This window comes from Pleurodeles waltl, chromosome 1_2 (assembly GCF_031143425.1).
Source record: "Pleurodeles waltl isolate 20211129_DDA chromosome 1_2, aPleWal1.hap1.20221129, whole genome shotgun sequence".
NCBI classification, from domain to species: domain Eukaryota; kingdom Metazoa; phylum Chordata; class Amphibia; order Caudata; family Salamandridae; genus Pleurodeles; species Pleurodeles waltl.
Window position 1 is genome coordinate 1,268,262,727 of NC_090437.1, and position 144,179 is coordinate 1,268,406,905.

Here is a 144,179-nt window from a genome sequence, read left to right on the forward strand (position 1 = left end):
GGCCGTAAGCGTATGACCTTGCCAGGTGGGGTTATGATTTGATGATGCACCAGCTGGGTCTTGCCTGGTATCGAGGAGAACACATGGGCATGAACATGGAGGAGCTGATTTAATTGCTCACTCTGTTGGATCGAGATTTCACTATTTATGGGAGGCACCTCGTTTCCGCTAGGATGCTCAGTGGGACACCACCCTATCTCCAACTCCTTAACGGTGTTAACTAGGCATCCCCTGGTTGGTTCTCCCTGTGGCTCTTCCCACTTTTTCAATAGATTGACATGAAAGATCTGTGACCGGTTGGAACTATCTGTGAGCTGGACCTTATAGGTCACGGGGGTTATTACCCCTATCACTTTATAAGGTCCCTGCCACTTTGCCAGCAACTTGTTGTCTGAGCTAGGGAGAAGCACTAACACCTTATCACCTATGGTAAAGGTCCTTAATTGGGTATTCCTGTCGTAATATCTTTTCTGCTTTTCTTGAGCCTTCTCCATATGTTCCCTTACGTTTTCCCACACATTTTGGATGTTGGTTTTTAACTCCTGGGTATATTCTAAGAGGGATTTTTCTCCGTCCTCCTCCTCCCATAACTCGGCAGCCATATCCAACAAGGTCCTGGGCTGTCGTCCGAACAATAATTCAAATGGACTATGGCCCGTGGATGCTTGTTCATGGGTCCTGATAGCGTATAACACTAAGGGGAGTTTTCTATCCCAGTCCTTACCTGTCTCTGAAATAGATTTCTTTAGTAGAGTTTTCAGAGTGCGGTTATACCTTTCTACCAAACCATCCGTTTGAGGATGATAAACCGCTGTCCGTAACTGTTTGATCCCCAGAAGTTGACATATTTGTGACATCAAGTTGGACATGAACTGGGTACCTTGGTCTGTTAAAATTTCTCGGGGAAAGCCTATTCGGGAGAAGAACCCTATCATTGCATGAGCTACGCTCTTGGAGTTAATACTGCTGAGTGGGATGGCTTCTGGGTATCTGGTGGCATAATCCACCAATACCAGTATATAACGGTATCCTCTAGAAGAAGGTAGGAGAGGACCTACAATGTCCATTCCTATTCTTGAAAAAGGGATCTCTATAATGGGCAACGGTTGTAAGGGGGCTCTTCTTTTGGGACCAGGATCAATCATTTGGCATTTGGGACATTGTTGACAAAACCTCCTAATCTGTGAAAAGACCCCCGGCCAGTAAAACTTCCTCAACAGATATTCTTCCGTTTTCTCCCTGCCATAGTGACCCCCCCCCGGCTGGCTATGGGCTAGGTGTAGGACTTGTGGTCTATAAGGTTCGGGGACTAATAGCTGCTTCTTTTCTTCTCGGTTATTACCAGTGACACGGTACAACAGGTTTCTGATTATGGTAAAAGAGGGGCTTTTGTCTTGGGGTTCCCGGGGTTGGGCATTTTTCCAGGCATGGATCAAACTCGGATCTTCCCTTTGACAACTACGGAATGGGGGAAGGTCAGTAAGAGTAAGGACCTTTGTAACTACCCTATCTGGACTCATGTTTCCTTGGGCAAAGACTCTTCGGGTTTCTCTCTTTTCGCGAGGGTCGGTATTTAACCACCGGTGGTGTTATTGGTGTACTAGAAAAAGGAGCTCTTTTCCACCATGTGCTTATGTTTTCAGAGTCTTTTGTACTGTCAAGAAGTTCCGAAAAGTCAGGGAAGTCGGTTCCTATGATAGCTTCTTCGACTAATCGTTCCACCACCCCCATCCTTATGGGGACTTCTTTTCCATCCCAGGACAAGGTTGTCCAGATTAGGGGGTATTCTCTTGTATCTCCATGAATACAACATATGGATACTGTAAGCCCTGAAGCAAAAAGGGGGTTTTCCAATAAATCAGCACGAATTACAGATTGGCTGCACCCTGAGTCGATGAGCGCTACTGTGGTTCTTCCATTGATAACAAGTCTCTTGTATCGGGTTTCCTTTCCCCCTGTATAGAAGACTCTCCCCCTGGTGACTCCTATTTCCATCGGCTCTGACTTTTCTGATTTCAGTGGGCAGACCCGGGCGATATGTCCCCACTCTCCACAGCTAAAACACTGTGGTTGTTGTATATAGGGTCTTTCTGGACCTCGTAATTTTCCCGGATCCTCGGTTGGTTTTCGCCCTAGGGATGGGGAGGGTCCGAGGTTCTGTCGGATGGGGTTAAGTGTTGTCCGTACGGGAGGGATTTTGAACTCGAGGGAGCGGTGAAAGGCACAGGCTAATTCAATAGTGGTGTTAGTATCTGGACTTGGGTGTTGCTTGATCCAATTACGGGTATTGGTAGGTAGGGCATCTAGATATTGTTCTAGGAGAACAACCTCAATGATATCCTCCCTATTGGTCCCAATGGGACCTAGCCATTTGAGTCCTAAGTCCTTAATTCGAAAATATAGGGCCCGGGGATTCTCGGAGGGTCCCCACTTGGCTTTCCTAAACCGGACCCTATAATGTTCTGTATCAAACCCCACCCGCTCCAGGATACTCTTCTTAATATCCTGATAGGGTGTCGTTCCGCCGGGGTTTACCGCTTGATAAGCCGCTTGGAGAGTTCCTGTCAATAACGGGGCGATGTATTGGCCCCACCTATCCGGGGGCCAGGTGGCGGAAGTAGCAACCCGCTCGAAATTCGTGAAAAAGGCATCCGGGTCTTCGCCTTCCTGATATCGCTGTAGGACCGAACTGGGTACGTTCGGATGTACCCGGGTAGCGGCAATAGTGTCCGTGAGGTTTTTGATTGCAGTCTCATGGACCAACTGATTGTTGGCCATGATAGTGGCCTGACTTTTCAGAGCGCTTTGTAGGGCCTCCCTTTCTACTTTAGCCTCCTTCTGTTGCTCTTCCCATACTACTTGCAGATGCCTCTGCCCTGCGGCTAGCTGCTGCATCATCTCCGATAGGCTGGGTGTACCCTCCATCGTCTTTGGTTACCTGTAGCTATTCCAATATCCCACTTCTGACACCACTGTAATGGGTTCTTTGTCCCTGAAGCAAATAAAAGGGATATTGGAATAAGATAACAGGCGCATAAGGTAGGGTTTAGTTAGTTTATTCGTGTTTCGGTTTTAAGGATGGCTTTTTATCCCTTGTTTTGTTCACACGGATAACGCACTTGCAATCCAGAAATAATTAACAAAAGTTCCCCTTCCTTTTTTCTCTTTCAGGGTTTTGGTGGTAGTCCGTGAGTAACGCGGCCCAGCCTTGGGAAGGTCTCCGGTCCTCCTCTTCGTCAGGGGGCCAGGCTCTCCAAAGAAATAGAAAGGAGGATAAAAAAACAGGTAAGTGGGATATATATATATAAGGTAAGTATATAGGGTTAGTAGGGCGGTGAGGGGGGGGGTAGGTTTAAGTGAAGGGAAGTGAGGTTTTAACTGTCCTTTGGTTGTGGTTCCCCCCTATGGGTTTTCTCAGACCCTCTCCTCCTTGTAGAAATCCTCTGGTGGTTGGTTTTTGTGAGGTTAGGTTTACTTTAGGGGTCTTTGTTATATGGCCTCCCCTTCCCGGCAGGACCTCCCTTCCCTTCCCTTGGCTCCCCTTTTTCCTAACAACCACCCTCTAGCAAACCCCCAGCTGCGGTACGAACGTACCTGAGGTGGCCACGCCCCTCCTGGGACGTGGCCGGCACTTCGGCAGCCTCCTGGCTTCTCTCCGACGGGGGCGGGAGAGCCCCGGGGCTCTCCTCTCTCTCTCGGGGTCTCGGTTCCTTCGGCGGGTTCCTTCCTCTCTGTCGTCGGCGTCCCGGTCTCCTTCTCCTCCGGCCGCGCACGTCGAGATCCCACTTCCGTCTCCTCTTCCTTTTTGTCCTCTTTTGGTCCGTCTTTTCTTTTGGTTGTCGTCCAGACGCCGAAGGCGTCTGACGTCACAGGCTCGCGTCCGTCCCGCACAATGTCCTGGAAACCGGCGTCCGGAGACGTCCGGTTACAGTCACCAAAGTGACAGCCTGATCCACAGTCATAGTACATATTGGAGATTTAGCCTTAGAGTCAGATACCCCTTCAGAGAATGTTAATTGTTGGCATGACTTGCCCTTCGGCATTTAGGTGAATGACTGAGCCCATAAATGGTATTGATGTATTGAAGTCTCGAAACAATGGTTTCTCTAAATCAGGCTCAGACTCAGCTCTATGAGTGTTGGTCAATTGCTGTAGGGTGGATGTTTGCTTCAGGAGCACTGCAGTGGGCACCACAATTAATACAGTGGATAAATACTGCACTGCCTCAGAAGAAAGCACTCTGCCTTGTTCCCAATCCACGGTGGCCGCCGTCCATTCATTGTATTCACCGGTGCATATGGATGCTTTGTGGATCCACTACCCGGGAGGAATGCATACAAAGTGGAAGGTGCCGACAGAAAACAGCCACCCCTAACTTAGTTCATGTGTGAGGCAGTCAAGCAGGTCAGAGCAATGCTGCAGTTTCGACGCAACACCCTACAATGTCTCAGCAATAGGCCAGGATAGGGTCTGTGTGCATGTGCATTGCTGGGAGATGGCTTACCGTGCTCACTCATAGCAGCAGCATCAACACCTCCTGGTACCACTCTCCAGAGGAGATGAGGAAGCAGCTTTGTTGTTGGTCTATACCCCAAAGACCCCTCCCCGCCATGGTATCTACACACAGACGTCTACTGCACTCCCTCATGCTCCATGACAATTGAAGCATCTGGGGCTGCAGCAGTCTTTTTATCTTTGCTCCTTGGATGGAGTGTGACATACCAGGGTAGATCAGAGCACCAATTCCTGGCTGAAAAAACCTGTGAGTGAGTCAGCCTTGGTGGAGTAATTCACAGGTCAGCCATCTTTCTCAAGGCCAAACTGCACACACTGCCAACTAGGGGCCATATTTCTACTTTTTGATGCAAAACTTTGCCGACGCAGTTTTGCGTCAAAAAGTTTAACACCAGCTAACGCCATTTCTTTGCGCCACCGGGCGTCAAATTTATACTTTGACGTTACGTGGCGCAAACCACTGGTTAGAGTCTTTTTTTTTTACTCCAACCAATGCCCCACATCGTAAAGAAAAATGACGTTAGTGCGGCGAAAATGACTTTAATCCGGTTTACGATGTCGCAAAACCAGATACGTGCCTTTTTTTCCCCCCCAAATATAGCGTCAAAAAACAGCTCAAACACAGCAAAATGTGCAAAGGAGCCCCAAAATGGATCACAGAAGCCATGAGAGACTCCAGGAAGACTACAACCGGCCAGGAACCAGCCAGAAGGACCCAGACAAGACCCAGGAGAGGTAAAAGAAGAAAAGGAAGTGCCGGTTCAGTGCAGAGGAGCATGAAATACTGGTGAAAGAGGTGACGGAACACCAGCATCAACTTTTTGTCACCTCAAAATTGCCATTTGGGAGGAGAGAGGCAATTTGGCAACAAATTGTCAACAAGATAAACAGTGTGGCAGAAGTACGGAGAACAGTCACTGAGTGCAAGAAACGCTGGCTTGACTGCAAGCGCAGGACCAAGGAAAAAATGGCAAGGAACAGGAAGGCAGCACTGCAGACTGGAGGTGGAGTCCAGCACCGCAGCAGGCCCTGGACCACATGGTGGAGAAGGTGGCAGCCATCATACCAGAGAAGATCGTCACCGGGATTCAAGGACAGGACAGCGCGGACTTCCAGGAAACCGCACAGATGCAGGATAAGTTGCATGGGGACAAAAATGCCTAAATGTTAACTGTAAGCAGGGGGGTGGACATACCTACTACACAATGCATGTCAGCCATGATAATCAGGGAGTGGAAAGGGCAAAGGGGCACGGCACGGGTGCATGGGCTGTGCAGGGGAAACCAGGGTCAGAGCACAACACTACACCAAAAACCTTTGCATGGTGGTACTCTGCCATGCCAAGGCTGTTGGAAAGGCAGAGGCAGTCCAGGACGGTAGGGTACAACGTAAAACTGGCCTGCTGTCACACAACAGCTGGTATTGTCGCTACATGAACTATGGCTCAATTACCAGTTTCAGGCCGTATCCACAAGTGGTATTTACCATTGACAACAGTTGCCCCTACCATATGTGCTGTGTGTGCAGGTCAAGTAGCTAATGGCAGTTACGTGCCCATGGATCAAACACACCCAAAATAGAGGGTTCAGGATGAAGTAGTTATCCATCCCCTGTAATTCCTAAAAAAGTGCAAATCATGTCAAATGCTCATGTCTATAGGCGCAATAAACATCAGGTATTGTTATTTACATTATGAAGTACACAGCAGGAATGCCATACCCATGCTGCACATTTCAGGGTCTACTCTGTGCCTGTGTTACAATAGCTACAATGGCACCTTGCAACATCCCAAATGTCATACTGCTAAGACAACAGCATTGAGGGGGAGGGCATATGTGTCTAGCTAGTTAAACACACCCGCACAGTCATAAGAGGAAATGGAACACTGCCAGGACCATCATTGCAATCCAATGTAGCACACATTCCCCAACATCAACATTACACACTACCAATGCTGACACCTGTATTGTGCCATGCCAGTGCTATACATAGTATATGCTAGGTCTCAGCAACATATAGGTGGATGTGAAATATCTGAGACTGGGTCAGTTCCAGATTGTTAAGTGTGGTGCAAGTGGCATCAGAACACCCACAGCCAGTGCAAGGCCTCACCATGATAATGGAAGTAGACGGATGATTGAGTAGGACAATAAGGTAGCAACATAAATTTGGACAGAACCTACACCTAGCGGATGTGACGCAGACAAGTCCCCAAACAGCCCACACTACATGTGACTTGCAGGTGGGGCATAGGCCTGGGGGGATGCTAATCTTAATGACAGGAACAATGAACAGGAACCAAGACTACAATGTTCAACTAATAGGAAGTCAGTAATGTCACATTACAAATGCCACAACACAGACACACTAATTTTACAATATCTCATTGCAGAGGACGATGGCTCTCCTGGGAATATGGCTGTCCTGGACTTCCCTGATGACATGGATGACAAGCTGACAAACATTAGCCAGCTGACCCTCCAAGATGTCCTTGGATCCCTCCAGACCCCACCTTCGATCGCAAGGAGGAGCACAGAAGTAGCAGACATCACAGAGGACCCACTCACCCCTCCAATAGCACGACCTGCCAGCTCCAACTCAGCTGAGGACTCTGAGGACACTGGTACCACCTTTGAGAGGACTGTAGTGGGAGTACAGCAGGAGCTGGCCAAGGAGGTGCAGGTGGGGATGCAAAATATGGCAGCCAGCCTTGAGGGGATGCACGCATGCATGATGTCATCTGCAGAACAGGCAGTAGCCATGCAAGTGCTACTATCCATCCTGCAAGGACTACAACAATGTGGAAGGGAATTCACCACAGCAGTGAGGGAGTAGCCACAACACCTGGCACACCAAACCCTTCACTGCATGAACAAATGCAATCATGACCCCCTCAGGGCTGACCTAACTGCCTACCACAGTGATGTAGCTGCTATACTCAAGAACCAGCAGCTACTCCTTGCTGCAGTAATGCCCTTAATAGCCCCACAGTTGGCAGCTACCGGGAATTCTGACTCCACGTCTTCAAACACTGAAGTGTGTGGTGCCCCTTAGAAACCCACCACAACCACTTTGTCTCTTTGTAATGTGACACATCAACTGTGTAGGAGATTAGTGATGTATGTCACATGTCAATGGCCATAGAATGTCAATACAACTGCGTTGAAAGATTGTGGACTGATAACTATGCACTAGGGTCTGGATTGTATCATCATCTGTGCTTCCTGAGGCTTATTTCTGAAGTAAATTGAAAACAAACAGCATAATGCTGTGTAGGACAGAAGAAGTCCGCTTCAAGGTACGTATAAGCTGAAACTCAATGTGGCCAACATTCCCTTCAAAACAATCTTTATACATGTGACATCTGACTATAAACTTTCATCACACACACACACCATACAGCAGGAATGGATGTGTATGAGTGTATGGACAAATATGTAACCTGGGAGTACAATATAAGAAATGATAGGTGTGATTTATGTATGCAATACTACATAAGATTATAACATCACTCAGCTTATTGGGGTTCACATGAACATCAGGCTGCAGGCAGACGTACCACAGTGCCCAAGATTCCAAATCAGGACTCAAACGATGACAGATTTAAAAACACATCCAAACTTCACAACACATTGGGAACCATAGTAATCTCGAGTGGTGGGTACAATGGATGGCAGATGCATAGAGAAGTAGCTTTGGTGTAGCTGACAATGTGACTCCATATTAGGAATTGTGAATAACCATGTCAATAATGGGATTCGGATGCAGGATGGAACACAAATGCAAATGCTAAATTGACACTGTTCACCCATGCCAAGGTCCTGATCCCCAAGCATATGACACATACTGTAAAGGAGTACCTAAAACTTTATTTCACAGTGATAAAGGATATAAAAACTAGGGGAAACACCTTAGCTAAGCTAACCTATCCTAACTACACATTACCCACAATTGGCCCTAACTACCCTAAGCTAAACTTACCTATCACATTTAACTAAACACTCTAAACATCAACCTCCCCACCCCCCTTATATGACGGGACAAATGTAGGACAACATATACTAACCTAAACACATACTAACTTATCCTAAACAAATATATAAATATATATATATATATATATATATATATATATATATATATATATATATATATATATATATATATATATATATAATTTTTTTTTTTTACACATAAACCCCAACATCATCAACACACCCACCCACAAACATGTAATAATATAACCCCCTCCACCCCAACCCACTTGTACTAACTAAACTAACAGCCTACTCTAACCTAAGACCAAGCCCCCTAAACCCACTAAAGATAAGAACCAGGAAAGAGGAGGGAGGGGAGGGAACCATGGGTGAGGATCCAAAAGTCACAAATTGTCCCTCTGCAGGATCTTCTTAATACCCCACAGTCTCCTGCCATTGCGGGACACCTCCTGCTGCAGCCTGTCCATCCTGCGCAACATCCGTTGCATGTCATGTCTCATGTTCTGAAATTCAACATTGTCGATCACAGCAGCTGGGGTTGTCTGTGTTCCACTTGTTGATGCCACTGCTGCTACCATGCTAGGAGGGGGAGGTGTAGGACCTGCTGCCTATGGGCCTGGGGAAGATGAGTTTGAGGGACCTGCAACAATGGCTGTCATCCTTTGGGTGACTCTGGTCTGAGCTGTAGTGGTGGGGGTGGCTGTTGTGGGCAAGGCTGCCCCCCCCCCCACTGGACAAATGCCCTCCAGACCCCTGTGGCTCTCTCATAGCGATACCAACGTGCCAAAGTGCAGAACCCAGACTCCACATCTAGTATGTGGTGGTAACGCATTGTCCGCCTCTGGAATTCCCTGATCTCATTGGCATCCATGTTGGCAGCTGTAAAAATAGAGAAAGACAAACTTTAGTGACATCATTATGTGATAGATTTACAGATGATATTGTAACGCTTCCTCAAAAATAGCTGATACAATCCAAATCACAGTACAGATCATAGAATGTCCCTGAGGAATGACAGGCCAATGCAGCTTGCACATCTACTATCTAACAGCACAGCAATGCACAAAAAGGTTTATACCTACTTAAATGATCTGTGTATCATTGTACTGCTATTAGTCACATAACAAATGCTGCAAGTACTCCACATGTGTCAGGCCAACTAATGACTATCTTCTGGATGACAATCAAGGCCCACAAGACCTGTGATTTGTAAATGGAATTGCCTGGACGGTATGCAGTTGCTAAGCATGAGGGGGCATCCTAGATTGGAACAAATGAATGTTTGAATTACATGTCTGTCTTCTTCACTGGGATCCTCACACCTAGGTATACATATTTCCTAACCCTAACCCTGTGCCTCAGGGGGGATGGACATGCAACACATACTTTCAAACATCAAGGACAGCCAGGAAGCTTTGGACAGCTCTCCATGGTTTTAGTCAGTCCACCACAGGTAAGGAGTGCTGCCAACTAGGATTGACTCAAACATTGGACAATCACATACACATTTATGTTTCTAATTGCAAACAATTGTCAACATCATTAGATCTCACTGATACCTTTCCAAAAACAAGCACATAGATGCAAGCACACATCTGGACTAGAGCTGCATGCACACCTATGACATTTCACTCAAGTGCCACATAAACGGAGGACAACATGTGGAGCTAGATGCTGCTAGGAAGTCAAACATACAGTCCTACATTTTATTTTATTTTTATTTTGACAGTTTTCTATAGTGCTGGCAAGACCGAGAGGGTATCAGAGCGCTTTACAACAGAATAGATAATAAACATAAGAAAAACAAGAAAAGTGTTAGAGTCATATTGCAGACTGATATTACAGAGGTGTTGTCATGAACAGAAGGGTAGCGATCCATTAATGGTGGGGTGGGGAGTGAGAGACCCTTTTTGATGTGAAGGTTGGTTTAGGAGGTATTCTTTAAGTAGCTTCTTGAAGACCTGAGGGGAAGGGTTCGGTCTGATGTGAGTGGTTAAGGAGTTCTATATTCTCTGAGCGTTGTTTGAGAAGGAGCATGACCGAGTTTTTTGCTTGTTGGATTTCGGTAGGAGGAGGAGGAGGAGGGAGTTTGTGCTTCTTAGAGATCTGGTTTGACCAGCTTCCACTAGTTTATTTGCGAGGTATTCAGGTTTCCCAGTGTGAAGGGCTTTGTGTGTTAGGCAAGCAGTGCGGAACAGGCAATGGGCCTTGATCGGGAGCCATTTAAGAATCTTCAAGGCTGGGGAGATGTGGTCATATTTTTTAATTCCCGTCACCAGTCTGGCAGCTGCATGAAGAGTGGACCTCATACGGGCGAGTCGGGATTTGGCCATGCCAGTAAGGATGGAGATCCCATAGTCTAGTGTTGAGAGTGCCAGTGCTTGAGTGGCCTGTTTGAGTTCATCCTGGGGAATGAAGGATTTAATTTTGTGTAGAAGTTTAAGGCTGAGGAAGTCGTTGTTCGCGTTTGTCTTGATGTGGTCCTGCATAGTCAGGTTGGAGTCCAGAGAGATTCCCAGAGATTTGACCGTGCTAGACAGGGAGAGGGTACATTTGAGAGCGTCAATAGATTTTAGCCATTCTTGCAGTTGAGGAAGCTGGCTAGATTTTAAGAGGAGGACTATTTCCGTCTTGTCGTGATTTAGTTTAAGATGTTTATGAGAGAGACAACAGAGGGCATCTTTAAGGGTATTGTTCAGACGGTGAATGTTCCTAAGGAGGATAGTTCAATATAGAGTTGCGTGTCATCCGCATAGAGATGGAAGGGGATATTGGCTTGAGTTAGGATAGTGGTAAGAGGGTCCATGTAGATGTTGAAGAGAGTTGGAGAGAGGACAGATCCTTGGGGGACCCCTCTGGTAATTAAGGAGGTGGGTGAGGTCGAGTTGAAAAGTTTTACTTGTTGCGTTCAGTTTTGTAAGAAGGAGGAAAACCAGCGGAGGACAGTACCTTCAATGCTTAGTCTCTTTTGGAAGAAGTCAAGAAGGAGTTTGTGGTCGACAGTGTCAAAGGCCGCTGTTAGATCAAGGAGAATCAGTAGGCAGGATCGGTCGGAGTCTAGGGAGTTGTGGAGGTCGCCTACTATGTTGAGGATGGCTGATTCTGTGCTACAGCCTTTCTGGAAGCCTGATTGAAGAGGGTTGAGGAGGTTGTTGTTATCGATATGATGGGTTAGTTGTTGGAGAACACATTTCTCAAGAGTTTTGGCAAGGAAGGGAAGGTTGGAGACAGGTCTGTAGTTGTGGAGGTTGTTCGGGTCAGCTCCTGGTTTCTTTAAAATCGCCGTGATTTGGCCTAGTTTTAGGCACTCGGGAAACACACCAGTCTGAAGGGAGCTATTGATGATCATAGTCCATGTAGGGGAGAGGGACTGGTGGAGTTTTTTTTGCCAGGGAGGAAGGGAGGGGGTCGGCTAGGTGGGAGGAAGTTTTGGAGGTGGACATAAGTTTGGAGATGTCCGATACCAGGAGGGGTCGGAAAGATCTCCAGCTTGAGGGGGTCGACAGCTGCGTCCGGTAGGGGAGAGTGATTTCAGTTTTGGGGGGCGGGTTGTCGGAGAGGTATGGAGCAGGGATAAAATTGTTAGTGGAAGGAAGGAGGGGCACATTGCTAGGGGGGGTGTCCAGTACTAAGGAAAGTTCAATCTCGGTGATTTTATCGTTAAAGAATTTAGCAACGTTGACGCAAGTGTCCGTGGTAGTAGGTAAGGGGTTGGGAGCAGGTTTGGTAGTTTGTTGTTTAATGATGTTAAAGAGCTCCTTCGGGTGGTTTATGGCTCTGTCAAGTGCATTCCGGAAAAAGGAGCTTTTTTCTTTGTGTATGTGTTTTTTGTAACTTCTCCGTGCTCTTCTAAGCTGCTCCAAGTGGGTAGAGGAGGGGTCAGATCTCCAGAGTCTTTCAGCAGCTCTAAGTTGCCTTCTCTTTGAATTGAGATCATTGTTGAACCAGGCTCTGGATGGGGTTTTTCACAGTCTTTTCAGTTTTAGACGGGCTAACTGATCAAGTATTGTGGTTATAGTCGAGTTGAATTGGGTGGTTAAATCCGTCGTGGAGAGGTTGGTCGAAGGGGGGAAGAAGGGAGGTGATTTTTTCTTCCAGGGTAGATAAGGGGATTTGGCTGACATTTCTTTTCCAACTAAGTGACTTTTGGGAATGGGTAGTGAGTTGGGGGATATAGTTGAGATGGAAAAGGATGATGTGATGATCTGACCAGTCGACAGGAAGGATATCGTTGACCGTGAGTGAGTTTTTATGCGCTATTATCGCATCCAGTGTAGCGCCTTTGATGTGGGTTTGGCCCTTGCAATGTTGGGAAAGGTTGTTGCTGTGAAGAAGGTCATTTAGGGTTTGGATGAGCGCATTGTTCTCGTCGTTCCAGCGGAGGTTGAGATCACCCAAGATAATGAAGTTGGGGTAGGAGAGGGAGCAATGTGTTATTAGGTCAGCTAGGTGGTCGGCAAAAGGTTGGGTGTTACCAGGGGGGTGGTAGAGAAGGTGGTAGGTCACCTTAGAGTTGTCGCTGGTCTTTGTGGAGCGTTCAGGTGTTCGCAGGAGTTGAAATTGAAAGAGTCTTTCAAATCTATTTCTATGGTATTTTTGTGGATGATGGCAATGCCTCCCCCCGGGCGGTCTTTTCTCTCTTTGGTGGAAATAGAGTAGCCAGGAGGGACGAGGGTGTCCATGATCGGTTGCGAGAGTTCGGTCAGCCAGGTCTCTGTGATGAAGGCAATGTCAATGTTATGGTTGAGGATAGCGTCAGCAAGATCCGTAGTGTGTTTGACTGCTGATCTGCAGTTTATGAGCATGCAGTTAGTACGCGGATGGATCTTTGGTTCTGGCCTGGAAGGGATTGAGGGGATATTAACAAGGTGAGCAGGGGGTCTGGGAAAGGGAGACTGTACATGGTGTCTCCTGAGGCCAGTAATGACCTGTATGTTGATGGGGGATTCAGGATAGGGAGGGGCGGGTTGTAACAGTGAGCGAGTTTAGTGGCTTCATTGTGAGATAAAGGAGAGATTGTTCTTCTTTGTCTCAAGGTGTTTCGAAGAAAGGGTCTAGAGGGCCAGCGTCTACTCTGTGGGGAGTTGTCCGACTGAGGCGTGTGTGTCTGGGTCGGCACGGGGAGTATCAGTGGGTTGAGGCTTCTCGCTATCATGTTGATGCCCTGTATGATGAGTTCTAGTTGTGATTCGAGGTTGGATAGTCGTTCATTTATTTTTGAGGAGGGAGTGGGTTTAGGGGTGGGGGAGTGGGAGATAAGGTTCCTCTTAGCTGGGGGCTGGGGCAACTGTTTTAGATGGGTTATACGATCCCTGGGCAGAAGGTTAAAGGAGGCTGTTGTGGGGTGAAAGGGATTAGATTCAGGGCAAGGGTTAGAGGTGATGGGAGGGCGGGCTGGATATAAGTATCTCTACAGTTCAGCGAGTCTGGTCTTTTGGAGGGCCAGGGGAGAAGGGGGGTAGGAGGGGAGACAGTGGAGGTGGAGTCGTAGGGAGGTTCGGGGAGTGGACAGGTATTATGAGAGAGGATCGAGGAAGTGTGGGATGGGGAGACAGAGCAGAAGTTGTCATTGAGAGTTTTGGGGTTAGGGGAGTAAGGGGCTTGATTAGGGTGAGAGGGGATGATGGGGATGGGTGGGTCAGACAAGATGTGGCTAGCGTCTCTGGGAGCAGGGGGGGAGCAGGGGATGGTGTTGGGGGATAGTGGTGGTGGAGTAGAGTGTCGCAGGGCTAAGGGGGGATAGGGGGAGAGGGAGGGCTGACTTTAGGGAGGGGAATAAGGATTTGAAGGTACAGAGGTTGGTGTTGTTTGCTTGAATCATGATGGTTCAATTTCTGAAAATGGAGATGATGACGTTTCACTGGAAAGCCAGAGAGCTGGAGATAGAGAGTTTGCAACCGTATGGGATATTGGTAGTTTTGGTGGGGAGGAGGTGACTAGTGAGGAGGGTGTTCCATCTAGCAGGGCGTTTTGTGAAGATAAGATCTGTCTTTTTCGGGCCTTTTTGGGCATTGTAATTAGTGTCTGCGATAAGTAGCTCTGGATGTTGCCTGATAAGTTTGCGCTCAAAGTTTTTCAACGCAGAGGAGGAGAGGTGGTTGGGGGGATATGGAGAAGGAGTTGGGCCTGTGGGGTTTAAGGAAGGAGGATATGGGTGAGATAGTGGATCCTGTGGGGATCGATATTGTGTGATGGTGAGGAGGCCAATGCTCTTAAGGGGGTTAAAAGGACGCTAGATGGGGTGGAAAGTGGGGAGGGGGGTAAGATAGGAGGGACCGGGGTTGGGGCCCAGGACGGGGACGGGGGTCGTCGGGAGGATGTTCAGATAGCCTAGGAAGAGTAGCTCGAAAAGAGTAAAGAGGTCTTACAGATTACGGCAGGCCAGGGAACAGGGGAGATCCAGAATAGAGTGTTTTTGCTGGGAGATGGGCAGACACGGAGCGATCTGTGATGGGGTGGGAGCAAGACCACTAGTTAAGGATGAAAGAAGGGTGGGCGGCTTGCTGCGGTGGACCCCCCGACGTTGGTTCAGGGGAGGGGAAAATGGTCCCAGGGGGAGGGGGACTCCAGGGTTACAATGCTTCGGCCATGGGTGTAGGAGGGCCTACAAGGTTACGGACGAGGAAAGGGCAGAGGATGTTCCAGAAAAAGTGGACCAGGAAATGACTCTTGTTAGACCTGACAGCCTTAGGGTAGTCACCCCTAACTTTTTGCCTGCCTCCCTCCACTTGTGGATACTGTTTTTGCTGGTTTTTAGACTCTGCGCACTTTACCACTGCTAACCAGTGCTAAAGTGCATATGCTCTCTCTCTGTAAACATGGTAACTTTGGATCATACCTGATTGAACTATTTAATCTACTTATAAGTCCCCAGTAATGTGCACTCCAGGTGCCTAGGGCCTATAGATTAAATGCTACTAGTGGACCTGCAGCACGGATTGTGCCACCCACTTAAGTAGCCCATTTTCCTTGTCTCAGGCCTACCATTGCTAGGCCTGTGTGGGCAGTTTCACTGCCACCTCGACTTGGCATTTAAAAGTACCTGCCAAGCATAGAGCTCCCCTTTTTCTACATATAAGTCACCCTTAATGTGTGCCCTGGGTATCCCCTAGAGCAGGGTGCTGTGTAGGTAAAAGGCAGGACATGTACCTGTGTAGTTATATGTCCTGGTAGTGTAAAAAACCCTCAATTCGTTTTTGCACTACTGTGAGACCTGCTCCCTTCATAGGCTAACATTGGGGCTGCCCTCATGCACTGTTGAAGTGGCAGCTGCTGATCTGAAAGGAGCAGGGAGGTCATATTTAGTATGGCCAGAATGGTAATACAAAATCCTACTGACTGGTGAAGTCGGATTTGATATTACTATTCTAGAAATGCCACTTTTAGAAAGTGAGCATTTCTTTGCACTTAAATCCTTCTGTGCCTTACAATCCACGTCTGGCTAGGTTTAGTTGACAGCTCCTTGTGCATTCACTCAGACACACCCCAAACACAGGGTACTCAGCCTCACTTGCATACATCTGCATTTTGAATGGGTCTTCCTGGGCTGGGAGGGTGGAGGGCCTACCCTCACACAAAGGACTGCCACACCCCCTACTGGGACCCTGGCAGACAGGATTGAACTGAAAGGGGACCTGGTGCACTTCTTAGCCACTCTTTGAAGTCTCCCCCACTTCAAAGGCACATTTGGGTATAAAACAGGGCCTCTGCCCTACCTCATCAGACACTTGCTGGAGAAGAAACCGGAACCAGAAACTACATCCTGCCAAGAAGAACTGCCTGGCTGCTCAAAGGACTCACCTGTCTGCTTTCTACAAAGGACTGCTGTCTTGCTGTTGCCCTGCTGCCTTGCTGAACTCTTGTCTGGCTGTGAAAGTGCTCTCCAAGGGCTTGGATAGAGCTTGCCTCCTGTTCCTTGAAGTCTCAGGACCAAAAAGACTTCTTCCTTTCACTTGGACGCTCCGTGCGCCGAAAATTTCGACGCACAGCTTGTTTCGCGGTGAGAAAAACGCCGCACACCGACGCTGATCAACGCGACGCCTGCCGTGAAATCGAAACTTCGACGCACAGTCCCGCAGAACGACGCGCAGCCGGAAAACAAGTAGGAGAATCCACGCACAGACCCGGGACATCTGGTAATCCCCGCGATCCACGAAAAGAGACTGTCTGCGCGCCGGAAAACGACGCCCGACTTCCCCGTGTGGAAAAGAACGACGCAAGTCTTTGTGTGCGGAGGAGAAATCGACGCACACACCCCTTTTTCCACGCATCCCTTTTCCTGTGGCCCTCTGAGGAGATTTTCCACCAGAAACCAGGTACTTTGTGCTGGAAAGACACTGTATTACATTCTAAAGACTTAAGACACTTTATATCACTTTCCTGTGATAGTTCTACAATTTTCCATTGCATCTTTATTTTTTTTGACTTACAATTATCCTGATAAATATTATATATTTTTCTAAACACTGTGTGGTGTATTTTTGTGGTGTTATATGGTGGTATTGTATGACTTATTGCACAAATACTTTACACATTGCCTTCTAAGTTAAGCCTGACTGCTCGTGCCAAGCTACCAGAGGGTGGGCACAGGATAATCTTGGATAGTGTGTGACTTACCCTGACTAGAGTGAGGGCTTTTGCTTGGACAGAGGGTAACCTGACTGCCAACCAAAAACCCCATTTCTAACATTGGTGATCAGCGGTGAGGATAGGACTTGTATTTGTGCAGTGACATACAGTAGCTAAGTATTTCACTACCTACCCACAGTTGAAGGTCAACTTGGTTTTTATCTCTTTTTGAAAATCCGTTTTTTCCTGACAATTTTCAAAAACTAAATCCTCACTCAACATGTCTCTGACTGGGTCTCAGACAGGGGACTTTGACCTAGTCCAGTTGGATACATACACGGTCAAACAACTAAGAGGATTCTGCAGGGCATTAAGGGTACCCACCCAAGGGGCCTCCAGAAAGGAGGACTTTCAAGTGGCGCTGAGGGCCTGGGCAGAAGCCCATTTAGAGGATGATGAGGAAGAGGAGCCAGAAAATGGCCCCTCAGAAGGATTTTCACTATCTATGGATGGTGTTACCACTGCAATTGTGCACCCTTCCAGACCAGGGAGCAGTGTCTCCATGCAAAGCCTGACCGCAGAGGAAAGGAGAGAGGAAAGGGAGTTCCAATTGCAAATGGCAAAACTGAAAATTGAGGCACAACAGGAGGAGAGGAGGGCAGAAAGAGAAGCCAAACAAGCTGAGGCTGAAAGAGCAGCCAAATAGATTGAAGCTGAAAGAACAGCCAAACAAGCAGAAGCTGAAAGAACAGCCAAACAAGTGGAAGCTGAAAGAGCTTTGGCTGAAAAGAAACTATTGTTGGCTCATGAACTGAGTCTCAAGGAGCTGGAGATCAAGGCAAGACAGTCTGAATCCAGCAATAATGGTGGCAGCATACAGACAGGACCTGCTGGAGAAAAGAAGGTTCGTATACCCAAAAATGTGGTGCCCAGTTTTGTGGTGGGAGATGACATAGATAAATGGTTAGCTGCTTATGAAGGTGCACTAAGGGCTCATGAGGTTCCTGAAGGGCAATGGGGGGTAGCTATGTGGGGTTATGTGCCGCCATTGGGGAGGGACACACTTCTCACATTGGATCCACCGGATCAAAACACATACCCACTCCAGAAAGCCACTTTACTTGCCAAGTTTGGGCTGACCCCTGAGGGATACCGTCAGAGGTTCAGGGACAGCACCAAACAAACCACACAAACATGGGTAGATTTCTTTGATTTCTCTAGTAAGGCACTGAATGGATGGGTGCGGGGCAACAAAGTAGCAGATTATAAAGGTTTATATGACTTGATCCTGAGAGAGCATATGCTTAATGTTACTTATACCGATTTGCGCCAGCACCTAGTGGATAGTAAGCTGACTGATCCCAGGAAGCTTGCTGAGGAGGCGGACCTCTGGGCTAGCACCAGAGTGTCCAAAAAGGTACCTGGGGGGGACTCCCACAAAGGTGGTCAGGGTTCCCAACAGAAGAAAGAGGGGGGAGATAAACTTACAGATAAGGAACTCTCTAAAGGCCCCCAAAAGAATTCCCAGGGAGGGGGTGGCAACCCTTCCTTTTCCAAATTTGGGAAAAAGCCAGGGACATTTGACAGGTCAGGGAAATCTAGCCCCAAATGCATGGAGTGTTACCAGTATGGTCACTATAAAGGCGATCCCCAGTGCCCCAAGAGGGCACCGTCCACTACTGGACAGGTCCCTGGGTTGACTAGTGTAGCGCTCGGGGGGGAGATGGACCCAGATAGCTGTGGGGGACAGGTAGAGATTTCCCTAGTGTCCCTGGGAGAAGGAGAAATGATGTCCAAGGTCCACATGCCTAAAAATACTTCCAAGTACCGGCAGTGGGTCCTCATTGATGGGCAGAAGGTGGAGGCTCTGCGTGACACAGGAGCCAGTATGACTACTATCAAGAGTCAGCTGGTGTCCACAGAGCAGATAATCCCTAATACATTCCACCAGGTCATAGTCGCTGACAATCGCGAGAGTCACCTACCGGTGGCTCGGGTTCCCTTTGAGTGGGGGGGGGTCTCTGGTACTCTGAAAGTAGCTGTGAGTCCTGCCATGCCTGTAGATTGTCTGTTAGGCAATGATCTAGAGCATACTGCTTGGAAAGAAGTAGAGCTCAGATCTCACCTGGAGATGTTAGGGTTACCTGAGTGGGTCTGCATGACCACCCGGTCCATGGCTGACCGAGAGGGAAGTCAAGGACATCTGGAGCCTGGAACGATGGCCCAGAGAGCTGCCAAGAGGAGGGACGAGGGGCGCGGGAAACCGGCCCCAGAAGTTCCCACAGTGGCTGACGGGGCTCCTGAGGAGGAGACTCCCGAGCCAACTGGGGAAGACATTGCCACCCTAGGTGACTTACCTGAGCTTGCTGGCTGGCAAGTTGAGGGTGGACCCACTAGGGAGGAATTCTGCAAGGCGCAGAAAGAGTGTCCCACTCTAGAAGGGTTGAGGAAACAAGCCTTAAACCAGGCAGCAGGTGACGCCTCTGGCAATCACCACCTATATTGGGAGAATGATCTCCTCTACAGTGAGCCTAGGGTTCCGGTCTTTGGGGCAGCACGTGTGCTGGTGGTCCCCCAATGTTACCGAGCCTTCCTACTGGGTCTAGCTCACGACATTCCCCTGGCAGGACATTTGGGACAAGACAAGACCTTCAACAGGCTTGTCACCCACTTTCACTGGCCCAAAATGAGGACACACTCAGACAAATTCTGCAGGGCTTGTCCTACCTGCCAGGCTAGTGGTAAAGCAGGAAAGAGGGTTAAAACCCCCCTGATTCCACTTCCTGTCGTTGGCACCCCCTTTGAAAGGGTGGGCGTCGACATTGTTGGCCCCTTGGACCCCAAAACTGCCTTAGGCAACAGGTTTATCCTGGTTTTGGTGGACCATGCCACCCGGTACCCAGAGGCAATCCCTCTGAGGACCGTAACTGCATCGGTGGTAGCCAGAACCCTGATGGGGATATTTACCCGTGTGGGATTCCCCAAGGAGATAGTGTCTGACAGAGGCACTAACTTCATGTCCGCGTACATGAAGCATCTGTGGGATGCGTGTGGTGTAACCTACAAGTTCACCACACCCTATCACCCCCAGTCTAATGGGCTTGTGGAGAGATTCAACAAGACCCTGAAAGGCATGATTGGTGGCCTCCCTGAGGCCATGAGGCGTAAATGGGACGTCCTCTTACCATGCCTTCTCTTTGCTTACAGAGAGGTCCCCCAGAGGGGGGTAGGGTTCAGTCCCTTTGAGCTTCTCTATGGGTACCCCGTCAGGGGACCCTTAAGCATTGTCAAGGAGGGATTGGAGAACGCTCCAAAGACACCCCCTCAGGACGTGGTCAGCTACATGTTGGCCCTCCGCAATCAGATGACCCGCTTCTGGAAAGAGGCCCAAAGTAACCTGGAGGCCAGTCAAGAGGTGATGAAACAATGGTATGACCAGAAGGCCACTCTGGTAGAGTTTCAACCTGGAGACAAAGGCCCTCATTCTGACCCTGGCGGTCGGTGATAAAGCGGCGGCCAAGCCGCCAACAGGCCGGCGGTCTAAAATATGCAATTCTGACCCTGGCGGGAACCGCCAACACAGCCCGCCAACTTAACACTCCGACCGCCACAGCGGTACAAACAAACAGCGCGGCGGTTCCCGCCAACAGCCCGGCGGCAGACAAAGTACCGCCCACCCTATTACGACCCACCAATCTGCCACCTTTTCCGGGGCGGGAGCACCGCCGATAAGAACACGGCGGAAACAGACTACGAACGGGAAAACGCTCACCTCTACGCACTCCACGCGAGATTCCGGCAGTATGGAGCCAGAGTTACAGGTCATCCCCGCACTCCTATTCCTCCTCATATACCAGGAGCACGCCCGGCGGCGCGGAAGACATCAGTGAGTACTGCACCTACGACACAGGGGAGGGAAAAGATTACCGGCACACACCCACCCAGCCACACCCACTACAACACACACATCAATGCATTCCCACAGATCACTGTCACAACCCACAAACCACCCCCCTCCGAAATAATGCAAAGACCAAAAGAAGAGATCATAAACGGGCAGATATATTTAAATATGTACGCCATTAATCCCAAAAAATAAATAAACTATGTACAAAATATATACAGCTACTAAATGTAGTCCAACCACTGTCCGTGGATCACAGGGGTCCTGTGCAAAGGGGCAAGGCCCAGTCCCACGACAAGAACTCCACGGAGAGAACACTGCAGGGGCATCAGAAAGAAAATAGGACAGGCACCTCAGGGGGAAGGGAAGGGGGGGCACCTCAGCCACTTGAGTACACGACGCCAGATCCACGAGGGGACTCCATGACCACTGGGCCATCCTGGGGAGAGCAAAGCCACAGTCCAAACAGTCCATACAGTGGGTGGCCTGCCCACTGGGCCATCCTGGGGAGAGCAAAGCCACAGTCCATACAGTCCATACAGTGGGTGGCCTGCCCACTGGGCCATCCTGGGGAGAGCAAAGCCACAGTCCATACAGTGGGTGGCCTGCCCACTGGGCCATCCTGGGGAGAGCAAAGCCACAGTCCATACAGTCCATACAGTGGGTGGCCTGCCCACTGGGCCATCCTGGGGAGAGCAAAGCCACAGTCCAAACAGTCCATACAGTGGGTGGCCTGCCCACTGGGCCATCCTGGGGAGAGCAAAGCCACAGTCCATACAGTCCATACAGTGGGTGGCCTGCCCACTGGGCCATCCTGGGGAGAGCAAAGCCACAGTCCATACAGTCCATACAGTGGGTGGCCTGCCCACTGGGCCATCCTGGGGAGAGCAAAGCCACAGTCCAAACAGTCCATACAGTGGGTGGCCTGCCCACTGGGCCATCCTGGGGAGAGCAAAGCCACAGTCCATACAGTCCATAACAGACCCCACTGCCACTGGAGGAGGCAAGTTGGCCAGAGGACATCCTGCAGCCCTGCCCGAGATAGATCCTGCCCTGCCACGTCTGCCAAAGGGCCAGCGGTTCTTGCCCTGAAGGGCCCAGTTCAGCGGTTCTTGAGACGGCGGGGCCCAGTTCAGCGGTTCTTGCCTTGATGGGCCCAGTTCAGCGGTTCTTGCCTTGAAGGGCCCAGTTCAGCGGTTCTTGCCTTGAAGGGCCCAGTTCAGCGGTTCTTGAGACGGCGGGGCCCAGTTCAGCGGTTCTTGAGACGGCGGGGCCCAGTTCAGCGGTTCTTGCCTTGAAGGGCCCAGTTCAGCGGTTCTTGCCTTGAAGGGCCCAGTTCAGCGGTTCTTGAGACGGCGGGGCCCAGTTCAGCGGTTCTTGCCTTGAAGGGCCCAGTTCAGCGGTTCTTGCCTTGAAGGGCCCAGTTCAGCGGTTCTTGCCTTGAAGGGCCCAGTTCAGCGGTTCTTGCCTTGAAGGGCCCAGTTCAGCGGTTCTTGAGACGGCGGGGCCCAGTTCAGCGGTTCTTGCCTTGAAGGGCCCAGTTCAGCGGTTCTTGCCTTGAAGGGCCCAGTTCAGCGGTTCTTGAGACGGCGGGGCCCAGTTCAGCGGTTCTTGCCTTGAAGGGCCCAGTTCAGCGGTTCTTGAGACGGCGGGGCCCAGTTCAGCGGTTCTTGCCTTGAAGGGCCCAGTTCAGCGGTTCTTGAGACGGCGGGGCCCAGTTCAGCGGTTCTTGCCTTGAAGGGCCCAGTTCAGCGGTTCTTGAGACGGCAGACGGTCTATGGCCAACTGCTAAATGCCTGGTGGTGCCCTCCTGGGCAGCGGGGATGGTGCTCCTTCACTGCCCACCTGGGCTGTGGGTGGTGGGGCCCTCCTGGCCAGCTGGGCTGGGTCCTCCCTGGGCAGCGGCTATGGGGCTGGTGGGCTCTCCCGGGGCAGCTGTGCCGGTTCCTCCCGGGGCAGCGGCTATGGGGGTTGTGGGCTCCTCCTGGGCAGCAGGCCTGCTGCCTGACCTCTCCAACTTGCTGCCCTTGCCCTCCTTAGTCGTCGGCCTGTGGCCCTTTCCTCCCTTTGGAGCTGTGGCTGGTGACTGTCTCTGGGTGGTGTCCGGGGGGGATGTAGACGGCGGGCTCCTGCGGCGCCCCTTCCGCCTTCTGCTCCTCTTCCCAGGGGGTGGGCTGGCTGTCCCCTTGCTGCTGGGCGAAGATCCAGACATGCGGGCTGGCGGGCTCCAATACCCCTGCACCCTTGTCAAGGGGGCTGCAGGGCTGGTGGTGGCTGAGGTGCTCTTCTTACCCCGACGAGAAGGAGGGGGGGGCTCAGGGTCAGGAAAGAAGTTAGTAGTGGCGAGGAAGAGCTTCTTGGGACAATGGAGAGTGGTAGGTACAGTGGGAATGGGAGTGGAGGGAGAGGATGTGGTTGTAGGTGAGTCACGTTTGCTGTCTTTGGGTGCAGGTGCAGGAGGGATAGGCTGTCGTGAGGTGGATGGCTGTTGGGTGGGTGGGTGGCTGCGTTTGTGTGGTGTGGAAGAGGGGGTGACAGACACAGTGGGAGAGGACACAGGGGACGTGTAAATGGCAGTGGGGGTGGTGACTGCACGTGTGCGGACTGGAGTGGAGGGTGTGCTGGTGATGGAAACACTGGCTGATGGTGAGGTGAATGGAGGTGTGAGTGTAGACGTCACAGGGAGGGAGGAGGGAGACGAGGAGGTGGGGGTCACAGAGGTGGTAGTGACTGTTGGCATGTCTGCATCGGAATGTTGCGTGTGTGAATGTCTGCGTGATCTGTGGTGCTTATGTTTGGATGAGCTTCTCTTGGGTGTTGAGGTGTGTGCAGGCTGGTCTGATGGTGTGGGTGGGACAGGCAGAGGAACAGGAGACTGGGAGGAGGGAGTTAGTAGAGGCAGGCAGGAGACAGGGACAATGGCTGCCGTCAGTGCTGAGGCCAGAGCCTGGAACGATCGCTGATGGGCAGCCTGACCCGAATGAATGCCCTCCAGGTACGCATTGCTGCGATGAACCTCCCTCTCCACCCCCTGGATGGCATTCAAAAGGGTAGTCTGCCCAACAATGAGCGTTCGGAGGAGGTCAATGACCTCCTCACTGAGGGCAGCGGGGGTAACAGGGGCAGGGCCTGAGGTGCCTGGGGCGAAGGAGATGCCCGGCTTCCTGCCAGAGCGGGCACGGGGCGAACGCGGAGGGGCTGCTGGGAGGGCGGAGATGGTGCGCTGGGTGGCGGCTGTACCTGTAATGGCGGGGGGCACGGATGGTGCCACCCCCGCAAGGGAGCCCCCTTCCGAGGACGTGTCCGTGTCGCTGCAGGCTCCAGTCGTCCCCGTCGTGGAGCTCCCCTCGCCCTCCGTCTCACTGGTCCAGTCTGACTCTGTGGCATGGCCCTCCTGGGCCATGTGAGATGCAGCTCCCTCCTGCCCCGATGCCACTTCTCCTCCGCCTGATGATGCTGATGCACACAAGCACAGAAAGACAAACAAAAAGGGGGGGGGAGAGAGAAATAAAGGGATATTGAGTACATGGATCTCCGGTACAGTTAGCGGACATGACAGACACAGATGCCCCCTGCACTAAGTTGCGCACTTGGGGTACGCTACGCATTCCGTGGAACATGCCCTACACGCCTAGAGTTGACAACTGCACCCATGGATGACACGGCCCAGGGATGGCTGTACTGACAAACTACTGAGGGTGGTGGCTGGGGACACAGGGGCTTACGGGGGTGCCCAGCCTACAGATATCGCCCTGGCCTAGGGGGACCCCCAGCCCTCCTCCCCCACCCAGACACCTCCACTGCGCGACAACAGAGTAGATAATGCTTGTACTCACCCCCTTGTGTCTGCTGTGCTGCCCTCACGCGCCCATCCAAATCAGGGTAGGCCACCGCCAGGATCCGGAACATCAGGGGGCTCAGTTGACGGCAGGCACCCCGCCTACGTTGGGAGGCCATCCCCAGCAGAGACTCGGCGGTCTTCTTGGTCCCGCGGCGGATGTCCTCCCACCTCTTGCGGCAGTGGGTGCCCCGTCGATGGTGGACCCCCAGGGCCCGGACTTCCTTGGCGATGGCACGCCAAATCCCGATCTTCTCATGGGCGCGGACCTATGTGACACGTACAGGGAGGGAGAAATACCACGTTCAAGTTACTCAGCATTTTCCTTTCCAGTGGCCCAACGCCCCCCATCCCCGCCAGGCCCCCCGCCAGGCCCCCCGCCATGCCCAACATGCCCCCCATCCCCGCCAGGCCCCCCGCCAGGCCCAACATGCCCCCCATCCCCGCCAGGCCCCCCGCCAGGCCCCCCGCCATGCCCAACATGCCCCCCATCCCCGCCAGGCCCCCCGCCAGGCCCCCCGCCATGCCCAACATGCCCCCCATCCCCGCCAGGCCCCCCGCCAGGCCCAACATGCCCCCCATCCCCGCCAGGCCCCCAAGCCAGCCAGTGGCCCCAAATCCAGATTGAATTAAACTCACTTGTTGGTCTGGAGGACCGTAGAGTAGCGCATACTGGGGGAGGACCCCATCCACAAGTTTCTCCAACTCCTCTCCAGTGAAGGTAGGGGCCCTTTCCCCAGTCGCAGCAGCCATTGTCCCTTCCAGACCGAGGTCACAGCAACACTTGCAGTATAGGTCCTCTCCTGTGAAAGTTCAAGTCGCAAGTGGATAAGTAGATAGAAAATGGCGGTCACGTCCGCGGCGGTGCGTACCGCGGCGGTGCGTCCCGCCACCGCCGGCGCCCTTCGCCATTGGCTCCTGAAACCCATAGGCTTCAATGTTAACCAATGCGGCTTCGCGCCGCGGTCTTCGCCCGCCGCCCGCCGCGGTGTGCCACGCCAGCGCATTGACCTCACATCCCATTGTCACACTTCGCAGGTCAGGCAGCCGCCATTTCCAGGGCCCACATGGCTCAATTTCAACTGCGTCACACAGGCCTAGGCCTTGCATAGCCACTCAGACACGCCATTCACTGCATAGAGAATCGTATACTGTGCTAGCTGTGAGTACGTACCTGTGGGTTGCCTGACTGTGTGCTCCATGTTGTCCTTCCTAGGCACCGTCCGCTGGGTTGGGCGAGGAGACGGATGAATCCTCCCGTGTACCGACCGCTGGTGGACCTGTCGACAATGGAAGAACGCCACATTATCCTGACCTACCGTCTTAACCGTGCCACTATCCATGAACTGTGTGCCCAGCTGGAGCCCGACCTGATGTCCCCCATCCGCCAACCCACAGGGATTCCCCCTCTGGTGCAGGTCATGTCAGTACTACATTTCTTGGCAAGTGGGTCATTTCAGACAACCGTGGGAATTGCTTCCGGGATGTCTCAGCCCATGTTTTCAAAGGTGTTATCCAGAGTGTTGTCTGCCCTGATGAAATCCGTGAGGAACTACATCATTTTCCCTGAGGTGGGCGAATTGGCTACAGTGAAGGGTGATTTCTACGCCCTTGGACATATTCCCAACGTAATTGGTGCCATTGATGGGACCCATGTGGCTTTGGTTCCCCCAAGAGACAGGGAGCAGGTGTACAGGAACAGAAAAAGTTACCATTCAATGAACATCCAGGTGGTGTGTTTGGCTGACCAGTACATCTCGCATGTAAATGCCAAATTCCCAGGGTCAGTGCATGACGCCTACATCCTCAGGAATAGCAGCATCCCTTACGTGATGGAACAGCTACAGAGACACCGTGTATGGCTAGTGGGGGACTCTGGGTACCCCAACCTGTCGTGGCTACTGACCCCAGTAAGGAATCCCAGGACCAGGGCAGAGGAACGGTACAATGAGGCCCATGGGCGTACTAGGAGGGTGATCGAACGCACCTTTGGCCTCCTAAAGGCCAGGTTTCGCTGCCTGCATATGACAGGTGGATCCCTAATGTACTCACCTAAGAAGGTGTGTCACATCATCGTGGCCTGCTGCATGCTTCACAACCTGGCTTTGCGCCGCCAGGTGCCTTTCCTGCAGGAGGATGGTCGAGACGGTGGTGTTGTGGCAGCGGTGGAACCTGAGGAGAGTGACGAGGAGGAAGACGACGGGGCTGAAACAGACAACAGGGACAGAATCATTGAACAGTACTTCCAATAGGACACAGGTAACATTTCTAAGATAATTTAGTAAATGTTAACTACTCTCCAGCATCTCTGCTGCCTGTCTATTTCCCCCAGTGTATGATGACTGAGTTTTGGCTTTTCCCTCCCTATTTCAGATCTGGGGTCCCCACTACGAGTCCTGTGCTTCGTTTCCCCATGGACTACAGCTTTGTGGCAGCTGTTTGTTGACTTCACCATGTACAAGGACATATTTGCACTGTCATGTCAATTACAATCTATTGAAATCACAGCCAGACTCCTGATATTTTGGTGCAAAATAGGTGTTTATTGAAGTGCTCAAAATGGGATGGGTGGTTTCAAGTGGGTGGGGGCTATGGTGAAGGAATGTCCATGGCAGAGTCCAGAGTAACAGTCACACAGGTGCATTGTCCAGAGGCCTGTGGAGAGATGGAGCATGGGCAGTTCGAGGATGGACAGGGTGACAATGTGGGACAGTGGGATGACATCAGGTGGTATCCATTGCTGGCGGGGGTCTTGACATCCTACTCTGTCTTGCGAGATCTCAGGGCCCTCTTGCGGGGTGGTTCTTCTCCTGCAGGAGGTGGGGGTCTGGTGGGCTGCTGCTGTGCGGGGGCCTCCTGTCCACTAGCGCCGGCGGAGGTGGATGGCTGTTCTTGGTCCAGGCTAGTGGCAGGGGCCCTTGGGTGTTGTTCAGTGTCCGCCCTGCTGTTTACGAGGTCCTGCAGCAGCCCTACCATGGTAACCAGGGTGGTGTTGATGGCTCTGATGTCCTCCCTGTACCCCCGATAGTGTTCCTCCTGCAGCACCTGGATCTCCTGGAACCGGGCCAGTACCGTCGCCATCGTCTCCTGGGAGCGGTTGTATGCTCCCATGATGGTGGTGAGGACCTCGTGGAGAGTGGGTTCCCTGGGCCTCTCCTCCCCCCCCTGTCGCACAGCTGCCCGCCGAGTTGCCCTGTTTCCCTGGGCCTCTGCCCCCTGGCCGGTGTGCCCACTACCACTGCCCCCAGGTCCCTGTTGTTGTTGGGGTGGTGGGTTATCCTGGGTGCCCTGTAGTGGTAGACACACCGCAGATTGACGCGCCCTGGAGACAGAGGCATGGGCCCGCTGGGTGGGAGCTGTGCTGGTGTTCCCAGAGGGGTTAGGGTCTATAGTGGCCTGTGCCTGTGTGAGGGGAACCGACTGTCCAGAGGTCCCCGATGGTCCGGGCTGGTCATCGGTGTCCAGATCGACAGAGCTGCTGTCATCGCTGACGGCCTCTTGGGTGGGGGGTGTGGATAATTCTGGCCCCTCCGCCGCGGTGTGTTGACGGTCGGGTCCTGCAGGGGTATAGAGGTATGGTTATAGTTTCAATGTGTGGCATATGGGTGTATCTGTGGGTTCCCGTGTCCCCAAGTGCTCGCATTCGTGTGTGGGTGCTTTTGTGAGGGTGGCTTGTGGGGGGGATGTGTATATGCATTGGGCATGCTTTGGTGATGGGTGTCCATGCTTAGTGGACGCATGCAGGCCTAGGTTTTGGGATGTGTGGGTTGTGATGGTGAGACATTGGCGGGGAGTAGGTGTGCTGGGGGTGGGGGTGAGGATGGTGGTGGGGGTGAGGATGGTGGTGGGGGTGAGGGTGGGGGTGAGGATGGGGGTGGGGGTGAGGGTGGGGTTCGAGGATGGGGGTGAGGGTTGGGGTCTCATTTGGCATGCAGGTGGGGGGGAAGCAGTATTGAAGCTTCAACTTACCAGTATCCATTCCTCCGCCGACTCCTGCGAGGCCGTCAGGATGCAGGATGTTCAAGACTTCCTCCTCCCATGATGTGAATTGTGGGGGTTGAGGTGGGGGTCCTCCGCCAGTCTTCTGCACGGCGATGTTGTGCCTGGATACCATGGAACGCACCTTCCCCCGTAGGTCGTTCCATCGCTTCCTGATGTCTTCCCGATTTCTGGGGTGCTGTCCCACTGCGTTCACCCTGTCGACAATCCTCTGCCATAGCTCCGTCCTCCGGGCAATGCTGGTGTATTGTATCTGTGTGCCGAACAGCTGGGGCTCTACACGAACGATTTCCTCCACCATAACCCTGAGTTCTTCGTCTGTGAAGCGGGGTTGTCTTTGGGGTGCCATGGGGTGCCATGGGGTGGTGTGTATGATGTGTGGGGTGGAGTATGTGTATTTAAGTGAGTTGAGTGTGGTGGTGTGTGTTGTTTTGTGTGTGGATAGTGTGTGGGTGATGGTGTTGAGTGGCTGTGGCTGTTATGTTTTGGATGCTGGTGTCTCGCTCTTGTCTTCTTTACGAATTTTTAAGCGTAGGGGTTTGTGGGTGATGTGGGTGGGTGTTTTATATTGTATTGTGTGTGTGGGAGTGGTGTGTGTATGTGTATCAGGTGTGTGGGATTCAAATCGTCCAATGTGGGTGAGTTTTGTTCGTTTGTGTGTATTCTGACCGCGCCGGTGTGTCCCGCCAATGGAATACCGCGTTTGAATGACCGCCGCGTGGATTCGTGGGTCGTAATGGCATGGGCGTATTTCTGTTGGCGTGGCGGTGGAGGTTTGGTCACCTCCACCTTTCCGCCGACCGCTGGTCTGGCGGTCTGTTGTGGCGGTCGGATTTTCGGAGGTTTGCCTTCTGCGGGTCAGAATGACCGTGGCGGGTTTCCGCGACCGCGGCGGGATTATGGAGGATTTCTGACCGGCGGTAGGCGCCTTTTACCGCCGAGGTCAGAATGACCACCAAAGTGTGGGTAATGGAGCCAGTAGAGCCCAGAGCTCTCCAGGACCGCTGGTCTGGCCCATTTGAAATAAAGGAGCGGAAAGGGGAGGCCACTTACCTAGTGGACCTCCAAACCCCTAGGAACCCCCTAAGGGTGCTCCACGTGAACCGACTAAAAGCTCATTTTGAGAGGTCGGAGATCAACATGCTTCTGGTCACAGATGAAGGAATGGAAGAGGAGAGTGAACCTCTCCCTGACCTCCTCTCTGCCCAAGAAGGTGATGGGTCCGTAAGCGGGGTCATTCTGTCTGACTCCCTGACTCTAGACCAGAAAGGAGACTGCTATGAGCTGTTGGAGCAGTTCTCCCCCCTCTTCTCCCTTACTCCTGGACTGACCCACCTCTGTGTTCATGATATTGACACCGGTGACAGTCTCCCTGTGAAGAACAAAATTTACAGGTTGTCAGATAAGGTGAAGGCCAGCATCAAGGAGGAGGTCTCCAAGATGTTGACGCTAGGGGTTATTGAGAAGTCCAGTAGTCCCTGGGCCAGCCCAGTGGTGTTGGTCCCTAAGGCTACTGCCCCAGGCGCGAAGCCAGAACTCCGGTTCTGCGTGGACTACCGGGGTCTCAACTCAGTCACACGGACTGATGCTCACCCCATCCCCCGAGCTGATGAGCTCGTGGACAGGCTAGGCGCTGCCAAGTTCCTGAGTACGTTTGATCTTACTTCAGGGTACTGGCAGATCGCCCTGACTGAGGGGGCTAAGGAAAGGTCTGCCTTTTCCACCCCTGACGGCCATTACCAGTTCCGGGTGATGCCGTTTGGATTGAAAAATGCCCCCGCTACCTTCCAACGGTTGGTTAACGGGGTCCTGGCTGGCAAGGATGCCTTCTGTGCAGCCTACCTGGATGACATAGCTGTCTACAGTTCCAGCTGGGAGGAACACCTGCTCCACCTCAAGGAGGTGCTTCAGGCCCTGCAACAGGCAGGCCTGACCATCAAGGCTAGTAAGTGCCAGATTGGGCAGGGTTCCGTGGTGTACTTGGGACACCTAGTAGGTGGTGGCAAGGTGCAGCCACTCCAGGCCAAGATCGAAACTATCAAGGCCTGGCAACCACCTCGAACCCAGACTGAGGTGAGAGCCTTTTTAGGCCTCACCGGATACTACCGCAGGTTTGTCAAGGGCTATGGTACCATTGTGTCCCCCTTGACAGAACTCACGTCCAAGAAGCAACCTAGGTTGGTGAATTGGACAGAGGCTTGTCAGAAAGCCTTTGACGCCCTGAAGGAAGCCATGTGCACGGCCCCCGTGCTCAAGGCCCCTGACTACTCCCAGGAATTTATTGTGCAGACAGACGCTTCAGAGCATGGCATAGGGGCAGTTCTAGCACAGCTAAATGAGGAGGGCAGAGATCAACCGGTAGTCTTTATTAGCAGAACACTATTACCACGGGAACAGAGGTGGAGTGCTATTGAAAGAGAAGCTTTTGCTGTGGTCTGGGCACTGAAGAAGCTGAGACCCTACCTGTTTGGGACTCACTTCCTAGTTCAGACAGACCACAGGCCCCTCAGATGGCTCATGCAGATGAGGGGTGAGAATCCAAAACTCTTGAGGTGGTCCATTTCCCTACAGGGGATGGACTTTACGGTGGAACATCGCCCAGGGGTTGACCACGCCAATGCTGATGGTCTCTCCAGGTACTTCCGCCTTAGCGATGAGAGCTCCCAAGAGGTCGGGTAGCTCTCCCCACTTTCAGCTGGGGGGGACACATGTTAGACCTGACAGCCTTAGGGTAGTCACCCCTAACTTTTTGCCTGCCTCCCTCCACTTGTGGATACTGTTTTTGCTGGTTTTTAGACTCTGCGCACTTTACCACTGCTAACCAGTGCTAAAGTGCATATGCTCTCTCTCTGTAAACATGGTAACTTTGGATCATACCTGATTGAACTATTTAATCTACTTATAAGTCCCCAGTAATGTGCACTCCAGGTGCCTAGGGCCTATAGATTAAATGCTACTAGTGGACCTGCAGCACGGATTGTGCCACCCACTTAAGTAGCCCCTTTTCCTTGTCTCAGGCCTACCATTGCTAGGCCTGTGTGGGCAGTTTCACTGCCACCTCGACTTGGCATTTAAAAGTACCTGCCAAGCATAGAGCTCCCCTTTTTCTACATATAAGTCACCCTTAATGTGTGCCCTGGGTATCCCCTAGAGCAGGGTGCTGTGTAGGTAAAAGGCAGGACATGTACCTGTGTAGTTATATGTCCTGGTAGTGTAAAAAACCCTCAATTTGTTTTTGCACTACTGTGAGACCTGCTCCCTTCATAGGCTAACATTGGGGCTGCCCTCATACACTGTTGAAGTGGCAGCTGCTGATCTGAAAGGAGCAGGGAGGTCATATTTAGTATGGCCAGAATGGTAATACAAAATCCTACTGACTGGTGAAGTCGGATTTGATATTACTATTCTAGAAATGCCACTTTTAGAAAGTGAGCATTTCTTTGCACTTAAATCCTTCTGTGCCTTACAATCCACGTCTGGCTAGGTTTAGTTGACAGCTCCTTGTGCATTCACTCAGACACACCCCAAACACAGGGTACTCAGCCTCACTTGCATACATCTGCATTTTGAATGGGTCTTCCTGGGCTGGGAGGGTGGAGGGCCTACCCTCACACAAAGGACTGCCACACCCCCTACTGGGACCCTGGCAGACAGGATTGAACTGAAAGGGGACCTGGTGCACTTCTTAGCCACTCTTTGAAGTCTCCCCCACTTCAAAGGCACATTTGGGTATAAAACAGGGCCTCTGCCCTACCTCATCAGACACTTGCTGGAGAAGAAACCGGAACCAGAAACTACATCCTGTCAAGAAGAACTGCCTGGCTGCTCAAAGGACTCACCTGTCTGCTTTCTACAAAGGACTGCTGTCTTGCTGTTGCCCTGCTGCCTTGCTGAACTCTTGTCTGGCTGTGAAAGTGCTCTCCAAGGGCTTGGATAGAGCTTGCCTCCTGTTCCTTGAAGTCTCAGGACCAAAAAGACTTCTTCCTTTCACTTGGACGCTCCGTGCGCCGAAAATTTCGACGCACAGCTTGTTTCGCGGTGAGAAAAACGCCGCACACCGACGCTGATCAACGCGACGCCTGCCGTGAAATCGAAACTTCGACGCACAGTCCCGCAGAACGACGCGCAGCCGGAAAACAAGTAGGAGAATCCACGCACAGACCCGGGACATCTGGTAATCCCCGCGATCCACGAAAAGAGACTGTCTGCGCGCCGGAAAACGACGCCCGACTTCCCCGCGTGGAAAAGAACGACGCAAGTCTTTGTGTGCGGAGGAGAAATCGACGCACACACCCCTTTTTCCACGCATCCCTTTTCCTGTGGCCCTCTGAGGAGATTTTCCACCAGAAACCAGGTACTTTGTGCTTGAAAGACACTGTATTACATTCTAAAGACTTAACACACTTTATATCACTTTCCTGTGATAGTTCTACAATTTTCCATTGCATCTTTATTCTTTTTGACCTACAATTATCCTGATAAATATTATATATTTTTCTAAACACTGTGTGGTGTATTTTTGTGGTGTTATATGGTGGTATTGTATGACTTATTGCACAAATACTTTACACATTGCCTTCTAAGTTAAGCCTGACTGCTCGTGCCAAGCTACCAGAGGGTGGGCACAGGATAATCTTGGATAGTGTGTGACTTACCCTGACTAGAGTGAGGGCTTTTGCTTGGACAGAGGGTAACCTGACTGCCAACCAAAAACCCCATTTCTAACAACTCTCCATGAACAGTTTTGCCCAGAAAGCAGAGAAGGACGAGGGAGAGTCGAAGAGGGTCAAAGGGCGTCAAGAACGGGGGAAACAGGGCAGGGTGAGCACCATAGTCCCAGTAGAAGATGAGGAAAATAACTCACCGGGAGCTCCAGATCAGGAAGTATGGTCCTAGGTATGGAGCCAAGGAGGGTCAAGACTCCAGCGCTCGTCATGCAAAGGCTCCAATAGGGAGAAAGGAAACTCCTGCTCTGAGGGAAAGGGGGGTCACGGCAAGAAGAGTCAGCACCGTGCATCTGAAACAGGTGGCCAAGAACATGTTCATTACTTAACAGGGATGCTCAAGTCTGTGGGTAATACTTCGGCATCACTGGTCTGTGTGAATCAGAGTATTACTTGCTGACTAAATCATGAAACTGACCACCTCCAGATTAATCATTGGCATACATGTAGCAAAAAATCACCCTGTTCACCTGCTCATGCCTATATCGCAGCACTTGACTCCCAATACATGACTCTCCTTCACAGAATGTCCAACTCAAACATGGAATAAAATGTCAACCTCCAGTCAAGTCACATATCAGATCATGTGCCAGCACATCATACCTTGCAATGAGTCCAACACACAAGAGTCAATCACACAACAGCTGCAAACACAACACAGGACAAACATATCAACACTTACTAGATACGTCTGGGTCCACAAATCGAACCACTTCACCAATTGTGTAGGGGGCTGGTCCACCTGTGAAACATTGAAGGGTGAAATGTGCTCAATGTCTGCTCCTTGTACAAAACCTGGATTAACAAATTACTGTGTGTGACATTTTATATGATAGAGCAGCATATCAGGCATGTAGACACCCCAACAGACATACTACTGCAAACATGCATTGACACTGTCACTCCAGTGAGTGATAGACACACATATGCATACATGCACCGTTCCTAACAATCATGTGGTGCCAAACATGATTACTCAATTTAGTGCAGAATTATTTCTAAAGGGTACTCCATTTCATCATTTGTTATTATGAGAGACATGCAAAGCCACACTACTGGTGCACTGCAATACCAGTGACTCAGGTATTGTGGCTTGTGCATCAAGGGACAATGAGTTACTGTGTGATGCTCATGTGGGTTGTGTTTAGTTCTGGAATTATTGTGCTTTCAATGGTCCATTATATGTCTGCCTGTGTTGTATGTAGGTTACATATGCCACATTGGCACTGTACCCAGAACCGTACATGCCCCCTATGACACCATGATGGCAGGGATCCTGTGTGTTACTTGATGAAAATGTTAAGCTAAACATGGGTTGGCCATTTATCTAAATCAAAACAACAAACAAATATATGCTGACAGTGTCTAATTTCATCATCCCTGACGGAATGCATGGGCACAGGTGTAATCATTGCACCTGAAATGTGTTACTCTGGGCCCTGTGTACCTATATCAGGTATTGTAGATCACAGTTTGCCACATTCATTAGCTTACATTTGCCAAGTTGGTTGATCTGTGGTTAGACAACCGAACTGACACTGTCCCCTAATTGAAACATGGTTTAGCAAATTACCTACTTCTGCAATCTTTATAACGTAGGTCTCTATTTGTAAGCACCTTGGGAATGGCAGAACTCACAGGAATGCTGGCCTGCTGATATTAGCATTCAACCATGTCTGTGATAGCCTTCATACTGAGAAGTTAACAATTGTACATATGCTGCACTAGATCAGCAGAGGTGTACCAAACGTAAACCAGAAAACTATTACATGACTTTACATGTATGATGGAAGCAGTTAGTGGTCCCTTGCACAACATCATGCAAATAAATATTTTCTGACCATGCATTCACAAAGTTCAGGGATCCCATGATGACCCATAAACTTTAGAAAATTGTTTGGCTATAAAGTGACAAAGATGGCAAATGCACCAGCTCTGTACCAGCAATTGTGCCCAAGGAAAAAATGTTGTTGGGACATGCTACTCAATGATAGGAATTCTACACCTACTCCGAAAAGCCACAGGAGGAACCTGTATACTGCTACTGCAATCTGGTAGAATCCGGGCACAATTATGTTTGGCCATGTGAAAGATTATCTGTCCAGACGTAAACACACAGAAACAATGAACTTTCGGCCATGTGTTTTTAATTTTTTTTTATGTGTAGCATTTGCTTAACTTGTTTACGCTACAGCTATGGAAAGTAGCACAAAATAATTAAATATTATCAAGTGTGCATGACATTGGCATCCATTACTAAATTAAATGCTGCACAAACCAAGTAGAAATATCAGGCTAAGACATTAACAGAGGTTAGGAAGATATTTGTACGTAGGGCCATGAATACTGTGCAGACGTATTAAAAAATTTGAGAACGACTTTAGTTACTTGTATTAACATGTGAAATACATCTCATTCCTGGTACACTCACAGGCCCTGAATAATACTTTTGTTTGTGCCGCATTACCATCATCTATTGACGTCAAAACAGCACTTATTAACAAGATAAAGTTGTCTTATGTAAGTTTGTGCAGCTTTTGCATCAACAAATGACGGTAATGCGTAGCAAAAATAGTATTTATCAAGGCCACAGTTTGTTCAACTTGCATTCCATTCCACATGTCCACAAACATTGCATGCATCATGTCACAAAATCTGCTACTGTCACTACAGAGCACTCAAATGTACACATTAGTCTAATTTGTACTCACCAACAGGGCCACCAATCACCACACCCAGGTGGTCAAGCAGGTCTTGCTCTCTGGCCACCAGGTCAGCCCCAAGATGTTTCAGTTGGTGGTCGTTGCGCTGGCTGTTGAACAGTCTTTTTAGGTGGAACAGCACCTTTGACTACCTGAGCCTCCTAGCCTCGGTGTGATACTCCTGTATCACCCTGCCACCAGCCTCCAACATCAGGGGGAGGAAGTGGCACACCAGCCAAATAAAAGCCCCCAGCTCTTCCTCACCCATTCTCCCCAGACGTGGCCTTCCTAACATCTCAGAAATAATAGGGACAGGAAAGGGTAAAGAGGGAAATACAGGAAAGGAGGTATGGATAGGAAACTTAAAGAACCCACAAACAGCCCAACAATATCCCAACTAACAATACCCACTAACACACTCCCAACAGTACAAAGACAAATCTAATCTAAAAAGATGACAAAAACACACTTACACAGATTTACACAGACACTTACAAAAACAACAGATGACAATAGAAATGGCACACAGGAGACAAAAGCACAATATGGACTGACACAACTCTCTACACAGCCACACAGACTAGAAGAATCACAGACTGCAAAGTGAAAGTGAAAGTACACCCACTGTACCATTTCTGTAACCAGGATATCCTATTACATCACTTCCTGTCTCAAATGTGGTGCGTTTTTATTATGATGCGGGAAATGTTATGACGCTTACGGGCTTTGGGTCAATATTTTTTCATACATATGCTTAAAAATTTCCCTGCATTCAAGGATTAATATTTTTTTAATGGACAACCGATTTCATGGGGTGCAGTGTTGGAATTAACACTATGGACCAATTGATGTATAATGGGTGTTAGCAGCATTTTGTAATGCATATGCATCATATTTTGATGCATATGCGTCTTTTTTTACACTTTTGCATCAAAATATCTGTCTATAACTGTGTTTGTGTCATTTTTAACATACATGAAGGCTATAACTATACAAGGATAGGATGTTATGACCTGCTGTGTGTGTTCTAGTGATTGGGCATATGTGGCAGACCACACTATTGCATAATACTCATGTTGTTCTGCCGGATTAGCTCTCTTATCTGATGCAACAGCAACACAAACTTTTGGAATAAAATTGGTATTTCCTAGTTTGAGCAGGTGTTGCATCAATAGAGGATAGCAAGGCTATGCAACTTAAAAAATTCACTCATGGCCTGTGTGTTTATGTCTGTGAATTGCCTATTTCAATTGTTGTTGTGCCTCTGTGTGAACGTCACAAAAAGTGTTTTGCATAATGTGCTTGGATGAATGTGTTGTAATTGTGGATAACCATCAGATGCCATTCATTGAGTTACATCAGTCATGATAGGTGTTTGTTATATCTGTTGCGTCTTATGTTGTGTGAACTTCCCTGACTTTGGGGACAAAACATCTCCCATGACAAACTATACACAGGATAGATAGAGGACGTTTGATAATGGCAATGCCAGAAATGTAACCCATCACATGTAATGATATGTTGGATACCACTTCATGGTCCCTTGTCTGTATACTACCCATGATCAGGCATTTGAACATGCTAGGTAGGTACAGTGTTTGTGACACAGAGTCCCAAATCCAATCCAAAAATGTGTTTGTAGACCACAGTTTGACTAATGTAAATGACCTATGTTTTGCCTGTGGCTGTGGAGGACCAGCAGACCATGCTGCATGTGTTCACATATTTCCAGTGGTTCATTGCAGAAATGTGTCCAGTTCAAGTGTGTGGCCATGTGTACCCTGTGTCAGTATTGGACTCCACGTTGTCATAGTTACGTGCAGGTCTAGTCATGAGTCTGTGGAGCCATTCCCTCAATTAACAGAGTATCCTTCAAAGCAGATTTGCCCTAAAGCCAAAGATCAGCTAACGACACGCATAGCCCAGTTATGGCACTGCAGAGCTTTATTAAGGCTGATGAGAGGGCAACTTTGTTGTGCTCAAATACTTAATGGATGAGTAATAGGTAACATGCAGCTTTCAACACAACATGTGTACACACAGTGGTCTTGAAAATGGCCACTGCAACAGGGAACATCAGTGCCTCGGTGCTAATTAATCACACAGCTAGTCACCACGCAAGCACCATCAAATTGGTGGCGGACAAAGTGATTCTGTGTGTGGACCGTCAGGGCACAAACATGTTTTGTCCTCACATTCACATTGGCAAGCCTTGTTTGTTGTGCTGGAGGCACCGTACCAAATCCATGCATACAGCCATAGCATACTGTCACTGTTTGGCAAACATAATTACAGGCAATACCAGACAAGGGATGGGGGCTGGATTAGGTCATTTGAATACATGTCCCAGAACAGATTACGATGAGTAACATGATTAAAATATACTATCTATTTGAGGATTCATTGTAGCCCTACCACACACAATAACCCATGGGGCAAGAGAGGGCATGGAAAGCAACTATGAGATAAATGTAGCCACAGGGAACCTCTATGTTTAATGCAAAGACAGGAACCAATCTGGCTAACAGGATGCAGGCTCTGTCAGGAACAATCATGAACAAGGCAAATACACAGTGAGCAGACTCAGACTGGGACAAGCAGGAATTACACTGTGGGAACTAAAAACAGTTTGTGCTGTGGTATGCAATGTTACACAATCCCCCAAGGGCTCTGGAACACAAGTGATTTGTATGCCAATACACAACAAGGAAATTCTGAAACTGGCAGCTTCTAAGCAGTTCCAGGCAGCGGCAAGGGCAGGCCAGGTTCAAATGGCTGGTCTGCATGGTAGTGCTCACAGGTGTGTGCAGCTTCAGTCACTCACAAGTCGTGGAGTTGAGAATCAAGTTCAAAGGGCCAAGCGGACCTTTCACATGTTAAGCAATGAACAGCAGATTACAGGTCTTACCAACTACCAGGCAGTGCATTATTTGACCTGAAGTCCATGCAGACAGATGAACTATGACTATGGCATGTTATCCTAAAGCGGGAAGCACATAGGAGTCAGAATGGGAGTCTGGGTGTGTGTAGCTGATCAATCTCAGGGTACAGATAGTCCATTTACACGGCCCCCTAGAGAAGGGTAATGAGAGATTTAAAACATGCCAGTGGCAGGACTTATTACCTGGGATGGACTGTGCAGGGCATATTTTGTGAGCAATGCTTGTCATACTTGGGGCACTCGTGCTATCCATTTTCAGCTTAGATGGACTTCTTGTCACACATGCTCCTTGCAGAGATAGCTGATGTCACACTCACTGCTGTCAAGGGTCTGGTCATACATTCCTGTTACCAATGCAATAGCACATCCACTGCCTCATGTATGAGACACTTTTTTTTCATTACGATTGATGGTGTCTTAGTTGTGTGTCATGTGCTCCGATGGATCATGTTGGCAACATGGATGTGTCTCATAGCTGTGGTCCTCTGATATTGCCCTTCACATGTGAAATAGACAGGCTATATGTCATTTACACTGTGTGATGTTGGCTGTACATTCATACCCATCAAATGTGATGTGGCTTTTTCAGTATCCTTATCTGTATTTCTGCAATGCTCCATGAGGCTAAACTCTGATTATGATTCTTAGGGATCATGCGATGCATAAAAAATTGCCCAGCGCATGATTGAGTGATGAAGGTAGGTGTTTAATGACATATGATAACAAAGTGGTGATGGTGACTATAGTTAGAAGACGTTTTGTACGATGTGTTGTCTGCGACGCAATCCTGCAGCAGTGTTTGGATGTTCCCCCTCATTTTCATGGACAGCATCCTCCTCTTCCTCCTCTTCAGGCATTTATGGGTCTGGTTCATATAGGGGAATGTTCCTCCTTACAGAAATGTTGTGCAGGATGGCACAGGTTAAGATGATCTTGCAGACAAATTCAGGTGAATATAGGAGGCTCCCTCCAGTGATGTTGAGGCACCTGAATCTGGACTTCAGGATGCCTAAAGTCCTGTCAACTATGATGGGTGTCCTACGATGTGCCTCATTATAGGCACGCTCTGCTGCTGTGCTTGGGTTGGCAAATGGGGTCATGATCCATGGCTGGATCCCATAACCCTGATCAGCTGAAAGAGAAAATGAGGGTAAATATTTGGTTGTTGGTTGCACCTTGATTATCACTTTGCATGACAGTTGTTATCTTGTGTCATCCGTGACTCATCTATGTTTGTGGTATTGTGTGGGATCCTAGGCTTCTAAGATGTTTTTTCTGCATTGAGTTGTTTAACTATCAAAACTGAGGTTTGGCTAATTGATCTGATATCAGCGGTATATTTCTAGACTTGCAGTTCATTGTGTATCTCCCATGCATTATGTCATATTAAAGAAGTATCCATCTGCCTTCACTGGAGGTGACATGATACTTCCACACACACAATCGATTCCACTTTGGTGGTAACACGATTGCACTATATGGGCTGAACATCCCATCCAATTATACATATGTAATTGCATGTGAAATGCAACAGTGATGCCCTATGATTTTGGCTAGGTGACAATGTACAACACATCTCCATACGTTGGCAGCACTGAAGTGTTCACAATTGACAATGCACAATTATCCCATGTGTGACAAGTTCTATGCAAACCTATTTTTGTGCCCTCACTGAGTTGGCTCATGTGCAAACATGTACCTACACTACTGAACTTGCTCCAGGTAAGCTGGCTAACTTGGTTGTGGGGGTGAAGGTTTTAGTGTCAGAATGTCCATGTGCCTGTACATCTGTTATCTATATGTGGAAGTGTCTCAATCCGTATGTGTAGCAATGTGCACTTTGCATTAGTGTCACATCCACATGTTTTCATAGCACAGTCCACTTCCTTATTGCTAGCGGGCAATGTCACCTCACAGTGATGTCAAATGTTCGCAATGCCTCAATGATTCCACGTCACCTTCATTAGAGTCAGCATCATAATGCTATGTGTCTCATGGTGTTTGAACTTCAGCGAAACACATTACACACCCCTTACACAGTACGTATTGCTTGGAAGGGTGTGTGATTGAGTGTTATTGATGTGATATTGGAAGATCAATCTTCCAAGTTGTACTGCCAGTTAGGGCCATGTCATTGTCACTGTGTGGTTTTAAATTAGTCCCTTGTTGCTCTGGAGTGACAGCTGTTGTAATTTGCATCTGTCATTTGTCCATAGGTGTGTATCCCATTGGTTCAGGATATCAAACATGACTACCAGTGTCACAACATCAGTGTCTTCCTAGCCATCTGTCAAAGTAGTGTTGTATGTGTTGGGTGTCCCACAGGGTTGCTGTGCTGTGTGTAAATTAATAGATTTCTGTACTTACCAACAAGTAGGCCATTGCCATATCATCCATCATGGAAGTGTTGATTGATGGTGCAGTGGCGGAAGATGAATGAATCATGTACACTCCCAGGATACTTTGCCACGATGTTGGTGATCAATCCACAGTGATCCACAATGGCCTGCACATTGATGGAGTGTGTGTGCTTCATGTTGCAGTACAGATGCTCCGTTGCAGCAGGTAGCTCAATCCGTACATGTGTGCAGTCAATGGCACCTAACACATGCGGGAAGCCATTGATTTGATAGAAGCCCTGTTTGGTCTCCTGCTGCTTCTGCTGTGTCTTGGCGAAGCTGATGTGGCGGGGTGTGAGAGAGATGATGGCATCCAGTACCTTGGGGAGGAAGGCAGAGAATGGGCTGTGAGATCCCGGCAACTAGGGCACCATTGGTTTGAAAAGAGCCACTTGCCAACATGTACAGGACAGCTAGCAGCTTGGTCTCTGGTGGAATGATGTGGGGTGTCTGCAAGCTGGGTGTCAACTGTGGCTCAATGTGGCACAGCAGCTGCTGTATAGCTTGCCTGTTTACTCTGTACCTCTGGAAGATGTAATGTTCCCTGAGGCCCTGAAGGGTTGTCCTGGTCCTGAGTATCCTCTCCTGTCTTCGGTGTTGCCCCTGTTGGTTTGGTGGAAACTGCTGTTGTTGCTCCTGTGCTCTGCGTCTTCGTGCATGCTGGATGAATAGCACCTCCATGTCTTCCTTTTTAAGCTCTGATGTTGCTTCTGTGGGATTTCCTTAAGTACTGGTGTGTTTGCCCCATTTTAATGCCTGCCCTCACCCAGGCATTACATTTTGGTGCAAATCGTGATTTGCGCCATTTTCCGGCTCCGCCTCCCAGAAGTGGACCATTTTTGCGCGGTTGGATAAATATACCGCACGGGTGTTTAAGTCATTTTTTGGACAGGAACGCTTACCTTGCATCTCATTAACAGAAGGCGGTTTCATGCATTCAGAAAATGACACACACTGGGATATTTTGACATTAGATGGGTCTATCATCAAAGTATAAATATGGTGCTAGCTTTGCGCCGAATTTCCGTTAAAAAAAAATGACGGAAATCCGGCGCAAACAGATTATAGATATGTCCCTAGCTGTCATAGACAATGAATAACATGAATTTTCATAAGGGCAAAATGTAACTGAACATTTGACCAATACAGGGTGGATTCTGAGCTGAGTGGCCTCCAGGCACTTACACCTTTTACGCATGAAAGATGAGGTATATTAGATCAATGGAAAATAAAGTCCTTAACCTGGTCCATACTTCTATCCACAGGCAGGTACAAACTGCTACATCTTGATGTCAAGGTTCAGGAAAGCCATTGCTGAGTTACAGATGAAAAAAGGGCATTCATTGATGTCAGCTACAGAAAGCTTCACCATTCTGCAGGCAGATCAGTTGATTCATGCATATATATCATTTTAATATTGAGGTGTGGGTCAGCTCCTTACTCACAAGTGCCTGGCTTTGTTGTTTCTTTCTTGTATCTGCTCTTGATTCAATGGCTTTCTTCCTGCTTCTTGTACTTATCCGTCCCAGGAGCATTCAGGTCTCACAGTGTTCTGACTCGATGAGTTGTTTCCTTCACTGTTTCCTAGAATAGACAGATTTTTTAAAATGTACCTTTAAGCATTCCTGGGGAGGAAATGTAACACTTAGTGCTTGATTTAGAGTTTGGCGAGGGTGTTAGTACCTTTCCCATTGCGGAGTACTTTGTTCCCACTATGGCGAGGGTACTCCACTCACCAGATTTAGAAATGTTCACCAGCCCAGCAGACATCACTGCATTTATAGGACTCGCTGTCACAACGGTTCCCGTAAATACATTGAAAGTGTGCTAATGCAGCTTTGTCAACATAAGTGTGCTGCACTGCACACATTATTTTCATATTTTGTGTCCAGAAACAAAATCCAAAGCACGCGTGGTGCTCTACGTTCTACCCTGATTCTTCTCCATATCTAGCTGCAATCCTTAGGAACGAATGTGACACTGCTATCTTTTTTGCACCACTGAACACTTCTATTATTAATTTTACTTTAATTTGACTATTTGAAAAAGTCCATCTGCTAAGTTAGAACATTAATTAAAATAGTAATTGACAGTGGCAGCAATGCAGAACAAGTGATGCACACACATACATCACAACTCGTGTTCAAACATACCTCCCAATGCACATGTGTGCAATTGTCAAAAGGCAACATAACTGTTAGACCTTTCATCCTTGGCATGGTTTCCTCCTAACTTTTTTGCCTTCAAACCTCCTGTTTTTATTGGCCTTAAGATTCCAGACATGTTACCCCTGCTAAAGTGTTTCTGCTCTTTTCCTTCAAAACATGGGAACATTGTCTCATACCCAATTGGCATATTTAATTTATGTATAAGACCCTAGTAACGTGCACTTCATGTGCCCATGGCCTGAAAATTAAATGCTACTAGTGGGCCTGCAGCACTGATTGTAAAACCTCCTTAAGTAGCACTGTAAACATGTTTCAGGCCTGTCACTGCAGAGCCTGTGTGTGCAGTTGTGAACTGCCATTTCGACCTTGCAGAATAAACCTTTAGCCATGCCCAGACTTTCCTTTTTCCCACATATAGGTCACACCTTGGGTAGGTCCTGGACTCCACTGAGGGCAGGGTGCAATGTATTTGAGAAGTAGGAAATTTACTTTTTAGTTTTACATGTCCTGGTGGCAAAAAAAACCTCTTAAGTTGTTAGTCACCACTGAAAGACCAATCCCTCCCATAGGTTAACATTGGAATTGCCATATTGGACTTTATAAGTGTAATTTCCAAATGTGAAGAGAAAACCCCTTCAGGTTTGGTACCTCTGGAATTAAAATTTGAAATCCAATCTTAGGGTGAATTTGAATTTGAAATCGCAGTTCTGAAAATACGACATTTCTAAAGTTGGTATTTTCTTTCCTTAGCCATTTGGGCCCATATTCATACTTTTTAGCGCTGCATTTGTGCCACTTTTTGACACAAAAGAGGTGAAAACTTACAAAATACTACTGTATTTTATAAGTTTGCTCAGCCTTTGATTATAAAAATGACGCAAATGCGCCGCTAAAAAGTATGAATATGGGCCTTGGTGCCTAGAACCCGTCTCTGATCACATGACTGGGTGTAGTTGGCGGTTGGGCTTTGTGTATTCTTCCTGCACAGCCACACAAAATGGGAGCTTAAGTGCGTCTTGATGGGCCATCCAGGGCAGGATGGGAGGGAGAAGCAAGACACAGCCTCGCTTACACCTGAATCGGCTGTGTCCTGTTCCTATAGAAAGTGCTTCATACCCTTGGTAGTTAGTCTAGAGCCAGGACAGAGAGGGTGGGACATTTGTGCTCATCAAAGGCATGCCTTTGAAGTCTCCCCAACATCAACAGCGCCACTGGGTCTAAGAACTGGACCTTAGACTCCACCACCTCAGTGCACTTCTGGACCTGTAGATACTCCACCAGGAAATAGGACTGCTATGCCGCTGAAGGATTGTCACTCTGTTGGACTCATGCTTTCCTGTGCTGACATGTTGTCTGTTGCCCTCTTGCCTGGGATTGAGAAGGACTGGACCTGCATCTCTCCAGCCCAGAACTCAGAGTGACTCCAAGGGCTAGTTGGCTGGCATAATGATCTGAAGTCTCGAGGACATAAAATACTTCCAACCACCATGCTTCTCCATCTGGACTTTGGCATCTTATAGTTCACCCTGCCAAGTGGTGCCACCCCAGTCATGGACCCTTGGAAGTGGGGCTAAAGTGATCCTCAGTGGAACTGATGCATCCTCTCTGCTGAGCGGTGCATCCCAGAGCAGAGCAAATGCATCTACTTGGTTGAACAGGGGAACAAAAATCAGAACTGATGCATCAACGCTGTTACTTGGATTGGACTCAGCGCAGAAGACTTGCATCACCGCTGCACCCTGCATCTTGGGTTTGATGCATCACCTTTGGAACCACTGGTGCGCAACGCTTCCCTCAAGCAATTACTTACATCTGTCATCAGCAGCAGCCTGGATGACGACGTCAAAGCTCTGCATCGCAGCATCACCTCTCATCAGAAGTGACACATCACCTCAGCTGTGCAACACATCCCTGAAACTGGCCTTTGCATTGCTAGCCCCATCAAAGTGATCCTTGATGATGGTGCAACAGGACCTCTCACTGAAGCCTTGCTGCATCTCGGAACAAAGGCATCGCATTGGCTATGCAACGCATCTTTGACTCGGATCCACACAATGCTCCGCAACCAGGATCAAGGCAGTTTGTTCAGCAAGCCTAACTGGGCCCCTGTAGCTGGCTGACACTCCAGGGCAGCTACCCGAACATTTGACTCTGCCCTGTTTTGGAGTGACCATGTATTCCAGGTTGTTGATTTTTGCTTCTTAACACTATTCTACAGTCCATTTAAAAAAATTCATAACCCAAGTTCTATTAATTTGATTTGTGTTCTTTCTGCCTTGTTTTATTTATTAATATAAGTTCTATTGTTCTAAACTGGTGGGAGATCCATTTTGTAAGGTGTTGTTTGACTTTGTTACTGTTTGAATTGTTGTCCAAATACTTTACATTTTGCCTTCAAATTAAGCGTGACTGCTGTGTGCCAAGCTCCCAGAAGGTGAGCACAGGTTAACTTAGGGTTTGCTTGTGCCTTACCCTAACAAGAATTGTGGTTGCTGCTTCATCACACTCACATCCCAGTCAACCAACAACCCGACTTCTTACAATAACCATCATCAGCCTTCTTGAAAAGTGACTGTTCTTCCAAAATTGGGCAATTTGGAAGTATTTATAGAGGAAGAGCCATAGTATGATCTTGGTATTTCAGAAGGAATTATTGAAATGTGAGATATAAAAAGTCCACTTCTTGTTTTTCAAAACTTGTGCAAACTAAAGTGAAGTTGAATAATATTTAACAGTGATCTCTCAGAGTAAAGCAGAGACAGATTTGAGTGTGTGAAAAATATGAGGCATACTCATTTCATGCCAACACAATACCTTAGCATGAAGAGACTAAAATATAATGTCACGGCTCCAGGCTGTTCTGTCAGAACTCTGGGCAGAGCACCCCTTGGGGTCACAGAATATCTCCCTATGGATGTAGTGTAACAAAGCAGAGGAACAGGTAAAGGCATACACCAGAAATGAACAGCTATAGTAAAGCACAGAAACAGGATAATGAAGGCAGAGCAACCTTAATCTGAACAAAAAGGGAACGTATCAGTAGTGGGCAACCACACTGGGGTTACCAGTAAGGTTGTACACAGGTAAGGTTCAGAACTTCCCACAGCAACAGGGAACGTCAATGCCTCTGTGCAGATTACTCTTACAGGGAGTCACCCTGCACGTCCTGATAGAAAGGAGGCAGCAGAAGTAATTCTGTCCCTGCACTATTAGGGCATAAAAAAGGATTGTACTTACATACATGAGACAAGCCCGTGTGGGTCCAGCTGGAGAAACAGTGGCAATTCTAGGAAAATAGCAATGGCACACTGTCACAGTTAGGCACTTAAGACTACATGCAACACTAGACAAAGGATATGACAGGAATTGCCTCCTGGAAACCAGGAGCCAATCCCTGTACAAAGGAAACACTTATACACAGGTGAGGACTATTAGTATACGTACCAGACACAATAACCCAAGAGGAAATTACAGAGTAAGTGCTAGAAAGGAGCCTAAGCACTGAAGCTCAAAATATACACAGGAATTCTATGAAACTGTAACTAGCAAGAGACTAAGTACAAGAGAACTGGAGACTGCAGGAATCACAGAGAAAGAGAACAGAAACAAGGGGCCAAGTCTCAGACACAGAAGAGAAGTTACATGAGCTAAGGTAGAAGCAAAGTAATAAGTAAAAGGACAATAATACCAGGAACAGAAGGAACAAACAAGGAAGCAAAGCAGGAACATGCCTGAAAAACAGGGAACAGGCTCAGGCTGAAGCAAGCAGGAACAGGACTGGAATACAGGGAGCAGGCTCTTGCTGAAGCAAGCAGGAACAGGACTGGAAAACAAGCCAACCAGAGATCTAGTACTCAAAGGAAACAAACTCCAATGCGCGACAGGGAGCTTCAGGGAATGGCAGCTTATCAGCAGCTCCAGGCAGCAGCAAGCCGAGGATGGAGAGAATCCAGTACAAAGGAACAGCAGGACTATTCCCTCAGGAAGCATTGGACAGCAGATTTCAGGTCTTACTGACTACTAGGCAGTGCATTATGGGACCTAAAGTCCATTGAAACAAATGTAGGTCTTCAATAGCATACAATATCGAAATGGGAAGCAAACAGGACTCAGAAAGGGACTCTGGATGAGTGTTAATGGTGATTCCCAAGCTGCAGATAGTCCGTGTACAGCGCCCCCCAAACATGGTATGACAGAATTGTAACATATAACTGGAGGGAGATGAGGGGACATGAGAAAAAAACAGATGTTGTATATTAATTAATTCAAGGTAAAGATGAAATTTAAATTTACCAAAATATAAATATGATTCTAAACCTAAGACTGAAAAATATAAAGGAAAGAAGAGCACGTAATAGCCCAGAAAATGAAAGATGTAATATTTTTATTCAAAAGATGGAGAAATTGAATTGGGCTATATCAATAAGGTGGGATTGCAAGATAGAGAAGTATGATGTGCAATCAAAGCGTAAAGTGTTACCATAACTAAAGGGTCTTCTACTTTTAATTAGAAAAGTTGAGTAAGCTGAAGTGATATATTAGTACAGAGCTGGATGCAACTTGACAGAGAAAAGTTAAAAAATCAGTAGTGCTAGGTGAATGGACATTCTTTTACAACTTTATGAGATTACAACAATGCAGGAAAGTGTTCAATTGGATACCTCTTTTGGGCTTGACCCTCTCTTCAGGGTCACCCCGAAAACAGTGTGCCTTCACCCCTCCTGTTTACTGAATTTCTTTTTTGTTGGCATTAGGACTCTGTGCACTTTATCACTGCTAAGCAGTACTAAAGTCTTGTGGTCGCTCCATGGTACAAACGACTTGCACCTGATTAACATATTTAATTTACTTACAAGTGCCTAGTAAGTGATACTGCATGTACCCAGGGCCTGTACATTAAATTATACTCATGGGTCTGCAGGGCTCATTGTACCACCACCTTTAGTAGCACTTTAAAACAGGTCTCGGCCTGCCACTGCGGCCTGCAGTGCTGTTTAAATATTTCCATTTTTACCTGGAAAAATAAACTTTTGCCAGGAGTAAACCTTCCTTTTTAAGAAATATATGTCACCCCAAAATTAGGACCTGAACATCCCATAGGCTAGATCAATTGTATTTAAAAAGTATGATGTGTTTTCAAGTTTCACATGTCCTTGTCGTGAAAAGCTCCTAAATTTGTCTTTTCGTTACTTTATGGCCTATCTGTCCAATTGGATAACATTAGGTTACCCTATTACATTTAATAAGTGCTAACTCTTGATTGGGAACAGATAGGAAAGTCAAGCCCTGGCTCAACTGAATTGTAATCTAAAATCTCTTTTAATGGTAAAGTCATATTCCAAGTCATAATTCTGAAAATGTTGCTTATAGAAAGTTAAGAAACAGAAAAGGTGCCAATACTGACCAAACTTTAACAGTAATATTACTTTACATTCAAAAACACATGGCTCAATCAGAGTGATCTGAATGTATTTTGCAACATACTTCATGCTGTATTTTGATTACATTGTTATAAACTGAAATAAACACTATCAACAACATATTGACAGACAAAGATTTTGTTGGCCCATAAACCATAAAACAAACAGAGTGAAGTGCTGCATAAAGTGAAGTGGTGTATTGTAAAATTGGGTAGAGTGAAATGGGGTAGAGTAGAGTGGCAAAGAGTACAGTGGCATAGAGTGGAGTTACATGTAACAGATTGATGCAGAATAGAGTACAGTGGCGTAAAGTGCAGTGGTATAGAGAAGAGTGGTGCAGATTGAAATAGAGTGGAGCAGAGTGAAGTGGGGTAGAGTGAAGTGGGGCAGAGTAGAATGGCTTGGAGTGAAACGGGGTAGAGTAGAGTGATGCAGAGTACAGCGGCATAGAATGCAGTTTCATAGAATTGATTGGTGCAGAATAGAGTACAGTGGTGTAGAGTGCAGTGTGGTAGAGTAGAGTGGTACAGAGTGAAATAAAGTGGTGTAAAAAGAAGTGGAGTAAAGTAAAGTGGGGTACAGTAGAGTGGTATACAGTACAATGCCATAAAGTAGAGTGCTTTAGAGTGTAGTGGTGCAGAGTAGAGTGCAGTGACATACAGTGTAGTGGAGTAGAGTTGAGTATAGTGGTGTAGAATGGAGTTGAGAGTCTTGGATTGGAATGGCATACAGCAGAGTGGCATAGAGTACACTGGCCTAGAGTAGAGTGTAGATGCAAATACTAGTGTGGCATAAAGTGAAGTAGGGTAGAATAGAGTAAAGTGACACAGAGTGAAATGTGGTAGAGTAGAATGGTGCAGAGTAGAGGACAGTAGCATAAAGTATATTAGATAGTAATAGAGTAGAGCAATGCTGAGTAGAATAGAGTGGCATACAGTAGAGTAGCAAAGAGAGGAGTTGGATAAAGTGAAGTGGAGTAAAGTGAAGTAAGTAGAGTAGGGTGACATAGAGTGAACTGTTTTAGATTGAAGATGGGCAGACTGAAGTCGGGTAAAGTAGAGTGACATAGAGTAGACTGGTGTACAGTATTTGGTGTAGAGTGAAGTGGGGTACAGTGAAGAGTGAAGTGGACAGAGTAGAGTACGGTAGGGCAGAGTGGTGTAGAGTGAAGTTGGGTAAACTAAAGTGGAGTAGAGTGAAGTGGTGGGCAGTGAAGTGGGGTAGAGTTGAGTGGCATGGATATTGTGGAGTAGCATGAAGTGTGGTAGAATGATGTGGGGTAGAGTAGAGTGGCATAGAGTAGAGTCCAATGGTGCAGAATGGAGTGCAGTGGCATTGAGTGCAGTTCAGTAGAGGTGTAAAGAGTGCAGTGGAGTACAGTGGGTTAGAGTGGTGTACAGTACAGTGGCATATAGTAGAGAGCCATTGAGTAGAGTGGTATACAGTAGGGTGGTGCACAACAGAGTTAAGTGGGGTAGAGTGACAGAGGGGTACATTGAAGAGGGGTAGAGTGAGGTGAGGTAGCATATAGCAGAGTGGCATTGAGTAGTGTGGCATAGAGTGAAGTGACTTAGAGTAAAATGTGGTGCAGAGTTGAGTGTAGAGGGGTAGAGTAAAATGGCAGAGAGAAGTGTAGAGTTAAGTCACAGAGTACAGTAGAGTGGCATATAGTAGGGTGGGGTTCAATAGAGTGGTTTAAAGTACAGTGTTTCAGAGAAGAATGAAGTGGCATAGAATTGAGTAAAGCACAGTGGAATAGAGTGGTGTAGAATGGAGTGTAGTACTGTAGCTGGAGTGGTATTGAGTAGAGGTGAAATACAGTAAAATGGCTAGAGTGGCATAAAAAGAGAAGTGGGGTACAATAAAGAGGGGTAGGGTGAAGGGGGCTGGAGTACAGTGGCATATAGTACAATGGTGAAGAGTACAGTGTTGTGGAGTGCAGTTGCATAAAGTTGCAGAGTAGAGTACATTAGCATAGAGTGCAGTGGCATAGAGTAAATTGGCACAAAGTGGAGTAAAGTGTCACAATGAGAAATGGGATAGAGTTCAGTTGGGAGACTGAAGTGGGATAGAGTGTTGTAAAGTGTTGTACAGTACAGTGGTGTAAAGTGCAGTGGTGCAGAGTAAAATGCAGCCGTGTAGTTTACAATGGCATAGAGTAGAGTACAGTTGAGTAGAGTGTTGTTGAATGGAGTGGAGTATAGTTGCTTGGAGTGGCATACAGTAGTGTGCTGTAGAGTAGTGTGGCTTAGACTAGAGTGGTGTAGAGTGGCATACAGTGATGTGGCATAGTAAAGAGCAGTGTAGAGTAGACTGGTGTAGAGTGAAGTGAGGCAGAATCAAGTGGGCTAATGTGAGGAGAGGTAGAGTATAGAGGTATACAATAGGGTAACATAGATTACAGTGGTGTAGAGTGACATGTGGTAGACTCAAGTAGCCTAGAGTGAAGTGGGGTAGAGTACAGTGGCATAGAAAAGAGTAGGATACAGTAGAGTGGGGTAAAGTGAAACTGGGGTTGGGTGAAATGGGATTGAGTAGAGGGCAGTAGTGTACAGTGCAGTGGCACAGTGCAGTGGTGTAGAGTAGAGTGGTGCAGAGTAGAGTACAATGGCATATAATGCAGTGGTGTAGAGTAGTAAGGTGCATAGTAGAGTGGGGTATAGTAAAATGAGGTAGAATGCCATAGCGTAGAGTTGCGTAGAGTACAGTGGTGTAGAGTGAAGTGATTTAGAGTGAAATGTCATAGACTGCAGTGGAGTAAAGTGACGTGGGGCAGAGTGGAGTTGTAATCAATAGTGTGCATAGAGTACCATGACATAGAATGCAGTTTCATAGATAAGAGTGATGCAGAGTAAAGTACAGAGGTGTAGAGTGCAGCTGCATAGAGTAGAAAGGTACAGATTAAAGTGAAGTGGCATAGAGTGAAATGGGTCATGTGTATAGTAGAGTGGCATAGAGTGTAGTGGTAAAATGGAGTGGACACGGTGGCCTCGAGTGGCATACAGCAGAGTGGCATAGAGTATAGTGGCATATAGTGTCATAGAGTGAAGTGGCATAGAGTAAAATGGGAGAGAGTAGAGTGGTGCTAAGTACAGTACAGTGGTGTGGAGTGCAGTGGCATAGAGTAGAGTGGTACAGAGCTTAGAAGCTTTGAGTAGAGTGATGTAAATTGTAGTAGTGGAGTAGAGTGTTTTCAAGTGGCATACAGTAGAGTGGCATGGAGTACAGTGATGTAGAGTGCAATTGCATAGAGTACAATGCTGCATAGTAGATTGCGGTAGCACAGAGTGCAGTGGAGTACAGTAAAGTAGCATAGAGTACAGTTTCATTGGGTGAAGTGGTGTTGAGTGAAATGTGATAAAGTTGAGTAGGGTAGAGTGGGAGGGAATAGTGGAATACAGAAGAGTGGGGTAGAATACAATGACATAGAGTGCACTTTCATAGATTAGACTGGTGCAGAATAGAGTACAGTTGCGTAGAGTAGAGTGGTGCAGAGTGAAGTAGAGCAGCATGGAGTGAAGTGGGGTAGAGTGAAGTGGAGCAGAGCAGATTGGTGCACACTAGAGTGCCATACAATAGACTGATGTAAAGTGCTGTGGTATAAAGTGCATTAGCATATAGTGGAGTGGTACAGAATGGAGTATAGTAGCTTGGAGTGGCATACAGTAGAGTGTCATAGTGCACAGTGGTGTAGAGTAGAGTGTTGTATATTTAAGTGGCAGGGTGAAGTAGAGCAGAGTTAAGTGGGACAGAGTAGAGTGGTACAGAGTGAAATGGGACAGAGTTGATTGGTGCAGAGTATACTAAAGTGGTGCAAATTGCAGTGGCAGTGAGTAGAGTGGTGCAGAGTACAGAAGCATGACGTAGGGTGCTGTGCAAGGGGAGTGGCACAGAGTAGAGTGCAGTGGTGTATAGTGCAGTTCTGTAGAGAAGTCCAAGCCACAATACAGTTGCATACAGTGGCATAGAGTAAAGTGGTGCAGAATAGAATGGAATGGTGTAAATTGAATTTTAGTAGTGGTGTAGAGTGGCCTGAGTGTCGTACAGTAAAGTTGCATTGAGTACATTGGCGTAGAGTGCAGTTGTGTAGAGTGGTGCACAGTGGAATAAAGTGTCATACAGTGTAGAGGAGGCTAGTACAGTTGCATACCGTGGAGTGGTGTAGAGTAAAGTGGGGTAGACTGAAGTGAGGTAGAGAGAAGTGGGGTAGAGGAGAGTGGCATTGAATAGAGAGGCATACAGTACACTGGTGTACAGTGAAGTGGGTTACAGTGAAGTGAATTAGCATGAAGTGGGGTAGAGTACACTTGCTTACTACAGTGGCATACAGTAGAGTGAAATGGGGTAGAGTAGAGTGCTGCAGAGTAGAATACAGTGGTGAATAGTTCAGTGGCATAGATTAGAGTGATGCAGAGTAAAGTACAGTGCAGTGGAGAAGAGTGGCAGACAGTAGAGGGGCGTAGAGTACAGTGGCTTAGAGTGCAGTTGTGCAGAGTAGGGTGGTGCAGAGTAGAGGACAGTTGCATACAGTGCAGTATCATAATTGTAGAGAGCAGAGTAGGGTGGCATAGAGGGAAGTGTGGTACAGTGACAGGGCATGGTGAAGTGGGGTAGAGTAGAGCGGCATAGAATACAGTGGCATACAGTAGAGTGCCATTGAGTACAGCGGTATACAGTAGGGTGGCAAACAGTAGAGAGTCATACAGTTAAGTGGCATAGAGTGACGTGGGGTATAGTGAATACAGTTGCTTGGAGTGGCATACAATCGAGTGGCATAGAGTACAGTGGTGAAACGTAGAGTGGCATAGAGTGAAGTGATGTTTAATAGAGTGAAGTAGGGTAGAGTAGAGCAGTGTACAGTAGAGTGACGAACAGTGAAATGGGGTTCAGTAGAGTGGAATAGAGTACAGTGGCATACAGTGAAGTGGAGTAGAGTAAAGTGGGGTAGAGTAGAGTGGCAAACAGTAGAGTGATGTTGAGTAGTGTGACATAAAGTGCAGTCACATAGACTGGTTCATAGTGGCATATAGTGGAGTAGAGTGGAGTACAGTGGCTTGGAGTGGCATAGAGTACAGTGGCATACTTTAGAGTGGTATAGAGTACAGTTTTATACAGTAGAGTGACATTATGTGTAGTGGAATGGTAGTAAAGTGGCATATAGTGGCATGGTGTGGAGTGGAGTTACATGGGATACAGCAGATTGGAATAGAGTGCAGTGGCACGCAGTGCAGTGGCTTTTTAAAGATGTCCATCTTGGCCCAAGCATGGTTCCCCTTGTTTTCTTTCGCACTGCACATCGTACGTTATACATTTTAGCTACATTGCATTTTTAGCAGTATTATTTGCTTTAAGTAGCAAGACAAAGCATCACATTAAAGCTGCATCTTCTAACACAGTACAGGTTTGTTATATAAGCAATGCATTGACTGGAAGGGTCAGAGGGACATTCCAGCTGCAACCATCTCAGGAGCAATGTGCTCAATAATGCAGCTTGGTCGCACTGATCTTCCAGTCTCTTGATGAGGATTGCCATTCATCACACAGGCAGACCCCTGACACCAGTTTCTGGTATGAGGCTAAGGCTGATCCCTTGGACTGGGCAGGCAGAAGGGTACACCCAAATATGTTTTCTTTAGGGTATTATGGCCAAGTAGGAATCTGTAGAATTTGTAGGACGAACTAACACTGGTGGGAATTTTCATTGTCTTCACCCTGTTCATAATGCTGGTTATTTTGCTCTGTTTTGTCTGCCTAATTATTGCAGCTCATTCTCTCCATATAAGATGTGTTAGAATATATTGAAAACTCAGTGTGTATCTTCTTTCAGTTTTTGCCTTGCCATGCATGATTATTATGATGAAAGTGTGAGATCTGTTGCTGCAACTTCCCTGGGGAGTCAGAATGTCATGTTATAGGTTTCCACATATCACCTTCTCCCTTTAAGATTAGGAATTCAGGTGAGGTACTGAGTTCTTGTCAAGAACCGGGCCAACATTTTCTGATGGCGTGGTAGGACTCTGTCCCCCATATTCTGAAGTTCTGCCGCCCCGCACATACAGTCCTCTTTCATAATGGGAACCACAGCACAGCCTAAAGTAGAGTAGTAGAGCAGTGTAAAGTAGAGTGGGGTGGCATAGAATGCAGTGGCCTATAGCAGAGTGCAATGGCGTAGCCTGGTGCAGGGTAGAGTGACATGGAGTGCAATAGTGTAGAGTGCATTGCATGAGATACAGTGGTGCAGAGTGGAGCGGAGTAGACTGCAGTACCGTAGAGTGCATTGGCATAAACTGCACTACTGCAGAGTTTAGTAGTGCCATACAGTGCAGTAGTACAAAGTACAGTTCAGTGGCATCGAGTAGCAAAGAGTAGAGTGGTGGAGAGTACAGCAGAATTGCGTAGAGTTGTGTAGAGTGGCATAGTGTGCAGTGGCATGAAGTACAGTAGCATGCAGTGCAGTGGCAGAGACTGCAGTTACATACACTGCAGTGGAGTAGAGTGCAGTGGCAGAGAGTGCAGTGGCATAGTGTAGTGTTGTAGAGTGCAGTGTTTAGTGCAGTGGTACAGAGTGCAGTGGTATACAGCATAGTGGCACAGAGTGCAGTGGTGTTCAGTAGAATGGTGTAGTGTGTTATATAATGTACCTCTGTACTTGCATCCTTCAATACATTTTAGCAATTTTAGCATTTCTAAGTACTGCTATGCTACAAAACGGTTAAAAATGTACAAAGCAACACAAGTCATTTTTCTTACTTCTACAGCCTTTGCTAAACTGCCTCATGTCTTACCCCAACTTTAAAACCTACTATTAACCTATATCTCATTTAGAAACCCACAACACAGCGAAAGTGTGGTCTAAACAATATGGCTGCCATTTTATTTTGTGAAGGCTTTCATCAGCCAATCATAAAGGCCCTTATGAACTTTTGGCGGATGTCAATGCAGTAAGTCACCTTGCTGCGATGCCCTGCGTCAAAGGGCTGGAATAAGACATATCTATGGCATACAGCGCATTTCTGTTCTTATCCACTGCGCTGGTGACATTTTGGTAGCCTAGAACCAATGCAGGTGTCCTTGAACCATCATGCAAGGGTGTCTGCATTGTAGGCAGGGTTGTTTTTGCATAGGAATGCAGCATACATAGAACTAGGAAAAACAAGCAGAAATTAAGATATTTCTCCTTGTTGCACCTCCCCTTCAGAGGCATAAGGTTTTGGTGCATCCCCAGGTTTACAAGCTCCTGTAAATCTGGGGATGCATCAAAATCCATATGTGTTGGGTTGCAACACCCACCACAATGCCCATGGAACACCTCCCTCGTGCAGAGTAAGGCAACACAGTGATTTGCATTACCTTGCCTTACTTCATATTTATGAGGCCATTTGAAGCCATGCAAAGTGGCTTTGTGTGGCCTCCTACATATGATTTCAAGGTGTGTCCTGCAGTTGCAGCATTACAAAAAGTGACACAAAAGAAGAGCCAAGAGCTCATAAATATGCCCCTTAATGTTTAGTTCTTTTTTGTCATCGGTATGTATAGCGGTTCACCACGAAAGTGCCACAGTATACAGGGCCCAATGTCTCACTAAAGATATTGTCCAATATTACTAAATACCTTCTAAGTGGATTTTCATGAAAAGCCGAACAATGGTCTTTTCCAGACCATAATCTACATTCCTGGCAAATTTTAATGAAAATCAGTTTCACTGTTTTACAGCTATATCTATACAAAAAGTCTATTGAAAATGCTTCTTTCTTGGCACCCACTTAACTAATCACCACTTAATTTTGCATCAGCAGCCAATGTAGAAAAAGCAATGCGTTCATGGAGATTTGCCATACGGCGGCAAAATTATTAACACGCAAAAACCTGAGGAATTCCTATTCAAGGGAATTCTAACTATAAATACAGAGTGGCTATCGCTGCTCTGTAATATATTCATATAATCGCACACACCTATATATGTGTATATAATTTATATTTGAATATAGCATTAATTTGTAGAATTTATTTACTTTAGATCAATGTAAAATATAAAGATATTTAACATTTACTTGTTGAAACTGTTTAAATATTAGAACATCTTTACTTTTGTATGGTATTAGATTGTATTAATGGCCACAATATTTTTTTCCAATATGTTTGTTGTTTGCATTATAAGTATAGCTACACAATATTTTGGTATATTTTATTTTTGACACAATATTTTTGTCAATGATATTGTGTATTGCGATATTGTGTCTTTGATCCCTCTCTTTAGCCTGCCCGTTTCTGCTAGTGACATGTATGGTTCGTGTATTAGTGCAAATATTCAGCCTTTTGGAGCCTAGAAATGTCAGAATGTTCTTTTGTTGCACATATGCAGAGGTTTGATGCATATTAAGGAACCACACTGATAGGGTGTTAATCATTGGGCTAGCTATTGTCTCTTGGTAGGGGAGACAGTTGCACACTAGGGTTGGTCACAGGGGAGAAGGCCAGTGGTGGATGGGCCTGCTCCAAGTGGAATGGGATGAATATAGGAACAAGCACTAGTCAGAGAGATTCCTTGCCTTATGCTAATGATGGTGTGAGAAATGGTTGGTAAAAGCACCCAGTTGAGTAAATAAAGTATCAGATGCTACTACTGAGTACTTTATAAGGGTTAACAACCCCTGTTGATGTGTATGCTGTGTAGCAATACAATCAGGAATGAAACAAGGGAATATGGAGGATGAGCAGCACTGAGTGCAAAAGGCATCAATGGTCACTGGTGGAGGGAAGGTGACTGCCACAACTGATAAAGGTGGTAGATAAGACATCAAGGGCTTGAGAGAAGACCTTGACCTGCTATTCTCTATGATAGCGTGATCTTTGGACTGGTGCGGCAAATGCTGCTGTACGTGTCTGGAGCCAGGTAAGTCCAGCATGGTCTTTGGACTGGTGCGGCAAATGCTTCTGTAAGTACCTGGAGCCAGGTAAGTCCTGGTTTACATCATCCTGATGTCAATGGGGCTAGTCCTGAGTGTGAGGGGATACGTCTGTGTTGTCTATAGAAGGAGGCAGCATACTCTCCATAAGGGTGTGGTCAAGCAAATCCAGACTGTCCTCCAGGGCCTGTGGAACTGAGAACTCAAGTCGATCCGTCTTTGGTCAGGATAATCATGGCTGGTTCCAAACGCCCATAATGGATCCGCTACTGATTCAGGATAGTACGAAGGGAAAGGAACTTTTTACCTAACACATGAGTATATCATATGAACAGTCAGCTGAGAAATCCAAAGAACTCCCTTTTAGGAAAGCGGCCTTGCTGCCATGCTAATTGCATGATCTCTTGGGCATGCACATGGCTGAGAAAACACATTACAATCAGATGGGGATGGCTTGATCTTGTTTCATTCTGTATACCCTTTCAGTTTCCAAAGGTATCCAAAACTCTGTGTTTATAAGGCGTGAGATACTGTCAAGTAAAAAGCCCTGAAGAGCATTGCCTTCTTCATGTTCTGGCAGACCTCATAACTGGATATATCCCGCCTACTGCGGCCTACGAAGTCTCTGACCTTTAGTTGAAGAGTCCATAACGCCGGCCCCCAGTCTGTGGAGCTGCATAATTTAGTCTCCAAGATGGGGACCCTGGCATCCATCAAATCAAGCTTAGTTTTTAAATGTGGGCGGCTCTGCAGGAATAGATTTGACCCCTCGGGTGCCGTGGACGAGGTGGTTACGTCCCCTGCTGTGCCGCTCAGGCGCCTGGGTTGTAACCACCTCATCCAGCAATGGGCCCCCGGAAGAAGCGCTAGCGCTCCCCCCGAGGGCCTCGCATCCCCCTCCCATGGAGAGGGATGGAAGGGGAATCACTTCCCCTTCAACCCCCAGCCCCTGTCCTCACCCCCCCAGTGACGTCTGATGATGTGCGCTGACTTTATCAGACGTCACCTCCCATTGCACTGGAAGCACAGCTTCCAGCGTGACAGAGGAGAAACAGATTAGTTTCTCTTCGGTACGAGGGCAGGGGAGATCAGAGAGGTATGTCTCTCTCAGCATTCCAGCAGCATGATTCCATTGCGATCGTGCTGCAGGAATGCCACTAGACACCAGGGATTTTTGTTTGTTTTGTTCAAATGTTATAAGAGTCGTTCCCCAGGGGGCAATTTTTTAATTAGACCTTTTCTGGCCCCTGGGGGGGAGGGAGGTGGGACAGAAGCCTCTAGAGACCAGGGATTTTTTTTTCTTTACATTCATAAGGGCAGCAACCCCTTAGGCAAGGGTCGCTCCCTGGGGGCGATTATTTTATTAGGCCTTTTCTTTCCCACCCCCTCCCCCCCTGGAAGCAGATCAGCCTATATTAATTAGGTCGATCTTCCCCCAGGGGGTCAGAAGCCACTGGACACCAGGGATTTTTTTTAAATAAAATTGGCATAGGGGAGAGACCACTTTGGCAAGGGTCGCTCCCCAAGGGGCAATTTCTTTATTAGGCCTTTTCTGCCACACCCCTGCCTGTATTAATTAGGCCAATGTGCCCAATGGGGGGCAGAAGCCATTAGACACCAGGGAATTTGTTTTTGTTTCCATTGATAAGGAGAGCGACCCCCTAGGGAAGGGTCACTCCCCTGGGGGGGGGGGCAAATTGTTTTTAGGCCATTTCAGATCAGCCTTTGTTTATTAAGCAGAAACCACTAGACACCATGGATTTGTTTTTTGTGACAACTAAAAAAAGGGGAGCGACCCCTTAGGCAAGGGAATAATTTTTTTTCAAAAAAAGAGGTTGGGGGTAGAGCCATGCACCCCCCCAAATAAATGGGGACAAAGTTGTTCTGCCCACCGGTGGGCAGATGAAGCAATTACCCCAGATCCATTCTCCAGGGGGACAGAAAGCCTACTAGATGCCAGGGAATAAAAAAAATAAAAAAATAGTGGGTTGGTGGCTACCAACCAGTATGGGCATTGTTATGTCCCCACCCCAACTGAAGGGGGGTAACAGTCTTTCAACTTTGCCCCCAAAGAGTAAAACATCTTATCCCACGGCAAGCAAGAGAACATTTGATTATTTTTGGATTTTGGTTTTACATTTGGGCCATGAGAGCTTATCTAACTCTCAAAATCGTCCCACGTGGAATGGTGAAAGCTGCACTTTTTAGACTTTGGGACGCTGCCATGTGGAAAAATCTACAAGACCTAGACACATCTGAAAACTAAACATTTGGGTGGTGTGCTTCACATTCACCCCATACCACTTTCTTACCCACAATGACCTGCAAACCCCCACCTTTGCTAGAAATCACAAATTTTTCCCACATTTTTGTGATAGAACCTTCCAGAATCTGCAGGAATCCACAAAATTCCTACCACCCAGCATTGTCTCATCTATACCAATAAAAATTCTGCCCCACTTGTCAGCCTAAAATTATTTTTTTCAAACTGCCCTTTTGGACCCGCTTTGGTTCTCCCTCATTTTCAACATGTTTTTAGCTCTTCCCTGTCACAGGCACTTGGTCCACCTACACAAATGTGGAATAATTTTTACTGGAAGACTGTGTGGATGTTGGATGGTAGGAAATGTGTGCCGGTGCAGTGATCCCACACAGAAACATTTTGATTTTTCAGCTAAATTTGAGGTTTGCTGAGGATTCTGCCTAAGAAAACACTGGGGGATCCACGCAAGTCTCCCTCGGGTGTCTAGTTTTCAGAAATGCTTGAGTTTGGTAGGTTTTCCTATATGGCTGCTGAGCCCAGGACTGAAAACCCAGGTCGCCACTCCCCCAAAAAATAGATAATTTTCATGTGTCCACATAGTGTTTTGGGGTGTTTCCATATGCGGTCACTAGGCCTACCCACACAAGTGAAGTACCAATTTTATTGGCAGACTTGGGGGAATGCTGGGTGGAAAGAAATTTGTGTCTCCTCTCAGATTCTAGAACTTTCTATCACCAAAATATGAGGAAAAGGTGATTTGTTTGCCATATTTTGAGGTTTGCAAAGGACTCTGGGTAACAGAACCTGGTGAGAGCCCCACAAGTCACCCCATCTTGGATTTCCCTAGGTGTCTAGTTTTTAAAAATGCACAGGTTTCGTAGGTTTTCCTAGATGCCGCCTGAGCTGCAGGCCAAAATCCACAGCTAGGCACTTTGCAAAAAACAGGTCTGTTTTCTTTAGGAAAATGTGATGTGTCCAGGTTGTGTTTTGGGGGCATTTCCTGTTGCGTGCACTAGGCCTACCCAAACAAGTGAGGTACCATTTTTATCGGGAGACTTGGGGGAACACTGGGTAGAAGGAAAGTTGTGGCTCCTCTCAGATTCCAGAACTTTCTATCACCGAAATTTGAGGAAAAAGTGATTTTTTGCCAAATTGTGAGGTTTGCAGAGGATTCTGGTGAGATCCCAACAAGTCACCCTGGATTCCCCTAGGTGTCTAGTTTTAAAAAATGCACAGGTTTGGTAGGTTTCCCTAGGTGCCGGCTGAGATAGAGGCCAAAATCCACAGCTAGGCACTTTCCCCAAAAAAATTATTTCAATGTAAAAATGTAATGTGTCCATTTTGCTTTCCTGTCACGGGCATTCGGCCTACCCACGCAAATGAGGTACAATTTTTATCGAGGGACTAGGGGAACACAGAATAGCAGAAGAAATGTTATTGCCCCTCGTTTTTCTCTAAATTTTTTCCTTCCAAATCTAAGACAGAGTGCAAAAAAGACCTGTAATTCACATGCTAGTATGGGCACCCCAGAATTCAGAGATGTGCAAAAAAACACTGCTTCTCAACATCTTATCTTGTGCCCATTTTGGAAATACAAAGGGTTCCTTGATACCTATTCTTCACTCTTTATATTTCACCAAATGAATTGCTGTATACCCAGTATACAATGAAAACCCATTGCAAGGTGCAGCTTGTTTATTGGCTCGAGGTACTAGGGTTCTTGAAGAACCTACAACCCCAATATATCCCCGCAACCAGAAGAGTCCAGCAGGCATAATGGTACACTAATTTTGAAAATCTGACAACACAGGAAAAAGATACAGAGTAAAACGTGGAGAAAAAATGCTTTTTTTCACTTCAATTTCAATATTTTTTCATTTCAGCTGATATTTTCTGTTGGAAAACCTTGTAGGATCTACACAATGACCCCTTTGAGCATTCATAATTTTTTCTACTTTTCAGAAATGTTTAGCTTTCTGGGATCCAGTATTGATTTCACACCCATTTCTGTCACTAACTGAAAGGAGGCTAAAAGCACACAAAAATAGTGAAAATGGGGTATGTCCCAGTAAAATGCCAAAATTGTGTTGAAAAATGTGTTTTTTGATTCAGGTCTGCCTGTACCTGAAAGCTGAGAAGATGGTGATTTTAGCACTACAAATCCTTTGTTGATGTCATTTTCGGGGAAAAAACACAAGCGTTGTTCTGCAGCCCTTTTTCCCATTTTAAAAAAAGATCGACCTTTTTGCTGTATTTTGGCTAATTTCTTGGTCTCCTCCAGGGGAACCCACAAAGTCTAGTTGCCTCTACAATTGTTAGCATGTAGGGGAAAAAGGATGCAAATTTGGTGTGGGCAGCTTAAGTGGACAAAACGTTATGAGGGCCTAAGCGCAAACTGCTCCAAATAGCCAAAAAAAGGCCTGCCACCTGAGGGGGAAAAGGACTGGCAGCGAAGGAGTTAAATTCAATCATTATCGCATTTGATGAATGTTCCACTGTTTGCATAGAGCTTTTTATGTCCTTCAGTTTGTTCATTAATGTCACCAAAGTGACAGCCTGATCCACAGTCATAGTACCTATTGGAGATTTAACCTTAGAGTCAGATACCTCTTCAGAGAACATTAATTGTCGGTATGACTTGCCCTTTGACTTGTAGGTGAATGACTGAGCGTATAAATGGTATCGATGTATGGAAGTCTTGAAACAATGGTTTCTCTAAATCAGGCTCAGACCCAGCTCTATGAGTGTTGGTCAATTGCTGTGGGGTGGATGATTGCTTCGAGGACTGCAGTGGGCACTGTTAGCGCGCCAGAGCCTAGATAAGTAAACTTACCAGGAGACGCGTTTAGGCCGACAAACCTTTGGGCCACATTTGGAGACTTCCCAGTACGAAATATTTTCTTGTCATCACCAATCAATAGATCAATAATCAATCAATAACAATAATCACTAGTCAATAAACATTTAATACAATTTATTATTGAACACACCATTGACTTCTCAGTCACAAATAACCACACCAGTTTAGTCAAAGTTAAGATATTTATTTCCCTATTGGTTACAATCTAATATCATGTCTGTTAGTCTCATTGGCAATAAACCCATGCCAGAACAATCCAATCAATAATCAAAACGTGCTTTAATCAATACATCTACTAATTTCATTCAGTATCTAGGTGCATCATTATACAAATCGACTTAGCAGAGTCTCATTAGTACAGGAATCAACAAAGCAAGAACTCAGTCATTTGTCTATTTGCACAAAATATTAGTGAACGCCTTAACTAATCTCAAATTAGCATTAGCATGTTGGGCTTCATGCAAAACATTTAGGGCAATATGTACGAACACATTTTCCCATTGACACAGAATGTGAAAAACCGTTTGCTACATCTGGCCCTTAGTGAACACGAATTTAGAAAACATCTAAACTAAGGCCTCTATCAAAATAGCAGTTCGTACCTAGAAAGAAAAGGCAAACAGACAATTACAATTTGCATTGGATAGTTACCAATCCAACAGATCAGCAAACAGCGTCAGTCTTCGTCCTCAGAACATCAGTCGATTCACCATCAGCAGAAATAGGACGGGCAGAGTCTCAATATAGCATAGCTACAGACTGGACAACTAAACTAAATTATGGCAACTGGCAAAAGTCCCCTAGTAAAAGTCTCATAGCAAAGGAATGGCAAATGGCAAGGATAAGAGTCCCCGTTAAAGTGGAAGAAGAAGTGTCCCCCGTTTTCCTCGGGTTACGCCGTTAAATCAAAACTGTCTAACTATTCCCTAATTCCTCATTGGATAAAGTTTGGTGCATTATTATCTTTATCCAATAATTCGGTAAGCACCTTACTAGAACTTTCCACAATTTGCAGTTCCCATGTCATGGATTGGTCCAAGTTATTGATGTCTTCAACGGTTGGAATGTCAGGTAGAGAATGTTACACTTTGAGACACAGTCAGTGTCTCCATTAACTTCTACTAGTACGGTTAACCTTGCACCTGTCACAAATTACACTGTTGCATCTAGCAAGAACGTCGCCTTGAGCAAACCGGTTCTCATGAGAAAGAATTTACTACGGCTACACACACATAACTCCTGGAAAAATACAGCTTCATGTCCTTCAGGAAAACAGCACATTACACGTTAGAAAATACAATTCAATATGAGGCCAGGCAGCTAGGCCCAAACCCTCGCTAAGATAAGGCCCTCTGATTTAATAAAGCAAACTCTTAACACACAACTCTAATTATGATATACTGATACAAACTCAAACATTATTGCATATTAATTCAGAATTAATAAGCCTTTTCAGTAGTCTTTGTATACATTGGTAGCCACTCCCCGTGGGCACATTTCAACACGTGCATTATTTTCTATGTTAACACATTTTCTATGCGGTTTCATCACACAATATATTGCAAGCTTTTCATATTAATATTGATTAAAAAAACACACTCCAACAAACCCTCCTCTGATGACACTTGTCATCACACAAAACCTTCCCCACTAATTTGCCATTAATCAGAACTCTTTCATTTCAATCTCTTCACTTTGGCTTCCCCTTTCATTTTTCCCTTTCATTTTCTTCCCTCCACTCATTATTTTTCACCTTATTCAATTTTATCCTTTTGCTAATTTTACATGCCACCTATAATCCAAATAGGCAAGCTATAACAATCAATATCCCTTGTATTATTTTAGACAATATCCCATGCCAAATGTTGCTAAGCCAATTCCCCTCTGAAGCAAAACCCCTTCCAACCTTTTCCCAAACACCAGTTTTTTTCTGTTCTTTCAAATCTGTACTATCCCTAGTCAAGTTAGTAAGCATACTTCTAATCTCATTACTATTATCTGGTATATATGCACAACAATGACGCTCATTAAGCATCCTACAAACTCCACCATTTTTCGCTAAAAGAATGTCTAAAGCAAGCCTGTTTTGAAGTTCAGTATCCATTAGGAGTATAGCTCCCGAAAAATTTGTCAGCATGTTATCCACAATGGTAGACAACTTTTGAATCTTTATGGAATTCAAGATAACTCCCACTGAAGGAATTATTGCCCCAAATATGTCTCCCACTATGCCAGCAGCAGTTTCTCTCTTCTGTCTAGTACGATGTAATTCAGACAATTTCGGAAACCTTTTCAAATCGTCAAGTTGGTATATCTTTGGGAAAACTATCCCCAATTAACATGTCCCATACCATCCCTTTGGAAGACGGTAATAAGCATTAAGCCCACATATGTAATAGATCCCTGGAATCGCCGGATCCTGTCCATTTAACATTAATGTCCATTTACTCGGAAACAAAAACACATGCTTACATTCACTCATTCCCACAAACACACTATCATAATATGATTTTGGCCTAGATATACAAAGCTTCCCCATGTGTAATGCATCTAAAGCTAGCTTCCCTTGTTCCCTAATTGCACCATAACTTTCACTACTAGCAAAAGCTTGCTGCTGTAATCCTTTTTCTAATTTATCCTTTAATGCCTTCCTTCTATCCTCCATGTGATCTAAAAAGCTTTTCTCTGCAGGTGTAAGCAAGCATGTCAAATTATTGTGATGTGCATAAGATGTACTAATTGTCAATGTCAGCTCAAAGAATCCTTTAATTAACTTTATACTATAGTATTTAGCTACCCCACTCAAATCCTCTATTATAGGTACATATGAAAACACCAAATCATGATTAGAGTAAAAATATTGGATCTCCTCTTGGTTATAAAATCTTGTTAGTAGCAGACTACAACTTATCCCATAAGTTAACAGCAAGCTATGATAGGTAGCCCCCTCTTGTACCGAAACAGGAATCTGTGTGCATAAAAGCAATCCTTCGCTTCCATTGTCTCAACATACTCACTCAGCAAGGGATAGAAAATGTTAGTAGATAGTTCCCCTTTTGCATTAGTTCCCTCATGCAAATATCTCTCATCCAGCTCAAACCTCTCCCAAGCTGTTAGTGCAGTGGTAGTCTCAGGAACTGTAGCAATGTTAGTCCAACTCTTATCGATTAGTGTCATACTCACAATCACAACCACAATGAATATTACACACACAATGCCTAAACTAACACCCAAGTATTTACAACGCCTACTCTCTACATTCTCCTGCCTAATGTTAGCCATGATCTGTAAAGAATCAGAAAGTGAAGAATAGCGAATTCAAAACTACAACAACAGAGGAATGGTTAGTAATTCTCTCCTGCAGCAAAAGTCAAAACAAGCAAATCTTCTTTCAGCAATTATTTACAGCTTCAATTTCACTCACAGGATCCTTTGTCAATTCAGTTTAGCAGCTTGTCAAAATCGGTTTTCAAAAGTCAACTCAGGTTCTTAAAGTATCATCCGGTAATTCCTCAATCTCTTTTATCAAGTTCGATAGCAGCTCAAGTCCTTACACCCTTTTCAGATCCTATCGCCAAACTCAAGTGCCAAAAGATTGACCTGGGACTTTCCGATCAAAACAGAATGCCAAGAGCTCAAGTTGCCGTTCATCTGTTGTTGCAAACGCCTATTCAGGACCTGCGTACCTTCTATTTGCTACTCTCTTCCTTTTCAATTTGCGATCACCTTGCAGCTCTCCTTCACTTAGGCCTTCTCTCATTGTGGTGTCTACCTCTTCCTCCATTGCATCTTCGACAACCACTTTTACCCTTTTCACTTGTAACTCTAGCCACTTGTCTCCTTTCTGTAACTCTTTAGTCTTTGATCTTTCCTGTGGCAACCATTCTTCCTCTCTTTGCTCTAGGGTACTTTTGCTCGATGGACCTGCAATATGCTCAGGAAGAGTCTGGACCCTCTGACTCTCTTCCACCTCAACTTCTTTGCCTTCTGGGTCTCTCAAGTGCTCTGGTTCATTCTCATAATCGTCTACTTCTGGGAGAAACTCTCCTTGACTAGGATCCCCTGTCGCCCCAGTTGAGATAGGCTCACCGTCACCCCTCTGGATCTCTTCTCCTTCGTCTCTTACTGGAGGAACCAAGCTGTCCTCAGCGGGCTCTCCTTCAGTCTCAGTTCCCCTTTGATAACTCTCCGGCCCTGAGACTTCCTTGTCTGTTGCTGGTACTTTCAACAACTCAACTTCCTTATCAGTTGGACATGTCACCTTTTTTGTGTGACTGGCATGGATCCAGTTCGGAACTCCTGCACACTTCACAGCAGTGGTAGTCATTAGTATCACTTGGTAAGGTCCCTTCCATTGTGGCTCCAAACACGTCTTCCTTACGCGTTTCTTGATGACAACCCAGTCACCAGCTTTCAGGTTGTGTTCTGGATCATTAATCAGTGGCAGGGTGGTAGCTTCCACCTGGTGAGAAAAAGACCGGACCACATCAGCCAGACCCCTGCAGTAGTCCAACACCATATCATGCGTGATATTCACAAGAGCATTTGCAGGCACAACGGGCAGTCTCATAGCTCGACCCATGAGAATCTCAGGCGGAGACAGTCCCGTCTTCTTGTTAGATGTGTGGGTCACTAAAGGTAATGCATCGGGCCATTTCAAATTCGTAGCTGCACACATTTTCACCATTCTCGATTTCAGGGTACCATTCATCTGTTCCACTAGTCCTGATGCTTCAGGGTGGTAACTACAAGGCAACTTCTGCTCAATGTTCAATGCTGCACACAGTAACCTAACCACCTCATTGTTGAAGTGACTTCCCCTATCTGATTCTAAAGAGATCGGAAAACCGAAACGCGGTATCAATTCCCTAAGCAACAACTTCGCTACTGTGAGACTGTCCTTTCTACGTGTAGGGTAAGCTTCAATTCAATGACTAAAGATACACACAATCACAAACACATATCTCAACCCTCCACACACAGGCATCTCAATGAAATCCAATTACATTCTGCTAAATAGACCTCCAGCTCTCCCAATGTGGCTCAAATTCACCACTGTCCCTTTCCTCACGTTCATCTGCTGGCAGATGATACCACGATGGCATATTACCTCTGCAGCTCGTCTAAATTTTGGATAAACCAGTCAATCTTGAACAACCTAATCATGGCATCCCTCCCAATGTGTGCTTGGCCATGATAAAACCTTGCAAACCGTGACAAAAGACTGTTTGGCAAGACCATTTTCCCTTCGTCTGAAACCCACAAATCATCTGGTCTTTGTACGCATTGCTTTCTAACCCAAGAACGCTTCTTATCTTTGCTGGCACGACCCTGCAACAATCTCAGCTCTTCTAACGTGTCAATCCCCCTCAATGCATAACCTGTACATGTCTCATTTTCTTTTTTGAGCAACAAATCCCATTGATCCTTAAACAATAAACAGTTCAATGCGCAAAACCTTGCGACTTGATCCGCATATCCATTTCCCATTGAAACAAAGCACTGCATTTCACCACGGCAATTTCATGAGGTAACTGAATCGCATGCAACAACTCCTTGATTCTTTCACCATTTTTCACAGGTGAGCCAGAAGAGGTCAAATAACCCCTCTGTGACCATAGTTGGCCAAAATCATGAACAATTCCAAATCCATATCGACTATCAGTATAGATAGTCACTCTCATCTGGGCAGAGACGTGGCAAGCTCTGGTAAGAGCTACCAGTTTAGCTACCTGAGCGGAATACACTCCTTGAAGCCAGGACGCTTCCAGAATACCAGAAATCGTGCATACAGCATATCCAGCTCTCAGCACGCCTACTGTGTCTCTCAAACATGAGCCATCGACAAAGATAATTTGGTAATTTTCCTCCAATTGGGTATCTTTAATAGCAGGTCTTGGTTTGGTGCACATTTCGGTTACCTCAAGACAATCATGTTCTAGATCTTCCATATTTTCAACCTCGCTATTTTCACTTGGAAGCAAAGTTGCCGGGTTCAACACTATACATCTCTTTAGCGTTACATTTGGTGACCCCAATATAATCGTTTCATATTTCGTCAACCTTGCATTTGTCATGTGCTGTGTTTTCGTTCGGGTTAGGAGGATCTCAACAGAGTGCGGGACCATGACTGTTAGAGGATGTCTCATCACTATGCCTTCACACTGTGTGAGGCTCTGTCCAACAGCTGCTACTGCACGCAGACAACCCGGTAAGGCTGCTGCAACTGGGTCCAAAGTAGCTGAAAAATATGCTACTGGTCGGTTTACACCTCCATGGACCTGTGTCAAGACAGACAAAGAACATGCATCACGTTCATGACAAAACAGAACAAAAGACTTCGTGTAATCAGGCATACCCAAAGCTGGAGCCCTACACATGCTCTCTCTTAACTCAGTGAACGCTCTCATTTCCTTCTCGCCTAACACTATGGCGTCCTGATTCTCCTTGACCGTCAGCCTCTGCAACAGCTTAGAAATGACTGAGAAATTTGGGATCCTCTGACAACAGTAACACACCATTACCACAAACATCCTGACATCTCTCCGCGTCGTTGGGAGATTCATCTGTAACACTGCAGTTACTCTTTCTTTGGATAACTTCCTCGACCCTTTCTCTATCTGATGACCCAAATACTTCAACTCTCTCTGACAATATTGCAATTTCTTCGGGGACACCTTGTGCCCATTCTTGAGGAATTTGACACCAACTGTAGAAGTTGTCCAAGAATTTAAAACTGAAGAGAAATTGGCTGTCCTCATGAAGAGGCACAGAAAAGAACGCTTGGGACAGATCAATTACTGTGAACCATTCTGCATCGCATGGAATCTGAAACATAATCACAGCTGGATTTGGCACCTCTGGGCAACATTGTTATGTTATGTTAGGTTATTCTGTTTTATATAGTGCCTAACTACCCGGATGCTTCGTAGTGCTAAAAAGGACACTGGCCGTATAGCAAGCAGGAAAAATAATGGAACATCATAATAATAGTTGGAATTAAATACTAAATTAGAATTAGAAAAGCCATGTTTTAATGGCCTTCCGAAATTCCAACTCCTGTCTAATCACCCGAATATTGAGGGGAAGCGAATTCCACAGTTTGGCTCCCTGATATTTCAGCAATCTGCCACCCCAACTTGCTTTTTTAACTTTGGGGAGTACGACTAAGGTTTTGGAAGAAGATCTTAAATCTCTGGTAGGGGCATAAAATGAGACTAAGGTTTTCAGTTGAAGTGGACCTCTATTATATAGAGCTCTGTGAAAAACGCATAAAGATTTAAACTTGATTCTTTTCCCGACTGGAAGCCAATGCAAAGTGGTCAAAGCTTGCTTTGCCTAAGTGTACTTTGGCATGTTAAACAATAACCGAGCAGCCGCATTTTGTACTGTTTGCAATTTCTTGATCACATATTCCGGTGATCCCAGAAAAAGACTATTACCATAGTCCAGCCTAGATAAAATAAGGGCCTGTACCGTAAGTCTTTTGGCCAGAGGAGGAAGCAAACCAACAATCTTTCGAAGTAACCTCAATAATCCAAAACAGGAGGCGGAGAGCATCCTAGCTTGGTACTCTAAAGTTAATTAAGAATCTAGCCAAATTCCTAGGGCTTTAATATGATCCTTCGGAGGGGGTAGATGTTCCAGCTGTATAGCCGGCAAAATATTCTTCGCTGGGTTGGAGAGCTTTCCAAGGAACATTATGTCTGTCTTTTCTTAGTTGAGTTGGAGCCTGCTGTCAGTCATCCAACTCGAGACAGCTTGCAAGCAAGCTGGCAACGCCGAGTTGTCTGCAGCCTTGACCGAAGAGAAAGAGACCACCAACTGCGTGACGTTGTCATAGGATATCAGGGACAAACCAAAAGGTTCCACTAAATCTGCTAGGGGAGCCATATAAATATTAAAAAGAGTAGGACTCAACGATGAGCCCTGGGGTACTCCACAATGGGATCTAAACTGTTCTGATAAAAAAGAACGATCTAAAACCTGAAAGGATCTATTTTGGAGAAAAGATCTCATCCATTTGAGTGCCTGGCCTTTAATTCCAGCTTTTTCCAGTTTTTGGATCAAGAGAGCATGATTAACCGTATCAAATGTGGCACTTAGGTCCAGCATTATGACAGCTGTTACCAGAACCTGATCCATCCATTTTCTAGCTTCTTCTGTAACAGCTATCATAGCTGATTCGGTGCTGTGGGCTGTTCTAGAGTCCATTTGCGTGGGATGCAGGATGTTATGATCCTCAAGAAAGCTGGAAATTTGCGTATTGACATGTTTGTCAATTAATTTTGCCATAGTTGGAAGAAATGATATTGGCCTATAGTTCTTGAATTCGGCCCCATCTAGGTTAGGTTTTTTAGCAGGGGTTTGACCACTGTATGCTTCCATGATTCAGGGACACTGCCACTTTGTAAGGAGCTATTCAGAAGCCCCGTTATGACAGATAATGTGGCAGGTGCTCCCAGAGTAAGTATGTGAGGAGGCGTAGGATCTAGAGGAGAACCAGATTTCAGTTTACTCAGAAGCAAAGCAGTGATTTCTTCCGAAATAGGAGAAAAACACTTTAAACTGGCAGAGCAATCCTTACTCTCACTGATCTCATCAGACATTGTCACCTCTTCCCCTGGGAAGTTCTTATAGATTTCCTCAATCTTCTGTAAGAAGAATGTGGCAAAGTTATTACTGTATTCCACATATGCTACCGTTGCTTCAGGACAAGTAGGAGAGTAAAGCATCTCCTTCAACACCCAAAAGATTTATTTCGGAGATCCCGAAGCCTGTTTGATCTTGTCCCCATAATGGGTGGCTTGAGCTAGCCTTATGTCTCCATGATAATGCCTAATTGATTGTCTATGCTCTTCCCTGTCTTCCTGTTTTAAGGATTTCCTCCATTTCCTCTCTAACCGCCTACAATTCCTCTTCAGAATTGTCCACTTTCCACTGTCCACTTTCACCACTATCTCATTTATCTTCCTCCAATCTTGAACAATCCAAACCTTCCCACAAGGCTTTCTCAACCCCATTATAGGTGAATTACACAGACTACTCAACACCTCCTTCAGGACTCCCTGTTTCACAAAATCTACAATGATTTGCACAACCTTTATTAGGACATCTTGCGCCATGTGATACTGTGGTATCTGGGGGAACGCAGCGTTAGGCTTCACATTGACTTTGACTGGCTCTACTCCTTTTATCAACCCCACTTCTTTCCCTGTCAAGTCCCACACTTTTTCTTGAACTGTTCCCTATAAGTCCGCTGGGAGATCAGCCATGGTGAACATCGGAAAGAAGTTAATCAGAGGATATTCCTCATCTGTTGTCTCCGTTTCAGGCCCTGAACCCTATTCCTCCCTTTCATCATCATTGTTTGTCTGGACCTCAATTCCCTCATTGGAACCGGTGATTGAACACCTCGTCTTGCACAATAAGTCTCTTCCCAGTAAGGATACAGGACTTGAATCGCAAACCACAAATCTGTGCAATCCTTGGAAAGTGCCAAGCTCAACCTGAACCAGATCTGTGATCGGGTTAGTCAGGAGTTGCTTTGCTACTCCCACTACCTTAACTGTCCGTCCCGAAAGGGGCAGTTTCGGAACTTCTGCGCTTCTGACTGTAGAGCGTGTAGCTCCTCTGTCAACCAAGAATGAAACCGCGTGACCCATTACTTTCCCCTGAACAGAGGGTCCTCTCTGATCTGGTCTACCTCTAAGGGCGCTGCAAGCCTACACTCCTCACTGTCTGAACTCTCATCCAACCATTCATCATTTATTCCATTCTCACCACGCAATGGGTACTGTTGCACTGTGTGATTTTGACTTATTCTTTGACCTGTGACCTGTTGAGGAAGCATCACCTGTTGCTGTCCCATTTGGGCTAAAGGCAGTGGCATTTGTTGTCTAGGTACCATGGGAACCTGCTGTTGCGTTAGTTGTAACTGTATTGGCTGTATGTGTGGCATCTGCACCTGCTGCATAGATTGGAAACCCTGCATTCTTACTCACATTATTCTGAAAATTTGGATTTGGACCTCTCAATCTTGGCCCTCTCATGTTTTGAAATGAACTGACATCATTGCTTTGTTGATTAGCACAATCCTGCACCCTCATTGGGCACTCCCGCTTTAAGTGTCCTACGACCCCGCAAGCATGACAAAGTAACATCTTCTTCATTCCCTGTGCATTCTTTTGAACTACTACAGTGTTCAAGTCTGGACTACGGTTCACAAAACCTCCTCGACCTCTACCTCTCACTTGCACTTGAAACATCCCGTTTCCCTGCAGCTGCTGCACCATCTGCTGTAGAAAACCTCCCTGCATCCCTTTCTGCACTGCCTTGATTTGCATCACCATCGCTTTCTCCTTCAACTTTCTCTGCTTCAACTCAATCTCGTCACTGCAGTACTTTGCATACTGCAACACCTTGTCAATCGTCTTTGCCTGCCAGCAAATCAAATGAATCGTAATCATCTGGTCAATCTCAGGTCTCAGCCCTTCCACGAACCTGAACACAAGGTGATTCATGTCCTTCGCCTCAATGACCTCTGTACCACTGTAATGCTTAAACGCCTTCAACAACATTTCATAATAAGCATGTATCGACTCCTTGACTTCCTGAGCCTTTCGATCAATCCTTTGCCAATCAATATTCTTCGGTGAAACTCTTATTTTCAGAAACTCAATCACCTTATAATAATACTTCATCACATCAGGAGACGCGCCCCTGTGTTTTTGTCCCTTGCCGGCTCCTCAGTCAGCCAATCTACACTCCTTTTTGCACTCAATCCACAAAACGGCTGGAACTATGATCTCAAAGAGAGTATTCAGATCTTCCCAGAGAAACTTCGCGAGTTTCACACACCTGTCCGTCTGCTGATACCACTCTATTGGTTTCTCCCTCAGCCTGGGGAAATCATTTGTGAATGACAGAATATCCCCTTTAGTCCAAGATACATGGACGAGAACTCCTCCAGCAGTCTCTATCATTGGTAACATCTTTACCGTACCTGTATCCGGTAATGTTTTAGCTGACTGTTCTATGCAATCACTCTTCCTCTTGTCTCTTTTCTTCGCCCATCTGCTTTCTCACTTCTCTAAGGCTCCCCAAACTTGAGCACTTTGCAGTATCTCCTTGAGGTGCGCTTTCATCCCAGTAGACCTCATGTGTTTGAAATCCTTTGGCTCAAAATCTAACCTGTAACTCCTCTTCAGATGTTTGGTATTTTCGAAATCTATACCATATTTGTCTGACTAATTTGCCAACCTCTGGTGCACCTTGCTTACTTCTCTAGTAATCTTTGGACACAAGTACCTCAATTCTGCTTCTGTGTATGACTCTAGCCTGTTCACACCCATGCTACATTCAACAAATTCATTGGCTTCCATACCCAACCTCATATGGTTCAGGTACTCCTCTCCTTCCGCTCTCCCTGCTGCTACAGGAGTAGTCTGTGGAGTATTAAGCTTGTCTAACCAATTGGTCAGCTGCTGTGCTGTTAGACCTTGAAACAAGATATTCCCAGCCTGCACTAAAGGTGTCTGTGGTACATTCGCACTCGAGATCTGCGGAGTTAACAGTCTCGAACCTGTCTGTCTCATGGCTTCTGGAGGAACCCCAATCGGACTGAAATCTAACAGGGACCTGGATCCTTCAAATGTCAGTTCCGCTGGAGTCGTTCCTTGGGAGCTTCCTACAATCCCTCCTCTTGTCATATCTTGGGTCATTACCCCTTGATCGCATACACTAGGCTTTGCCTGCGCATACAATGGCACTGGTGGGATTCAGATCATTCAGCACCCTCAGCAAACTTTCTAAAACCCTCAAATTGAACGTTCGGTTTTCAGAAAACGCTAAGCACCCCTCTTTCTCCGTGGCTTTGCACCATTGCTTTAGCCAAAGACATGACACTACACCCTTTTCCTCATTACAAGGTAAGCCGGTGTACCCTCTGGCAGTGTAACCTCCCCTACACTTGCGGTAATAAATACGTCTCCCCTCAAAGCACTCTTTAAAGCCTTGAAAAATTTAATCTTTACGTCTTTTATTTTGTTCACAATCAAATCAGGAAGTGACTTTAATTCCCAGAACTCTCTTCGCCTACCTTCTAAACCAATTTCCTCTCACTGACGTCACACTCACACACACTGCGGCTTGTCTTCCCACTCTCGTTTCACACAAACTAATGCAATATATTGCGAGCACCATCCAAATAAACCCAAATTTGCCAGTTTACTACAGGAAAGGGTAACACAGTCGCTTCAGAACTTTACAGAGATTTCGCTTAGCCTCGGCCGCTACTCTCTCCTTCTCAGATCCCGCACTCGCAAGCAAAATTTGATCCGCAAATTCTACTCTTGACTTTAGAACTCACCAAATCTTCATTGAAGTTTTCATTCACTCACCTTGACTCATACTCGACTCATCGACTTCACCATCGACCTATTAAACCGCGCAAGTTTCAACATAAACCAAGTGTCTCATACACTTATCAATATACTCCGGAGTCTTAGACCACGCAGGGTCCGTACTTCATCAACAAGCATGTGGACAATTTTTTAGCACTAAACGCCACACTCACATGAAGTTCGCCGACTTCCCTACTCCCATACTGCGGAGTACGCCCACTCCTACTAAAACATCATCATCTGGCCTAAAATCCTCACAAACGTCACAATTCACCTGTGATATGCATAAGCTGTGCAAGCGCAAAACCCTACTTCATTCACACTGTCACTAGAACGCATAGAACATACTTAAACACCCCTCAGCAAGCTCCGAGATTCCGGGAAAGTCATTTTGGAGTTAGGGACACATCATCCCTCCAATTTGCATCATTGAAAAAAATACAATCGACGAAACCCAATTCATTCGGTACACCTCGCCTACTACCAAACCCAAAGGACCTCAAAGGACCAACCCCATCAATCTCCGACTATATCAATCCATGAGCTTTCGTACTGGGGCCCCAAAGGGCCAAACCATTACCTCTGCTACCAAAAACTGTTAGCGCGTCAGAGCCCAGATAAGTAAACTTACCAGGAGACGCGTTTAGGCCGACAAACCTTTGGACCACGTTTGGAGACTTCCCAGTACGAAATATTTTCTTGTCATCACCAATCAATAGATCAATAATCAATCAATAACAACAATCACTAGTAAATAAACATTTAATAAAATGTATTATTGAACACACTATTGACTTCTCAGTCACAAATAACCACACCAGTTTAGTCAAAGTTAAGATATTTATTTCCCTATTGGTTACAATCTAATATCATGTCTGTTAGTCTTATTGGCAATAAACCCACGCCAGAACAATCCAAATAATAATCAAAACGCGCTTTAATTAATACATCTACTAATTTCATTCAGCATCTAGGCGCATCATTATACGAATCGACTTAGCAGAGTCTCATTAGTACAGGAATCAACAAAGCAAGAACTCAGTCATTTGTCTATTTGCACAAAATATTAGTGAATGCCTTAACTAACCTCAAATTAGCATTAGCATGTTGGGCTTTATGCAAAACATTTAGTGAACACAAATTTAGAAAACATCTAAACTAAGGCCTCTATCAAAACAGCAGTTGGTACCTAGAACGAAAAGGCAAACAGATAATTACAATTTGCATCGGACAGTTACCAATCCAACAGATCAGCAAACAGCGTCAGTCTTCATCCTGAGGACATCAGTCGATTCACCATCAGCAGAGATAGGACGGGGCAGAGTCTCAATATAGCATAGCAACAGAACGGATTACTTCCCTCAGATAGAGGAGAAGATAGCATCAAACAAAGAATGGGCAAAGGATGGTTTAAGGTGACTGGACAACTAAAGTAAATTATGGCAACTGGCAAAAGTCCTCATAGCAAAAGAATGGCAAATGACAAGGGTAAGAGTCCCCATTAAAGTGGAAGAAGAAGTGTCCCCCGTTTTCCTCCGGTTATGCCGTTAAATCAAAACTGTCTAACTATTCCCTAATTCCTCATTGGATGAAGTTTGGTGCATTGAGAAACAATTTACTACGGCTACACACACATAACTCCTGGAAAAATACAGATTTGTGTCCTGCAGGAAAAGAGCACATTACACGTTAGAAAATACAATTCAATATGAGGCCAGGGAGCTAGGCCCAAACCCTCGCTAAGATAAGGCCCTCTGATTTAATAAAGCAAACTCTTAACCCAGAACTCTAATTATGATATAATAATACAAATTCAAACATTATTGCATATTAATTCAGAATTAATAAGCCTTTTCATTAGTCTTCGTGTACATTGGTAGCCACTCCCCGTGGCACATTTCAACATGTGCATTATTTTCTATGTAACACATTTTCTATGCGGCTTCATCACACCATATATTGCAAGCTTTTCAGATTAATATTGATTTAAAAAAACACACTCCAACAGCACCACAATTAAGTGGATAAATACCGCACCGCCGCTAGAGGAAAGCACTCTGCCTTGTTCCCAATCCACGGTGGCCGCCATCCATTCATTGTATTCAACTGTGCATATGCCTTCTTTGTGGATCCAGTACCCAGCAGGAATGCATACAAAGTGGAAGGTGCCGAGAGAAAACAGTCACCCCTAACTTAGTTCATGTGTGAGGCAGTCAAGCAGGTCAGAGCAATGCCCTGCAATGTCCCTGTAATAGGCCAGGGTAGAGTCCGTGTGCACGTGTATTGGTGGGAGACGTCTCACCGTGTTCACTTACTGTGGCAGCATCAGCACCTCCAAGTACCGCTCTCCAGAAGGGATGGGGAAGCAGATTTGTTGTTGGACAATACCCCAAAGGCCCCCTCCCCGCCAGTGTACCCACCACAGTCTTCTGCTCAACTCCCTCATGCAGCATGACAATTGAAGCATCCTGGACTGCGGCAGTCTTTATCTTCGCTTCTCGGATGGGAGGGTGACTCACCAGTGTCAATCAGGGAACCCATTCCTGGCTGATAAAAAGTGTGAGTGATTCAGCCTTGGCGGAGTAATTCACAGGTCAGCCATCTTTCTTGAGGCCAAACTGCATCCGCTGCCAACTAGGTGTCATAGACAATGAATAACATTAATTTTCACAAGGATAAAATGTAACTGAACACGTGACCAATATGAAGTGGATTCTGAGCTGAGTGGCTTCCAGGTACTTAAACCTTTTATGCATGAAAAGTGAGGTATATTCCATCTTTTTTTAGGCCAAACTGCATCCGCTGCCAACTAGGTGTCATAGACAATGAATAACATTAATTTTCACAAGGACAAAATGTAACTGAACATGTGACCAATATGAAGTGGATTCTGAGCTGAGTGGCTTCCAGGTACTTAAACCTTTTATGCATGAAAAGTGAGGTATATTAGATCAGTGGAAGATAAAGTCCTTAACCTGGTCCATGCTGCTATCTGCAGCCAGGTGCAAACTGCTCCATCTTGAAGTCAGGGTTAAGGAAAGCCATTGCTGAGTTACAGATTAAAAAAGGCCATTCATTGATGTCAGCTACAGAAAGCTTCACCTTTGTGTGGGCAGATCAGTTGATTTATGCAGATATATCATATTCATATTGAGGTGTGGATCAGCTCCTTACTCATGAGTGCAGGTCAGCTCCTTACTCATGAGTGCATGGTTTTGCTGTCTATTTCTGGGATCTGCTCTTGATTCAATGGCTTTTTTCCTGCTTCTTGTGCTTGTCCCTTCCAGGAGCATTCAGGTCTCGCAGTGTTCTGACAGGATGAGTTGTTTCCTTCACAGATTTGTTTTTTATTTATCCTTAAGCATTCCTGGGGAGGAAATGTAATTAGTTAGTGCTTGATTTAGAGTTTGGTGAGGGTGTTAGTACCTTTGCCATTGCGGAGTACTTTGTTCCCACTATGGCGAGGGTACTCCAATCCCCAGAATTAGAGATGTACACCAGCCCAGCAGACATCTCTGATTTATAGGACTCGCTGTCACAACAGTTCCTGTAAATGCATTGAAAGTGTGCTAATACAGCTTTGACAACATAAGTGTGCTGCACTGCACACATTATTTTCTTGTTTTATATTCAGAAACAAAATCCAAAGCAAGGGTGGTGCTCTACTTTCTACCCTAATTCTTCTCCATATCTAGCTGCAATACTTAAGAATGAATGTGACACTGTTATCTGTTTTTTGCACCAGTGAACACTTCTTTTATTAATTTTACTTTAATTTTACTATTTGAAAAAGCCCATCTGCTAAGTTAGAACAGTACTTAAAATGGTAATTGAAAGTGGCAGCAATGCACCACAAGTGATGCACACACATACATCACAACCCGTGTGCAAACATACCTCCCAATGCACATGTGAGCAATTGTCAAAAGACAACATAACTGTTAGACCTATCATCCTTGGCATGGTCTCCTCCTAACGTTTTGCCTTCAAAACTCCTGTTTTTGCTGGCCTTAAGATTCTGGACATCTTACCACTGCTAATGCGCTTGTGCTCTTTTCCTAAAACATGGTTACATTGGCTCATACCCAATTGGCATATTTAATTTACATATAAGTCCCTAGTAATTATTAAATTAAATGCTAATAGTGGGACTGCAGCACTGATTGTACAACGCCCTTAAGTAGCCCTGTAAGCATGTTTCAGGCCTGTCACTGCAGAGCCTGTGTGTGCAGTTTTGAACTGCCATTTCGACCTTGCAAAATAAACCTTTTGCCAGGCCCAGACCTTCCTTTCTTCACATATAGGTGACACCTAGAGTAGGTCCTGGACACCTCTGAGGGCAGGGTGCAATGTATTTAAGCTGTAGGACATGTACATTTTAATTTTACATCTCCTGGTGGCGGAAAACTCTTAGGCCCATATTTATACATTTTTAGCGCTGCATTTGCGTCGTTTTTTGATGCAAAATCGGCACAAAATACAATGGTATTTTGTAAGTTTGCACTGATTTTGCGTCAAAAAACGACACAAATGCGGTGCTAAAAAAGTATAAATATGGGCCCTAATTTGTTATTCACTACTGAAAGGCCAATCTCTCCCATAGGTTATATTTGGAATTGCCATATTACACTTTATAAGTGAAATTTCCAAATGTGAAGAGAAAACCCCTTCAAGTTTGGTGATTCGGGAATTACAATTTAAAATCCAAACTTAGGGTGAAGTTGAATTTGAAATAGCAGTTCTGAAAATACGACTTTTAGAAAGCTGGTATTTTCCTCCCATAGCCATTTGGTGCCTACAACCTGTATCTGATCACGTGACTGGGTGTAGTTGGCAGTTGGGTTTTGTGTATTCTTCCTGCACAGCCACACTCAATGGAAGATTAGGTGTGCCTTGATGGGCCATCCAGGGCAGGATGGGAGGGAGGAGCTAGACACAGCCTCTCTTACACCTGAATAGGCAGCGTCCTGTTCCTATACAAAGTGCCTCGTACTCCCAGTAGTTAGTCTAGAGCCGGAGCAAGGATGGCGGTACATTTGGGCACATCAAAGACATGCATTTGAAGTCTTCCCCACATCAACAGCACCACTGGGTATAAGAACTGCACCTCAGACACCACCACTTCAGTGCACTTCTGGACCTGTAGGAAGAAGAACTGCTGTGCTGCTGATGGATTGTCACTCTGCTGGACTCATGCTTCTCTGTGCTGATATGTTGCCTGTTGCCCTCTTGCCTGGGAGTGAGAAGGACTAGACCTGCATCTCTCCAGCCCAGAACTCAGAGTGACTCCAAGAGCTAGTTGCCTGGCATAATGATCTGAAGTCTAGGGGACATAAAAGACTTTCAACCACCATGCTTCTGCATCTGGACTTTGGCATCTTAGAGTCCACCCTGTCAAGTGGTGCCACTCCAGTCATGGACCCTTGGAAGTGGGGCTAAAGTGCTCCTCAGTGGAATCAACGCATCCTCTCTGCTGATGGGTGCATCCCAGAGCAGAGCAAATGCACCTACTTGGTTGACCAGGGGAACAAAAAGCAGAACTGATACATCACCACTGTTACGTGGATTGGACTCAGCGCAGAAGACTTGCATTGCCTTTGCATACTGCATCTTGGCTTTGACGCATCAACTTTGGAACCACTGGTGCGCAACGCTTCTCTCAAGCACGTCCTCACATCCCTCATCAGCGGCAGCCTGTATCACGACTTCAAAGCTCTAAATAGCAGCTTCACCTCTCATCAGAAGTAACACATCACCTCGGCTGTGTAACGAATCCCTGAAACTGGCATTTGCATTGCTAGCCCCATCAAAGGGATCCTCGATAATGGTGCAACAGGACCTCTCACTGCAGCCTTACTGCATCTCGAAACCAAGGCATTGCATTGGCTGTGCAACGCATCTTTGACTCGGATCCACACAATGCTCCGCAGCCAGGAACAAGGCAGTTTGTTCAGCAGGCCTAACTGGGTCCCTGTAGCGGGCCCACACTCCATTGCCCTCACGCAAACTTTTGACTTTGCCCTGATCTGGCATGACCAGATGTCCCCGGTTGGTGCTTTTTGCTTCCAAACACTATTATACATTTCATTTTTTTTAAATTCATAAGCCAAGTTTTATTAATTAGATTTTTGTTATTTCTGCCTTGTTTTATTTATTAAATTAAGTTATATTGTTCTAAACTGGTGGGGGATCCGTTTTGTAAGGTGTTGTTTAACTTTTTTACTGTTTGAATTGCTGTCCAAATACTTTACACATTGCCTTCAAGTTAAGCCTGACTGCTGTGTGCCAAGATCCCAGAAGGTGAGCACAGATTAACTTGGGGGTTTGCTTGTGCCTTACCCTAACAAGAATTGTGGTTGCTGCTTAATCACACACACATCCCAGTCAGCTAACAACCCACCTTCTCACAATAACCATCATCAGCCTTCTTGAAATGGGGTTTCTTTAATGCAAAAGCCTTTAAAGAAATTGGCAACCTTGGTGCACATGCATCTTGAAGCACCCTTAGCATGCAAAAGTCAATCAAGAAGTATTTGGGGCGGAGAACGACTTGTCTTGTCAGTGCTTTTCTATGTTATCATTTCTAATAGTAGGGTGTGACTAATCATGTCCTTTGAAAGACGGTTCTTATTTTGGCTTCACATTTCTCCCTTTTCAGCATTTATTTCTGAAGCTTACTACCCTAAAGTTGAAAGAATTTACTTTTGCGGATATGAACAATGTCAAAGTGTCTCTCTCCAATTAAATACAATTAAGGCCCATATTTATACTTTTTGACGCACAACTGCGCCAACGCAGTTGTGCGTCAAAAATGTTAACGCCGGCTAACGCCATTCCAAAGCGCCATGCGGGCGCCTTATTTATTGAATGACGTTAGCCGGCGCAGCGGACTGGTGTGCATCAAAAAAAATGACTCACACCAGGCTGCGCCGGAGTAGGGGAAGATGGAGCTTGGGCGTCAAAAAATGGGGCAAGTCAGGTCTGAGGCAAAATTCAGGCCTCAACCCGATTTGCGCCATTTTTTTTTAGGCCCAAACCCCATTGAAATGACTCCTGTCTTAGCAAAGACAGGAGTCATGCCCCCTTGCCCAATGGCCATGCCCAGGGGACATATGTCCCCTGGGCATGGCCATTGGGCATAGTGGCATGTAGGGGGGCACAAATCAGGCCCCCCTATGCCACAAAAATAATACGAAAAAACAATACTTACCTGAACTTACCTTTTCTTCCCTGGGATGGGTCCCTCCATCCTTGGGTGTCAGGGGGTGTCCCTGGGGGCATGGGAGGGCACCTCTGGGCTCCTTCTGAGCCCACAGGTCCCTTAACGCCTGCCCTGACCCAGGTGTTAAAAAACGGCACCCATCAGGCTGGGCGCCGTTTTTTAAGGCCTGCCCCCTCCTGTGCGTCAAAATGACGTCACAGTATAAATAAGGCGCACAGGCCTTAAAGTCATTTTTTGGAAGGGAATGCCTACCTTGCATATAATTAACGCAAGGCTGGTTCCCCCTTCCAAAAAATTACGCACATGGTGGAACTTTGACGCCCGCGGGGTCGGATGTCAAAGTATAAATATGGGGCAGGGTTTGCGCCGATTGTGCATCAAAAATTTTGATGCACATTCGGCGCAAAGAGAGTATAAATATGCCCCTAAGGCCCATATTTATACTTTTTGACGCACAACTGCGCCAACGCAGTTGTGCGTCAAAAATGTTTATGCCGGCTAACGCCATTCCAAAGCACCATGCGGGCGCCGTATTTATTGAATGACGTTAGCCGGCGCAGCGGACTGGTGTGCGTAAAAAAAAATGACTCACACCAGGCTGCGCCGGAGTAGGGGAAGATGGAGCTTGGGCGTCAAAAAATGGGGCAAGTCAGGTCTGAGGCAAAATTCAGGCCTCAACCCGATTTGCGCCATTTTTTTTTAGGCCCAAACCCCATTGAAATGACTCCTGTCTTAGCAAAGACAGGAGTCATGCCCCCTTGCCCAATGGCCATGCCCAGGGGACATATGTCCCCTGGGCATGGCCATTGGGCATAGTGGCATGTAGGGGGGCACAAATCAGGCCCCCCTATGCCACAAAAAAAATACGAAAAAAAAATACTTACCTGAACTTACCTTTTCTTCCCTGGGATGGGTCCCTCCATCCTTGGGTGTCAGGGGGTGTCCCTGGGGGCTTGGGAGGGCACCTCTGGGCTCCTTCTGAGCCCACAGGTCCCTTAACGCCTGCCCTGACCCAGGTGTTAAAAAACGGCGCCCATCAGGCTGGGCGCCGTTTTTTAAGGCCTGCCCCCTCCTGTGCGTCAAAATGACGTCACAGTATAAATAAGGCGCACAGGCCTTAAAGTCATTTTTTGGAAGGGAATGCCTACCTTGCATATAATTAACGCAAGGCTGGTTCCCCCTTCCAAAAAATTACGCACATGGTGGAACTTTGACGCCCGCGGGGTCGGATGTCAAAGTATAAATATGGGGCAGGGTTTGCGCCGATTGTGCATCAAAAATTTTGATGCACATTCGGCGCAAAGAGAGTATAAATATGCCCCTAAGGCCCATATTTATACTTTTTGACGCACAACTGCGCCAACGCAGTTGTGCGTCAAAAATGTTTATGCCGGCTAACGCCATTCCAAAGCACCATGCGGGCTCCGTATTTATTGAATGACGTTAGCCGGCGCAGCGGACTGGTGTGCGTAAAAAAAAATGACTCACACCAGGCTGCGCCGGAGTAGGGGAAGATGGAGCTTGGGCGTCAAAAAATGGGGCAAGTCAGGTCTGAGGCAAAATTCAGGCCTCAACCCGATTTGCGCCATTTTTTTTTAGGCCCAAACCCCATTGAAATGACTCCTGTCTTAGCAAAGACAGGAGTCATGCCCCCTTGCCCAATGGCCATGCCCAGGGGACATATGTCCCCTGGGCATGGCCATTGGGCATAGTGGCATGTAGGGGGGCACAAATCAGGCCCCCCTATGCCACAAAAAAAATACGAAAAAACAATACTTACCTGAACTTACCTTTTCTTCCCTGGGATGGGTCCCTCCATCCTTGGGTGTCAGGGGGTGTCCCTGGGGGCATGGGAGGGCACCTCTGGGCTCCTTCTGAGCCCACAGGTCCCTTAACGCCTGCCCTGACCCAGGTGTTAAAAAACGGCGCCCATCAGGCTGGGCGCCGTTTTTTAAGGCCTGCCCCCTCCTGTGCGTCAAAATGACGTCACAGTATAAATAAGGCGCACAGGCCTTAAAGTCATTTTTTGGAAGGGAATGCCTACCTTGCATATAATTAACGCAAGGCTGGTTCCCCCTTCCAAAAAATTTCGCACATGGTGGAACTTTGACGCCCGCGGGGTCGGATGTCAAAGTATAAATATGGGGCAGGGTTTGCGCCGATTGTGCATCAAAAATTTTGATGCACATTCGGCGCAAAGAGAGTATAAATATGCCCCTAAGGCCCATATTTATACTTTTTGACGCACAACTGCGCCAACGCAGTTGTGCGTCAAAAATGTTTATGCCGGCTAACGCCATTCCAAAGCACCATGCGGGCGCCGTATTTATTGAATGACGTTAGCCGGCGCAGCGGACTGGTGTGCGTAAAAAAAAATGACTCACACCAGGCTGCGCCGGCGTAGGGGAAAATGGAGCTTGGGCGTCAAAAAATGGGGCAAGTCAGGTCTGAGGCAAAATTCAGGCCTCAACCCGATTTGCGCCATTTTTTTTTACGCCCAACCCCCATTGAAATGACTCCTGTCTTAGCAAAGACAGGAGTCATGCCCCCTTGCCCAATGGACATGCCCAGGGGACTTATTGGTCATTGGGCATAGTGGCATTTAGGGGGGCACAAATCTGGAACTTTGATGCCCGCGGGGTCGGACGTCAAAGTATAAATATGGGGCAGGGTTTGCGCCGATTGTGCGTAAAAAAAATTTACGCACATTCGGCGCAAAGAGAGTATAAATATGCCCCTAAGTGTATTGAGTGTATTTATGAAAAGTGACTGTTCTTCCAAAATTGGGCAATTTTGAACTATTTATATAGGAAGAGCCAGAGTTTGATTGTGGTATTTCAGAAGGAATTATTGACATGTGGGATATAAAAAGTCCACTTCTTGTAGTTCATAACTTCCGCAAACAGAAGTGAAGTTGAATAATATTTAACAGTAGTCCCTCAGAGTAAAGCAGAAACAGATTTGCGTGTGGGAAAATTATGAGGCATACTCATTTCATGCCAACACAATACCTTAGTATGAACAGACTAAAATATAATGTCACGGCTCTAGGATGTTTTGTCAGGTCTACAGGTAGAGCACCCCTTGGGGTCATGGAATATCTCCCTATGGATGTAGTGTACCGAAGCAGAGGAACAGGTAAAGCCATACACCAGGAATGAGCAGCTATAGTAAAGCACAGAAACAGGATAATGAAGGCAGAGCAACCTTAATGTGAACAAACAAGGAACAGATCAGTAGTGAACAACCACACTAGGGTTACCACTAAGGTTGTACACAGGTAAGGTTCAGAACTTCCCACAGCTACAGGGAACTTCAATGCCTCTGTGCAGATTGCTCTGACAGGTAGTCGCCCTGCAAGCCCTGATAGAAAGGAGGCAGCAGAAGTGATTCTGTCCCTGGACTATTAGGGCACAAAAAAGGATTGTACTTACATACATGAGACAAGCCTGTGTGGGTCCAGCTGGAGACACAGTGGCAATTCCTAGAAAACAGCAATGGCACACTGTCACAGTTAGGCACTTAAGACTACATACAACACTAGACAAAGAATGGGGCAGGAATTGCCTCCTGGAATACAGGAGACAACCCCTGTACAAAGGATAACACATACACAGGTGAGGACTATTAGTACACTTACCGGACACAATAACCCAAGAGCAAATTGCAGAGTAAGAGCTAAGAATTCAAGGAAACTGTATCAAGCAAAAGACTAAGTACAAAAGAACTAGAGACTGCAGGATTCACAGAGAAAGAGAACAGAAACTAGGGGCCAAGTCTCAGGCACAGAAGAGAAGTTACATGAGCTAAGGTAGAAGCAAAGGAATAAGTAAAGGGAAAATAATAACAGGAACAGAAGGAATAAACAAGGAAGCAAAGCAGGAACAGGCCTGAAAAACAGGGAACAGGCTCAGGCTCAAGCAAGCAGGAACATGACTGGGAAACAGGGAACAGACTCTTGCTGAAGCAAGCAGGAACAGGACTGGAAAACAAGCCAACCAGAGGTCTGGTACATAAAGGAAACAAACTCCATTGCACGACAGGGAGCTTCAGGGAATGGCAGCTTATAAGCAGTTGCAGGCAGCACAAGAGTGGTCACAGGTGTGTGCAGTCAGTTTCAATCTCTCACAAGTCCTGGAGGAGAGAATCCAGTACAAATGAACAGCAGGACTATTCCCTTAGGAAACAATGGACAGCTGATTCCAGGTCTTGCTGACTACAAGGTAGTGCATTATGGGACCTGAAGTCCATAGCAGCAAATGTAGGTCTTCAATAGCATACAATATCAAAATGGGGAGCAAACAGGATTCATAAAGGGACTCTGGATGAGTGTTAATGGTGATTCCCAGGCTGCAGATAGTCCGTGTACAGCACCCCCCCCTCACCAAAGATGATATGACAGAGTTGTAACATATAACTGGAGGGTGATGAGGGGACATGAGAAATAACAGATGTTGTCTATTAATTAGTTCAAGGTACAAATGAAATTTAAATTTACCAAAATATAAATATGATTCTAAACCTAAGACTGACAAATACAAACGTAAGAAGAGCATGTAATATGTCACAAAATAAAAGATGTAATATTTTTATTCAATAGCATAGAGAATTTGAACTGGGCTCTATCAATAAGATGGGATTGCAAAATAGAGAAGTATGGTGTGCAATCACAGCCTAAAGTGTTACCATAAATAAAGAGTCCTCTACTTTTAATTAGAAAAGTAGAGTAGGCTGAAGTGATGATATATTAGTACAGAGCTGGATGCAACTTGGCAGAGAAAAGTAACAAATTCAGTAGTGCTAGGTATAGGTACATTCTTTCACAACTTCATGTAATTACAACATTGCAGGAAAAGTGTCCAGTTGGATACCTCTTTTGGGCTTGATCCTCCCTTCGGGGTAACCCCGAAAACGTTTTCCCTTCACCCCTCCGGTTTACTGAATTGTTGTCATTAGGACTCTATGCCCTTTATCACTGCTAAGCAGTGCTAAAGTCTAGTGTCCGTTTCCATTGTACAAAAGGCTTGCACCTGATTAACATATTTAATTTACTTACAAGTGCCTAATGTGTGATACTGCATGTACCCAGGGCCTGTAAGTTAAATGATACTCATGGGCCTGCAGGGCTCATTTTACCACAACCGTTAGTAGCACTTAATAACATGTATTGGCCTGCCACTGCAGCCTGCAGTGCTGTTTTAAAACTTCCAATTTCACCTGGCAAACTAAAATCTTGCCAGGAGTAAATCTTCCTCTTTAAGAAATATATGTCAACTAAAATGTTGCCAGGAGTAAATCTTCCTCTTTAAGAAATATATGTCACCCCAAAATGAGGACCTGAACAGCCCACAGGATACAGATCAATTGTATTTAAAACGTAGGACATGTTATCAAGTGTTAATGTTACTTTCTATTCAAAACCACATGGCTCAATCAGAGTGATTTGAATGTATATTGCAACATACTTCATACTGCATTTTGATTACATTGTTATAAACAGAAAAAACACAATCAACAACATACTGACATACAAAGATTTTGTTGGCCCATAAGCCATAAAGGACATCATGAACATTACAAAATGTATGATGATTGAACAAATGTGTCTCAGTTCTGAAATTCAGTTCCAAATAGAGGCTTTTATCTGATTCATTTCACAGCCCCTGACCAATGGGGGAACACCAGAGGGAGCAACACAAAACTTAGTTAGAAAATGAGCAATCGTCAGGGATAATGTCTATATCAAATTTATGTTCAAGATTCCCTGTGTGCCCATCCAGTCATTAAATAGCGCTTTCTGGTGTACGGAGTTGACGCGTTTCGAACCTTACAACAGTTCAAGGGCTCTTTCTCATCAGGACACAGAACTGATAGGCAAGATATCTTGCTGAAGGAGTTGATGTGTATTTGCAATGTGGACTAAGGTCCCCAGGCGGCTGTTCGAATCACAAACAGATCGGCTGGCGATAAGATTGATTCCCGGAAGGTTCTCCTCTATTGATTGACTAACTCTGACACATTTGACGTCACAGCCATGACCATACCTCTACCGTTGGTCCAGCTGAATAAAAAAGGAGAGGATGTAGAACAGCGATCAAAGCGACCACCTGGGGAGCTGGGGGTCTAGGTTTGAGTCTCAGCATCGCTGCAACATCCTGTGATTCTGGGCAAATTACTTAATCTCCCTGTGCCCATCAACAGCACCTGAATTCCCTCTCCCTCTGCTCAATCATCACACATTTTGTAATGTTCATGATGTCCTTTATGTTTATTTTAAGTTTTATGTGCCAACAAAATCTTTGTATGTCAATGTGTTTTTCATTTTGAGTATTTTCTGTTTATAACAATGTAATCAACAAATACAGCATGAAATATATTGCAAAATACATCCAAATCACCCTGATTTAGTCATGTGGTCTTGAATATAAAATAATATTACTGTAAATATTTGGTCAGTATTGGCACCTTTTCTGTTTTGTGATTTTTTGTGGCTTAGCCTTATTGATTCTGAAATGAGCCCAACCCTCTTTGTGTTCAGGAAGACTTTTAGAAAGTTGGCATTTGCTCGTCCTCACGATTTGGTGCCTGGCTCCTGGATCACATGACTGTGAATAGCATGGCAGGTGGCCTTTGCGTATTCATTTCAGACAGTGCCACAAAGAGGGACTAGGTGTTGACAGAATAGGCCATCCTGTCAGGATTGAAGGATAGGTAGGGCAGAGCTGTTCCCTGACCCGTTTACATTTAATACTGCTGCCTCCATCACGCACACAAAGGAATCTGCCACCATTCTTTTTTACCCCAGACTACTTGGAGCATTGGAGGGGGGAAGGGAAGGAATTCCAGAACTAGATGTGGAGGTACTCCGGATGTCACCCCACGTCAAAGGCTGGCACAATTTATAAATATTTGTCCTCCTGAACCACCACTTCAGTACAATCGTAGATCTGTGGACTACAAAAGCAGGACTCCCTACCTCCCCAGAGGGCTGGCCTGCTGCTTGAGCCTTCCATGTTCTTCAGAGTACTGCCTGCTACTACTAAAGCACTGTCCTGCTGCTTGAGGCCTGCCTTTTTCTCCAGGTGACTGCCCTACTGCTTGAGGCCTGCCCTGTTCTCTGAGATGGAAGATTAGACCTGCACTCATAATCCCAGACTAACCAAGGTGACTCCAAGGGTCAGTTGGCTTATCGCCTGGTCTGAGCTATAGGGATACAACAAGCTCTTGAGGCCTCTCTGCAACCGCCCATATGACCTGCTATAACTGGATCTGTCTGGGTCAGCAACTGGACCTGCCTTAGCCCTGCTTACTTCGGTTTGAGTGAGTCCCTGAACCCCAAGATGTGCCACCCCAAGTCTTGGACCCATGGCTAGCATCAGAGTACACTCCTAAATAATAAAATCTGAAACTCTAAAATCCTAAAGTTTTAGGCTCTTCACAAAAGTGACCATTGATGCCGAGACTCTGCCACCAGTGACGACTGCCAATGAGAAGCTCCAGTGACACCAACACTTCAAGCTACAGCGACCGCCAGCGACAACCAATGCAATACCTCCACTTTGCCCCACAGCAATGACAGCCCGAGTTGACTGTCAAATTAAAGCTCCTGCAACAGCCATCTGCGATACCCAACCAGAACTTTGTCCTACAGCGCCGACCATCCGAGACACTCTCCCTATTCCTAGAGGTCTTCTCCACCACAAAGAGAACTCTTCGCACCTGACTTTGCGAGGGTAACTTTTTCAGTGGGTCTAATTTGATCCCTAGATCTGGCCCGTGCTCCATCACAGTCAGTCTAGACTTATGACTTTTCACCGGTCTGGTACAACCAGACGACAATGAATGGTGCTTTCTGCTTTTGGGTTCTAATCTTACGGAAAACTTTGAAATTACATATATCTGGTCCTACTTAATTGATTTTTGTTATTCTGGTATTATTTTATTTATTAAATGTTTCTCTAATTAAATCGGGGTGGGAATTTTCTTGTTTTGTGTGTTCACTGTTTGAGTGCTGCATAAATACTTAATGCAGTACCTCTAGGTTAAGTCTGGATGCTTTTGTGCCAAGCTACCAGAAGGTTAAGACCCTTGTGGTTCATTCTGACAAGGTTTGTGGTTGTTGCCTGAGTAGGGTTTTCACCCCGCTCCACCATTAACCTGATTTGTTAACCCTCTGCATTGGCTCTGCATTATTGCCATTGAGCAGTTACCCTGCCAATGTTTCAGCCATTAGTTGAATGATCTGCACTCTCAACACATTTTCATAACATTATTGCTCTTGGCTTGGACTGCTTATGAATTAGAAAACAAAGACCCCGATTATCAGTGCCCTGGTAAATTTTTATATGTGTGATAATTCTTACTGTTATTTCTTTTTTTGCCACATTTCAGGACACAAATTGTATAATAGATGATTTATATTGCACTGGATGAATTCTGAAATCTGCGATGTTGAATTTCATCCAGTTTAATAACTAATGCACCATCTGAGGCAGTTGTAATTGGGGCCCTAGAGACATTTCGATTTGGAGACCATGATTATAAATATTATAAGTTCGGAGCTAAATTTTAAATTTGTGTGCGAACACAAATTTGCACAGGAATCTAAATTGCAAGTTGTATTATATTTAAAACACACTCACTGTTTCCCAACAATCAATTGTGTCAGATGAAACCTGGCAAAATTGATCCAGGAGTAAAAAACATTTACCACACCGGTAAATACCTCATGTTGGATAATGCTATGTACCAGGTGTAGCAAAAATCTCACCTTTTTCCATAAAACATGGAATCAGGTCCCTCGAGTGTTCTATAACAAAGTTACTTAGCATATATTTAGAGGCATGATACTCAACAGGAACATTGTCCGCTTACATATTTTGATAACAGGTCATTATCCTCAGATATGAACAAAAGAGAAGTCACCTTGCTTACTGGTAAATTGTAGCAATAGACATTTAAAATGTATTTGTGATAAAATAATTATTTTAATGATGGATGAAAATCCCCTGAACGCACACGCATACTCTGATCTATTGGATCAAATTATTATTTTCAAAGAAACATGTAAAATGATTTAAAAACAGGGCCAGATTTCAAGTTTGGCAGTCGGACGACAGTCGGTCACAGTCCCAGAGCACAATAGGTCCGCCACCCTGGGACTATCGTACATCAAATTTAGAGATCATCGATGGCCTAGTGGTGATCTGTGTACATTAATTGAAACCATTATCATGGTAGGTCCTTTTAAAGAATAACATTTTGGTGGTGGGACATAGTAGGTCTTGATGTCAATTTACCAACTTTAACAAAGTTTTTGATTTTCAAAACCAAAGTGTGAGTTTCAGCAATGGTTTGTTATTGGAAAAAAGTAAGTAATGATTCCCACACCAAGTGAGTTTTTGACACTGGGTGTGGAGGTGATTGTGTATTTTTTCTGTCCCTAACTACCAAGTTTTCCTCGAGATAAAGGACATAATAAAAGGACATCTCACAGTCCAACCTAAATTTGGTGGACCATGTAATGCCATTCCTCTGAGGGCCCCTACTCCATCAGGCCATTGAAGGAAGAATTAAACGGGGCCATCACTTACTGAAAGTTGAAGGCCTGACCGTCTTTAAATAAGGCTCTAACTCTAAATCTGGCTCCCGGTTCTTGGTAACTTTCTTCATTCCACATAGTGTCCAAAAGACTTCCCTTTTTCACACATTTCCACATTCCATTAAATACTGCAAACATTTACTGATTCATTGAGCTTTCTATTGTGTTATAGTTTTTCATGATGTTTCATCCTGTTTTGAGGGACTGGGCAGGCTAGAACTCCACAAGCATCACAATAATCAATGCAATTATGCGCAGGGTAACAAGTTGGTAAAAAGGAGGTCAATTTTCTTGTCCAACTAAATATTTTCAGAGGTGGATTTGCAGTTTCAGCAAAATGTTCCTCCATGTTCAAGAATCTGGATTGACTTCCAAAATATCTTTAAATAATTTTGCAGTAATTTAAAAACGTCTTTAACATAGCCCATTCCTCGCAGCACAGCTGGGACAGGTCATGATTTGTATTCACTATTTTTAAAGATGCCTCCCTATTTGAGATTTCACTTAACGCGATTCTCACACACAGTGGGTGGTGACCAATGGGAATCATAACATAGCTGTGTGAATGTGCTTTAAAATTATTTCAGAGCCTCCCCATTGTAAGAAACGAATAGAAAACTGCCCTGAAACACATCTTGAGAGACAGATGTTCTTTTATGTCAATTCTAGATAATTATAGCTGAGTCTTCAATCCACTTAGAAAGAAAAAATACTTGACCCGATTAATGATAAATTTTCCTGATCCAGTTAGAACTGTGTTTACATTTGGTTGATGAGAAAGTGTCCTGAAATTATATAATGTGTCTAGGAGTTTCCAACCAGTAACAGAAAGTATTCTATGCTATGTAGCCCTCTCTTGTGATTTTCTGCAGTACTTCAACTCTGATAATTGCCAATGCAAGTTTAAGATGCCATATCATTACGGAGGTTCTCTATGGGGGATGCAGAGTAGCTAATTCCAGCTTCAGCAGGTCCAATTCTGCGATTACACGACCTCATCTTGAATGTCGTGATAACCTCAGTTCACAGGCACACAGAAATGGGCATTCGATTTGAGACTACAGTTGAGCAGATTTACCGCACTTCTGAGTTGTTTAACCCATCCATATTTTGCTATGAGAAACCTTGTAAAATTTTCACATGATAAAATAGGTAGGAAAGAAGCAAATCGTACAATTAATTTATTTATTAACTCTGTGACGACTCCCAACCCCGAGAGTGCAAAGTAGAGCATGGCCGTTTCCTTCGAAATAAGGAATTACCAGGGGGGACGGTAATTCCTATCCTGGTTCCGTTTGTGATTTCTCATTTTACGGCTTGCATTTCAGCTGGAGACTTCAGATGCAGGAGGGCATGATTCACAAAAGTAAACTTACACTTTTTTGTATGTTTACGTTTTTTAGGGTATTCACCAACTCTGTCCTATCTTTGTATATGCGGTGTTAAGTGCCTTGACTGCCGAGTCTCTGCATTCCTAAATTTACTATTAGCTCGTAGTTTGTAAATACCAAAAAAAGTTTGTTTACCTCTGAGAATCAGGCCTGCATTGTTCACCCAGGACTCACAATTCTGATTGGTAATGCCCCGTTATTGTTCCCAATTACTATCACTATGGGACTTGTAAACAAGCCCTAATTATGCTCCTTGCTTCTGGGAAGACAAAGAGATTTTAAACTAAAAAACAAACTAATTCCATAAGGAACCTTAACGCTGCCCCTTTTTAGAGTTAATCACACAAGTCCCAGAATTTCTGTAGAAATGTAACTCACATGGAGGGGAGCGTGTAGCTAAATGTAAGCAGTGACAAATGCACAAAACACCGGTCACACAACAGCGAAAAAGCACCTGTAGCAGCAAATGTAGGTCTTCAATAGCATACAATATCAAAATGGGGAGCAAACAGGAGTCATAAAGGGACTCTGGATGAGTGTTAATGGTGATTCCCAGGCTGCAGATAGTCCGTGTACAGCACCCCCCCCTCACCAAAGATGATACGACAGAGTTGTGACATATAACTGGAAGGTGATGAGGGGACATGAGAAATAACAGATGTTGTCTATTAATTAGTTCAAGGTACAAATGAAATTTAAATTTACCAAAATATAAATATGATTCTAAACCTAAGACTGACAAATATAAACGTGAGAAGAGCATGTAATATGTCACAAAATAAAAGATGTAATATTTTTATTCAATAGCATAGAGAAATTGAACTGGGCTCTATCAATAAGATGGGATTGCAAAATAGAGAAGTATGGTGTGCAATCAAAGCCTAAAGTGTTACCATAAATAAAGAGTCCTCTACTTTTAATTAGAAAAGTAGAGTAGGCTGAAGTGATGATATATTAGTACAGAGCTGGATGCAACTTGGCAGAGAAAAGTAACAAATTCAGTAGTGCTAGGTATAGGTACATTCTTTCACAACTTCATGTAATTACAACATTGCAGGAAAAGTGTCCAGTTGGATACCTCTTTTGGGCTTGATCCTCCCTTCGGGGTAACCCCGAAGACGTTTTCCCTTCACCCCTCCGGTTTACTGAATTGTTGTCATTAGGACTCTATGCACTTTATCACTGCTAAGCAGTGCTAAAGTCTAGTGTCCGTTTCCATTGTACAAAAGGCTTGCACCTGATTAACATATTTAATTTACTTACAAGTGCCTAATATGTGATATTGCATGTACCCAGGGCCTGTAAGTTAAATGATACTCATGGGCCTGCATGGCTCATTGTACCACCACCGTTAGTAGCACTTAAGAACATGTATTGGCCTGCCACTGCAGCCTGCAGTGCTGTTTTAAAACTTCCAATTTCACCTGGCAAACTAAAATCTTGCCAGGAGTAAATCTTCCTCTGTAAGAAATGTATGTCAACTAAAATTTAGCCAGGAGTAAATCTTCCTCTTTAAGAAATATATGTCACCCCAAAAGGAGGACCTGAACAGCCCACAGGATACAGATCAATTGTATTTAAAACGTAGGACATGTTATCAAGTGTTAATGTTACTTTCTATTCAAAACCACATGGCTCAATCAGAGTGATTTGAATGTATATTGCAACATACTTCATACTGCATTTTGATTACATTGTTATAAACAAAAAAAACACAATCAACAACATACTGACATACAAAGATTTTGTTGGCCCATAAGCCATAAAGTGGGAAAGCCCCTGCAACGAGGAAGCCGGCTCCGAATGGAGCAGGCGGAGTTGCAGGAATGCGACAGGTGCAGTGGCACCCGTCGCGATTTTCACTGTCTGTAAAGCAGACAGTGAAAATCTGTATGGGGCCCTGTTCGGGGGCCCCTGCACTGCCCATGCCAGTGGCATGGGCAGTGCAGGGGCCCCCAGGGGCCCCACGACACCCGTTCCCGCCATCCTGGCGCCGCCATGGAGGATTCCCTGGGCCAGGGGAAAACCGGCAGGAAACCGCCGGTTCCCCTTTTCTGACCCAGAATAGCCCTGGAAGCACTGCCAGCCTGTTGGCGGTGCTTCCGCTGCCCTCCGCTGGAATGAGGGCCTTAGTTAGAAAATGAGCAATGTTGTTGATTGTGTTTTTTCTGTTTATAACAATGTAATCAAAATGCAGTATGAAGTATGTTGCAATATACATTCAAATCGTTCAAGATTCCCTGTGTGCCCATCCAGTCATTAAATAGAGCTTTCTGGTGTACGGAGTTGACGCGTTTCGAACCTTACAACAGTTCAAGGGTTCTTTCTCATCAGGACACAGAACTGATAGGCAAGATATCTTGCTGAAGGAGTTGATGTGTATTTGCAATGTGGACTAAGGTCCCCAGGCGGCTGTTCGAATCACAAACAGATCGGCTGGCGATAAGATTGATTCCCGGAAGGTTCTCCTCTATTGATTGACTAACTCTGACACATTTGACGTCACAGCCATGACCATACCTCTACCGTTGGTCCAGCTGAATAAAAAAGGAGAGGATGTAGCACAGCGATCAAAGCGACCACCTGGGGAGCTGGGGGTCTAGGTTTGAGTCTCAGCATCGCTGCAACATCCTGTGATTCTAGGCAAATTAATTAATCTCCCCGTGCCCATCGACAGCACCTGAATTCCCTCTCCCTCTGCTCAATCATCACACATTTTGTAATGTTCATTATGTCCTTTATGTTTATTTTAAGTTTTATGGGCCAACAAAATCTTTGTATGTCAATGTGTTTTTCATTTTGAGTTTTTTCTGTTTATAACAATGTAATCAACAAATACAGCATGAAGTATATTGCAAAATACATCCAAATCACCCTGATTTAGTCATGTGGTCTTGAATATAAAATAATATTACTGTAAATATTTGGTCAGTATTGGCACCTTTTCTGTTTTGTGATTTTTTGTGGCTTAGCCTTATTGATTCTGAAATGAGCCCAACCCTCTTTGTGTTCAGGAAGACTTTTAGAAAGTTGGCATTTGCTCGTCCTCACGATTTGGGTCCTGGCTCCTGGATCACATGACTGTGAATACCATGGCAGGTGGCCTTTGCGTATTCATTTCAGACAGTGACACAAAGAGGGACTAGGTGTTGACAGAATAGGCCATCCTGTCAGGATTGAAGGATAGGTGGGGCAGAGCTGTTCCCTGACCCGTTTACATTTAATACTGCTGCCTCCATCACGCACACAAAGGAATCTGCCACCATTCCTTTTTACCCCAGACTACTTGGAGGGGGGAAGGGAAGGAATTCCAGAACTAGATGTGGAAGTACTCCGGATGTCACCCCACGTCAAAGGCTGGCACAATGTATAAATATTTGTCCTCCTGAACCACCACTTCAGTACAATCCTAGATCTGTGGACTACAAAAGCAGGACTGCCTACCTCCCCAGAGGACTGGCCTGCTTGCTTGAGCCTTCCATGTTCTTCAGAGTACTGCCTGCTACTATTAAAGCACTGTCCTGCTGCTTGAAGCCTGCCTTTTTCTCCAGGAGACTGCCCTACTGCTTGAGGCCTGCCCTGTTCTCTGAGATGGAAGATTAGACCTGCACTCATAATCCCAGACTAACCAAGGTGACTCCAAGGGTCAGTTGGCTTATCGCCTGGTCTGAGCTATAGGGATACAACAAGCTCTTGAGGCCTCCCTGCAACCGCCCATATGACCTGCTATAACTGGATCTGTCTGGGTCAGCAACTGGACCTGCCTTAGCCCTGCTTACTTCGGTTTGAGTGAGTCCCTGAACCCCAAGATGTGCCACCCCTAGTCTTGGACCCATGGCTAGCATCAGAGTACACTCCTCAATAATAAAATCTGAAACTCTAAAATCCTAACGTTTTAGGCTCTTCACAAAAGTGACCATTGATGCTGAGACTCTGCCACCAGTGACGACTGCCAATGAGAAGCTCCAGTGACACCAACACTTCAAGCTACATCGACCGCCAGCGACAACCAATGCAATACCTCCACTTTGCCCCACAGCAATGACAGCCCGAGTTGACTGTCAAATTAAAGCTCCTGCAACAGCCATCTGCGATACCCAGCCAGAACTTGGTCCTACAGCGACGACCATCTGAGACACTCTCCCTATTCCGAGAGGTCTTCTCCACCACAAAGAGAACTCTTCGCACCTGACTTTGCGAGGGTAACTTTTTCAGTGGGTCTAATTTGATCCCTAGATCTGGCCCGTGCTCCATCACAGTCAGTCTAGACTTATGACCAGACGACAATGAATGGGGCTTTCTGCTTTTGGGTTCTAATCTTACGGAAAACTTTGAAATTACATATATCTGGTCCTACTTAATGGATTTTTGTTATTCTGGTATTATTTTATTCATTTAATGTTTCTCTATTTAAATCGGGGTGGGAATTTTCTTGTTTTGTGTGTTCACTGTTTGAGTGCTGCATAAATACTTAATAGAGTACCTCTAGGTTAAGTCTGGATGCTTTTGTGCCAAGCTACCAGAAGGTTAAGACCCTTGTGGTTCATTCTGACAAGGTTTGTGGTTGTTGCCTGAGTAGGGTTTTCACCCCGCTCCACCATTAACCTGATTTGTTAACCCTCTGCATTGGCTCTGCATTAGTGCCATTGATAAGTTACCCTGCCAATGTTTCAGCCATTAGTTGAATGATCTGCACTCTCAACACATTTTCATAACATTATTGCTCTTGGCTTGGACTGCTTATGAATTAGAAAACAAAGACCCCGATTATCAGTGCCCTGGTAAATTTTTATATGTGTAATAATTCTTACTGTTATTTCTTTTTTTGCCACATTTCAGGACACAAATTGTATAATAGATGATTTATATTGCACTGGATGAATTCTGAAATCTGCGATGTTGAATTTCATCCAGTTTAATAACTAATGCACCATCTGAGGCAGTTGTAATTGGGGCCCTAGAGACATTTCGATTTGGAGACCATGATTATAAATATTATAAGTTCGGAGCTAAATTTTAAATTTGTGTGCGAACACAAATTTGCACAGGAATCTAAATTGCAAGTTGCATTATAATTAAAACACACTCACTGTTTCCCAACAATCAATTGTGTCAGATGAAACCTGGCAAAATTGATCCAGGAGTAAGAAACATTTACCACACCGGTAAATACCTCATGTTGGATAATGCTATGTACCAGGTGTAGCAAAAATCTCACCTTTTTCCATAAAATATGGAATCAGGTCCCTCGAGTGTTCTATAACAAAGTTACTTAGCATATATTTAGAGGCATGATACTCAACAGGAACATTGTCCGCTTACATATTTTGATAACATGTCATTATCCTCAGATATGAACAAAAGAGAAGTCACCTTGCTTACTGGTAAATTGTAGCAATAGACATTTAAAATGTATTTGTGATAAAATAATTATTTTAATGATGGATGAAAATCCCCTGAACCCACACGCATACTCTGATCTATTGGATCAAATTATTATTTTCAAAGAAACATGTAAAATGATTTAAAAACAGGGCCAGATTTCAAGTTTGGCAGTCGGACGACAGTCGGTCACAGTCCCAGAGCACAATAGGTCCGCCACCCTGGGACTATCGTACATCAAATTTAGAGATCATCGATGGCCTAGTGGTGATCTGTGTACATTAATTGAAACCATTATCATGGTAGGTCCTTTTAAAGAACAACATTTTGGTGGTGGGACATAGTAGGTCTTGAGGTCAATTTACCAACTTTAACAAAGTTTTTGATTTTCAAAACCAAAGTGTGAGTTTCAGCAATGGTTTGTTATTGGAAAAAAGTAAGTAATGATTCCCACACCAAGTGAGTTTTTGACACTGGGTGTGGAGGTGATTGTGTATTTTTTCTGTCCCTAACTACCAAATTTTTCCTCGAGATAAAGGACATAATAAAAGGACATCTCATAGTCCAACCTAAATTTGGTGGACCATGTAATGCCATTCCTCTGAGGGCCCCTACTCCATCAGTCCATTGAAGGAAGAATTAAACGGGGCCATCACTTACTGAAAGTTGAAGGCCTGACCGTCTTTAAATAAGGCTCTAACTCTAAATCTGGCTCCCGGTTCATGGTAACTTTCTTCATTCCACATAGTGTCCAAAAGACTTCCCTTTTTCACACATTTCCACATTCCATTAAATACTGCAAACATTTACTGATTCATTGAGCTTTCTATTGTGTTATAGTTTTTCATGATGTTTCATCCTGTTTTGAGGGACTGGGCAGGCTAGAACTCCACAAGCATCACAATAATCAATGCAATTATGTGCAAGGTAACACGTTGGTAAAAAGGAGGTCAATTTTCTTGTCAAACTAAATATTTTCAGAGGTGGATTTGCAGTTTCAGCAAAATGTTCCTCCATGTTCAAGAATCTGGATTGACTTCCAAAATATCGTTAAATAATTTTGCAGTGATTTAAAAACGTCTTTAACATAGCCCATTCCTGGCAGCACAGCTGGGACAGGTCATGATTTGTATTCACTATTTTTAAAGATGCCTCCCTATTTGAGATTTCACTTAACGCGATTCTCACACACAGTGGGTGGTGACCAATGGGAATCATAACATAGCTGTGTGAATGTGCTTTAAAATTATTTCAGAGCCTCCCCATTGTAAGAAACGAATAGAAAACTGCCCTGAAACACATCTTGAGAGACAGATGTTCTTTTATGTCAATTATAGATAATTACAGCTGAGTCTTCAATCCACTTAGAAAGAAAAAATACTTGACCCGATTAATGATAAATTTTCCTGATCCAGTTAGAACTGTGTTTACATTTGGTTGATGAGAAAGTGTCCTGAAATTATATAATGTGTCTAGGAGTTTCCAACCAGTAACAGAAAGTATTCTATGCTATGTAGCCCTCTCTTGTGATTTTCTGCAGTACTTCAACTCTGATAATTGCCAATGCAAGTTTAAGATGCCATATCATTACGGAGGTTCTCTATGGGGGATGCAGAGTAGCTAATTCCAGCTTCAGCAGGTCCAATTCTGCGATTACACGACCTCATCTTGAATGTCGTGATAATCTCAGTTCACAGGCACACAGAAATGGGCATTCGATTTGAGACTACAGTTGAGCAGATTTACCGCACTTCTGAGTTGTTTAACCCATCCATATTTTGCTATGAGAAACCTTGTAAAATTTTCACATGATAAAATAGGTAGGAAAGAAGCAAATCGTACAATTAATTTATTTATTAACTCTGTGACGACTCCCAACCCCGAGAGTGCAAAGTAGAGCATGGCCGTTTCCTTCGAAATAAGGAATTACCAGGGGGGACGGTAATTCCTATCCTGGTTCCGTTTGTGATTTCTCATTTTACGGCTTGCATTTCAGCTGGAGACTTCAGATGCAGGAGGGCATGATTCACAAAAGTAAACTTACACTTTTTTGTATGTTTACGTTTTTTAGGGTATTCACCAACTCTGTCCTATCTTTGTATATGCGGTGTTAAGTGCCTTGACTGCCGAGTCTCTGCATTCCTAAATTTACTATTAGCTCGTAGTTTGTAAATACCAAAAAAAGTTTGTTTACCTCTGAGAATCAGGCCTGCATTGTTCACCCAGGACTCACAATTCTGATTGGTAATGCCCCGTTATTGTTCCCAATTACTATCACTATGGGACTTGTAAACAAGCCCTAATTATGCTCCTTGCTTCTGGGAAGACAAAGAGATTTTAAACTAAAAAACAAACTAATTCCATAAGGAACCTTAACGCTGCCCCTTTTTAGAGTTAATCACACAAGTCCCAGAATTTCTGTAGAAATGTAACTCACATGGAGGGGAGCGTGTAGCTAAATGTAAGCAGTGACAAATGCACAAAACACCGGTCACACAACAGCGAAAAAGCACCTGTTTAGGTGCATAATTACAGACATTAGTGGAGAGAAGCAATGGTTTTCTTACCTCCCACACCCCACGTGAGTCACGTGCCCCCAGATACACATACTCTACAAGAATGCTGTTCTTTTACAGAGCACGACTACTTATGAGTGGGTGGTGAAAAAGTTTAAGGCATTACAAAAAGAGTGACGAGTTGTATTTCCTTAGTTTTTAGTTTCTAATGTTTCTCATCTTTTGTGACGCAAAGGTCTATTGACTGTTTGACCATCTATACAAGATCAACAATGCTGAGAAGGTGTTTGGGCCTCTAAGCACTATGGATCAGGTGTAAAATCAAGTCAGAACGTCTATGCATTACAGATCTGCCCCTACGATTTGTACAGAAGGTTGCTATGAAAAGAATACCAGTGAGCAGGGCATTCAAATCTATCCCTATTGTTCATTACCAGGAATACTCATTGTAAATTAACTGAACTGTTTACTTAACCATAAACCCAAGAACTATGCATGATTTAAATATACAGATGCAGAGGGTACAGCTAATTTCCCAGATCGCACCGCAGATTGGCACACAAAGGGCCTCATTACGAACCTGGCATTTTGACTTCACGGTGGCCTGGGCTGCTGGCAGTCCTAAATCCACCAGGGCAGCACTGGGATTATGACTGTCTTCTCTCCCAGCGATTTCATGGTGGTATCACCACCATGAAAAGGCTGGTGGAGACAGGGTGCAGGGGGCTCCAGGAGGGACCCTTGCACCGCCCATGCACTTGGCACCCTACGCACTATAGTATTGCCATCAGCTCTAACGCAGGTTCTGCCTGCTGACCCAGCAGGAAATTCGTAATGGGCGTGGCGAAGAGGCAGCTACAATCAGTCCCTGTCAGGACTTTGGTAGTCAAGCGTTCCTGTCTGCCAAAGTCATAATGAGGCCCAAAGTCTCTCCAAGGGCAGAAGGCCTGCACCATCTTGCATTCCCTGTAAAATAGTGCATTATGAGCTAATTTGCTAGAAAGCAACAAAATGTGTTGCAAGATGTGCCCCAAGATCTTTTCCCTCATTGGTTAGGGAGTATCCAGCATCACTCCTGCCTACTGGCTAATCATCTGTGTAAAAGTGGACCACCACCAGCACCTCAAAACACTATTTGGACCTATGGAAGAACAGAAGAAGGGTTGCAACTGCTGTTTAAGACCTGTGAGGAGACATGAAGGGCTGAAACTGCCCCCACTTGAGCCCAGGACAAAGAAGTGAACTCCAAGAGTCAGTTGCTGACCTACAGAGTGGCTACAAGGATATTAAAAGTACAGGATGCCTCTTTCCTCAAGTGAACAGTTGAAACTGGAAAAGGGCAGATCCCTGATGGTGGCCTCTCCTTTAATGAGTCTAGATCCCTAGATGCTGTCCCTGAGATCCGGGCTTATTCCCAAATCCCTGAAAAATGTGGACTTAAAACAATGTTCAACTTTCAAGACCTCCAGAGGACTGGTACCTACCACCCAGGCATGACCTTGGTGGTTCAGATTGGTCCTAGTCAGAGCTTTTTGCTCCCTGAAAATCCAGTTCAATGAACCCTGGCAGCAAGTCCATCTGGCTTTGTTACGTCCTTTCCATGTACAGCCTGCTGCCATACCTAAGTTGAGGAATTCAAGCTCCAAAATGAAACCAAGTCCAAAGATAGAAATGCTGATTGGGCAAAGGTGCCAAAAGTATATAGCCAATGAGAGGAATTCCCTAAGTGTCACATTTAACTTTTCCCAATTGGATCTTTTCCCATCCAAACTAACAGCTTCACGGGAACCTTGGGCAATACCTATCTGACTTTGAAGGGACTGCACTGTATATGGTCTGCTTCTTTGCCCAATTAGAGGATTTTGATTTCCATTTGATGGTCAGAAGATAAAAATCTTCAGTGGGACAAGCCTACTTGATGTATACCTGAATCTTGACCCATTACGGTGGGTCTGAGATTCCACGTAGGTCAAAGACACAGGAGGTGGTTTAGTTTTTATTGGCTTTTTTTCTATTGTTATGAATTGGAGTGGAATTTTTGTTGTTTTGTGCTTTTATATTTTTAACTGTTTTGATATGTCTTAATGCTTTTCTCATTTTCTCTGAAACCTCTTCCTGAACCTAAATTCTTTATACATTTGTTTCTAAGTTAAGCCTGTCTGTTCTGTGCCATACATACCAAACCTGGGATTAGATTTAAATTACTGAAACCGTTGCCTGAACCTAACAGGTTAGTGACTTTATCACTTGTGGTGGACTAACACCCCTCTAAATTAATAAATAATTTTCTTACATGGACCATAATGCTATTTAGAGGACTAATGCTGTCAAGGACGTCTGACTACTTCAAGGATGAACATCATTTTGCCAGAGATAGCCATACACTCCTGAATGCCCACTGTATGTCAAGGGTGGCCACTGTTACTCTATTATGGATACAATATATCCTTATAGCCCACTGTTGCGGGCTATACTGGCTATTAAAGACCTGCTCCAATGTGAAAGGCCCGAGCTGAAGGTGAGTGCCTTGAACAAGGAAGCAGGCCTTTAGTGATTAGTATAGCCCACTACGAGGAGGGGTTAAAAGGCTATTAGAACATTCCACCCCTAGAGAGCAAAATGTTCTATTTCCTGAAACAAAGACTTAATGGAGCGCAAGGGGCTTCCCTCAGGCTCTGTGATGACTTTGTTAACAGCAAGAGCTGTGAACGACAACATTGGAATTTTTTTAGCTCTGGGCTTCTTCCAGACCAGAGCATTCCACTGTCTTCAACGGAGCTTCCAACATTCCAGTTTTCTAATGACAGATAGAATGCTTAGAATGCTTTCAAGAATACACACAATGAACAAGTATTATGCAAAATATATCCAAAAGTGTCTCTCTGATAACCACAAGAAGTCAAGGCTGGGATACAATGAAGGTAGGAATAGCCAAAATATTTCCAAGAGAGTCCACAAACTGTTGCTGACTTGTCACTGTTATGCCATAGGATTGTCAAACTTTTGTCAATAATACACTCAATTAATAATTATTGGGTAAGCATCATGCCAGGGATAGATAAATAGCTATGGATTCTCATGACAACAGAACATATGGTTCTCCTTTAAGCCCCTGCCAGCTATATACACACAAACAAGTGTACAGACAGTCATGCAAGGACTTAGCTGAAAAACATGTGATCTTGTCTCCTGATGACTCCTGTACCTGAAACATCCAGCATTACATCCCCTGGTCAAGGATACAGGTGTGTGTGTGTTGGGGAGCGAGCTGCATACTCAAACTTGTCAAGCAACAAACCCTTTGGCTTAGGAAATGGAGAGTGGAACTCACTACCTCTCTTCCTTTTGAGCTGTACAGAGGCCTAGCACCTGCATATCGTAGGCAGTAGTAGATAATGGATAAACTGTGGTTTCACAATAAAAATGACAGGCATAATGAAATGTGGTTGTATGATGGAACCACAAATGCAATTACCAAGATTGACTTTACAACGTGGTAATTACAATGCATCTGTCATTACAACAAATGTACTTACAGCGAAAGATTTTAACCCACGAAAATGCCTATACCACAAATATATATATATGTTTGTGTATATATTTAAACAAATATATTATGGCCCTCATTATGCCGATGGACCGGCGGTGAAGACTGTCAAATTATGAGTTAGGCGGTTTGGCTGAAGCCAAAATGCCAATACTCTGCCCGTGCTGGCACTTTGCCCTTGTCCACCAGGCTGGAAGTGAGCACCTCCAGTCCGACGGATGCCATAATAACGGTAGCAGTATTACAACATGGGAGACCACCAGCATTTTTCTGGTGGTCGAGCTGCCAGAAAAAGCTGGCAGTCTTGCATCCTGGTGACAGGAATAAGGATTCCTCTCACCAGGATAGACTTGCACACACATTCACATACCCGCACACATGCACCCACATACTACCACACACAAACATTCAACCCCCACCCCATCCACAAACACTCACACACCCCTCACCCCATCCACAAACAATCACTCTCACACGCAGACCCGCACCCACAAACACCCCCTCATTCACCACATTCACACATGCACTCACACTCTCACACAACCCCCCTGCACCCCTCTCCGGCTGGACGATCACTTCCCTCAGTCATAGAGGAGGTCGTCCGGGAGGGGAAGGTCCCAGCGCTTCCACCGCCAGTAATGCCCCATCATCATGACACAGCCATGCCGTATTACGGGTCGTAATATGGTGTGTGGCGTCCTTTTGGCTTGGCAGTGCCAGCAGTGGAACTGCCCTCTTCACCGCCAGCACAACTGGTGTCGGAATTCCACTGTATTTTGGGTGGAATTCAGAAATCAGTCGTAATAGGGCAGCCTTAAGATCTCCGCACTGATGTATCAATATATATATTATATGACTACATGTATATGACTATATATGTATATACATACACACACACTTTGCCACCAACAAACCCTAGCCACCCTAAACCCTAATAATTCCTTTACCACCCTAAAACCCATACCCACCATAAATCTAAAAATACACACACCACCCCAAAACTCATTCCCGCCCTTATCATCCCACAAACTATACCCACCCTAAAACCTAAAAATAGCCATTTTAACCTAAAATCCATAACCTCCCTAAAACCTATAAAATGTCCCTAACACCCTAAGAAAATTCATACCCACCCTAAAACCTAAACATACAGTTACCACCCCAAAACCCATACCTACCATAAAACCTACAAATTGCCCTTCCCATCCTAAATGCCATACCCACTCTAAAACCTAAAAATACCCTTACCACACCAAAACCCATTCCCAACCTAAAACGTAAACATTGCCCATACCACCCCAAAACCCATACCCAACTTAAACTCTAAGAGCCATATGTACAAACACTTTTTCCCATAGACACAGAATGGGGAAAAACCTTTGCTACATCTGGCCCTAAAATACTCTTACCACCCTAAATCCCATTCCCACTCTAAAACCTAAAAATGCCCTTACCACACCAAAACCCATACCCAACCTAAACCCTAAAAAAACTCTTACCACCCTAATTCCCCTTCCCACCCTAAAACCTAAAAATGCTCTTTTCACCCCAATACCCATACCCACATATAACCTAACAATGCCCTTACCACCCCAAAACCCATACACCCTAAAACCTAATATCCATATATAATAATATATATATATTATAGTTAGGACCTAGTTTCCATAGGAAAAGTGTTTTTTGTCTTGCCTATATCTTTGGCACCGTTTGAAGAATCTTAATGAAATGTTCCCAAAAATGTGTCACAATGATTCTTGTTGCGCATGGAAATTTTCAGGGTTATCCGTCAAGTGAGAGCAGAGTAAAAGGGTCTGAAAAAAGATTGCATTTGCCATGTTAATTTCCATAGGATTTTTTAGACATGACTACAGGCCGAATTCGGCAGAAAGCTAGCTGTCAGTACACAGATCATGCTTTTGGTTTTTTGGAGTAAATCCATTCAGTAGTTTTTGAGAAATGTAGGGAAATTAAAATTTGTATAACTCTGGTCGCGAAGCATTCGTGAATAAAGATGAGCTCAGCAGGGAAATGCGCAGCTCTGATTGGATGCCAACACTTCTGACCAGGAAGTGTTTGCAGCAATCTTGGGACTCGGCTTGAGCTGAATTCTAGAAAAAAAGCAAAAATAAAATAAATTGGGCCTGGGTAAAGACACCCTGAACACTTAGCACTGGTGGGACCCCCCATAAGCAAACATTTTTTTTTAAATATAATTTTGCCGCAAGTTCTCAAGATTCGCGAATTAGCTGCAAAAAATTGAAAAAGCGCGGGCTCCGATGCTTGTGTTTTTTATAGGACTCGGGTGGGCCAGGTCCCTGGGGCATTAAAAATGTAGTGTTGGGGGCCCCTCGGCTCTCTCCGCAGCTCAGGGGACCACCACCTCCCTGGAGCTTTTCTTTTTATCTGTAAGGGGGGCCTATAGCCCCATGGGACCGCCACCTCCCCAGTGCTTTCAATTTAATAATAATGGGGGAGCTCGTGGCCATCTCGCGCCCGGGGACCACCACCTCCCTGGAGCATCCATTTAAAAATATGCAGGAGGGCCCGTGGCCCCGTGCCCCAGGAACCACCACCCCCCAGGGCAAAGTGTAAAAAAAGAAAGGGGGTCTGTTTCGGACCCCCACGCCCAGGGGCTACCACCCCCGGGGATATGTCCCACAGCCCCCCTCATGGAGCCTCTGATGGCCCTGGGGACTGCCACCCCCTAGTGGCAGATCCTGCTATGTCCCGGGGGTGATCACCCTTTGGACATAGCTGTTTGCTGTGGCTTGGCTGCAGCACTGCAGCTGCAGCCAAGCCACAGCAAACACTTCAGGTTTGGAGAGCATGACCTGTAAAGCAGGTCCCACTGTAAAAAAACAGAGCTTTCATCTCTGTCCCCTGCACGTGTGATGTCACTGACCATGTCATGAGTGATGCAATATGTGAAGTCATAAGCAGTACATTATGGGAGTGCAAGTTATAGGTAGCTCAGGTATCTATAATTGCTGAATTTCTATGGTTTTGTACGAGTAAATTCAGAACCTAACTATAACATCCCTATAACTTTTGTTTTTTTCACTGAATTTCTAAGTTTAAAAAAAAATCTATTTCCTAACTATAATGTCCCTGTAACTTTTGTTTGTATGTATATATATATAAAAAAAATTAAAACCATCTAATATTTACCCGTACTTACTTTACCACGCATACACACTTACCATGCATGGCTTTGCAAAATAAAAATAAATACTTACCTTTGAAACCTTTACCACGCACATACCTTTACTGTTCATGCCTTTAGAACAAAATTCGTTGTAAAGGCATGGCTGATAATGGCATTGTGGTAAATGCATTTAGTACTAAATGTAAACAATGTTTCCCATGAAATTTGAATCTCAAGATTGAGGGCCTTCTTCATGTGAAAGTGGTACATGCCTGTGTCAGTGGGCAAATAGTCCACACGCAAGCATGATACTTGGCATGTCAAGATGTAAATTAGGGGAGAAATTGTCCATCCAGTCCCCTGAATACCAGCAGGCAGAAAACGAAAAAAACTTTAGAAGAGAGAGGATTTTCAGTGATATTTCACTGATTAAAGAAGGTCATCTAGAAACAACAAAGCTGGCCTTTTCAAAAAGTTTCCTAAATTGGTCTTTTATCAGAAAAATAAAAAGTCTGAGACATGAAAGAGTAAACGAGCATCACCTTGAATACACTAGTCCTACCTGAGCACTCGATCCTACAACTCTTTAATCATTGACTAAAAATTAATCTGTATCTGTAGCAGATGATGAATAGGCCCATAATATGTTGCCCTCTTTTTCTTCTGGGGCATTGAGGTTCATGTGCAGCATGCTTGCACGTGCCTGTTATTACAGAACTATGTTGTTGATCATGTTTACCCAGTATTCTTTGACATCAGGTTTTTTTTTTAAACCTATCAAGTTTTCCAAAAAAGGAATCTTTATTCGTGTGCAGCCATTTATACATCTGTTCTTTGAATGGAAAAGCACAGATCATTCTCAGCTTGTCCGACATTGATTGATAGTGTTCAGTGTCCCATGGATAATTTTCCAAACGATTGATAGATAACATGTCTCCTAAAATAATGCAAAAAGTAAATCCTTTACACGTGTATGCGGGAACTCTTTGCACATGGGAGAATGTATTAAAAATATATACTTTAGTTTGAAAAATGCACGTTTATCCTTAAAGTAAACTCAAAGACTCCTGCATGGAAGGTATGGTCTGCAAAAAATAATGCTAGTCTGTAAATATGTTGAGATATTTACAATGCACTTCTACTTAAATCTAAACCTCTAACGACGTGTCAGATGAAACCTCTTGCAAGCTGAAAGCATTTCACTAGAAACAGTGCTGCCATTTTTCTTTCCCCCTTACACTTTTGATTATGAGCTGCTTCTATGCCTACAGTTCGTCTATTAAAAGAGTAAAGATGTATCATAGAAGGAGGAACTCAGTACAGATGGTGACTACCATCGACTTTGTAGAGTAAAATTAATTATTGATGCGTAGTAGTGAGAGATTTGTTAAAATATTCAATGTAGTCATTACATTGGCTGAACAAAAGCTTTGCTAAACGGCACTGAAATTAAATTATAATAGATAAATCTTAGTGTCCCCCAAATGCGTTTTTGTTTCTAACTTTTCAGAATAGTGCAATAATGGGAGGGTCCAAAAGGCATTCATAATAATGCATATACAATCAAATCTGTGGTTTTGGATAGTGTACGTTTCTTCTTGGAGCTATACACACACACACACATATATGTGTACACATATATATATATATATATATATATATATATATATATATATATATATATAGTGAGAGAGATTGTGTGTGTGTTGTCTGTGTCCTTGTGTTGTCCTTACATGGACACAACAACATGGCATGGCATAGAATCCAGCACATAATTACATTAGTGTTAGCTACTAGGCTTTCCAGCAATTGGGAAGCAGATTGATGTCACTAGCAACATGGAGCCTCCTTCTAAAAAGGTATTAAATAAATTGCTTAGTTAAGTTATATTATGTAATGCAGATTTATAGAGTGCACTATCACATGGGAGGGTATTCTGGCGCTGAGCAGATGTGAGTATAGACACATTAAGAACCAACTGGGCTTACTCAAAAAGTCAGGTTTTTTAACTTTTAGCAGAATTTACTTAGTGAGGAGGAGAATCTCATGTTTTGCGGCAGATAATTTCATGCGTTAAGAATGATGTAGGAGAAGGCTCAACTGCAGGATCTGTTTTTCTGTATGTGTGGGATTAGCACGAGTAGGAGTATGGATGAACGGAGGTGTTTGAAAGGTTTCTGAAAGCAGATGCGGTTATTGGGGCATACTGGGCCGTTGGTATGTAGTGCCCTAAAAGTGTGGGTGAGGAGCTTGATTTGTACTTGCTTGTGAATGGAATGCCAGTGGAGTTCCTTCAGTTGTGTTGTGATGTGCATGTGGTGGTTGAGAGAGATTTTGGCGGCTGTATTTTTTTGTTGAGTTTTTTTTTTATTCCTTTACTCCAGCTTGTTTGTGATCCGGGGGTGCGTGTTGGTTTTCCAGTTGCTGACTGGGAGCCATTTGAAAATCTTCCTCAGCATTTTCAGGGTATTGAAGCATGGGGCAGTGACAGCATCGACTTGGGCCATTATGATGAGTTGGCTGGTGATGATAATCCAGAGGTTTGTGATGTTGTTAGTGGAAGTGGATGATGGTCCTAGCTCTGTTAGCCACCAGGTGAAGTGCCATGGTGATGTGCTCTTCTTAGAAATCACAATTTCACTCTTATTGGTGTTCAGCTTTAAACAGTTGGTCTTCATCCAGTGTGTGATTTTAGTCATACAGGCATTGAACTTGTTCTGGGTACTGGATATCTTGTTGGTGTAGGAGAGAATTAATTGCATATCATCAGTGTGGAAGAGGATGCTGGCTAGAGGGATCATGTATGCATCAAAGAGGGTTGGGATCATGGAGGATCCTTGCGGGAACTCCGCCGATGAGGTTGCAGGCATCCAAGGTGTATGGTGCCAGGCAGACTGACTGGGTCCTTTCAGTCTGGGAGCTGCAGATCCATTGGAGTGTTCCTTCTTAGATTCCAATGTCATGAATGACCTGGATGTGCATGGGGTGGGAGACTGTGTCAGATGTTGGGGAGAGGCAGTGTTCCAGGCCTTGTCAGTGATGCTGTTCTGAGTTGGATGGGCTGGTCTGGAGGTGGTGTGTTTGCAATAGACCAAGACGGGAGTGCTGACCTTGCAAGTGTTTGGTCTCTCAAGGGGACTAGCATGGGCTTGTCGACTTCGATATTGACAAGGTTGGTTAAAATAAGGTCCAATAGGTGCCCCGGGACATGTGCAATGTGCTTTACTTGTTGGGAGAGGCCCGAGCTTCCAAGGTCTTCAAAGAGTGTTTTTGAGTTAGGGTCGGCTTGGTCTTCCAAGTGGAATTACATGTCTATGAGTAATGTGTAATTGCTAGCATCAAGGGCAAGTTATGCAACAAAGTCAATGATCAATTAATCAATCAAGGATTTACAAAGTACAGGAAATCACCTATGAGGGTGTCAAAGGCACTGAAAAATCAATGAGAAGACAGAAGCAATAGTGAAACAGCAGCATGCGGAAAGCTGGGTCTGTGACCTGGTCAATGGTCCATTAAGTAGGCCCTGGCAGGGGGGTCCGGCGCTGGCAGGCAGTGGGAAGGGCTTGGTGGGAGGCAGAAAATAATGGGTGGCATACAGATGCAGCAAGGGAAAAGCAAAGAGAAAGAAGTGAAAATGAGGGAAATGCAAGGAGAAAGCACACAAAACAATGGGAAAAGCATGGAAAACGCAGTTAAAACAAGGGAAAAGGAAAGAAGGAGGCACACAAAAAACATGGAAAAAAGCAACGAGAAGGCGCCCAAAAAACTGTGTAAAAGCAAGGAGAAACCAGTGAAAATGAGGGAAAAGCAATCAGAAGACACACCAAGAAACTGGGGCACACGCCAGGACAAAGCAGTGAGAACAGGGGAAAAGCAAGTAAAAGGTAGTCAAAAAACGGGGGAAAAAGCAAGTAGAAGACAGGAGCAATGGTGATGCAACATCACGGGCAGAGCTGGAACTGGGATATGCTCTTCCTGTGTCAGCGAAGTTGGTGTGCAGTCCTGGTGGTCTGTAGATGAGAGCGCCTTTGAGGGTGAGGTTGGCTATGATGTGGACCTTGAATAACTGGTCTTTCATGTCAAGGATGGTGTGTCTGTGGGTGTGATGCAGCTGATGGTGTTTTGTGGATGTTGGTGATTGCCCCTTCAGACCCATGAAGTCTGTCTTTTCTGGCAATCTTTTAGCAACTGCTTTTGGCATGTTTGCTCAAAGTTGTTTTTGTTTCCTTAGGACTCTGTGCACTTTATCATTGCTAACCAGTGCTACAGTGCTTGTGCTCACCCTTTTAAACATGGTGAAATTGACATATACCTGATTGACACATTTATTTACATATATGGCCCTTGTAAAGCGGTACAATATGTTACCAGGGCCTCTAAATTAAATGTTACTAGTGCTCTGCAGCACTTAAGTAGCCTTTCACAAGCCTGCCAATTTAATAAGGGAAAATAAACCATTTGCCAAGCCAACATCTCCCTTTTTAATACATGTAAGACAGCCCTATGCTAGGCCCTAAACAGCCCATAGGGCAGTGTGCATTGTACTTGAAATGTTGGACATATACTTTTACGTTCTATATGTTCTGGTAGTGATAAACTCTTTTGATTGATAACAGATGGAGATATGATGTTTACAGTCTAATTTATTGTAATTTAAGATCCTCTTTTACTGTCAAGTCAGATTTTAGGTCACAATTCTGAAAATTCAATTTTCTTGTGCCAACCATTTGTGCTTTCTGCCAGCATCCTGGGTCACATGACTGTGGATAGTTCTGCTGTTGAGGATTGTGTACTGTTTCTAGAAACTAACACAAAGGCAGCTTAGGTGTGGACAGGATGGGCTATCCTGGCAAGAAGACTGGGGAGGAGCTGTACCCAGCCCCACTTACAAAGACTTTTTGGTCTCAAAAGAACTGCAATTTAAAATCCTCTTTAATGGTAAACTCAGCCTTTAAAGCACAATTCTGATAATGCCACTTTCATAAAGAACAGATGGTGTACAAAATGCCAAATAATATCAAACATTCACCACCAGTCAGAGATCTGGGCCTAAATCCATTGTTCTTTTTTTTTTGCTGAACACTCAATTTCAGTTTGGACCCAGTCATGTGCAAATCAGTATTGACCATGCTCCTCATGGGAACACTCCAATCCGAACTGTTATTTTTGCATTTGCATTTACACTTTCAGAACTTTGGCATTTTTTTGGATGAGCGGCCTGTAGCTGTTCCCTGATCCACTTACATTTGAAAGAGCTGTCTCCAGCACATTAACAGATGGCTTGACAGCAGTAGGTTGGCACCCTAGACCACTGGGAATCTGGGCAGGGGAAAAGGGACCTTTTCAGAACCAGTTGTAGAAAGGCTTAGATGTTTCTCCCACTTCAAAGTGTTGCACCAGGTATAAATATTTGTCCCTCAGACACAGATCTTCAGTCTAGGACTACCTTGTACTCCAGAGGACTTCCCTGCTGGTTGAAGACTGCTTTGTACCTCAGAGGACTTACCTGCTGCTACCAGAGGACTTTCCAGCTTCTTGAAGGATGCCTTGTACCTTCATAGGACTACCCTGCTGCTTGAGACCAGCCTTACTTCCTGATCCCAGGACTAATAGAGGGACTCCAAGGACTAGTTGGATAGCCTCCTGTTCTAAGCTACAGAGACTCAAAAAGCTCCAATAACTTTGAAATAAAAAAAGTCCCACTAAAATGTGACCTGAGTACCAACAGGAGATTGGGACCTACCTACTTGCCTTTCTACCTGAGGTGCATTACTGGTCACCTTGACTTTGGAGAGCTCCCCCTACGTCTGCTTTGCAGCAGAAAAGTTTGTTCAGTGGCTTATCTAGCCTTGTGGTGCACCTGTCGCCTGAAGCCTGCAACTTCGTTTCACTGGAGATTCCCTACTTCCAAATAAGTGACAAAGTCAGAATGTAGAAATCCTCACCTCAACATTGTCCAGTGGCTCCCTGATGGTAATGCCTCCATCTCGAACACCATCAGATGCATTGGCCTTCTGAAATATTACTTTCTCATTAACTTTTTTCTCTGAAATTCTTCTAAGTTAAAAAGAAGCTGAGATAGGGCCCAATTCACCTTGTGTTTCTGAACTCCACTACATCACTATTGCCCATAGGTTTTGACTTTTTCCCGGTCATGTCCAACAAGCTGGTGGTGGTTGGTGCATTGACCTTTTAGGTGCTATATTTCAATGAAAAACTGACTGGTAATACTGATTGGATTACTTTGTTTTGGTGTCATATTATCCATTAAAGTTTACTCTATTGGTGTGGTATTTGTCTTTTGTTGTGATTTCACTATATTAGTGTTTGTGTGCAGCATAAATAATTAACACTCTAAGTTACACCTGACTGCTTTTATGCCATGCTAACTAGAGGGTTAAGCGCAGGTAATTTTTTGTGACTTTTGTGGTTCACCCCAACAGGAATTGTGGTTGTTGGTTGAGAAGGGTTAAGACTCCCTCAAACACCCAATTTCTTACAAGGGCCCAGAAGTCTGTGCTGTTTTTGGTGTGTGAGCGTGTGGTCAGGAGCATGCATTCAAGTGTTAAGTGTTGTCTGAGTGGTTACCAAGCTGTGTGATTCTGAGTCTGTGGAGTTTTGGTGCGGTGAGTGTTGGGTATGAGTAAGTTCAGAAAAAACATGCAGGACACAGAATTTTCCATCATTGTTGTGTGGTGTGGTGAGGCAGCAGCATGTGGAGCTGGGGGCAGGGTTGAGAGCAAGGAGGCTTGCATTACGGTAGCACCTGGAAGGGATAGGACCATGGTTCCTGGTGCTGAGTTTGGTGCAGGTGTGGAGGGGCATGAAAGGACTTGTTTTCGACAAGCCCATTGCTCACATCTGCTGTGTGCCCATATTGGCAGCCATTAGGCAGGTCCTAAGAGGGGAGAGAAGTGATGTTATTTCAGTTAAGATAAATGATAGGAAAACCAGTGATGTCACTTGCTGATCAGATGGAGGAGGGGAACTTCCTATGCAGATGGATGATTGAAATGAGTCCTCTTGCTTGACATCTTCTTTTAAAGGATTCTCAGTCTGTTCATTCAAGGTTGGGAATACACACATGCGCATCTGGCTTCTTGCAATACATGTCCTGCCAATGATGATACAGTGACTTCCTGTATGAACAAGTAGGGAAACTGCTGCCCACAAGTTTCCCTTTGGCAGCATAGCAGCAAGTGCTCCATGCTGTTCTACTGTGCCTCCTCCCTCTTCCTGCTGATTCTGAAAACTTCCTTTCAATTTTCTCTGCTGCCACCAATGTGTCCTGCATTTGGAATTAATCAATCCAAATGGAACCCCATCTAGAGTAGCTTATCCCGCTCTCCATCAAGTTTGTAGGACAGTTGCCACATGGTGAAGTTTCAGGCTTATTTATTTAGCAGTCTATGGACATTTTTCTCATTATGACATCGTCTTCTCCGGCACTCGTGCTCAAAGGTAGCTATAACTTGTACCCTCGCTATGCACTGCTGATTACCTGAGATATTACATCCCTTATGACATCTTCTATGACATAATTGATAATATCACTGTAACATTTGTAGTGAAATTATTGGTGAGAAAAATGTGCATGGCAAGGGTGGGTTATAGTTACCCTTCGGCATGAGTTACAGTTATTTGAAATAACTCTAACAGTAACTGTGTTGCATAGGCTCTCATTATTCTAATGAGACTAATGGATTTTGAGCAGCAAGATTGTCCACAGTGTGGGGGACTGAGTCTGACCCACGGTGGATGACACTTGTCGCTCCAAATCCGGGCTTTGCTCCGTCTAACTAGCAGTGCCTCATCTCTCCCAAGAGGCAGAGACGATTGGGCAGCTGAGCGCATGACATATTGGTACTTCTCAGGGAAGTCGTGGTCACTCAGGTCACAACCGGTTCTCTCAGACACAGTTCGTTCTCATATATAAATGACAATAAAAGCAGTATAAGTTTTAAAGATTGATTTAATAAAACGACTGCATTTTGGATAGCAAAGCGTGAGCTGCAATAACCAGAACTACACAACACAATAATATTAAAATAGTGACGATGAGAGTGAAGGATAAGAATAATGCTATCATTGTGCCACTAGAATCGATGGACTATTCCCTATCTAAATCATATTTCGAGCACAGCATGTTAAGCTCTAATCCTGCCTTTCAGGTTCCCCTGGGAGGACATCAACCCTCATACCTGAGCAAAGGCCTGTAATCTGCGTCAGCATCTGCAACGGAGCCTTCAGCATACAGTTGTGGTTCCCTGGCTGGAATCTCCCTCTTGACGTGTAATGGGACTAGAAATCGTTTTTATAATTAACACAGCAGATGTTCTAAGAAAATGTCCCTACGTAAGGATGTGTATTTTCTACGAATGTTGGAGACTTAACTTCTACCACGTTTACCAGCAATGTACCAGACTGTAGCCTTGACTAAAGCACAGGGAGATCAAGAATGCATTGTTTGAGAACACAGTGCTGAACTAATCAAAACAGTTAGATAGAAGAAATTAAAACAAGACCGTAAAACTGGTTATTGTAAAAATAACAATGCGAAGCTGAATAAAATATATCTAGGTCAAGGTGCACAGCGGCCTAGTGTATTAAACTAACGTGCATGGAGCTATAATTAAAATCTCTACACCACAACTGCTGAATTTCTGTAGTTTTGTGTGTGTAAAATCTGAACCTAACAATATTGGCCCCAGAGAACCCAACCCCTGAGGTGAGGCTAACAAAGAGTGAATGCCCTGGTGCCCACCCAGGGCACCCACCACACTATTGTTGGGGGCCATCGGGGGAGCCCCAAGACCCGTGTGGCCCCAGCTCACTCTCCACATCCACCAGGAGCCAACAATTCTCTTGCCTGAAGGGAGCAGCTAAAACATGCTGCTCCATGCCGGTTGGAGCAATATTTATATATGTTTCCCTGTCTGCATCACTGTCAGCAGGGAAACAGATCCAAATTCTGCTCCCAGTGGGCAGGAGATTTTTTCAAGCTCCTTCCCACTAAGAGCAGACTTTGGACCTCATTATGACATTGGCAGTCTTTTCCAAAGACCGCTGTGGTGACAGCCGCCAACAGACCGCAGCGGAGGCAGCAATCCACTCACCAAATAATGACACACAAACACAAAACCGACAGAAACCAGCCACACCAACAATTCCACCAGACCCAATGGAGGTGCAAACCTGTTGCACCCACCACCCTCCCCGCTATGCCAGCAACACACGCCCTCCAAAAAATGGACCACGAATCACCACAGCGGTCACTCAACGGCGGTCACCCATTTGTGGTGCAGACCGCTGCAGTAGAATTGGGCACCCAACACCAACAGAAGTGAACATTGACAAGATGAAAAAACTCACACCTGACACATATACACACACCATACACCCCCCAACAGCACTATAAAACACCCTCCACATAACCCACAATCCTTTGCAAACACTAAAATACTGCTACACCTTGTCAGCAAAAGACAATACAAGAACTGCACACACAAACCACAGTCACCTATACACCTTTCAGACATCAAACACCACACACCATACCCTATCACTCATCACACTCTGCACAACACACACCCACCACTCAATAGGCATGTCCCCACAGAAAAATCCCCGTTTCACAGATGAGGAGTTCTGGGTTATGGTGGAGGAAATCGTCAGGGTAGAACCACAGCTGTTTGGTGCACAGGTCCAGCAGCTATCCATTGCCAGGAAGATGGAGCTATCGTGGAGGATCGTGGACAGGTTGAACTCCGTGGGAACATATCCAAGCACAAGGGATGACATTCGCAAGAGGTGGAACGACATACAGGGGAAGGTGCATTCCATTGTATCCAGGCACCAAGTTGCCATCATGAAGACTGGCGGTGGACCCCCACCTCCTCCCCAACACTTGACAGCATGGAAGGAGCAAGTTTTGGCAATCCTGCATTTTGAGAGCCTCACTGGAAACACTGAAGGACTGGACACTGGTAAGTCACCATTACTACCCTACCTCCCCGATACCTACATGGCATTTCACCCTCTCACCCTGACTCCCTACACCCCACTCCATCCCATACAGTGCACCACCCCAATAACCACCCTCATATGTGTACCCCTGCATGCCCTACCCACTGCAAGCACACCCCTCCCAGCTCTGCATGCTCACACAAAATGAATGCATTGGCAGCAGGTAGCACTACCAATCCCACAATCCATCACCACATACGAACCAAACGTTGGAGGACAACACCTAATCCATAAGGAAAGCCAGAAATGTGGAATATGTGACAGTCAATGATTATAACAAATCACTTACTTGTATACAGGTGCCCCAGCCAATGTCAGCAGTGAGCATGTGCCAGGGCACCCCAGTCCTCCGCCAGAAGATGCCCTCAGTGATGACAGCAACTCTGGATGTCCCGAACTTCCAGACCCATCTGGGGCCACTGTCCAGTCAGCTCCCACATCCTACACCCAGTCCACCACAGAGCCCTCCCATCCGACTCCAACACCACAGCAACCACCCAACCACCCAATGTCCACAAATCTCTGTACCCAGGACACGTCAATCAATAGTGTGCTCACCGGTACAGGGACTCAAGTCAACACCACACAGGCAAGACAATGAAGGTCCTGGTGTAAGTGGCAGTGGGTACACCATTCAGGGGACAGAGGCACAGGGGGCCAGGGCCAGTGGGAGGTCAGCTGTGCAGTAGGGAAGACCAGACCCAGGGAACCGACTGCCCAGGAGGCACGTACACATGTCCTGGGGCATACCAACAATCCAAGGACAGGATGGGCCAGGTGATTACCATCTTGCAGGAGAACCAGCTGTTGCAGGGGGTACACCACCAGGAGGTCATGCAGCAGTTGCAGGCCCTAAATGCCAACATGGCCTCCATTACAGGGGTGCTGGGTGACATGGCCAACACGATGTGTGGAAACAGAGCACACCAGCGGGTCCCTTCCATTAGCCAGTCCACTCACCAGCCAACAACATCTGCTGCAGCTAGTGGACAGGAGGCCCTGCCACACCACTCATAGGCCACCAGCACCCCCCGCTGAAGAAGAACCACCCCGCAAATGTTCCCTGTGACCCAGACAGACACCAGAGACTGTTGCCAAGACCAAAACCACCGCCAGGAAATGGACCCCTCCAGAATGTCTCCCTTGTCTGCCACTGAGTACCCTTGTTCTCTTTGGACTGATATTACTCCTTTTTCTATGGCCTCATGGATAATGGACCTGTGCTACAAACCAACTAGGCCACTACTCTGAAGTTTTCATCTACCGTCACCCCACTCTATTGCACTATCCCATCCGTTTGGTCACTTAAAAAAACAACCTTGAACACAACTGACGTGTTTGTGCTTTATCTTACAGCAATATTAAATGTATTGTACTGCATTATCCTGTGCAAATGTCCTGTAATGTGTAAATCCATCCAATAAATGTGTCTAAGTAGTTTGTAGTAATCAAATCAGTATACAGTTGTGACCACACCAACATCTGCAAAAAGGTATAGTCAATTGAAAAGTAAAGGTAGTGCTCGGCACGACACAGCAGGCACACAACACTTACCTGTAATGGATACATGAACAGAAGTAGTCTTACCTGAGTGTCATTGGAAGTACTGCTATATTATATGTGTCCTGCTGTCCTCATCCCCCTCCTCCTTCTCCTCACTGTTTACAGTGTCCTCTGCTGCCACAGGTGCATTGTCTCCCCCCTCTTCCTGCAGGTAGGGCACATGGCATTTGAGGGCCAAATTCTGCATCATGCAGCAAGCTACCACTATTTGGCAGACCTTCTTAGGGATGTAGTGTAAGGCATAGTATAGGAGTCCACCAGTTAAATGGAGGCATCTGATCCTGGCTTTCAGTAGACCAAATGTGCGTTCAACAACCCTCCTGGTATGGCCATGTGCTTCAATGTACTGATTTTCTGCCCCTGTCCTCGGTTCCCTTCCTGGGATCAACAGCCAGGACAGGTTTGGGTAACTGGAGTCACCTGGAGGTAGTGAGGGACACACATTACTCATGTGTAATGGCATGGAGTTAAACTTCAGTTGGCATACACTGACATACATTGGGTAAAGACTCAAGCTCAACTATGAGCCACACTCTCTGCCCCTGTAGTCTTCACTCTGGGGGAATGAGATGTAGCTGCTCATGTGTTTCAGCAAGGCAGCCAAAACCCTTCCTAGCACAATCGAAAACATTGGCTGTGACATTCCTGCAGGCAAGCCCACCGTCACCTGGAAAGAACCACTTGCCAGGAAGTGGAGCACTGACTACCTGTACTGCAGGGGGTATTGCTGTAGTGCTACGGATAGCAGGAATCTGATCTGGATTCAATTGTTGACACAGCTCAGTAATTGTGACTATGTCGAGACGATAGTTGATTGTGATGTGGTATTCCTCCAGTCCACTAGGGGTCTGTACACAGGTGCTTGCCTCCTCCTCCACAGTGGTAGGTAACTAAGTAAACCAAAAATGAGATGTGTGTGACTACAGGAAGTATGGACACAATATTGCAGTACAGAGCATGTATATATGTAGCAGACTGGAATTGTCTTGGTGTGTACCATCTATACCTATGGCCACATAAAATTGTCCAACATGAGTACCAGCATTAGGAATTGACAACCACATCCTGTATGCAGGGACAGGTGGAAGTGAACTCACTCTGCCGTTGTTTGGCGTCTTGGCGGAAGACGGTCTGTACAACTGTGCAACTCTAATTGGTTAACATGGAGCTCTATGGAGCACAGGAACCAATGATGATCAACGCCGGCGGTGATGGTGTTCACCACTGTGGACGTGACCGTCATTTTCTCTGTACCACTTCACTTGATTCCTGACTCTCTACTGATCAAAACCTCCACTGCATGTGCCGCTGTGTCCTGTGTCTGGACCCCGTGATGGCCCATACTACAGGGGAAAGGGCCCCATCTTTCACATCGGAGGAGTTAGAGAAGATTGTGGATGGAGTCCTACCCTTGTATGGACAGTTGTATGGGCCTCCAGACCAACAGGTGAGTACATCATGGGTAAGTTGGATGTGACATGGCTGCATGAAGATGTATGTTAGTGCTGGCAGTGTGTCATTTAATGGGGGGTTGCTGCATGCAATGTGTATGTAAAGGTATGGGTCATGTGTGGGCCCAAGGATCTATGTAGTATGTAATCCATTTCTGTTACAGAATGGAGTGTTGAGTTCATGGTGTCCATTCGTCTGTGTTCCCTATGCAGGTCAGCGCTCATCAGAAGAAAGGGTTGTGGCGTGCCATCGCCAAAGATGTGCGGACCCTGGAGGTCAATAGCCAGTGGAGCAACCACTGCAGGAAACAGTGGGAGGACCTGAGACGCTGGGCCCACTGAGGGAGGGATGCCAGTCGGACCCTGACCCTCCTAATGGCCTGCATACTGGCGGTGGCCAATCCGGAGTTGGATAGGCACTTGAGGGCAGCACAGCAGCCATAAGAGGGTGAGTACAGACTGTGTGGTATTTTAATTTGTTGTCTGCTATGGGGTTGGGTGCAAGGTTCAAGTCAGTGGATGCCCCAGTATGCCGGTTTAGCTAATCATGTGGATTCCTGCTTAGCAATGTAGGGTGGTATATATATTTAGAAGTGGTAACATGCCAGACATTGCTTAGTGAGACCCAGTAGGTGTGTAGATGGTAGTGTTTGGGTTCATTTCTGCTGTTGTTCTTAGGTAATGGTTTGTCATTGTGGTTCATACTGCACATTGTTAGTCCCAGTGAGTGATTGTGATGCGTATTCCATATGTGCTGTTATTGCTGTGATTGACCCTGTGCTCCCTTTATTTCTCCCCCACCCTCTATCCTTCCCTCATCCAGTTTTTGTGTGGATTAGCATAATCTGATGAAGGAGCAGGGGCACCGACAGTTGGGGTACTGCAGCCCACGGGACCCAGGAGGCAGAGTCCACGACGCCGAGGGGACCAGTGGGTTGGAGGGTGAGGGGAGCACCACAGGGGAGACTGGAGCTATGACTACAGACTCTGATTCCTCCTCTGATGGAAGCTCACTGGTGGTGGCAGACTCTCTGGGACCACTCCAGCTACAACATCCTCTGCCACCCCGTACCAGCACTGCCCTCCCAGTAGTCCCCCACCCAGTTGTTCTTGCCTGCTCACTGAGGAGGGTGGGCATCTCCTTCACCCCAGGCACCTCTGGTCCTGCCCCAGTCAGCCCTGCTGTCCTCACTGAGTAGGCTATGACCTCCTGAGATCCATCTCTGTAGGGCAGTCAACCATAGTGAATGCCATCCAGGGACTGGCATCCCAGATGCAGCAATGCAATACACACCTAGAGGGCATTCACGGTGGCTTGGCAGGTCGTTTCAGGCTCTGGCCTCCTCTTTGACGGCAGCCAGTGTCCCTGGTTCTTACATTCTCCCCTCCAACTAACTGTTCCCTGTCCCAAAGCCCTCTCCCCCAACCCATCCCATGCACACAATCAGACAAGCATACACCCAAGACAACAGACGGGATTCGCACAGACAAGCAAAGGCAGTACATTTCACTCCACAAGCACACACACAGCCAACACACAGAAGCACATACAACAACAGCCACTTCTGCCACTGTCTCCCCCTCCTCCTCCTTCCTCACAGTCACATCAATACTCACACCTGCAATCACTGCATCATGAGTTCCAGATCCTGCCACCTGTACCACCGTGCTCACAGTCACCACAACAGCAGACATGAAGACTAGCACCCCATTCACCACATGTGCAGTCACCACCATTACAACCTCATGCAGCACACCCACCTCACTTGCAGACACCACAGTAACATTCAAACACACATGTTTGTCCTCTCCCACCCTGTCTGCCCAACCCCCTCCAAAACACATAAACGCTCCCACTCAGACACTTCCACAGGCATCCACCTGACACAAGCACACTATCCATGCACCTGCAACCAAGTCCAGCACATCTACTCTTCTTACAACCACTCCCAGAACTCCTCGTACAGCCCACCCCATGGGACCTAAGAATCATTTTATTTCCCGCCTTTAACTCTTCCCTACTCCCCCGTCCTGCCCACAAGAGGAATATCCCTCTCCCTCAGCCTAGTACCTCCAGCTCCCAGTCCACTTCTGTCCCTCCCCCTGCAGCTACACCTGCCACTGAGGGGTACAAGAGTGGCACTCTGGCCCCCCGCCCCAGGCCACCACCTCAGCCCCCTAGGCAACAGAGCAAGGACCCTCCCAAACCCAAGTGCAAGGACCCCCCTCCCAAGAGTCCAACCCCCGTGCACCCTGAGGTGCCTGCCTGCCATCACCATGATGCCCCTGCCCAGTGGAGTGACTTGGGCTGTCAGGAGTCAAGTTGGGCCTTGGACTTTGCCCTGTGGCTTTTACCTAACATTGGACTGGCCAAGGGCCCTTTGTATATAGTTGCCTTATCAGTTGTGGGCGCAGGTCCACCGTAATACAGAGGTAGGACCAAAGGTGCGTGTCCTGGCTTTCTTTACTTCTGGCTTATGTTGGTGTTGGATATCGCTGAAGATTGTTCTTGGTGTGTGTTATGAGTGTGGGTGTGTCACTCTCCCCTCCCTTGTGTGCTAGGCAGCTGTACTCACCGTCCTCATCTTCATCGGCGTTGCTGCTCCTGGACAGCCATCGCGTGGTACAGCATCGGCACGACTTCCAGTTTGGGTTCCATGGCAGCCACAGGCTCCCCTGTGTCCCTGGAGGTGAGTGTCTCCTTTCATATGATTTGTTTCTGCCAGTCTTTTGGTGACGGTGGTCCCACCCCGGAAATCCAGGCGGTCTGTCATTATATTGTGGGTGGGGTGTCATCTTCCGCCAGCCTCAAGATGGCAACAGCTGTGGTCAGTGGATGGACCGCACTCGTGGTTTGGGTGGTACATTGGCTGTCTATGGGAAAGATCACCACCATGGTCATAATTTGGCGGTCTTCACTGCCAGTCTGGCGACGGACCTACTGCCTTTGCCAGCGTGGCGGTCCGCTGACCACCAATGTCATAGAGAGGGCCTTTGTGTTTGCTCCCGCTTGGTGGGAGATTTGAAATTGCCACCACCAAGGCAGAGCAGACAGAGGTTTGCCTGCCCATGCCAGTACGGACAGCCAAACTGCTATGTCCCAGGGATAGGCACACTGGGACATAGCATATAAGCTGGCCCTGGGGAATGGGGTACCCAGGGCCAGTAATGGCTCAGGAAAATGGGCCTCATTGCATATACAACCAGGTCACTTGGAGAAGGGTCTGCTGGATGGAATGCAGCCCGGAAGGGGGCTGCACATCTCCCTTCCTCTTTACATATAAGGTAGGCCCTGGGGGATAGGGTCCCCAGGGCTGAAAACAGCCCATGGAGAGGGGCTGTGTGTCCCCTCCCTCTTCATTGCACAGCTAAGCGATGGGGTCCCTGGGGCTGAAAACGATCTGGGAGGGGGGCCACATGCCCCCTTCACTGCGCAGCCAGGCCCTAGGGGATGGAGTCTCCAGGGCTAAAAATTGCCCATGGAGGGTGGATGTGTGCTACCCTCCTCCTTCACTGCACAACACGCCCCAGGGGATCAGAACTAACAGTGTGATTATGCCAGCTATAACTGACTTAGGCTCACTGTATACCATAATGCCAGAAAATAGGTATTTTCAGCATCGATCCCATATCAAGTTAAACAGATCTGATTTTTTTCAGAGGGCTCATGGGAAAATGGGATACAATTTGTATGTGATTTCCAGATGTGGGTTGTTTTGTTTGCTTTGAACAATGATTCTGTAATTGTTAGGCACAATTAAAGGAATGTATTCACTGGTGCTTGGAAGAAATTGTATTTTTTTTATGGTTAAGGTAGGTAAAGCTAAATACTTCTGCATTTATTTTAGGGGCTGGCTGTGGTCATATGAATTGGTGGTAGGATCTATTAGGTTTTTGTAATTATTATTCATGGCAATATTTTTCTGAGCAAAAGGCCACTGTGTTGAGGCAAAGGGGTGTTAGACTGAGGATGGGAATTTGGAATATGCTTCTGTTGGACCAGTTTAACCAAATGGATGGCAGACCAGCATGAAGCAAAGTCACCATAGTCTTGCCCTACAAAGGAGATATCTGATGCTGCATGAGTATAAAAGGCAGAAGATTCCCACATTGCTCCACACAGCTAATGGATGGACAGGTGTGCCCTCCTCCCCCAGCTCTGAACCAGGCAATATTGCAGCTACAACCTCTAATGCATAGAGTAAAATACCAACCCTTGACCACAAGATACAGTTACCAGTCAGCTAAAAGACTGTTGTTGTTTATATGTTACATATACTCAAAACTTAGCTAGACATAGTACAAAGGCAAAACAGAGAACAAAGTTGATGTTCTAAATTTCAAGCATGTTATGTAACTAAACCGTAAAACATTAAACTGCAAAAGCCACCATGTTCAAAAGTCACTATAAGAGCACCCTCACCAAATTATTTTCTTGGTGGTGAGCATTGTATTGTGATTGATGACATCAGTGACATTGTCTTACATTCTGTGTCGCATTAATTGGCAGATGATAATAAAGTTATTGTGCCATATACTTGCAGAACTCTGAGAAAGAGGCCTAGTGAGAAAAGTGAGGCAAACCGCCCCAGCATGTATCGACAAACCCTCTTGTCATCAGGGGTTAAAGTAAGGAAGAGGACAACTCCTTCCACTGACCCATCTTGCTCATTGGAAGATAGGAGGTCAAGGAGAGGCTCACTCTTCTCTTCCACTCCATTATCCACCGCCAGGAGCATTGTCACTTTGGATCCCAGGTGGGGCTTGTGGCGGTTGACCATGCAGAACCCTTATTGGGTTCCTGGGGTTCTTGAGATCTGCTAAGTAGGTACCTCACCCTTCTGCTCTGTGATCTCATAGGCCTAGGTCAATCAGTCCTTTAAGACCTGGGGCCTACAGGCTCCATAATGCACACCTTTTGCCAGGTTGGTACCTCACCATAATGGTCTTCTGGTCGTACCAGTGCTTCATCACTTCCTTGCTAGCTTCCAGGTTTTCAGTGGCTTTATTTCAAACGTGCTACATCTGATGCTGAGAGCCAACATGTAGCTGACTACATGCTGTGGTGGAGTCTTGGGATCTTGCTCCCAACTCTTCTTCATGAGGCTAAGACCCCTTCTGACAGGGTGGTCATACAGACAATTAAAGGGCCTGAACCCTACTCTCTTCTTTGATACCTTCCTGTAAGCAAACAACAGGCATGGCAAGAAGCTGTCCCATTTCCATCTTAAGGCTTTAAAAGGCCCATGATCATACCATTGAGTGTCATGTTGGTCTGGGGATGGTAAGGTGATGAGAACTTGAAGGTTACACCACACATCCCACTTAACTTCACGGGTGGGTAAATGAAGTTGGTATTTCAGCCTGACACCACCTCTTTGGTGAAACCCCAGCTGGGTAAAGAGGTATGACCTCTGGGTATCAAGTGGCATGGTCCACCAAGACCAAATGAACCTGTTGCCTAGTGTCATCTTGAGGTCCAGGGGCCCAACAAATATCTATTCCCACCCTCTAAAAGTGTCTTCCCACTATGGGAGGAGGAAGCAGGGAGCCCTTTGCTTTGCTCTGTCGTCCTACTGGCATGTCAGGTGGGACAGGACCCACAGAAGACATCATGAACCATTCTCATGCACAGCCAAAAAAAGTGAATGACCAACCTTTCAAATGTTTTGCTTTGCCCCAGATGTCCTGTCGGGGTTATGTCATGAGCCAAATCGAGTAGGAAGGCCATGTTTCAAAGGGTGACCATCAAAACATGGGTTGTTCCAGGCTCAGAAAGCTTAGGTTTACTATACAGGAGATAATTCTCCAAGTAGATCAGTTGATGACCAGAGATGTCACCAGCCTGGGTCTTAGCTTATAGCCATAGGTCCTCAAGAGTAGGGCACTCTCTCTGTGCTTTGCAGAACTCTGCCCACAATAAAACCTCTCTTTAGTCTGCAGATGGCCAGCTTGGCTCGGTCCCCCAGGGCAGCTACATACTTCCCAGTAGGTTCTGAGGCCTCACACTCTTCCCAGATCATAGAATCTTCCAGAGCATGTTGCCCTTCCTGTTTTTGGCAGGACTCTGAACCGTTTTACCAGGCTCCAGGTCCTTTTGGCTTTCCTCTTGAGTTGCTCTTAGCTTTTTGTTCAGGTACACTCACTCAGCAAGCCTAACATCTTCAGGTGGGCTCAGAGCTCGATCTCCTTTCAGATGGTGTGCTCTATGTAATTACCAGGCAGGTAATTCACAGCACAGCTGGATTCACCACTACCCTTGACAAATCTGACACCACCCATTTAAAGGAATCCAGTTCCAAGGGGTAGTGTCAGCTACTGCAACTTGTGGTGTATGTGGAGCATTTTGGGGATTACCTGCTCTGAGGACACCGTGCTGGCTCCTGTCTCTCAGATCCTCCTCCTGCTGCACATTGATTGCTAAGATTATGGGCCTTTGGCACCGTCTCTCTGTCACCAAAGGACACTAGGGTAACCTCTGCACTTCCCCCACACTAAATGGGGCAACCTTCTCCACTAGCAGTACACTGACCATCCCTGGTATCTGTCCACCAGTGGGAGATTCTGCCTGGTTGGGTAGTGGGAGTTTAACTTGATGTGCCTATACCTGTAGCACTAGTAATATTTGGGAGGAAACGTCCTGAGGTTTCCATCTCAGGAAAATCATTTATTTTTCTGGTCAGGTTGGGACTAGGAATCCTTCGCCAAGAACTCCTCCTCCTACGTTACTTCCTCCTCCTGCTCCTCTACATCCCCATTCTCCTCTTCATCCTGTGCTATGGTAAGCAGCTAGTAGGCCTCCTTTCAGGCCTGAGGGGCTTTTTGAAGCTTCTGCTGCCTTGAGTTCCTGATTCCTCCATCTCCCTGCAAAATCCTTTGAGCTCTGCCAAAGTGTAGTTTTTGAGGTTTTTGCAATTACATTTGGAAAAAGGAAAAATAGCCAATCAAGGAGAATTTAAAAAGAGGTTGAAACTGATGTCAGATTATTTACATGTTGTTTTTGCATAAACCACTGAGAGTCACTATACAAAAACAGGTTTTGGTTTTCACCACTGAACATCATTGTACAAAATTGATTTACTGGGGATGGAAGCCCCAATCAGGGAAAAAAACACAATCCATGTCAGGGTGAATCACAAAAGTCAATAAATTAACCTGTGCTTAACCCTCTGGTAGCTTGGCACAAACCAGTCAGGCTTAACATAGAGGCAATGTGTATAAAATGTATGCAGTACACAAACAATAATAAGGTGAAAACCCAACAAACCGAAAATCCAAAAATAATTTAGAAACATACAGTAAATATTATTAAATAAAATCGTACTAAAATAGTGAAAATTTAATCAGTGGTGCCAGAGATATTCAGCTTTAAAGTTTCTAATGAATATAGCACCTAAAACTGCAAATCACCACTTGCTCTCATCCGGTCACACTAGACCGGAGGAAAATCACAAGTTAAGTTCGACGGCACTGGAGTGCGGTTGGGATACAGGGACCAGTTTTGTTAATGTTACCTTCTCAAGTCCAGAGCAAAGATTTCCGTTTGCGTTGGAGGAGACCGTGAGGGGGAGGCTGAGCTGTGTGGATGGTCATTGCTGTAGCACAAAGAGGTATTGTGAGCAGTAATTGCTGTAGCTTTGCATTGGTGGTTGTCACAGACTGTTGTTGGTTGCTATAGCACACAGTGCAACTCTTGCTTTGCCACTCATCACTGGCAGAATGAAGAGCAGGTCTCACCAGAATGGGATCTTGGCATAAACAGTACAGTTTGTGGTTCTGATGAGCCAAGCTTCCGGATTTTCACTTTTTCTTTCTGGGAGTATATTCTGAAGACAGCCAAGGGTCCAGGACCCAGGAAGGCACATCTTGGGAGCAGGTATCAGGATTGCACCCCATTCTCCAGTCTTCTGGCAGTGTGCTCAAATATCTCAGCCCTGAGTTTTGTGTGCACTATTCTATGTTAATTGTCCTAATATCTCAGCCTCACGAGTCTTGTGTACACAGTTATTACATACCAATATCTCAGCCCCCACGAGTTCTAATTGTAAATTATAGCCCCATGCTCATCACATAGAGGTTTGCAAAGGTCTTGCAAGATCTCAGCAAATATCAGTGGCCATCTTGCATGTGGTTTGGGTATTCAAACAATGCCCGGACTGGAGGCCTTGCTTTGCCTAGAGGTTTCAGAAGTGGGCTGTTCCTTGCCCGCATCAACATAACTCTGCACAGCAAAGACAACACCCACTGAGGAACACATCAGCCACAGTTAAAGCACTAATTATCAGTTTGGAGATGACTGTTCCCTTCTCGCTTCACCAGCACTTCGGCAACATCAGAAGGCTTTTGTCTTCTTTCTGTTCCCTGCCTGGATCACATAGCCCCCTCCCCCTCAGCATCACAGGTACCTGCAACAAAAGAACTAAATGTGATTCAATGCATTAAGGTACAGACGTACCCTATTTAGCAGACATCCTTTGTTTTCCTAACAGAGCATACTCAAGTTATGAACCGTTCTGTTATAACCAAGAAATTTTTGAGTTGAAGAGTAGATGTGAAAGAAACATTTGTAATTCTTCAAAGAAATGATTAAAGAATCTCATGCAGGTAAACAATGTATCTATAAGAACACTGTGTACAGACTGTGTTTGGTAACATTTTAATGATAATTGGGATAATGAAAAGAATTCTAACATTGTAGATTCCAAATTCTCTTATTTCCAATGCCCATTCCCTGGGCGACCATACTGGCAGCACCATCAGCCATCAATATCCACATCCCTATTCCTAATCTAGCCTTCTAGTTGTGAGTGGTATTCAATGGTAGGTATGGTAGGTGAGAAGGACTTGGGTCCATATAGTCCCTGCAAGGCTATGTCACGAACTACAAGGTAAGAGCTTGTGATGATGCTCTAAAATCAGTTACCACTCCAGCAGAGACCAGCAGGGCAAGACAGGTCCATTTGCAAGTCCAGGCAGGTCCAGTCACAAGAGGTCAGCAAGGCAATTGCAGGACAGCCTCCTAATACGTGTTGTGTCTTGCAGCTCACAGAGGAGGTCAGCCAACTGACCCCCTGGAGTGACTCTGGTTAGCCTGGGATGATGGTAAGCAGATCTGGTTCTCAAAAGTTTTCTTTTCCCTGTCAAGACCCCAAACTGCCTGGGGTGACAAAAGGTAGGACAGGTCTAGTGTCAGATTTTTTTATGTGTACAGGGGGAACCTCATTGAAGTGTAAGTGGGGCAGGATGGCCTATCCTGTCCACACGTAAGCTGCCTTTGTGTTGCTGTCTCGAAGCAATACACAAACCTCAGCAGCAGAGCTACTCACAGTCATGTTACCCAGGGCACTGGCAGAAGGCACAGATGGTTGTCACAAGAGAGTATCAACTATTTTAAAAGTGCAATTTTTAGAAGTATGATTTAAACTCTGACTTCACCATTAAAGAGGTTCTTAAATTACAATTAATTTGAATGCAAACAGCATATCTCCGTCTGCTCTCATTCCAAAGTTAACACTTATCAAATGTAATAAGGTAATCCAGTGTTAGTCACTGGAAGAGGGAGGCCTTTCAACAGTAAGAAATGCCTTTAAGAGTTTTTCACTGGCAGGACATGCAAAACCTAAGTAATGTCTCCTATGTTTCGAAGATAATGCACCCTGCCCTATGAGTCTTTGTGGCCTGCTTTACGGGTGACTCTTAGGAATTAAAAAAGAATGTTTAGACCTGTTAAAATAGTTTATTTTGCCAGGTCGCAGTGACAATGCAGCACTAGAGGCTGTTTTGGGATGCCTGAGATGCGTTTTTAAAGACTACTATAGTGGGCTTCGCGCTAAGTCCTGCAGGCCCACTAGTAGCATTTAATTTACAGTCAGTGTGTACATGTAGCACCATTTACTAGGGATGTACAAGTAAATTAAATGCCAATCAGGTGTGTGCCGATCTTACCATGTTTGAAGAAGACAGCACAAGCATTTTAACACTGGTTAGCAGTGGTAATGTGCCCAGAGTCTTAAAGCCAATGGAAACAATTTCAGTAAAACTGAAGTGAAGACAAAACATTCAGGGAAATACCGCACCAAGGAAATCAGGGTGAACAGTATGCCTCTGAAACCCTAAGCAAGAGTAATTTCAGATCAGTAAACAGACTGACAAAGAGTCTGCTCAGTTAGAAAGCAGAAGAAAGTCTAAATCAAATAGACAGACTGACAAAGAGTCTGCTCCATTACAAAGGCAAAAAGAATCTGTCTTATCTCCAAACTAACGCAGCTTTTCTTATATTTAGGGGCACAGAAACCATCATTTTTCAGAGTATAAAATGACATAACAGGTTTGGACTACCAATGTTGCAAATAGGCAGACCAATATTTTAGTAACCAAGATTCCTCTAGAAACACATACGTCCTAATGCATTTCTTTGGTTAGGTTACGCAAAAACAATTAAAGAAATAATTTGACATTTGAGGAAACACAACATTACAATGGTTTGTTCTCCTAATGAATGCCATACACAGTACATCAGCTGGCAACCTTGGTAAGTTACCAAAGAAAGGCACATCCTGAGCATCGCTTACTGGGGAGTGCAAACATATTACGATTTGTGCTGGGGTAGACACTACAGTTGAGGCTTTGTTTTGGATAATTTTCCTGAACTGAAAAACACCCAAGCACACAAAGAGAGAGAAAGGCTCACTCTCATGAAATGAAAATGCACTTTTATTCTGAAAATATTAAAATCTATTAGTGCAAGCTTAGTGTGCCTAGTCATGGAAACTGAAACACATTTATATTAGACACTATTTTCTAACATGTAATACCTTGCCTACACTACAGTTCAATTGTTATATATGGCTTTTAATGATCCCTGGTCATCACAGAAAGTTTAGGTATTTCCAGTGATTATATCCATTAGATATGGCAGAGAGTGGGCTGGTTACAATTTCAGGAAAATAGGATTGAAATGGGGTTATTTAACTAATTTTATATTGCTTTATGATGTTTGATTGGTGCTTTATTTATGTTTTTTTTTCTCTCTCATAATACAACGTAAAACTGACTCAATGCTATTTTTGGTAATTCTTTCTAAATATATTACAGGAATAGCAATTAGGAGAAGTGTTTTGCTACAATAATTAGAAGAAAGAGCTCTTATGTTAGAACAAAGTACTTTGACAAGTGTGTGAATTCTATTAATTGAGAGGAACACTACAGCTAAACAAAGCAATGCCTATTGCAAGCTTTTCTAGGTGCAGATTATTAATATAAAACATTGTTTGAACCTGCATACTTCATATTCTGCTTGTTTCAATAAATACTGCGTTAATCACAGTTAAAAATCAAATAAAGATTAGTTAAAGTGATGCGCTTAAAAATCTTTTAAAGTGCATAGCATATATAAACTGCTGACCGTCTGCTTTGTAATTATAGTTTGACATAAAGAAATGCTTGAGAGGTACATTTCATACCATTAGAAACAATTAGTGACAACTTGTGCCATCATCTAATAGACCTAATGTAACCACACGTTTGATACTTTTTTGTTTTTCCTGCTTCTGTGTATAGCATCAAATTCACAAAAATGCATTTGTTTACATTCAATTTATCTTTTTTAAACAGTTAATTTTAAAATGTTAATCCCAAAAGTAACACAGAGCTTCAGGCATACGATTTCAGATACGCGACTAACAATATAAAAAAAAAATATGCGCCTTCCCATGTGCTGTTTTGTTAAAGAGAAAATCAAAAATATTGTCATAAAATACTTATGAGTTGGTCTTTGACGGCAGTTGCAATTTTCCTTTAAGAAATATGAGAGTACGAATTATGTGAAATCTAAAAATGCTACATTGGTATAATTGCTCCTCGGGGGCTTAATCATAAGGTATAAACAACATTCCTTGTTGAACTCTGCAGATGTGCCTTTTTTTCTGTATATTTAGTAAATGTTGAACAGTATGCCCAAATCCCCACAGTTCAGAAGTTTGTATTTTTTCAAATCTACACATTGTTAGTCAAAGTGCATGGCTAATTATGGTTTAAATACAATAACAGAGGAGAGTTTCACAGTTAGAAAGTACCTCCATTTGCTTTGTCACTCCCATTTTTTTGTAATTCTTTTCAGTAGGGCACTAATCCCACTCCTAGTGCTGTGTAGCTGCTCTCATCCATAGTGCATGTTAGAAATGGCTAATTTCTAATTAGAATACTTAACTTCCTTGTAGGCTACTATCATAAGATAGTGGAAATACACCAATGGCACAGTAGTTAAATTACAAATGTAGCATGTACTAGACTAATTAGCAAAATATGGCTTCAGGACTGCAGTTGTACCTAAACTGTCAAAGTAACCTTTTTTGACAGGACAGAACCACACTTTCAAACATCAAGAAGGTCTCCCGTAAGGAGGCCTTCCAGCTCACAAAGAAGTTTGTGGCGTGTTTAAAAGTGAAACATGGAAGAATTTAGGGTTTGCATGTTTGTACAGTGACACGTCTACAAAAGCTACTTTCACTGCATAGATTGAATTATGGCTATAACAACGATAAAAGCTAAAGTACAATTAGAACATTGGAATTTTGTCCTTCACTTTTGCAGGCCTAAACTTTGGGAACACGACCTTCAAGACTGCTGCCTAGGAAGACGACATTTTGAACTTCATAGAAGGCACTGATATCGCCATATTTGCTATTCTAAGGCCCATATTTATACTTTTTTAGCGCCGCATTTGCATCATTTTGTGACGCTAAAGCGGCGCAGACTTAAAACATACAATTATATTTTGTTTGTTTGTGCCGTTTTTGCGTAAAAATATTACGCAACTGCGGCGCTAAAAAGGTATAAATATGGGCCTAAATATTACTAACAAATGTTCTCTTGTTTGGCTACCTATTGAACAAGCTTAAAACTGAAGTGTTGCTCCTACTTGTCCATTGCCCCTCTTTCTGTACTGGGAATTCAATTTTCCAGTGGCAATCCAGGTTTATCATATATTATTTTGTTGTAACCTTTTGGAATTCATGTTGCAGAACAAACTAAGAACAATAGAAAAAATTAAGTATTTATTAGGAGCTTTGTCCACTAAACATATCTTGTGGTGGGGCAGATTAGAATCTCAAAATATGATGGTCAGCCCATCAGTCAACCCTATTTCATGCATGCTGCCTACCTGTCATTTTCAGTATTTTTGCTCAGCCATGTCAAAACGTTTAGCAAGCCTATCTACTGGACTTTTCAACTATCATACTTGGTCCATATGCATATGTGATTCTAATTGAGTTTCCTGATTTGGAGCTTGTCCTCCTTGACTTACTTACCACCATTGCTCTTAAAGACACCCTGATAAACTAGAAGTTTACTATCAATGTCTCCTACCATACTTTGTGGGCCTGGGTCATCTACCTGAGAAGCATGCACACTGCTCAATCAAAGTTCGTTGATAACCCCATTAACTAACAGCACATATGGAGAACACTGGATCACGTCATATACAATATGCAGCAGACCTTTTTGTTTCTCCTGGGACTGATATTTCAACATTCTTGGCATGGTTAAATCTGGGTTTGAAATCCCCAGAGCCATTTCACATGTCTCACCACTTTGCTTTCTCTTCTCCACCTCCTTTTCATTCTTCACTTTTCTCTCCTGTACTCTAGAGTTTTCGTTCCTTTTCTATCTGTTCCTCTACCCTGCTTTCTCCATCACTATTTTTTCTGTAGATTTTTTTCTGTGTTCAAAATTTTTTTTTTAATTTGCTTCCGAATAAAACATACAGGCATACAAGTATTTAGGTACTAACGTAATAAATTTTCAAGTAGGACAAACAAACCAATAGTGCATAATATATCATATACAAGTAACATACGTAAAAGTGTTGTGATACTGAGTACAGTCATTCCCTGAGTACGGGTTGAGGAAACAACACATATAATAGGGTATAAAACCTAGGTAAAGTGTATCTTGTGTATTTATCTGGAGTATAGTTCCCATGTGATGTATACTGTTAGAAATGGGGTTTCTAGTTGGCGGTGGTTTGCACCCTGTTCAAGTAGGGACCCTACTTCTAGTCAGGGTAACAGAGTCACACAGCTAAGATAACCCCTGCTCACCCCCTTGGTAGCTTGGCTCAAGCAGTCAGGCTTATCTCAGAAGAAATATATAAAGTATTTGTACACATGCATGCAGTAACACCGTGAAAACGCCACAAGCACACTCCACACCAGCTTAAAGAAAATAACTAATATTTATCTAGGTAAAACAAGACCAGAATGACAAAAGTCCAACATACATAAGTAAAGATACAAATTGTCAAAGAATAAATGCAGTATAGTGCTTAGAAACACAATAGATCCACTGGGACTAACACAATGGCTTGACGGAGTCGCTGCCAACAGTCTGGCCCCAGCCACAAGGGAGAGTGGGTGGCCACGGAGTCGTATGGACCATAATTACAGTACCTTGGAAAACAATGAAGAATCAAAGATGTTGCATGGAGTCATGGCGGTGAAGTTGTGCTGGAGCTGGTGTGGCATCTGTTCCTTACTGCCAGTGGGGAGGAGGGGCGTTGATTCCTTACAGCTAGGCAGGGGAGGCGAGGCATTGGTTCCTTTCAGTTGCAGAGCAGGTGATGCAGTGTTGGTGGTGAGGCGTTGGTTCCTTATGACAAGGCGGGGTCAATGAATCCAGCAGGTCAAGACACAAAGCGTCAACATTGAAATCCGGCAATCACACCACTGGTTCACGTGTAGTTGGGTGCCATGGATGTCGGTGACACAGCACTCTGGGCTCATGCTGTGGCGGGACTTCAGAGAGGCTGCAGCGGCTTCAGGCCTGCATTAAAGGTCAAGGTTGTTGCACTCAGTGGGGACCACAGCTCTGGTGCAGGCAGCTGCATGTGGTCAGAGAGCAGCAATGTATCCAAAGTCGTTTTGGAAATCGATGCACTGGTTCATTTCTTGTTGCACCAGAACTCACACTCAAGATTCCAGGAACTGGATTTGGCACCACTTGGCAAGTCTGGACTCTCAGCTAGCGAGCCCAGGCACTGGCAGGTAAAATCTTCAATGTCCCTGAGATTTCTTAACAGGAGACAAGCTCAGTCCAAGTGTTTGGAGAACCTTTGGAAGCAGATGCAGAAAGCCAGGTCCAGCCCTTTCACTCCCAGGACAGATGCAGCAAGCAGCAGACCAGCACAACAAAATAACAAGCAGAGTTGCAGTCCCTCCTACAACACCAAGCTCTTCTTCTTGGTAGAGTTTCCTCAGGCCAGAAGGATTCTAACTATGTGGTGTCAGAGGTCCAGTACTTATACCCAATTTTGTCTTTGAAGTAGGCAAACTTCAAAGATAAGTTTTTGTAATGCACAAGGCCCTGCTTTTCTGTGCCTTGACCCCAGACACACTCCAGGGGGTTGGAGACTTCTTTGTGTAAGGACTATTCAGGTGCAAGTGTCACCATTTTCCTCCAACCACTCTGGCTCCGGAAGACCCATCAGTCTGGTGATGGGCCACCAGGATATGCAGGACACACCTCAGCTCCCTTTGTGTGACTGTCTAGAGTGAATGCGCAAGTATCCCATCGGTCAACCTGACCCAGACGTGTTCCGAGTAGAGGGGAAGAGGCACAGAATGGTTAAGCAAGAAAATGGCCAATTTCTTAAAGTGGCATTCTCAAACTCACAAAAAACAAGATCAATAAAAGATGAATTCTTAAATTGGGAGTTGAGAGACCCCAAATTCCAAATCTCTATCTTCTCCCAATGGGAAATTACATGTAAAAGATATTCCAAAGTAATTCCCATGTTACCCTACGGGAGAGATAGGCTTTGAAATAATGAAAACCAAATTTAGCATTATTTCCCCATTAGGACATGTATAGGGCACCCTGCCCAGGCTTCCTAGGCCCTACTTTAGGAGTGACTTACATGTAGTAAAAGGGAAGGTATGGGCCTGGCAAGTGGGTGCACTTGCCAGGTCAAAATGCTAGTTTAAAACTGCATACACAGACACTGCATTGGGAGATCTGAAACTTGTTTTCAGGTCTATTATGTGGGTGGCACAATCAGTGCACAGGCTGAATAGCAGCATTTGGTTTACAGGCCCTGGGCACACCTGGTGTACTGTACTAGGAATTTACTAGTAAATCGGGTATGCCAGTCATGGAGAAAACAATCAGCAATACAATTTATACAGAGTGTTGAGGCACTTTAGCAGTGGTCTTCAGTGGTAGAGTCCCCAGAGTCCCAAAGCCAGCAAAAACAAAATGCTTCTGTCAAAAACGGTAGGTCAGAGGCCAAAAGGTTCGGGATAATCCTGCAAATAGGGCCATTTCCAATATTAACCATATGAGTGTATCACCTTAACGGCCAATTAAAAAGAGAGAAGTGGGTGAGTGGGTGCTCAGGGGGATATCCAAGACCTGAGTATGAGTATGTGTTCAGGGTCAGGAGCCTGTCTGTGGTTAACCTGTGGACCTGTCAGTACCAAGTTTTATGTACTATCTAAGGAGTACCATACCTCACTCAAGATTTGGGGGGAGGACTGTAGTGTAGACTTGGAGGTATGTGCTCCTCTACTGTCTGAAACCCATGACCCCCCAGGTGTGATGAGATAGATGGTTAAATGATTTCCATTTAGAGAAGATGACTTTGACTGCAATCCTCGATAACATTTCTAGCCGTTAAAGGTGAACCTTTTCTACTATGTGGCAGAATGTGCTTATGGTATTTCTGGAAAGTCTCCTTTAGACAAAGCCCGTTTGGGAGTTGTGGATACATTTGGGAATGCATGTTTCTGATCTTTTGGCTAGGATTTTGGAAAATATTTGGCTTCCATATTTAGTAGTGAGATTGGGTGGACATTTTTGGGGTCAGAGTGTTCTTTGCCCTCTATGGGAATCACCAGAATTGTGGCATCGGAGGCTGTGCCAGATACCTTGTCTTGGAGATCAAAGTGGTCCAAGGTATTTTTAAGATGTCTGATGACAGAATTTGTGAATGTTTTATAGAAGGTGATGGGGAAGCCATCGGGCTTGGTGCCTTCCAGGAGCAAATTGATTTTATTGTCTTGAAAATCTCTTCTGTTTCTATTGGATTGTTTACGCATGCTTTCTCTGAGAGAGAATGATGCCATGTGGAGGGAGTTTAGAAATGCCAGATATTTTGTTTTGTCAATCAATCAATCAATCAAAAAAACGTATAGAGCGCGCTACTCATCCGTGAGGGTCTCAAGGCGCTGGGAGGGGGGGGATCAGGGGGTGGCAGGGAGGGTCACTGTTCGAAAAACCATGTCTTGAGGTTCTTTCTGAAGAGCAGGAGGTCTTTGGTTTTGCGCAGTTTGGTGGGAAGGGAGTTCCAGGTTTTGGGGGCGAGCTTCAGAACAGATCACATCTGACACCAGGCACTTCCTCATTAACAGGGCTTCTTTAAGACCTTTCTTTGTTTCTTGGAGGAGTACTGTGTTGCCCAATAGCTCTTTACAATATTCTGAAATTGTGGTTCTTTTAACTGGGAGGTGCAACCCTGTGGTGTTAAAGGAAATAACATTTATCAAAGGCATTGGTTGTTGTTTTGAATGGCGAATAGACTTACTGGTATAGGGTGGCAAAGAGAGGCCCTAGGGGTCATTAGGTGAATCTTCATTGGTTCAATTATCCAACAGAGAAGAGAAACTAGGAGGGGTAGGGACTTGAGAGAATCAGGGGCATTAACAACTTTGGGAGCCTGTGCCGGCCATGGAGGAGCCCATTATCAGACTAGAGACCCTCCCCACCAGGGAATGTCTGTAAGGGATGTAGTGCATAGGGGGAGTTGCAGTGGAGTACAAATGTAGCGGCTATGTCCAGTGGCATGGCCGGCCGGGGAAAGGAAATATGTGGGGGTAGATATATGTGCCTGTGGTGGAGTGGCACTGTTCTTAGCACTCTCAACTTGAACACGTTAACCATGAAACTGCATAAAAAAGAATTCATAACTCAATAGGGCACATATCTGTTAGGACAACAAGAAATGCATTGTGCATGATGACAAGGGATTAAGTACAGTACCAATTCAATACACAATCAATACAAGTGGAAGTCCAAATTACATACATCAACCATGAATGTTCACGCATTATCTGAAAAAGAATGTCGAGCTCTATATTATCAGGTAAAGCAACCATGTAGCGGAAATCATGGTTGAGATAAGGTACATGGAAAGCCTGGCAAATCCCATGAGTGATTTTAGCCCTAGGGGTATAAACCCGATATTCTAGACTTTGGGGGTGATTCTGATTCTGGCGGGCGGCGGAGGCCGCCCGCCAGAATTCCGCCCCCATTATACCGCTCCGCGGTCAGAAGACCGCGGAGGGTATTATGAGTTTTTCCCTGGGCTGGCGGGCGGTCTCCAAAAGACCGCCCGCCAGCCCAGGGAAAAACTCCCTTCCCACGAGGATGCCGGCTCGTAATCGAGCCGGCGGAGTGGGAAGGTGCGACGGGTGCAGTGGCACCCGTCGCGTATTTCAGTGTCTGCAAGGCAGACACTGAAATACTTTGCGGGGCCCTCTTACGGGGGCCCCTGCCGTGCCCATGCCATTGGCATGGGCACGGCAGGGGCCCCCAGGGGCCCCGCGACCCCCCCTACCGCCATCCTGTTCATGGCGGCTTTCCCGCCATGAACAGGATGGCGGTAGGGGGGGTCAGAATCCTCATGGTGGCGGAGCGCGCTCCGCCGCCATGAAGGATTCCCCCGAGCAGCGGTAAGTCGGCGGGAGCTCGCCGACTTGCCGCTTCTGACCGCGGCTGAACCGCCGCGGTCAGAATGCTCGTGGGAGCACCGCCAGCCTGTTGGCGGTGCTCCCGTGGTCGGTGGCCCTGGCGGCCACCGGCCGCCAGGGTCAGAATGACCCCCTTTGTGTGTTCTAGCAGGCTAGTCTCAATGGGGCACCATGAGGTAGGAGGCCCAGAGTCCCTCTAAGGGATATCAAGAATGAGATAGCTTTATGGGTGGCCCAGTGTGCTGCTTATTTGTGTGACCATCCCGAGGGGTCTGGGCCAGATATTACAGGCCACATATTCACTAACATGCATCACCATTGTCCAGTGGAGCTAACAAACATAGGGCCTCATTCCTACTCTGGCAGGTGGCGGTCGCCAGGCGAGGACCGCCATATGGCCGCTCCGCCTAACATTGTTAGCGCCCGCCGGCCCAGCTGTTGCACCCGTCGCGCTTTTCACTGTCTGCTAAGCAGACAGTGAAAAGCATGCTGGGGCCCTGTTAGGGGGCCCCTGCACTGCCCATGCCAGTGGCATGGGCAGTGCAGGGGCCCCCAGGGGCCCCAGGACACCCATTCCTGCCATCCTCTTCCTGGCGGTGAAAACCGCCAGGAACAGGCTGGCGGGAAGGGGGTCGGAATCCCCATGGAGGATTAGCCCAGCCGGGGGAAATCCGGCGTGAAACCGCCGGACCCGGTTTTCCGACCGCAGCTGTACCGCCACGGTCGGAATGGGCTTTGAAGCACCGCCAGCCTGTTGGCGGTGCTTCAGTCATCCGCGACCCTGGCGGTCATAGACAGCCAGGGTTAGAATGACCCCCATAGTGAGGACATGTTAACAGAGATCTATCAATGTGGTAGACATACGATCGGAAGCAGATCCCAGGAGCTTTAAGACTGTCTGTGACAAACGTAGAACAAAACTATACCAGCATCTACCAGTATTCTCATAACAAGACAGGTCCAACTATAAACAAAAGATATGTAGGTGGTGTCGACGTTAGAGGAGGGTGCAGCATCTGGGGTGTCAGGCAGAAAAGAGCCTTGCAATGGTTCCAGGGAAGGAGTCTGAGTCCATCTGTGATTACGATTTGCTATCAAGGAAGGCTGCTAGCTCTCAAGGGTCCGTGAATATTCTTATATTGCCTTTAAACATGATTTGGAACTTTGAGTGGCCAGAGAATGAGAATGGAATCTCCATATCTGTGAGCCTTTTCTGTAGGGCCAAAGAGCCTTTCCGCTGCATGGCAGTTTCTCTAGCATAGTCCTGGGACATTCTCATCTTCCTCATATGTACAAGGATTTGCTTCTTGTGTTGGGGCGTAGTGGTTTAAAGATCAGAGGTCTTGGAAAGAACGTGTTTTTCGGTTTAAATGTCGCTACCCTGTGGGCTCTTTCGATCTGAAATTCTTTATTAAAGGAGATTTGGAGGACTTCTAGGATCCATGTAATTAAGAATTTAGCCATTGAACTGGCTGTATTTTGAATTCCTGCAGGCAGTCCAAACATGCAAAGGCTGCTCCTTCGGTTGTGGTCACCTGTCTTGCCAGTGCTCTTTTCAGGGAGGATATTGAGCATTCTAGGTTTTGTAGGTGTTTTTTGCATGGACATTGGTGTAGTCTTCCAGAGTGCTTATTCTTGTCTCAGCATTAGAGATTCTTATTGTTAGGTCTTTGTAGTTTATGAAGTATGGCCTCTAAAGTAGAGGAGACTTCAGTATTTCCTTTCTTTGGGGACTCTGGAATACGAGGGGATTGTTTGAAGCACTTTAGGTTCACCTTGATGTCTCTTTCCTTCATGTTTCTGTCTCTGTGGCCTGACATATTGTGTCTACACAGGCCGACCTTCCAGATTGAGGAGGAGTGATACATTGGTGATACTGGTACAACACTGTTCCAAGCTCTGTTGTTGTATTCAGCCTTCAGAAGGTGTAGACATACTGCACTTAGAGGGAGATCATGATTCAGTAGGACTGTGGTGATTAGGAGTTGTGACAGAGTTTGTCTTGTCTTGATCTTCCCACTTAGACCACAGCCTACTTTAGGGACACCGAGGATTAGCTGATGTAACCGTCACGTTGGGAAAAAGTTGTTGCTCAGGGGCCCCTCTGGAGCCTGGGCGTGAGGGTCTCCCCAGTGATAATTTGATCTCTGTCTTGAAGAGGAATACTTAGGTAGGCCCCTGCAAGGATTGTCCTGTCCTTGGACTGGAATCCTCCTGCGGAGATGGCGGTCACTAGCTGGTGTGTTACATCGCAGGGTGGACCATATACACTATGATGCTGGATGATATCCGGGGGTGGTGAACTCCGACTTGAGAACAGTCAGTATAAGTGACATGCGGGACTTTCTACAGCGGACTATACAGGAGCTTCCATTTTGTTGAACCATGACCCCAGCACAGACATGTGTATTTCCAGGCCCCAAGAGGAGAAGAGAGGAGAATTTCTGGTATATGGTGGTCCCACCAACACCGCCAACTACTGATAGTTAAGGGAGCGAGGATCAGTTACCAAACCACTGGCACTGTGCCAAATGATCTCCCCCTAGCCTCCCGTCGGTATATTGTGTGCCGTTGTCACAGGGCTGCTGGAGCTGAAGTGCTCAGTTGGGTAAGGAGAGAGAAGCACTAGCTAGGTGTCGCTGGCACACTTTAGAGTGGTATCAGGCGATCATGAAGAGTGTTTAGTTGCCTAACACATGGCTCTTATTAGCGTTCTCATCCTCCCTACCTTGCCCCTGGACAAAGGATTCTGTGGTGTAGATCGCACAGCCATGGAGGTCAGAGGTACCGGGACAAAGCAGTCACCCCAATTTTGATTATTTAATTAAGTGCTCACTTTACCTTGGTTGGGTACCGTCACTGGATCATGAGAAGAACAGAGGCCTAGCAATATTTTCTACAGTTGCAGTAGTGGGCCTCTTCTTCTGACTAGTGTTTGTCTACAATTTATTCAATAGGCATTGCGGTCTCAAATTAGAACACAGGGTCGGAAGAAAAGCGCAGTGCGATGGAGCATGCTTCAGGTATGTGGAGTGGTTGAGAGTTAGCGCCGCATCTGTACGGCCTCCGCTCTCATCGATATTCTGAAGAGTTCTAGTTGGCAAACAGAATGTTGCCAGATTCCTGATCTGGTCCCTGTTTTGGGCCACTAAATGCCACAGCTGGATCAGCGACGGACGGGAGCACTGAAGGATATGACAGGCACTGCAATTTTGAGTTGCGCTGTTGCGGAAGTGGTTTGGTATGACAATCACAGGCATTCCCCCATAATTACTCAATGTTCCACCACATGTACCTTTTGGGTTCTAGGCACGCCGGAGACTCTGTGTAGCTTAGGGTTGAGCTGCCATCTTCACCACACACCTAGCCACTTGCTCTTCTCTGTTGCTTTTTTAGCCTCATTTGACATATGTTCTAAGACATCATCATGTAAGCATTTCCTATGACCTTGCCCTAACTTCACTCATCTTAACATTGAATGGATAGCAAAGTTTAGCAGTTATGTTGTTATTGAGCTAACTCTAATCAGCACTTACACCATCTTAACCATCATTCTTAGCAGCTTCACTATATATTTTACGGTTATGTTATACCTTGTCTTAAGCACCTAGCGCTATCATGCATTCATGCCTTATGTCTGTATGCATGTATCTCTTGCTGTATAACTCCAAAACTCAACAAAATCTTTAGAACACAAGCAAGAGCATTGGAATGTTGAGCTATCTATTGAAGACACTGGAGCAACAGCAGCCATTAAAAGCTGTTATAGATCTGCTGCTCTCAACATTACAACATCCTAATCCACAACCTCTGCCTCTCTCTTTCCACTGCCTCTCCAGGATACGTGGTTTGAATAGAGAAAAGAAAGATGGTGAGGCTGAGGACCAGGTCACACAGGAGCCCTCACCCTCCTTCCACTCTCAACTCAGTGTTACTGCAGCATTGAGAGGAGAGAAGGAGGAATTCCACTCAGTACC